The sequence below is a fragment of the Protomyctophum bolini genome, assembly GCF_963924005.1.
Source record: "Protomyctophum bolini genome assembly, chromosome: 13".
Lineage (NCBI taxonomy): Eukaryota > Metazoa > Chordata > Actinopteri > Myctophiformes > Myctophidae > Protomyctophum > Protomyctophum bolini.
Window position 1 is genome coordinate 31,702,798 of NC_137874.1, and position 144,179 is coordinate 31,846,976.

The 144,179-nt window shown below is 44.4% G+C and overlaps 6 protein-coding genes across 9 annotated transcripts in view; 3 read left to right on the plus strand and 3 right to left on the minus strand.

The window, feature by feature from the left end:
- Positions 1 to 807, minus strand: part of vps26c (VPS26 endosomal protein sorting factor C) — a 14,865-nt gene extending 14,058 nt beyond the window's left edge. The window contains exon 1 of the mRNA XM_080779611.1: positions 599 to 807. Within this exon, the coding sequence (XP_080635737.1) occupies positions 599 to 655 (57 nt within the window). The 5' untranslated portion in view covers positions 656 to 807. The remainder of the gene's footprint in view (positions 1 to 598) is intronic.
- A 6,035-nt stretch (positions 808 to 6,842) lies between these two features.
- Positions 6,843 to 7,889, minus strand: LOC308327616 (aquaporin-3-like; the record flags this gene model as incomplete). Its single annotated transcript, XM_080781139.1, has 1 exon — positions 6,843 to 7,889. One exon carries the CDS (start codon positions 7,887 to 7,889, stop codon positions 6,843 to 6,845), a length of 1,047 nt encoding a protein of 348 aa, XP_080637265.1.
- A 1,002-nt stretch (positions 7,890 to 8,891) lies between these two features.
- Positions 8,892 to 51,432, minus strand: ttc3 (tetratricopeptide repeat domain 3). 2 transcript variants are annotated; one of them, XM_080779982.1, is made up of 48 exons: positions 51,378 to 51,432; positions 49,905 to 50,021; positions 47,264 to 47,306; positions 46,932 to 47,091; positions 45,441 to 45,522; positions 43,671 to 43,724; positions 42,361 to 42,490; positions 40,766 to 40,851; positions 39,158 to 39,252; positions 38,634 to 38,696; positions 38,381 to 38,435; positions 36,456 to 36,630; positions 36,210 to 36,279; positions 35,743 to 35,800; positions 34,344 to 34,380; positions 33,357 to 33,426; positions 32,939 to 33,245; positions 31,802 to 31,948; positions 31,554 to 31,634; positions 30,954 to 31,063; positions 30,237 to 30,363; positions 29,656 to 29,778; positions 29,449 to 29,550; positions 28,432 to 28,524; positions 27,503 to 27,567; positions 26,944 to 27,086; positions 25,405 to 25,743; positions 24,935 to 25,189; positions 24,539 to 24,585; positions 23,346 to 23,402; positions 23,079 to 23,158; positions 22,807 to 22,965; positions 22,255 to 22,584; positions 21,506 to 21,743; positions 21,063 to 21,122; positions 18,624 to 18,773; positions 17,963 to 18,102; positions 17,240 to 17,308; positions 16,471 to 16,567; positions 16,137 to 16,240; positions 15,702 to 15,786; positions 14,482 to 14,583; positions 13,561 to 13,823; positions 13,313 to 13,427; positions 11,605 to 11,736; positions 9,774 to 9,866; positions 9,441 to 9,628; positions 8,892 to 9,366 (listed from the first exon to the last, which is right to left on the minus strand). In XM_080779982.1, exons 2-47 carry the CDS (start codon positions 50,004 to 50,006, stop codon positions 9,488 to 9,490), a joined length of 5,634 nt encoding a protein of 1,877 aa, XP_080636108.1. In that variant the 5' UTR covers positions 50,007 to 50,021; positions 51,378 to 51,432; the 3' UTR covers positions 8,892 to 9,366; positions 9,441 to 9,487. The 2 variants fall into 2 exon arrangements, with proteins under 2 accessions (XP_080636108.1, XP_080636107.1); XM_080779981.1 differs by having other exon boundaries at positions 8,892 to 9,628.
- Positions 51,433 to 54,680: 3,248 nt separating this feature from the next.
- Positions 54,681 to 59,411, plus strand: LOC308326586 (G2/mitotic-specific cyclin-B2-like). Its single transcript, XM_080779528.1, has 8 exons — positions 54,681 to 54,806; positions 55,273 to 55,386; positions 55,511 to 55,795; positions 56,249 to 56,407; positions 56,793 to 57,029; positions 57,506 to 57,646; positions 57,977 to 58,087; positions 58,790 to 59,411. Exons 1-8 carry the CDS (start codon positions 54,774 to 54,776, stop codon positions 58,898 to 58,900), a joined length of 1,191 nt encoding a protein of 396 aa, XP_080635654.1. The 5' UTR covers positions 54,681 to 54,773; the 3' UTR covers positions 58,901 to 59,411.
- Positions 59,412 to 60,776: 1,365 nt separating this feature from the next.
- Positions 60,777 to 113,815, plus strand: hlcs (holocarboxylase synthetase (biotin-(proprionyl-CoA-carboxylase (ATP-hydrolysing)) ligase)). Of its 3 annotated transcripts, XM_080780956.1 has the most exons (16): positions 60,777 to 61,092; positions 64,831 to 64,965; positions 66,648 to 66,810; positions 68,590 to 68,803; positions 69,293 to 69,539; positions 70,558 to 70,794; positions 71,303 to 71,464; positions 72,748 to 72,921; positions 74,237 to 74,416; positions 81,908 to 81,990; positions 82,039 to 82,239; positions 105,973 to 106,040; positions 107,125 to 107,285; positions 110,856 to 110,970; positions 112,168 to 112,381; positions 112,892 to 113,815. In XM_080780956.1, the coding sequence occupies exons 1-16, from the start codon at positions 60,868 to 60,870 to the stop codon at positions 113,061 to 113,063; spliced, it is 2,751 nt and encodes a 916-aa protein (XP_080637082.1). In that variant the 5' UTR covers positions 60,777 to 60,867; the 3' UTR covers positions 113,064 to 113,815. The 3 variants fall into 3 exon arrangements, with proteins under 3 accessions (XP_080637082.1, XP_080637081.1, XP_080637083.1); XM_080780955.1 differs by having other exon boundaries at positions 81,908 to 82,239; XM_080780957.1 differs by lacking the exon at positions 64,831 to 64,965 and having other exon boundaries at positions 81,908 to 82,239.
- LOC308327057 (thioredoxin-like) lies at positions 62,713 to 63,039 on the plus strand (the record flags this gene model as incomplete). Its single annotated transcript, XM_080780196.1, has 1 exon — positions 62,713 to 63,039. The coding sequence occupies one exon, from the start codon at positions 62,713 to 62,715 to the stop codon at positions 63,037 to 63,039; it is 327 nt and encodes a 108-aa protein (XP_080636322.1).
- Positions 113,816 to 144,179: the final 30,364 nt, after the last annotated feature.

The window sequence follows — 144,179 nt, forward strand, 5'->3', positions numbered from 1 at the left end:
CGAGAATAGACTTTTACCAAGGTCTATCAGGCTTTGTTTCGGTGAGTAGTTACGTCGTTTTGTTTATTTGCTGGGATTTGAAAATCCTCGCACGGGAGTGAGAATATCAACAGAGGTCTGCGGAAGGGACTTCCACAGGGCGTCAGAGAGAGACTCGCTGTAAGCACTGGACCAGGGCTAGTCATGTGATTCCAGTCTCGTGACATTAAGGAAAAGGAAGCCACTTTATGGACTGAATTCCATGGTTGATCTATCCTCAAAATGTAACGCAATCACACAATAATATTACAACACGAAAGCACAAAGATATAATAAGCAACATAATACAATAGTATAACCCGATATTATAATAACCTACGTATATTTTTTTTATCACAGTGTGTACAATGGGCACATTTCAAACGAAAGCACAAGTAAGTCAATATACAAAACCTGTTACTTTGAGAGGACGAAACCATGATAAAGCACTAAGACTGCATGTTCAATTCATCAGAACATTTAAAGGCGTACCGATAATTCTATGAAAAACAGGGGATCATGCCGTGCACACACTCATTAAAGGTTAATGGGATATAACCAGATCGTCCACTGCACTCACCCCTTCATGATAAACCTTGTTTGCTCGTTTCAGTCTGATGTCCAGAGAGACGCTCATTGTTGTTGTGGGTCAACATGTACATCAACCACGAATTGAGCTAGATCAATCGATCGATCGATCTGGTTGTGATATAATAATCTTAATAATGAAACAGTATAGCTCACTGAAGCTCTTCTCATACGCTTTATTATTTACTTCCTAAGAGTAAGTTGTATTCTACTATTTATTTTCTGGGAGTCTGAGACGCTGCGAGGCGCTTTGCTGCCCCACGCAGGCCCTGCTGCAGTACTGCCCTTGTTTTACCCTCAAAGATGTTGTTGTGAGTGAGTTAAGATGTTGTTGTGAGTGAGTTAAGATGTTGTTGTGAGTGAGTTGGGTTTAAAAGAAGGCAGGCAGGCAAGAACAAAAACATGGTAAGGTAATACATTTAAAAAAAATCACACACGTGTGAACTGAGTGGTGCAATTCCCCCCCCCCCCCCCTCTCTCTCTCTCTCTCTCTCTCTCTCTCTCTCTCTCTCTCATTACACAGCACTACCCCTCCCTCTGTTTCTGCCGCCCCCTACTGGTATAAATCAGTAACATACTCAGGCTCATGTGCACAGGTACACACACACACAGGTAGGTACATGGACATTGCTGATTGTAGGAGTGGTTGCACCACTCAAAAAATGTCATCATGAATCATACATAAGCTAAAAACCTAACAGTGGAATATGTTGCTGTCCCACCATTGGGTATTTTGTAATATTTTATTTTATTGCTTACCTTTCTGAAAATGTATAATATATGAACATTATAGGCTATGTATGTTTATTTGGGTACATTGTATTTGTATGCTGTGTGTGGTGCCTGGGCTTTTATTGCTGTTCATTATGACCTAGAAGGGCATGCAGGAGCCCTGTGATTAGAGTGAGGCAGCATTGATTGGACCTGTGTGAGCTGAACTCAGGCAGAACAAGCTGTGTTTCAGTGGTGTAAGGAGCTCTTCCCAAGTCTAAAAAGAGTGTCCTTAAATAAAGAATATAAGAGAAGATAACGTAGCTCTCCTAAAATAATCTGCAGAAGGCGCACACGGAATGTTACATGTTGTTTCTTTGTTTGTAAACAGTGTTGTAATTCTGTCGATTGTTTAATTGTTTGTGTACTGTATTTCATTGTGTTGTTTAATGTTTATATAATGACATCATGATTGACTGACAACAAGGACATTGTGTTTAAAAAGAATATAATAACCTTGAGATATCATTTGGAGCGTTTGTTATTCTGCTGGATAGGAGCGGTTACAGAATATAATGAAACTATGCATATACACTATAGTGCTATGTAAAATGCTCTTTTAGTTACAGAAGTTGAGCCTATGCATACACCTGTAGGTTGTCAAGGTGCTACGGCAAGTGCTATGGGCTATGGAGTCTGAAGAGGTGGGTTTTCAGACTACGGCTGAAGATTGGGAGTGAGTCTGCAGTTCTTATTGCAATGGGAAAGTGCATTCCATAGTTTTGGAGCCAGAAGGGAGAAGAGTTTGGGACGTGTGGAGCGTTGTCCCGGCGTTTTTAGCGAAGGTACTTCCAGCCTCCCTGCGTCAGCTCAGCTGATCTGAGTGCACGGGAGGGTGTGTAGGGTCCGATCAGACTTGTCACTTATTGCAAGATACGGGGGTGCCATTCCCTTGGTTGCTTTGAAGGCTAGCATCAGAGTGTTGTAGGCCTACTCTGTGCGGGCAGCGACCGTGAGCCAATGGAGGGAGCAGAGAAGGGGAGTGACATGTGAGAATGTTGACTGTGTGCGCATGCCAGTAAGTCAGGAGGGAGTTACTAATAGTCAATCATAGGGTCTGATTCATCGACAGTAAAATAAGCAATACGTTCTCATTGCAATGTAAACATACTTTTTACATTCTGCCATTTGTTTTTGTTTTTTTTGGGGGGGAAAGGGGCACAATGGGCAAAATGGGCAAAAGGGCAGCTATGGGCCCAACAATCTCCAATAAACCCCCCTCCTCTCTGCACGTGCCTGAGACAAACATGCACGCACGTCGCACGCACACACACACACACACACACACACACACACACACACACAGACACAGACAGAAGCACTACGCTACATGCAACATTCTCACTGTGTGTTATTCTGAATACCTTCAGCTCTCTCCTGCGGTTGCAATGACCTCCTTTACCACTCTGGACTTGGAACTTGGAAGCCTGCCTCACCTTGCCTCTGCAACTCTGTCTAGTGTGTCTCCTTGTCTGTACGGCCCTCTGGAGTGAGTGTGGAAATATAGTGGCCCTCTGGAGTGAGTGTGGAACTATAGTGGCCCTCTGGAGTGAGTGTGGAAATATAGTGGCCCTCTGGAGTGAGTGTGGAACTATAGTGGCCCTCTGGAGTGAACTTCACAGTTCACCATTCTGTTGCTATACAGCTACAAATTACAATGATACAAAAATAGAATATAGAAAAAATAATTAAGCATATAGCATATAGCCTGTTCCAGACAGACATGACAAATAAAACGGAACAAAATATGCCAGCTAAATTCCAACTTAGTCAGTAGGCTAGAGTTGCAGCCTCATCGACTCTGTGTGTATATACCATACCAAATAAGTAGCAATGTGAAATTTCCGACATGGAAAGCAAAAAGCAGCACAGAGCAACCACTGAATATTCCAGCCACTGTCACTCCCGTCAGCGCTCCCGTTCATTAAACAAGCTTAGCGTGTTTTATTGTAAAATATTTGAGTTGGTAGGATTGCAGCTCCATAGGCTTCTCTGTCACCAAATCATCTGGCGGCGGGTGTGTGGTAGGCTTACCAGTGCCGATGTGGAGGGCAGGGCTCTGAATCTCTTTGTTTTGCACGCTTTTACTTCCCACAACAAAACACAACAGGAGTCAGGACGAGGTGTCAAAATTCAAATCACTTAAACAGCTCTGTCCGTTGCCTGCACTGACTGTAGAACAAGGCCGTGGTTAGGAATCTGGGGACCCCGGTATGAGGCCCCTGTGGACCCATATGTGGATCACAGATATACGAGTAAGACGCGCAAACGCAGCTCGTACATATTTGGGTTTTGGACGTATAGCTGCTTTGGGGACTCCTTATATGGTGCCCCTTTTGTGCCCATATATGGAGCTGAGTGGACCTGGACCCTTTTGTGCCCATATATGGAGCTGAGTGATTGCTGATGCAACACACTCCATATTTGGATAGCGGGACAGACAGACAGACAGACACACAGACAGACATGATCTTCTAGGTCTCATAGTAAGTGCTCACTGCGTTCGCAAGAAGGGTTGCAAGTAAATAGCCGACACCTTTTTTCATGTTTCCCAATCCTGTAGGCCTACACACTCATACACTCCGGTAACTGTCCGATGGAAAAACAACAACAAAAAAACTAAACGGAAATGAAAACTCTGCTTTATGCTGTCTATATTGGAACAGATCTTAGAATATCTCGGATTTTTCTTTTTGGCTGAAAACGAGCTTGATTTGCGGCTCGTTTCTCTAAACGATATGATCCTCGGTATACAAAATGTATGTTTTCGTTGAATTAAATAACAATCAAGGCAACTTCAAACTATAGAGTCTCAGACTGGGCAGTCCTGGAGTACCTTGTTCAGACACCAGATGGGGGTGTTGGCGGTCAATGTTAAATGCACAAATAACAACCAAGTCACTGTAATGTCTGTTGTTTTCTTTCTGTGTTGTCTTAATAATATTCCCATATGGGACGGTCCAAAATGGTGGCATGACACGAAAATAAAAATGTCATTCATTCATTCATTTATGTATTCATAAAGTACACTGGAAAATGGTTCCAAGTTTCCCAAAAAAAAAAAAAAAACTGATCTACAAACACACAACGGATGGCAATGAAATGTGTTTGGAGTTTGTGGTTCAACAATGTTGTGTTCTGACGAAAATAACTGTTAGGTAAGGTGGAAGCATTTGAAAATAACACGCCCTTCACCCACAGCCTTCACACCCTTCACCCACAGCCTATCAACCAGGGCTCTGATTGTAAGTGAGCAGAGCTGCTTGGTTTCTGCTGCCTGTGCTAATCTCCATCACCTCTCCATAGTGACTGGTCTTATCCATCATATTCTCTCAAATGGGACTACTGGTACTTTTGGGGTAGGCTACTCTTTAAACGTTAAATACATAAATTAAATAAAAAATGTATCCCACGTTCATTAAAAAAAATCACACTCGTATGAAGTTGAGGGCCGCTCTTATCAACATACTATAGTGGCCCTCTGGAGTGAGTGTGGAAATATAGTGGCGCTTTTGGCGTCCTCACTTTTGTCCTCACATTCCGTGCTCAGCCAATCAAATCATTGCTATGGGGTACACACAAAGACACAACACTGGGCATATAGGAGGGGCTGGCGCCCCTCAAAAAAAAAAATATATATATGTTGAATCCTGAAAGTGTCATACATACAATATTTTCGATATTAAAAAAAGAAACAAATAAAACAGCGGGTGAAGTGCTATGAGCCCTTCTGCGTTGTGAGCGGTGGATTTCAAACCTTGAACCGCGGGGCAATCTGGTCCGGCCGAGCATCCTTTACCCAGGGCTGGGGAAAATATGGAACTCATCATGGCTGACGGCATCTCCTGTTATTCTGCATCATACCAAAGTCACATTTTGACTACAGTGGAATATCAATGGTCTTTTAATGTCAGTGTAAGCCACTCATCTGTGCTGTCAACAAAATAATAAAAACTATGCCTTTTCTCCACATGCATGCACTTTATTGCTATTAAGGTCAGTCCGATCAATCGTCTTTTGTTCAAATGGTAGACAGGTGTGAAAAGGTCTCTACACAAATTATAATTAATTAAATTAAAATGAAAAGATAATCATAAAGAAAAATATGTTCGGAATCTTTGCCCCATTCATTTCAAAATGTATTACTTACTTACTTTCAGTGTTCTTTATGCTGCACATACTCTTCTGGGGGAAGAGCCTGCTTTGTCCACCCGGTGGAGGCTCCTCACTGACAGCCTAGGTGATCCAGTGACTAAATGACTAAATTGGGAGAAAAGGGCTTAAAAAAATGATTTAAATACAAAATTATAATTTAAAATACTTTATTTTTCATGCCATGAACCATGTTGTGTTGTACAAGCAAATATTAAAGATTCATGGGAAACTGTACTAAAATATCTGTCCACCACTGCAGAGTCCTGGCTCTAATCCACAGCAGTGCATCCGGCCTGGCCGGGCGTCTAAACAAACACTTGAGTGTCTCCCTAGGGAGATCCGTCCCCCAGGGAGGAGACCCCGGGGATCACATCTCCACGGTGGCCTCGGGACACCTCGTGATCCGACCCCCCCAGGAGGAAGTGGCTAATATTGCTCGTGAGAGGGAGGTCTGGAGCACTGCTCTCCGCGACCCGACTCCGGTTGAATATGGATGGATGGAAGCTCGATGGGGAGGGTAATATTCGTCGCTGCAAGTACTCGTAATGGCTGGGGGCCAGAGTAGGGGGGAAATTCTGCTTCCTCCCGTTGGGGGCTCCTCAGTGGCAGGTGAGTCAGTAAGATAGAACAACATTGGCAAATAGTGGAAGGAATCTACTACTAAAACTACACAAACTACATTTGGGTTCAAACACTAAATGTTTAAAAAATAATACATTTGTATGTTTGGGCCAACCCTGGTTCAAAAAGCACATGTTTGCTAACATACCTTGCCAGAAGACACCCATGATAATATTGAGTTAGTCATAGCACCACCTACTGGCAACAGAAGGAATATCTGGACCCCAACTCTACATCACTGGTAAATTGGTTGCTTACAGGTCTGTAACTCTGACTGAAAGGGTACAAATGGAATTTGCACACGCCCCAGTTAGATTACTTATACAAAAAAATCATATGAAATGTGGGTCAGCGGGTCCTCATGCATATCAAACTGAGGGTCCTTAAATCACAAGCTTAAACTGTATACCTAAAATATAGTTCTATTTAGCATCAAAATAAAAATACAATCATTCCCCCCCTTCTGGCAACAGAACAGTTGTATAAAGTATACATGGTCACCAAATCATTTCGGTTTTAGCGTTTGTCCCAGCGTTGTGTTAATTATGTCCTGTTGCACGTCGACCCAAGTGACTCTGGTTCAACTGGTTCAATTCAACGGCTCAAACCACACCAATGGGTTGGTTGCCTATGCAACTGCTCGCAAACCGTTTGGTTGCAAGGAGTTGTATGGCGAAGTAGAAAGTCCCCTACGGAATTTGAGCGCCGTCGGGGTTCGAGTCGACCGCCGCTTCTCCCGGCTGGGCCTGATCGTCGCTGATGTCTTCGACCACCGAGATATCCCTGTCACTCTGCCTGGGTTCCACGAGGTGCAGCCCGATGAAGAGGTGATACATAGCTGCTCCCAGAAGTCCACCCACCATCGGTCCCAACACGGGGACCCAGAACCAGAACTTTATCTTGCTATCAGGATTATAGAAGACGTTCGCGACCGCCCCCTCATCGCCTAAATCCTCTTTCCCTTTCATTCCCCATCCCGCGCAGAAGGTGAACAGCCTCGGCCCCAGGTCTCTCGCGGGGTTGATGGCGTAGCCGGAGTTTAGGTGCTGGGACACTCCGATGGCCAGGACGAGCAGGCTGACGCTCAGGGCCTCCAGGAACCGCTTAGAGACGATGTAGGCCGGCTGCATCGCGTCGTCAACGTCCTTCGGAATGCCCATATTCTTCCTGTCGGTGATGGCCAGGACCATCATGGACAGGATACCGGTTGCACAGATCTGCTCTATGAAGCCATTCAAGTAATCGAGATGTTCACTAGGATACGTTGCAAATATGCCCGCCGTTTCCATATCTGGATAAGCAAGCTTCTCAATACCGTTAGGGTTACGATACATAATAGCATCATTATACACCGTATAGACAGCCATCGCTCCGAAAAATGCGCCCAAGAGTTGTGCGGTCACATAGTACAGAAACTTCCACGCGGGCAGCCTGCGCATGATCACCATGGGAAGGGTGATGGCGGGGTTCAAATGGGCTCCCGACGTTTCACGCGAGAGGAACATGGCCATCATGGTTCCCAAGGCAAAGCCCAGGTTGATGCTCAGGATGTCGGCCCTATTCAGAGTCACATAGTTGGGAGGATAGCTCAGCACCGCCTGGGCCACGGAGCCACATCCGAAGAAGATCAATATGAACGTGCCCACAAACTCGGACAGCATCTCTCTCCACACGCCGTGGATGGCCTTGGGAGAATGTTTCCTCTTGAACTCTGCACATTTCACACCTAATGTCATCTTGATTCGGTCTGAACAAGCCGTTGCCTTTACTGTGCTTTTATACTCACCTGTTGACTTTGATGACGTCACGTCACCCGCCCCCCGAAATCCCCGCCATTGGCTGTGGTCGGCCACAGTTCATTTGGCAACCGAGCCAATGAGCTAGCGTAGAGCAGTGGGTAGAGCCTTGATGGGGGTTTCCACAGGGTCCCCAGCTAAATGATTGGTAACCGAACAATAGAACCCATGTTTCTATTTGTAGACACTCTCAGGCCCCTTTTCCACCTAAAGAACTTTGGTTCTATATTGTTTTAATATCACATCTGCATCTTCCAAGCTGAATAGTGATACGCCCACTTTGGGTCCCACTTCAGCAGAGAAGTATTGTTTTGCTTCCGGTTCCAAACCTTTGCGTGATTTGGAAAAACCGCCGGTCCGCCCCTGTAACAAGATGTGCACATGCACGCACTACTTTCCGACGTGTCCCTGCCTGAGCAGTAGGCCTACAGACCAATACACTGCTCCACTCCCTGCCTGAGCAGTAGGCCTACAGACCAATACACTGCTCCACTCCCTGCCTGAGCAGTAGGCCTACAGACCAATACACTGCTCCACTCCCTGCCTGAGCAGTAGGCCTACAGACCAATACACTGCTCCACTCCCTGCCTGAGCAGTAGACCTACAGACCAATACACTGCTCCACTCCCTGCCTGAGCAGTAGACCTACAGACCAATACACTGCTCCACTCCCTGCCTGAGCAGTAGGCCTACAGACCAATAAACTGCTCCACTCCCCGGTCACTCACTTGAGAAACACTACACTGGGTGAAGCTGGGTGGGAAGTTGAATTACTACGGTGTATCAGCTCAAGTAACAGTAACACCACAACGATTTACTCCTAGTCAGAGACTAAATATTTTTATAATCTTTTTTCCCCCCTTTTTTTTAACCTTGCTCTGTGCAGCACTTTGGAACCTGGTGTTTAAAGGTGCTATATAATACAATTCATCATCATTATTTATGGGGGCAAAATGTCTTTATTTTTAGGACGATGAAAACATACAGCATATGCATCTACATTGTCAATAGCAGATGTGTACATCAACAAATACTGATGGCAAACAGAACAGTTGCTAAATTCTTTCTTGGGTTAACATTCCACTGTGAAAAAGGTGCTTCACTAAGACCTTGAAGCGAGAGACAAGAGACAATGCCACATTTTAATTAAACGATTGGTTAAAAAATAAAAAGTAAAAAATAAAAGCACAGTTAAATCAAACGGGTGGTTAATAGGATTACACAACATTAAAGCTTAATTTATGCCCATCGAACGCTCACAACCGATCATCAAGCTAACTGCGTCGTTAGCTTGCTAATTGGTTGTTTTCCGGCAAGCGATACAATCGCACAACGCGGTATACAATAACGGGATTCCACCAGGAACATATGTAATGAAAACAGATTCGGAAGGACATTAAGAGGGGTTTGCAGGGGCCTCATACATTTAGGAGAGGTTGGCGGAGGGGTGGGAGTCTCTCAGAAGGACATCAAGGAGGTGTTTGCAGGGGCCTCATACATTAGGAGAGGTTGGCGGAGGGGTGGTGGCGTCTCAGATGTTAGGAGAGGTTGGCGGAGGGGTGGGGCTCTCGGCGCAGCATTCTGCCAGCGGCGGGAAGCATGGGGAAGTCTTCGGGAAGCACGGCGTGCTCTCTGCACGTCGGGCACGTGCTCTGCTCTCTGAGCCACGACTTAATGCACTGTTCAGAGAGAAAAGACAAATCGTTAAGACAACAGAGAATGCAAGTGATAACTCTTAAAATGATGAGACGAAATGCGAAGTTTGCTGTATTTATATTAGTTCTTAGGGTTTTGAGGTCAACAATGAGTCCGTTTGTTCCTCACCTCTTTGTGGAAGCTGTGTCTGCAATCCAGCACACACACATCGCCTGCAGTCATCTCATCATGACAGATGATGCACGGGTCATCCACGTTCAGCTGGACACAACACACACCAGAAGTTACTCTTTCATACTACTGTTGGAGCGTCAACTCGTCACGTTTGCTTTTTCATATACGCGCAACACCATAAGGGAGGGCAGTGAGAGACTGGCAAGGGCACCGTGTCAGGCTTACGGAACTCGTAGTGAGCAAGCTGAGGGACAAATAGAAGGGACACATACATGGACACACTGAGGCCCCTTTTCCACCAAAAGAACTTCAGTTCAGAACCTGTGCCGTTCCGAACCTTGGTGCTTTATGCGAACCGGTCGCAAACCGGCTGCATTTCCACCAGATTGAACCCTGGTTCATTTGGTGGCGCTATTATACCTAAACACAAAATGTTGAAAAGGAGAAGGATCCGTCATGCCCGCATACGCCCAGAGGGCGTTGCACAACACAAACCGATGTAAACAGTATCCCAGAGGTTGTGATGTCAGGGTTACAAGTTATTAGTTAACGCCCCGCAAGTCTCAGCTGGATTCTGGATCGCGATGCATCCGTATACTGTTTTTATGTCATTTACCTTTTTTATGGTATAGTTGCATATTGTGTTTCGACATTTAAGCAGAACCATGTCATTAATACACATTTCTACTGCTCTGAGATGCAAAACAGCTGTTGACTGACGCCACTCTGAGAACCATTGCTCCAAGTGTCTAAAGGAAACCTCAAGGGTTCCAAATGTGTATGAATGTACAGGTGCATTTGGTTTCATTTGTACTCTCTCAAAAGCTATGGGGGTCGGTCCTTAAAATTCAAATGTTTTAGAGAACCACTGGACTGGAGTGATTTGCATGCTGATCGCGTATGTTTAGTTAGAGTTCGGAACAGTGGGTTGGGCACTGTATCCAGTTAGTTGCTGGTGCTGGACACAGAACAGTTCAAAAGAATAAAAAGTCAGCGTTTAAGTGTTTTTTTTTTTTTTTCTCTAAATTTTATCCCACGATTTTGTAACCCAGTTTTTCTTTTCACCCAGTGCCAATTATCTAATGTAATCCTGGGCGCTACACTTCCTCTGCCAACCTGGGGGGGCAGCGGACTGACCTCATGCCTCCTTCTATGCATGAGGAGTCCAAGCTGCTTCTTTTCACCTGACAGAGGGGAATTTCCCCAGCCGGACGTAGCGCGTGGAAGGGACACGTTATTCCGACCCGTTCCTTTCCCCTCCATCGGGCGCCCCGGCTGGCCAGGGGGAGGTAGTTTTAGAGACCAGGATTACGGCATGTTTTTGTGAGGGTATCTACCCTAGGGGACACGGGGAGAACATGCAAACTCCACACAGAAAGGCCCTATCGCCAACCCCCGCCTCGGGTATGGGCACTGATGACGCGGAGGGAACACGCCGCCGGTGCCCACAGCGTCCCCAGCGGGAATCGAACCCAGGACCTTCTAGCTGTGAGGCGACAGCACTACCAACTGTGCCACCGTGCCCCCCGTTTAAGTGTTTTTAATCCATTCTGGGCGGGAACCCCTTTTGGTGTTAGCATTATGCTATGCTTTAGCTATTGAAAAATAGCAGATCTACAAGCCACCCGCGCTATGAGCTTGTAGATCTGCTATTTTTGAAAAATCGAAGAATGACTGACAGAAACAGCTTTTTCTGAAAACTGTCAGGATGTAGAAGACATATTTTTAATCTGATCTCAGGTCAAAATGGGTTAAGTGTTTTTAACACATTCACAATTGCATGGCAACGTATTGGCCTTCATGGGACGTTTGGATGGACACTCACAGCATGGGAGGGTCGGTTGCCTCCCAGGGTCTGCCAGACCGGAACCGGAGCGGGCCCAGGAACGGCCACGGGAGTCCCACTGCGCTGTGGGGTGGACCTGTTGCTGCTGCTGGCTCCGTTGTTCACCTGCTCCTGGAAACAGAACAGAACATGTCACTGGGCTGTGGGGTGGACCTGCTCCTGGAAACAGAACAGAACATGTCACTGTGCTGTGGGGTGGACCTGCTGCTGGAAACAGAACAGAACATGTCACTGTGCTGTGGGGTGGACCTGCTGCTGGAAACAGAACAGAACATGTCACTGGGCTGTGGGGTGGACCTGCTCCTGGAAACAGAACAGAACATGTCACTGCGCTGTGGGGTGGACCTGCTCCTGGAAACAGAACAGAACATGTCACTGCGCTGTGGGGTGGACCTGCTCCTGGAAACAGAACAGAACATGTCACTGTGCTGTGGGGTGGACCTGCTCCTGGAAACAGAACATGTCACTGTGCTGTGGGGTGGACCTGCTCCTGGAAACAGAACAGAACATGTCACTGCGCTGTGGGGTGGACCTGCTCCTGGAAACAGAACAGAACATGTCACTGCGCTGTGGGGTGGACCTGCTGCTGGAAACAGAACAGAACATGTCACTGCGCTGTGGGGTGGACCTGCTGCTGGAAACAGAACAGAACATGTAAGCACAATGTGTAAGCACAATGCAAGGAATGAATGCATTCGCCTTGTATCCGAAGGAAGTCTGATCCAATCACTTTTACATTTTCTCCAGTTTAATCCCGAGTTTAAATTTTGTTGTGTTCAAGATCAGATTTTAGGCATGTTTAAGCCTCCAGGAAAATCCGTGTTGAGGTTCTTAATCCACAGTCCTACTGTCCAGTTGAGATTGTGTTGAAGTCCAGCGCCTTTTAGAGCTTCAATGCCGTGAGCCATGAAATGTTGAACAAACCTTGTGGTTGTCTTTTTTGCATTGTTAATATTGTATCCGTCTAGTCCCAGCCTTGTAGCTACCCGTTTCTCCGACATATTGTAAACCACATTTTTCACATGTGATTAAATAAATGCAGTTGCTGGTTCTGGCTATTATTTGTTGTTTAATGTTCAACACGAGTTTTGTAGTTCTATTTTTGACTAATTGTTTGGGTTTGAAGTATTCTGGTCCCTGGCGTGCTGGTGTGTTGATTCCTTTTAGCTTGCTGTGTACTAGATAGTCTTTAAGATTTTAGTTTTTTCTGTAGGCCGATATAATTTTATAGGAGGGCTGCCAAACACAGATAACTATTGGGGTCCTTGACATTGGAATACTTTGAGCACCACTGACATAGAAACAAAGGTTTTTCAGAAAACAGTCATGATTTATAAGACATTAAATCTGGTCTCAGGTCTCAATGGGATAACACAAACTTGTATTTAGTTTGACCCATATTACCTTTAAACCTTTGCCACGGTCATACGCAAAAACACCATTTCCTGAAATAGTGTGGCTGTCGGGCAGAAACGTTATCATGTCCATATTTCAACTTTTAGTTAAATGTTTGGGTCTTTTCCCCCCGTAAATCGATTGCCCTAGATCGATTGCCTGGAACAACATATTTTCAGATGGGTGTCGGCGGTAAATTTACCTATATTTTTGGGGGTCCTTGACATGAAATCGTTTGAGCACCACCGATATAGAAACACAGGTTTTTCTGAAAACAGTCATGATTTTGTACCTGGTGGTCCAGGATGATCTGCGTCACTCCACTGGCCACGTCCTGGAAGGCCATGCTGTTCAGCTGTCTGCCGTTCATCACACGGAACTCCTGGACAAACTTGATCAAGTCCAGCCTGGGAAACGACACACACATTAAGGCGCTTTACGCGTGTTCAGTATGGCAGGCTCTCTCGGAAATAGGGACCGGGAAAACCCATTAATTGACATTAAGAAATGATCAGATTGTAAGTGTGGCGTGGTGTTCACCTGGTGTAGTCGGGGAAAACACTGGACAGGTGCTCCAAGACCCGCTCAAACACAGTCGGGGGTTGTTGGGCTTCCAGGGTCTTGGCCTGGGGGGGCCCTGCGGCTCCCGGCGGTGGAGAGGCCCCGGCCGCCGCCTCGGGGTGGCCGTGTGTGTGGGGGCCCTGGTGGCTGGGCCCCGGGGGGCCCCGCGCCGCCTGGGGCCCCTCGTAGGGGCTCTGTGACGACGGAGGGCTCTGCGGCAGCTGGTGGACAGACAGGAACATCTGCCACGCAACACACAGTGTTAAGGTTTCGTCATTTAACCAATAATTGGTTAGAAAGACATGTGTAGAATTTGGTCTCTAATGGTCTATATAATGTTGGAATAGCCACCTCCTTGTGATGCCCAGTAGGCTATGGTGCAGGTTACACCAACAAACGGATGTATAAATATTAAACTGTAAATATGTTTGAAGTGAACTTTTGTCATGTTTTATTTGTGCTCATGGAAATGCTTATTATCAAGAGACCAGATTCTACAAATGTCTTCTAAATCATGATTGTTTTCGGGGGAAAAAAACCTGTTTTATTCAAAACCTTTTCATGTCAAGGACCCCAAAAACTATAATGGAATGAAATTGCCGCCGACCGAAAATATGTTGTTCCAGGGACCCCCCCAGAAGCAAAGATATGAGTTAAAAACATTTGCTACGAGCTTGTATATGTGCTATTTTTCAACAGCTAAAGTTTAAAATGCAGCTGGGGGGGGGGGGTCCCTGGAACAACATATTTTCAGATGGGGGGGGTCGGGGGCCAATTACATATATTTTTGGGGGTCATAGAAACATAGGGTTTTTCAGAAACCCGTCAGGATTCAGGAGACATTTGTAGTCTCAGGTCTAAATGGGTTAATAGTACAAGTATTCAATCAATCACTCTTACTGGTACAACTGGTGTCTGGGGAGCACTGGGGACGCTGATGGAAGGCAGAGTTCCCAGCCTTATGCCCATCTTCACCTGGTCCATCTGCACCTGGTACTGACACTACACACACACACACACACACACATTTATCCGACACCATAGGAGTGACATGCGGAAACAACGATCGGAGAAAAAAAAGCTGATCCTGACAGTTTCAGGAAAACTCATGCGGTTTTATTTTTAATAAAAAATGTCAACTTTGTCTAGTTTTGACTAATTTGTGTAGAAAGAAGATCCGGTAGGTATGCCTACGCCGACCGAATCACTGCTGTTGCAAAACGATATGATTGGACCAAAACTGTACACCACTTCCTTATTGGAAACGACGGGAATGTAAACAAATGGATTTGATCTCGTCCGCTTGTCACTAAAAACATACACAACGGACGTGTTTGCGGGAGACACTTTAGAAGAAGTGTGTAAAGTGTCTGTCTGGGATTGCTCATATGCGAGGCTGCAGCTGGGTGCATCTCAAACAGCGTGGAGACTTCTGTTTACAAACGAAACCTCGCAAGACGGCCCGCGAGAGTTGGAAACGCCGCAGTACTATCTCCGACTAAAATAGTAACTTTATAAATCTATCTTAAAAGACGAAAATAAAACCGCATGAGTTTTCCTGATGTCATAAACTGTCAGAATCAGCTTTTGTTGTGTTGGTTCATGTGCTAAAAGAGTGACTTTGAGAGCCGTTTCCCGTTACAATGGAAGTCAATGAGAGACTATTTTTATTTCTTAAATTGCTAATAAACAACACAACTGAGCTAAATAACTCATGGAATGGAATAGTTTGCCCATAATAAGGTAAGAAAACAACCCAAACCTCTGAAAATTTGTATTGTGGGCTTCACGTCTGCCATGTACACTATGACAACCCCGGTGGTCCTCTCACCTTTTCAATTCAAGGACCACCAGAACTCCGAGAGCATACAAATGGAACCCTCACGGGTACATTTGGTTCCATGTGTACACTCTCAAGAGTTACAGACCGGTAACGGGTCCACCTGTAAACCCCTGGGCCTATTGGAACAGTTAGGGAATGGGAATTGTTCAAATCCTAAGGGATCCCAACCCTAGCAGTGTGTCTGTGAGTGACGAATGGTGTTGTAGTGTCTAGCTGCTGCGAGTGATGATTCTGAATGCTAACTGGCTAACTAATTGGGTGTCATGATCGACTGTACCTCAACGTTGGAGATCTTGTCCTCGGCCTCTTGAACACAGGCTCTCCAGTTGCCTCTCGGAACGTTCAAAACTTGAGGGGGGAACCTGGAAAAGATCAGGACGCCACAGAGCGGTGTGAATGGAACTGGTGCGTATGCTAGGGAGCGAGCGCACACCAGTGTTACTAAGGCGCCGACCACGGCAGGTAATAATGCTACTAAGGGAAGGTAGTGGTACCCAAAAAACATGCAGGTTTCTAATCCTGGTCGCTATACTGCCTCCCCCTGGCCAGCCGGGGGATGGAGGGGAAAGGAACTGGTTGGAAGATCGTGTTCCTTCCACACGCTACGTCCAACCGGGGAAGCCGGTTGGAATGGTCAAGAGCATAGCTCTTGACCATTCCCTGGACCTACCTGGGCGCCACCTCCTCCAGTTTGACCATTCCCTGGACCTACCTGGGCGCCACCTCCTCCAGTTTGGCCAGGATAGCTTTGGCATCCGAGGAGGACCTGTAGAGGTCATGCAAGGCCTGGTCCTGTTGGTTCTCCAAGTTGGACAGCTGGTGGACCAAACACAGGTACAGTTTAAACACAGGTACAGTTTAAACACAGGTGCAGTTTAAGTCTGGTGCTCAAATTATTTGGGGGGGGGGGGGGGGGTCTAGAGCAGGGGGTGTCAATCTTTTGGGGCTGGGGGACCCCCGAAAATACTTTGGCCATGTCTCGCGGATAGGAGCTCACGTTGGTGTCTATAAGTGAGGTCAAAGTTAAAGGGAGCACAGATGCAGACCTGAGCTGCCTGGGACCTCCTGCCGGCTTTGTTACACAGCTCCTTGCATCTCCTGATCTCGTCCTCCAGGCTCATCTTCTCTGCTGCCGACTGGTTACTGTGGAGACAACAGCACACGCTCACCATCTGATGTCACCACTGTTACTGTGGAGACAACAGCACAGGCTCACCATCTGATGTCACCACTGTTACTGTGGAGACAACAGCACAGGCTCACCATCTGATGACACCACTGTTGCCGTGCATCATTACTGTGTGAGGACCCATTTACACATCCAGATTGGAATAAATAAGTCTTGAACACAAACAAGTCACATGGAATCAGATTTTTACAAATGCGACTTGAGCCACATTCAGAGGTGGTTGTCATCTCAGTCTGAACGCAGCCAGTAACCCGATCCAAGTCAGATTCCGAGTTTGCGTTTTGCGTTTAGACCTCATTTGCGTTTAGACTTATTTAAACAAAATCTGATTCCAATCTGGATGTGGAACACTTATGATTCAGGCTGCATTTGGTGACAGTCTGAAGACACAGATCTGTGACAGATCCGATCTGCAAATGCAGCGTGAACGGTCGGGACAAAAGATCGGATTTGAGAAATGAATCAGATTTTACTCTGATTCGACTGGGTACCGATCCGTTTGTGTAACGTTTCGATTGCCACAGCAAACTGCTGCAAACATTTCTGACCGAAATACCGGGACATTTTGCATGGTTTGTCATCGCTGGCCTCATTTGCGCAGCATTTTCCCATGTACCTACACTTACCTTAGTTCCAAGAATCGCTCCAGCTGCCTGTCATAACCGAGGCCCTTCTCTCTGATGCTTTTGGTAATGCTGTGTGACACAAAGAGATTACTCTGTTAAAACATTCACAAAAACACATGGTTTCAGGAGCTGGTCGGTTCAGCAGGAGAAATAAATCTGGGACGGCCTGCCAAGGACAATGACTCACTTAACACAGCGGTTCCCAAAGTGGGGTCCCTAGGGGTACGCGACGCATAGCCAGGGGGTACCCAAGGTGCAAAAAAATTGGATTATTGTCAGCGTTTCTTTTCAATCGTGATAAACGATAACAGCGATCATTGCCAGCAGAGACATCCGAGAGCCACAGGTTGCGCTAAACGTCTAGTTCAGTGGTCCTTGGGGGGGGGGGGGGGGGGGTTCCAGCTAAATAATGGAGAGTTGGTAACCAAATGGTTTTATTTTACACTCTCAAGAGTTAAATTATTGTTAAACATCTGCATCAGTTCATTCACAAGAAGTGTACAAAATTTGTGAATGTAGAAGAATTGTTATTTTGATCATTTGACTGTTATCTCTCCCAATGGTACCAACAACAGCAGGAGGGAGATGTGTACATAATACATATTCTTTAGTTTTGGGTCTGAGAGGCTAACTGGCATCCATTGGTGGTCCGTGGCTCAAATGCCCAATAAACAATGGGCCAGTTGAAAAGGGTTGAAAACCACTGGTGTGGTCAGTAGTCACCTCTCCTGCGCCTCGGCCAGTGCTTTGATCTCCAACTTCAGGGCCTTGAGGGCCTCCTGGTTCTCCCTCTTCTCTCGCTGGTCCCGTTTCACCTCGTCCTCCAGTTTCTGCTGGAACAGCGCCAGCTCTTTGTTCATCACCTGCACGTTCAACACACACACACACACACACACACACACACACACAAAAGAAAACGTTCGTCGACTAAAAGTCTAAAACAGAGAATATATCGAAAGTACTGCCAATAATAACTAAACTAAAATGTTAGGGCGGGACTAGTGGAGAAGAGATCATGTAGAACTAAAAATACATTTTATGTCCGGGTGTTGCACTCTGAAACTCAGGCTCACAACGCCAAAATACATTTTTGGCGACAAATTAAACTGACTTTACATTTCTGCTAAGCAGCGAGCTATATAGGCTTCGGTTAATTCCATTTATATTAGGGCAAAGTCGACGGTGTAGCCGGAACGGGGAGGTGGTGTCACATCCGCTGTGGAAGGATGTGACCCTTGGCGGGTTGTTGAGTTAACACAGCCACCTACCTGTGTGTCGGCACTCATCTCAGCGTACTCGGGTTGTTGAGTTAACACAGCCACCTACCTGTGTGTCGGCACTCATCTCAGCGTACTCGGGTTGTTGAGTTAACACAGCCACCTACCTGTGTGTTGGCACTCATCTCAGCATACTCGTCTCGCAGGATAGCGATGGCCGCTCCTCGTCTTGCTTTGAACCGGTCATGGCTGGACTTCATGGCATAGATGCGTTTCTCCAGGTCCCTCTGGCTCTTCTCCATCTTATTGATCTCGCCCTGGAAGGTGGATCAAAGCACCACACAGACCATATTCACACGGTGGCCCATCTTGCCATTACGTGAATATGGTCAATAACTCTTCCTACTTCCGGGCCCCTTCACAGGTGTTACCGATGATACTAATGAAGGCTCTTGTTCCATTCTGGTCAAACAGAGGAGTCAGAGGAGCAATGTTGGCTCGCTGGAATCACTCTGCTGACACCAGTGGGTCTCAAATGGCCCCGTACGGGTGTGTAACTCTGAGAGCGAGTGTACAAATGGAACCAAATGGACCCGCATGTGTCCATCGGTACACTCTCCATGTTGCTGCCCCCGGCCCTCTGGAATGCACTCGCCAACAAAACATACAGTAAGCACATAAGCCCCATTTTATACGTTGGCTGTGTGGGAAAATAAGCCACCTACAAGCTCACAATGTAGCTCAATATCATTTTCTTTTAACTTTGGTTTGATAAGTATATTTTGAATACAGGCCTTTTAAATGTAACAGCGAATTTCTTGTTCTACAGAGTGGTAATTATAATAATAATAGATTTATAATGCACTTTACCTTCGTGAAAATCTCAACGTGCTACAATAAGCAAATGCATATCTTAGTGGTATTGCTACTTTCTCCTAAAGAATAATTACAACTAGAAAAAGTGCCATTCTGGGCACAGGTCTCTACCAGGAGGATAGGAGTGTGTGAGATGTTTGGCAAAATGTTTAGGAGTAATATAAACATGTTTTTTTGTTTTAGTTTTTTGCAACAATTTTCTTCATTTTGTTGAGGAAATGCAGAGCCAGATCATGTCTGAGGATAGATGGATCGATGGATGAGCAGGACATGTGCAGCATTTTGAACGACACAGGCCACTCCTGAAAACTTTGGAAGGCAATCTTAGCCAATCAGTGTAGAATCTGAGAAATCCAACAGACATGACTACAGAGATCATGTGGACCGATTTGCGTGAGATTTTGATGAAATCTGTGCGACTAACATAAGCAATGTGTTTTGCAGATTATAGCGCCTCATGGTGGACGGACGGAGTGCAAAACATACTCTCTCCGCATGCCTTCGGTCTGGTGGAGACAATAGCTAAATTCCAATACCCAAAATCTCGGGCACTCGCTCACTCCCACTCGGTCACTCGGGGTCATTCCAGCGTGACCCGGAAATGGTTAACGTTCCGATTGTTAAAGTGCTCCATCAAGGAGGAGAGGAGAGTCGAGTGGAGGAGCCGAGTGGGCTCGAGGAGACCGCATATAGCGAGTGTACATCGGGTGCAGGCTCGGTGGGGTATTTTGTCTCCTCGCAGCGGATTTCCGCATCACGTGTACATCGTACTTCTCCAGTGACATAAGTCCGCCTCCTCCACGTGTGGCACAGAAAACACTGCTTGAAACCCGATACATGCACCCCCCCCCCCCCCCCCCCCCATCTACCGGCCGGCTGAGTCACTGACCCAACACACACATGCACCGCACGCACTGTGCCGTGAAAGTGAAAGGACCACAACAAGCCACTGGCTTTATTGCGTTGTGTGATATAAGCATAATAAAAGTAGGATATATAAATTAGGCCGGCTATATTGTGCGCACCTCAAAAGCTATAGTTAATTTATCTCTGTGCATGCCTGAATGCACAGACTGCTATGAATGACAAATGTATTTATTTATATGTGGACTGTACTGAATATGTAAGTCAGAGAGACTATACCTAATTCCTGTTATAATGTCCGTTATTTGCAAAGACTGTCGGAGGAGGACTGTCTGTCAGGAGGGAGGGGGGGGGGGGGGGGGGATTTATACGTGTGCGCATCCTGGCGCTTATTCACTATTTCAGGAATAAATAGCCTTGCCTTGCACATGTTACCAATACACATTGGCCTCGGTTACATGCACAAGATGATGAATTGTCTATTCTGTAGACTGTACTGCTCTGTTCGGAGTTCCAGTGATCCAGCTGTGTGACACTGTATTGTTCCACCACTTTTCCTTTGGCAATGTAAACGTATGTTTTCCCATGCCAATAAAGCCCTTTGAATTGAATTGAAACACGTCATTAGTGATCGCGGAATGTGCCGTCGCTTTGAAATGACAGCGTAGTACATTCCGATTATAGAGGAAAATTAGACCACCACTCTGTCCTCGCATCGAATCCTCTCCTCCTCCTCTCCTCCTCGCTGGGGGCGGAGCCGAGGAGCGAGTGGAGGACGCGAGGAGAGTGAGCGAGTGTGAAAGTTGCGGTATTGGAATTTAGCTAATGAATGTGTACACAATGAGGTGTAACGACATGGAACTCACGTTATTCACGACTTCAAGAGGCTCAAGTTTTTCTGTATTGACCGCTACTGCCCTCTTAACCTATAAGAAGAAGAAAAAAAAAGAAAAAAAAACACAGAAGCTAAATAATTTAGAACACTTTGTGAATCTTGCTTTATATACTTCAGCTATTGAAAAATAGCAGATCTACATCTATTTTTTGAAAGATTGTGAAAATGTGCCGCAAATCTTTGAATATTTTAACTCAAGTCTTTGCTTCTGGGGGGAGGGTCCCTGGAACAACATATTTTCAGATAGGGGTCCGTGGCCAAATACAGATAATTCTGGGGCTCCTTGACATGAAATATTGAGCACATACACATACAGTAGGTATTTCAGAAAACTGTCATGGTTTAGAAGACATTTTCAACGTCAGGCCTAAATGGGTTACAACAGCAGCTGTAAAAAAAAATCCCTGCACCAACCTGTATGACCGAGGGTTTCCGTGCGAGCTTCTGGCCAGCGGCGGCGGGTGTGGTAGGGAGCGGGCCCTCGGACGCGGCGCCGTCGTCCATCTGACTCACATACAGGTCCAGGTCGTGGTCCAGGTCTCCGGCGGAGAACAGCGCCGTCTCCGCGGCGCAGTACGAGGCGGCCAGCTCTCGCCCCTCGCCGCTCACCAGCGGCGAGAGCACGCCGTCGTACAGGAAAGGACTGGGGAGGCTGGGGAGGAGGCAAAGGTTACCATAGTTAGAACTGAAATTTAAAAAATAAATAAAAAATGTTTTTATTTCCATGGGAGAAAAAAGAAAAGAGTCTGGGGCCGAGTCCACTTCAATCCGGCATAGAGACTCAAGCCCATCTCACACCGTCTGCGGCGCGGCACGTTGCCGCGCGGCGCCGCCTGGAAAATAGAACTGTGTTCTATCGGCTCGCCGGGTGGCGCGCCGCGACGCGGCGGACGGAGCCGGTGTGCGATAGGTTCATTGAAAATAATGGAGGCGGCCGTGTCCGCCGCGCGGCGGACGCAGCCGGTGTGTGGTGGGCTTAACACAAAACTAAACTAAAACCCGTAAAGTGCAGTCACAAAAATAAAATAATAATAAAAACTAGCAAACCAGCTCCGAAGACGAACTAAAACTAACTGAATTGCATTCTTTTTTTTAATAAATATATAAAAGAAAGGTCCAAACAAACTAAAGCTAAACTCTAATAAATATAAAACTATTACCACCTTGGGAGGAAGTCGGCGTCAGAGGAGGGAGGGTCGTTCCCGATGACGTCCAGGTCGTCCAGGCCGCCCAGGCCGTCCACCAGGGCGGCGCCACCGCCACCACCGCCACCCCCACCGTTGTGCAGCAGGGCGGCGCTGGCGTGCTTGGTGAGGCCCACGCTCAGCGGGCCCACGGCCGCGAAACGCTGCGAGTCCAGCAGGAAGGAGCGCAGGCCGCCCGCCACCTGGATCTGCGTGCGCGCCACGGGGGGGAAGTAGGACAGCTCGCCCACCAGCAGCGGGTCCTCGGCCGCCAGGGGCCCGTGCTCCTCCAGGATCTGAGCAAAGTAGCTGGCAGTGGGCGAGAGAGAGAGAGAGAGAGACACGAGAACAAACAAACCAAAAACAAATTAAAAATATGTTCCAACTTTCAATCGTGGCCGTTGTACTCACTCATACAAACTCTCTTTAGTGGGGTCAGGGTTGTACTCACTCATACAAACTCTCTTTAGTGGGGTCAGGGTCATACTCACTCATACAAACTCTCTTTAGTGGGGTCAGGGTCATACTCACTCATACAAACTCTCTTTAGTGGGGTCAGGGTTGTTGTCTAGAATGTTCTTATAGCGGCTTCTGCAGCCGCCGCCGGCGCTATACTGCTCCTCAAAGTCAGCCACTCTCTCTCGAAGGTGATCGGGCACGCTGAACGGATCGTTCTGATTAAGGAATAACCTGTCGACACAAAGCCCGAGTTAGAACATTGACACATCAGCGCGATCGTACTGATGAAAGTGCATTCGTCTCAATACGCAGTGCTGTGAAGTGTGAGGATTTAAGCAACTTACAAAGAATCGTCCTCATCCAGAAAGTCTTGTTCACGGTCCTCTCTTGTACCGCCTCTCATCCCAGACAAGATGATAACGGGCTGAAGAAAAGGGCAACGGGAGCAACATTTCAGCATGGCGTTTAAAAGCATAAAGCATCACTTATACTCTGTAATACCACCGCCCCAAAATAACAGACTTTGATAATAACCATGCTTCTTGATAAAACAAGTGTTTGAGTGAGCACACGTCTTCATGCTCCCACAAAAAACACAAACTTTTTCTCACCTTCGTCTCTTTCTGTTTCTTTTTGCGGCTTTTGTTCTTGGTCTTAATAGGAGAATTCTGAAAGCACATGATTTTACAGAGTGTCATCATATATTGACGAATCAGACAGACCAAACAGAGTCCTCTGCGACACGCAAGTCCAGTTTGAAGTCCATCGCTTGTTCCATACGCCATGTGGGCGGTTCCATACGCCATGGAAAAAGCAGCAGACCACTGGTGGCTGGTGGGATAGATAATTTTTTGTTTCCATTTTTGGGAATGGGAGTCAATGGCGGTCAAATCAGGCTCAACGACACCATGAAGTGAAGTCCCAGATAAAGATGACTGACGTCACAGTACAGACGCCATGAAGTCCCACTCCCAGATAAAAATAACTGACGTCACAGTACAGACGCCATGAAGTCCCAGATAAACATAACTGACGTCGCAGTACAGACGCCATGAAGTCCCAGATAAACATAACTGACGTCACAGTACAGACACCATGAAGTCCCAGATAAACATGACTGACGTCACAGTACAGACACCATGAAGTCCCAGATAAATATGACTGACGTCGCAGTACAGACGCCATGAAGTCCCAGATAAACATAACTGACGTCACAGTACAGACGCCATGAAGTCCCAGATAAACATAACTGACGTCACAGTACAGACACCATGAAGTCCCAGATAAACATAACTGACGTCACAGTACAGACACCATGAAGTCCCAGATAAACATGACTGACGTCACAGTACAGACGCCATGAAATCCCAGATAAACATGACTGACGTCACAGTACAGACGCCATGAAGTCCCAGATAAACATGACTGACGTCACAGTACAGACGCCATGAAGTCCCAGATAAACATGACTGACGTCACAGTACAGACGCCATGAAGTCCCAGATAAACATGGAAGCTGTGCCGTTGACATGATAAGAGAGTATGTCAGATTTGAGACTTTAGTTAATATTAGGCCTAAAGTTGAACCCAACATATATTTGGTTGTTACTAGTAGAGTCCCCATTATGGACCCTGAATTGCCACTTCTATTCAACGGACAGGCAGACCTAGCATCCTAGCATGCAAACGGGGCAGGGGTGAAAAAGGTCAAGGACAAGATTGCGACTATTTCTGCTAAGGATCTGCACAAAGCACATAAGTGACTTGTGCTTTTTCGCCGTAAGGCAACACGTTAAGCACTTACATGTTCATTTTCATTCTCAGTCTTCTTTATGACTAAACATTGGCCATCTGAAAGAAGTGAGACAAAACACGTTAAAAAAGGAAGACAACGCAGGGGGCCACAAAAACAAAAACAACAACAACTTACCACTTGAATGAGCGCTCGCTCACCCATCGTTTCATAAATGTTCATCCCAGAATAGTGTGTGCACGTGGACTTTCAAAGAGCTTACCCATCGTTTCAAAATATTCATCCAGAATAGTGTGTGCAACGTGGACTTTCAAAGAGCTTACCCATCGTTTCAAAATGTTCATCCCAGAATAGTGTGTGCAACGTGGACTTTCAAAGAGCTTACCCATCGTTTCAAAATGTTCATCCCAGAATAGTGTGTGCAACGTGGACTTTCAAAGAGCTTACCCATCATTTCAAAATATTCATCCAGAATAGTGTGCAAGTGGACAAACTCATGCCTGTGCTCCTCCAGAGTCCAGATAAGGAGCCTCTGGTCCTGCTCCGTTAGTCCAGTTAGTCCCGCTACAGTACTATCACTAACAACCTGTGCGTTTCGTTGTAAAACAGCGTTCATCGGCACAAAGGTGAATAGAACAGTCTTGTCCAGGTCCTCCAGGACGACAGAGTAGCGCTCCAGAAACTCCCTGGCGGCGTCCAAACCTTCGGGATCGAAGAGGAAGAAAAAAGAAAACAAACTGTGATCACAATTTATAATATCTTTGTAAAATTGTGTTTTTTTTATTACCGGTATATATTTTTGTGATTTGATCAGTTGGCACTTTTAATTCTGTAGTACGTGATGTTACAATGACTATACAGATCTATTCTATTTCATGGTACCGTTTGCAACGCCATGTCAAACTGCTTCCACCAACCTGCACTGTCCAGCTGACTGGCCCAGTCGTGCAGTTTGGGACTGATCTCCACACAGCTGCAGAGGAAGTGGATGAACACGCGCGCCCACACCCTGTTCTTGCGCTCCAGGAGGAGCTCCGCCACCTGGCCCAGCGTCTGGGGCTCCTGGCGCAGGCCGCCGCCCAGGAGGCTCACGGCCAGCGCGTTGCCCTTGGCCTGGTCCAGCTCCACCCAGGGCCTCAGGCTGCCCCACAGGGCCGTGACGCGCGGGCACTTCTCCTGCTGGAACGATTGCAGCCGCTCGCTGATCTGCAGCAGCACGCGGTCCCTGTAGAGGAGCCACGCCGCCTGGGACGTGTCTGGTGGAACACACACACACACACAGGGTTAGGACGTGTCTGGTGGGATGACACACACACACACACACACACACACACACACACACACAGGGTTAGGACGTGTCTGGTGGAACACACACACACACACACACACACACAGGGTTAGGACGTGTCTGGTGGAACACACACACACACACACACACACACACACAGGGTTAGGACGTGTCTGGTGGAACACACACACACACACACACAGGGTTAGGACGTGTCTGGTGGGATGACACACACAGGGTTAGGACGTGTCTGGTGGAACACACACACACACAGGGTTAGGACGTGTCTGGTGGAACACACACACACACAGGGTTAGGACGTGTCTGGTGGGATGACACACACACACACAGGTTTAGGAGGGTTAGGACGTGTCTGGTGGGATGACACACACACACACACAGAGTTAGGACGTTAGGGTTAGGACGTGTCTGGTGGAACACACACACACACACAGGGTTAGGACGTGTCTGGTGGAACACACACACACACAGGGTTAGGACGTGTCTGGTGGGATGACACACACACACACACAGGTTTAGGATGGTTAGGACGTGTCTGGTGGGATGACACACACACACACACACACACACACACAGAGTTAGGACGTTAGGGTTAGGACGTGTCTGGTGGGATGACACACACACACAGAGTTAGGGTTAGGACGTTAGGGTTAGGACGTGTCAGGTGGAATGACACACAAGCAGCACAGCGGGTTAAACATCTTTTGGGGGGTTTTTAGACCCGAGGTCGCTTCTACAAAATGTCTTCAAATATAAAGCCTGACAGCTTTCTGAAAAAGCTATCTATGTCAGTCCGGTGTTCAAACTTGTTCACGTCAAGGACCCCGCAAATTATACGTGCTTAGCCAGTAGCCACTGACCCCCCCCCCCCCCCCTTCAAGAAAGCTACAGTCTGATAATCAGGCTACTATAAAAGCGCAATTGCCATTAATCAACGGCAATGGCGTTAAGCGTTAGTATCAAAATTAGGCTTCAATTGGCATTAATCAATGGCGCTGAAAGTATTAATAGGTTAAAACAAAATATTTGAAACCATTCACACATACACTTCCGCACTGTGAATTGTTAGATGAGAACTTTTTTGGGGGCAGAATGTTTAGCATCGTTCTCACTGGCGGTATGACACTGAAATGTCATAGAGGAGTACCTTTCTCCAGAGATTGGCCTACTGCGTTCTCCTGTGGAATGTGGTCATTTTCAGAAATCTCACTCTGGTCATCTTCATCAGATGCCTGTCGACGCTGTTTCCGTTTGAGCTTGCGTTCTTCCTTCGATTTTAACTTCTTGAGACTGGAAATGAGCCACAAAACAGAGAATGGAATCAGGCCACTGCGTCCGCACACCTAAACATCTTTTCCTAAAATGTGAATGCTTCCAGTCTGTGTCAGACGCTGAAGTCACAGTGCGACATAACAGGTGTAAAAAGTACTCACATTTCTTTACTTAAGTAAAAGTATCAATACTGCAAACAAGTCAAAATCCGGAATGGAAAATGTACTTCAAGTACAAAATTATTGATATCAAAATATACTTAAAGCACCAAAAGTAAAAAGTACTCAGTCACTGCCCATTTCACAAGTTCAAAATGTATACAAAATCTTTTGAAAATAGCCAATCTACACTGCGACTGTAAACATGAATACATGAGATTATCAAGGCTTCCATTTTCAGTCAAAGCATTTATGTGATTGGGTTATGCTGCTCACCTAGAACATGTCTGATTTACTTTCAACTTCTTTGGACCCTCAGGTTTAGAGATGACCGTCTCAAACTGAAAAGAGAAAGGAGGTTGGTACAGGTCTCGCACCGTTGTGATCAGCATACCCTTACTTGTACTGTAAATAAGATATTGAAGAAAGACCCTATGAGCATGCCGTTTGTGGAACAAGCTTCCAAATATAATCTGAAACCCTTGACTTGTACTTGTTTTGTGGTCAACGCGCTCACACTTTCTTCCTTCCTGCCTTGATCTCCTGAAGATCATGGCCTCGATCTCCTGGAGATCATGGTCTTGATCTCCTGGAGATCATGGCCTCGATCTCCTGGAGATCATGGTCTTGATCTCCTGGAGATCATGGCCTCGATCTCCTGGAGATCATGGCCTCGATCTCCTGGAGATCATGGTCTTGATCTCCTGAAGATCATGGCCTCGATCTCCTGGAGATCATGGCCTCGATCTCCTGGAGATCATGGCCTCGATCTCCTGGAGATCATGGTCTTGATCTCCTGGAGATCATGGCCTCGATCTCCTGGAGATCATGGCCTCGATCTCCTGGAGATCATGGTCTTGATCTCCTGAAGATCATGGCCTCGATCTCCTGGAGATCATGGCCTCGATCTCCTGGAGATCATGGCCTCGATCTCCTGGAGATCATGGTCTTGATCTCCTGAAGATCATGGCCTCGATCTCCTGGAGATCATGGTCTCGATCTCCTGGAGATCATGGTCTCGATCTCCTGGAGATCATGGTCTTGATCTCCTGGAGATCATGGTCTTGATCTCCTGGAGATCATGGTCTTGATCTCCTGGAGATCATGGTCTTCATCTCCTGGAGATCATGGTCTTGCTGAAACGTAGCCAGAGAATGATGATACAAGGCAACGGTGACGTCCCTGGTGATACCAAGACAACTTACCTTACACTTTATAAGGCCTGTTGAACCATAGATGTGAATACTATTGATTCTACCCACGCAGTCGGGAGTGAAGCATGGCTCCTGTAAGAAATCCTGCAAGACAAGACAATAAATGGGGATTTGTATTTATTTTTATTCTTTTTGCAAATGCAGCTTACAAAGTGCTTTACAAATCCCTTCAAGAGTGTATTGTGTGAAGTGATGAGACTACATTAAACGTGGCATTAATGTATACGTTTCCAAGAACTCCTTCAAAAACCTAACCTAAGGTTTCTGAAAACCTGCAAATTCTTATTAAAACATTTAAAAAGTAATTATCTTGCTTCATGTATTGAAACAACAGGCTCCGATGGCCAAGCAACAACAACCAATGAGACACGGACGTAGCTCCCCAATTCAAAGGTACACCAACGTATAGGTTGCACCAGTTCTGAATGGGTTAATTAAACTGATCAATGCCAAATATTATCAAAGTATTCTGAGGCGTCCCTGGACTTGAGTCAAGGCCAGTGTTGATTTCATCGACTAAAACTACGAGGAAAAATGTCTTTCGACACTGAATAAAATATAAACAAAAACTAAGCCATGATGACTAAAACTATGACAAAATATATTGACAAGACACAAGTCATTTTACACTGTTGCATGCTGAAAATGGCAGATTACAAGCTCACAACACTTCGCAGTGCATTGTGAGCTTGTAGATCGGCTATTTTGTGCAAGGGTAAAATGAGCGCATTACGACACCATCAAGGCCCCGAAAACTTCAATGTAGTCGACAAAATCAACTGTAGATTTAGTCGACTAAAACTAGATGAAAACTATTCAAGAGACTATGACCAAAAAGCCAAAATGTGCTATCAAAATCACCACCCACTTTGAGAAGCCCTGCCTTATGAAATGCTGCCATGCTATTAGCCTGGCATTGCCAGGAACATTATTTTACTTATTTTATGATATGAATGATGCACAAATACACATTGGTCATTTTGTTATGTCGTGTGTTTATGCAAATACCTTGTCATTTCTGTCTGAAAATGCTGCTGCTTTGAGCGTCTTCCAACAGTTCATGTGATACTCCACAACACAGCTCTGGCAACAACCTATTCTAATGAAACCCTGTGGAAGAAAAGGGACATTGATGGAAACGGCATGAAAACCAGCCGCACGACAGCAGGGCAGCGTCCTCGTTTACAACATGACCACCACGGAGCGACGTTTCACCTTAAAATCTGGATCCGTGAAATAGATTTCAACCTTCAAATGGCCGAGGCAAGTCTCATGACAACAAATGGCATCGGGGTGTGGTGGAAACTTGCACGAGTCCATGGCACCCGCCAGGAGTTCCTATTGGAAGGAAACACACATTTGAGATGTTTGACCCATTTAGACCTGGGAACGATTCTACAAATGTCTTCTAAATCCAGACAGTTTTCTGAAAAAGCTATGTTTCTATGTCAGCCGTTCTTCGATTTTTCAAAAATAGCAGACCTACAAGCTCGTAGCGCGGCACTCGGTGGCGCGCTATGAGCTTGTAGATCAGCATGTGTGGCAGGATAAAACTAACATGTGGCAGGTTAAAACTAACATGTGGCTCCCAGCATGTGTGGCAGGTTAAAACTAACATGTGGCTCCCAGCATGTGTGGCAGGATAAAACTAACATGTGGCTCCCAGCATGTGTGGCAGGTTAAAAACTGTGAGGTTAGGTTTAGGGTAAGGTGTCGGACTGTTAGTGTGTCGGACCGAACACATGCACCCGTTTATAGATATGGCTCAAAATGACAATACAAAAAGGAGGATCTACCTTGAAATAATCGATGTTTGTTTCTTTGACAATCTCTTTAGTCATAGGCCAGGTGAGTTTACCAGGTGTTATTTGATTCTTAACCATCTGAAGAGAGTCTGAAAACTGACTGTGGGCCTCTGGATACCTGGGAGGAGGGAACAACGTTCAGAACAAGTTCAGTTTATGAATTAAAAATCACCAGTCAACGTAGAAGCAGTGTTTCATTCACCCCATTGTAAAATATGTGCATGATGACACAGAGATATGCACCGCAGCAAGTACAGAGTTAGACATTAAACCCATTTAGGCCTGACGTTGAAATTTAAAAAAGAAAAAATTAAGATGTATTTCTTTCTGAAAAAACATGTTTCTATATCAGTGGTTCTCAATATTTCATGTCAAGGACCCCAAAAATGATATGTAATTGGCCCGTCGACCCCCATCTGAAAATATGTTGTTCCAGGGACCCCCCCCAGAAGCAAAGATTTGAGTTAAAAACTGAAACTCTGAAAGACTATTCAAAGATTTCAGGCATATTTTCACAAATTTTCAAAAATAGCTAAAGTATAACATAATGCTTAGTTAAAACACAAAAAGGGGTTCCCGTCCAGAATGGGTTAAGTTAGTAAGTAATACAGTGGAAAAAGGTATGCCACGGGTGCAACAAGGAAATGTAACATGCGTGCTATATATAGCCTGTGCATAATGTCTTTGCGAGGTAAATTACATAATTACCTGTTCTCTTTGAGATACACTTTCCCAATACCGTAGTACACAAAACACTGGAACGTCCTCTCCTCGTAAGACTTGATCTTCTCATATTGTCTTTGTGCTTCCGCAAGTTCCTATATGGGCACACATGCATTAGAAAGCACATTTAGTTTAGCTAGTGTAGACCAAAGAATTGTTTTACATTCATTAAGATGTAGCATTATTATGCTACAGATGCCTTTTTGTTTGGAATTAAGGGTTAGAACTCAGGGTTAGAAATGGGAGTCTCACCAGTTACAATAGACGGTAACAGTAATTACATTGACAAGAAGTGAATCCATTAGTGACAAGACTATTAGAACAATTCAGACCAACAAATGGCCCTGACAGACAAAGTGTCAATGACGCTCCCATCGATGACACAATAGTTGACATTGAAGACGTTTTTATTTTATTTTTAAAGAGGATTTATAAATGGCCAAACTTGACAAGTTTGAACTGATCAAAGCCTTGATTGTTTTGGTGTTCAGGTTCTATTTTGACACAAGCGTGCTCTGAAAGAACTTATTCATGCAGTGATAAAACAATGTTAGCTAAGTTCACTGTGTGATAGGTTGAACCCACCTGAACTTGGCCAATTTCTGTCAGAGCAGACGCTTGTCCATAGAGCAACAGAACGACATCAAGTGTAGACATTCCAAGTTCCTGCAAAGACAAAGAAAATAACCTTTTTGCTTTGGCAGTGAGTGTAAACATATGTTTTCTCATGCCAATAAAGGCCTGAATTGAAATTAATTGTGTGTGTGTGTGTGTGTGTGTGTGTGTGTGTGTGTGTGTGTGTGTGTGTGTGTGTGTGTGTGTGTGTGTTGTACCTTGGGTGTGTTGGCTTCTATCAAAGCTAAGGCCAGGGAGAATGCCTGCTCAGCGTTGCGGCTGCACAGGTTAGTGAGAGCAACATGGGCGTCCTGCACTGCTGACCTGAGGGCCTCCCGCATGTCTGGCTTACTCTCTGCTACCACCTGGTGGGGACAAGAGGCACATGCAAGACAACTTCACAATGCATGTTGTCCAGAGCATGACAGTCAAGGCAATAGAATACTTAAGTTTTAAGTACAGTGAGGTGATCTGTCCATGACATACATACAGCCTTGCAGGAATTAAGACACAATGGTCAATAAAAAATTAAATGTTGGCTCTATTGTCATTAAAAGAAGATGAAGTTATATATTATGTCCTTAACGATGGGACCAATTACAATGATTTTGGCATTTGCCATTACTTCCCACACATCAGAGTACAGATGAGCTGGTGCACACCTCTTCTCAGCACAGATCATCGCGTTTCAGCGCTTCCGACGCCTGGCGTTTTTCTTAATTTATTTCAAGCTAGAAACGGCTCAACTTTGGGAAAGGAGCGCCGGCCATTTGATCCTCCGGATTGTATGCGACAACCCGGGAATTTACAACCTATCGTTACAACAAGTCCATGTTTACATTGTTTCAGCTGAGCTATTTGTGATGACGCAGAAGACAGGACGTTTTGAGCAATGAGTACCTCAACGCTTGATAGGCTGGACCAGTGCGGGCATCGGCGGGGCACGCGTTAGTCCGACTACGTGGCCGGGTTAAGACTCACCTTATGGTCGGAATATTGGGTAGTCGGATTTATGGGTGACGACTAACGTTACGCGCATCATGCTGTGTGCAACCGCTATGGACATGATATTCAAAGCACTAGTCGGACTCAAAAGACATTATCTGTGGACACAAACCCCAAAGGGTCCATTTGGTTCCTAACAAGCAATCACTTAGCTTAAAAAAACATTGTACGAGTCCTTGCAAATTGATGCCCTACTTCATCATCCAAGAGTGTCACACAAAAGCAGTGAAAATAGTCAATTTACAAGCTGAGTGACAACATATTTTCACCATTTGAAATCGCCTTTAAAACAATTACAGCGGAACATACATGGTTTTTCGACCCCGATAGCGACGAAACGCAAAGCTTACCGTGTCTTTGGTTTTATTCTTTCTGTCTTTCTTCTTGCCAGCGACGGAGGACTCCTCCGCACTGCTCTTCTTGTCTGCTGCGTCCACCTTCTTCTTGCTCGTTGCTTCCACCTTCTTCTTGTCTGCTCCTTCCACCTTCTGTTCTGAAGCCTTCGGGCATGGAGATGAACGAGCCGGCGCCGCAGACACCGTCTCTGGGTTGGACTTCTTGACTGTGCCCGACGGAGCCGGGTCAGGACATTCTGTCCTGCCAGCCTCCCTTGCATGTGAGTTGTATACCGACTCCAGTAGTTTACTTTGAGAACCACTTCAGTAGAAAACAAAAATGCAGATTTTGTTTGGTATGGCAATGGTCCAAAGTGGATAACTATTAATGTTTTCAATCATGTCACATTCATCAATGCCACAATATACAAACCTTGTGATTTCTCGGATTGCTTTATACTCCTTTGTTTGTTTGGGGTTCGTCTCCCCATTTGGTTTATAACCTTTAAAGAAAAGAGAGCGGTAAAAGAGCGGTGACATATAGTCCATGTCTGTGCAGTGAGACACTCAACATTGAAGGGCAGCGCTCCAAAACACTGCTGGTTCACAAGCAGGAGAGTTCAGTACACCTTCCCCCCACGCAGCCAGCCAGCCACTATTGACACTTGTGTAATGTTACTTCCTTCAAAACGGTGCTACCAATGATACTAATTAAGGCTAGTCAAAGTCAGAGTCAGGGTGGTGCCTGGAAAGGCTCTGCTACACTAAACAGAGCCTTAATTAGCAGCCTATCATTGGCAACACCTGTGAAGGAAGTTACATCATCATCTTGAGCTGCCAGAGCCACGCCCTCTTTTTGAAACTAGCTCCTCGGTGTGAGCATAGATATAGAAATAATAGAGAACTTTCACTTAATTTCACAAGAAGAAGCATTAAACGTGCGGGCCGGTAACCAGGATTTAGTATTGAGTAACATCGGCACGGTGTTCATTTGTTCAATCCAGCTCAATCTGAGCCGTAATTCAGAGAAAAGGGGGCTGTAAAGGTCGGGCGGCCCCAGCATTGTGTGCTGGCCGTGAGATTTGTATTCCTAGGATCTGTGTTCATAATATTCCACAATTAAATTTGTGACAACTTGTAATGGTGACTGACAGCTCTACTGGGAACCAGCAGTGGGCCAGAAGAAACCTCACAGGTCTGTATGGGCCAAACCAAATGGGCCTGGGAATCCCGATCCCGACGGTCCTTTACTGCCTGTCACCCCCCCCCCCCCCCCATCTCTCTCCCCCATTACCTGTCAGCCTACTGTCTGTCCCTCTATAAAAAATATTAAATAAAGGCGAAAGCCACAACAAAAAAAACATTTAAAAAAAGTATATATATATAACCAAATGGCCCCTCGTGAGTCCCTTCAACATACCTGGGTTGGTCTTCATTACCACTCCCATGTTGTAAGACTAGTAGGAGACAGAAGGACAAACGTCAGAATGTTGAGGTGGCAGAAGGTTGTATCTGGTGCCAAATGTTTAGTAGGTGGTGTAACAGTTAATCAAACTAATCAATGGTTAAATAAATAAAAAATCAAATACAAATGTAATCAAAAAAGGCATTTACATTCCCTATATACAAGCTCACATCTGCTATGTATTAGTGTGAGAAGAAGTAATTTCTTTCTAAAACTAATTTAGAAAGCATTTGTAAAAACTGGTCTCAATCAATGGGTTAATACTAGTCTCGCGTGGCCAGACTGTTGCCTTCCGTCATACAGTCTGGAGCAGCGTCATACAGTCTGGAGCAACGGCATACAGTCTGGAGCAACGGCATACAGTCTGGAGCAACGGCATACTGTCTGGAGCAACGTCGTACAGTCTGGAGCAACGTCGTACAGTCTGGAGCAACGGCATACAGTCTGGAGCAACGGCATACAGTCTGGAGCAACGGCATACAGTCTGGAGCAACGGCATACAGTCTGGAGCAACGGCATACAGTCTGGAGCAACGTCATACAGTCTGGAGCAACGTCGTACAGTCTGGAGCAACGGCGTACAGTCTGGAGCAACGGCGTACAGTCTGGAGCAACGGCATACAGTCTGGAGCAACGGCATACAGTCTGGAGCAACGGCATACAGTCTGGAGCAACGGCATACAGTCTGGAGCAACGGCGTACAGTCTGGAGCAACGGCGTACAGTCTGGAGCAACGGCGTACAGTCTGGAGCAACGTCGTACAGTCTGGAGCAACGGCATACAGTCTGGAGCAACGGCGTACAGTCTGGAGCAACGGCATACAGTCTGGAGCAACGGAAGCTCCATCATAAAATATAAAGCGGGAGTGCAGCCTCCTCCTCCCCACTTCCGTTTCGTCTTTACACTTTACAGTCGCGCACATTCATCCTAACATAAATAGAAATCACCTACGCACATATATCTTGTTGCTTAGCATGAATGTTAATAAAGGAATCTAATGTAAAGATATTTTAAAATATATATTTTTTTCGAAAACGGAAATGGCAGCTTCCTTACTCCGATTTCGGGAGGTTTAGTTCCAGACTATATAATATAGCATTCGGAGATTGTGGAACAGTCCTCTGGCTACACGAGACTAGCTTAATAATACAGAACACAACTTTACAACAGCAACAGTCTTACAGGAGACATGGACTAACCTTGCCACTGTAGGCTGGTTTTAGTCTGAATTTACAGGAGACATGGACTAACCTTGCCACTGTAGGCTGGTTTTAGTCTGAATTTACAGGAGACATGGACTAACCTTGCCACTGTAGGCAGGTTTTAGTCTGAATTTACAGGAGACATGGACTAACCTTGCCACTGTAGGCTGGTTTGTGTGTTACAATGACTTCCGTCTCCGAAGGGTCCGGTCTGCACAAAGTCAAAGAAAACACGTCACACCTTTTTCTTCTTTTTTTATCACCATTTGTAAAATGGTGGAATTAAAATGTCATGGCTGAAAAACTTAATGACGACAAGGTTTTATAATTCTAAACGCATGTTGCTGCTGCTCTAGATACAGCCAACGGGAACCCCTTTTGGCGTTTTAAGCAATATGTTATACATTAACTATTGAAAAATAGCAGATCTACAAGCTCGTAGGTCTGCTATTTTTGAAAATAGCTTGTAGGTCTGCTATTAAAGCTTTTATCCTTTTCTTTTTTTATCAAATGGCTAGGAGTAGGACCATTCATTGTTATGGAATATGATTCTGAACCGACTGTGTGAGAACATATAAATATTGTAAAACAATTACAATTACTATCTTAGTAGTACGTACTTTTTATATGGTAATTCCTTCAACATCCTATTTTCATAAGGTAATTCCTTCAGCCTCTTATCAAGGGAACCTAAAAGTTGAGAGTAAGCACAATGTTTAGATATGACGGAACACAAAAAAAAGAGAAATTTCAAGTAATGCAGATGTTTAACAATAATTTAACTCCTGAGAGCGTGAAATTAAACCAAACAGACCCGTATACGGGTCCACTTGGTTGAAAACCACACTGGGTCATCATGGGAATACCTTTAATATCTTTGGTGTCGACGTCCAGGTCGTTGAGGAACTTCAGCTGCTGCTGCTCCAGGTCTTTGATGCCTTCGCGGTCGCCCTTGCACAGGATCTGGGCGTTGCTGTTGGCTTCGATGGCTCTCTTAATCTCCCCCAGGGAGAACAAGGCCTCCGAGTAGCGGTAGTGACCCTGTCCAACGAAGGATAAAAAAAACACCAAACTCAAACGATCGTACTCACGTGGCCGTCAGGCAAGGAACCTCCCATCTCCAGTAAGCAAATTTCTATTTTAGTTTTAGTCTAAAAAGTCTCTCGAAACGTTTTCATTTAGTTTTAGACCACATTAGTCTAGTTTTAGTCGCCTAAATACCATAAGATTTTTTGACACGACTAAATCTACAGTTGATTTAGTCTACTAGAATGTATTTTGGCGGGCCTCGATGCCGTGGTAAAAGTGTTAAAAGTGGGCATGTGAACCATATAGGCTAAAATACATTTCTGATCTTGTATCAGGAACCATACAGACCAGACTCGGGTCACCTGGGATAGAGCACCAAAGTCTGACGTCACTTTCAGTAGAGGGCGCCAGTACACAGGTTCATGTATTTCTTTAGTTGCATTGAAATCCCCATTTTAGATCGCTAACCACGAAACACTAAACTACTAACCACGAAACATTAAATATAAATAAAATAAAAATAAAAATAAACGTAATTAACATTCAGTTTCTGTTGCGCGACGGGCAGAAGCAGCCACCCGCCTACCCGGAAATTTAGTCTCTGGGTTGTTTGAATCGTTTCTAATGCTTATTTTGATAACGGGTTGCGTTAGATTTCTCTGTGTCGAGAGCCATGGGTGTGTCAAAGTGCAAGCATAGATAGTCAACAGCATTGTCAATAGACACTGACAAACTCATTATTCATGCAAATAGCAGACTACACTTTAACCTTGTAGATAGGCTATTATCACTTGTTTTACTTTATTATTTTTTAATGAAAAGGGGGGAATAGTAAGTAATGGGAATATATAGAATTTTAAGTGGTTAAATTGTCTGGACATTTACTTTATTTATTTTTTACACATGGCCATTTTACGCATGGCCAAATGAGGGACTTATGCTTGTCTGTGGGTTTTATGAACATTGAACCAATGAAAAGTATTGATAAGAGCTTGTGACTAAATAATAACTACAATGGATTTATCAGTGTTTCTTTCCATTTCCAGAAAAGCAACCACCCACCGACGTTGGCGATTTTCAACTCAAATCTAACAGCCTGGAGCGATGCTGTGGTACGTCAGGGCTGGACATTGCGTCCTGTGTTATAGGTTTTGATGAATTGAGGACACCAATGGAAAGAAGCTGAAGGAGCATACCTCGTGGTGTACTGTACTGTACTGTACTGTACTGTACTGTACTGTTAGGCATGTAACGATTCACTCAACTCACGATACGATTCCTATCACGATATGAGGTTCAAGATACATTTCTCAAGATATTAAAAAATATATATATTTTAAAGAGAAATTACCGTTTTTTTTTATTTAACTACATTGCAAAAGAAGTAGCATTACTTTTGACAGTGCAGAAACATAATTGCCTTCCTTGATGAGAATCAACGACCATCATCACCTGGGCACAGTCACAGACACGCACAGCTCCCCTCTACAGTGCTCTACTACTGAAAGTGACTATCATCTCTCCAAAAGCACTTGAATAGGATGGAATATGACTAAAGCTCACATTTCACATCACACACTAGACCCCATTTATTTATTTCAATGAATCGATTCATATCGTCGGGATTAATATCGATATATATCGATATACGATATATCGTTACATGCCTAGTGCCCGTCCTTGCAAACTGTTAATAAAGTATTCATCTGATCAATCAATCAATGCATTACTTCAGGTGCTGCTTATTACAAGAAATAAATACCTTTGCCCACAGCGGCATTATCAAAGTGGCCCGTTTTCCATCACCAACGGCTTTTCTGTAAAAATACAAAAGAACCGCCTCAATCAAATCATTTGTCTTGGAATTTCCATGAGGAAGAGCATTTAGTTATCACATTGTGAGAACACACAGACACAAGTTGAAAGTTGTGCTTTGCCTACTGTAGTGAGCACATAAAGTCAGTCAGTAAAACCAATTATACTGTATATATATGTGAATCAAAAGTGGTACTTACAGATATTTCTCACACTTGATATAGCACAGGGCTCTGTTCCCATAAATAATGTGGTTTTCAGGGCTAAAGAAAAAGAAAAGAGAACAACAGATCGTGAAGACTAGATTGTAATTCCAAAGACAGAATGTGTTTGCACTACAATGCCTTAACCCTGTAAGACCCAGCGTTGCTTTTCGGTAACATTCTTATTTTAATTAATTACCGTACTTAATTATTTTATTTTTTTTCTGTTCTTTTTTCACCTAAACGTCATCAGTGATGTTCATTGCAATGCCACTGCAATATCATTGGTCATGCTATTTGCATATAAATACCCCCCACAGAGGCTGAAATTCACACAAATTTTAAAAAATCCTCCTCGTTGTCTGGGCCAGCCAATGGCCAGCTGGGCCCAAACGGATCTAGAAATTCATTACAATTCCCCCATCGCCCCACCCTCCCCAAGGCTTCATTTTACGTCCATATCGGACCCGGAGAACGCTTTGTCCATATATTTTTTTTTACAGTCTATGGTTATGACTCACTGATATCTGATGGCTTTGGAGTAACACTTCACTGCAGCCTCGTAGTTCTTCTCTGTGAAGTGCTCGTTTCCTTTAATCCTCATCGTATCACTTTTCTGAGGAACACAAATCAAACATCATTTACTCTCAACATGGAAAACTGGCAGATTGTTATTATTGTCTTTTCAGGTGCAATCGTTAATTCCGTCGACTAAAACTATGACGAGAAATTACAAAAACTGTCAACAAATAAAAAATCACACACGTGTGAACTGAGTGGTGCAATTCCCCCCCCCCCCCCCCCCCCCTCTCTCTATCTCTCTCTCTCTCATTAGAGATACAGCACTACCCCTCTCTCTGTTTCTGGCGCCCCCTACTGGTATAAATAAATAGCACATACTCGTGCTCATTTACACAGGTACACAGGTACACGGACATTGCTGGTTGTAGGAGTGGTTGCACCACTCAAAAAACTAGACTAAAATGTTAGGGAGGGACTAGTGGAGAAGAGACCAAGTAGAACTAAAGGACAGTTTAGTCATAAACGTCATTTTATGTTTGGTTGCCCTCTGAAAACAGCAGATCTAGCTCAAAACGTGTTGCAGATCGGCTATTTTCAGCATAAAGTCTGGCATTACGATGCCATCAAGGCACCGCCAACATGCATTTGTAGTCGACAAAGCCAACTGTAGATTTAGTCCACTACAATCGTAAACATCTAATGTACAAATGGAACCTAACGGGTCCATTCGGTTCCATTTGTACACCATAAGGGTTAAATTAACAGTGATTTTACGATATAAATTGGTGTTCCAGATATGGAAATGCCATCAAATGGGTGTCCATAGACTAATGCATGTCAAACTGGGGGTCCTTGACATTAAAATGTTTGAGAATCACTGCTAGAGCTGTAAAAAAGAAAAAATCTTATGGGGGTCCCTGACATAGCTGTTCAAATGGGGGGTCTGCGGGATAATACATGTCCATTTGGGGGTCCTTGACAAGAAAAGGTTTGAGAACCACTGGTCTAAACATTGTGTGACAGTCTGAGGAAGAGCTTCGGCTCAAAAACGTTAACACTTTCTCATAGTAAAAATTATATGGGAGCAGAACAGTGTTGTTTTTGGCAGCAAATTTTGATTTTAGTTTCAGTCATAGTCTCTTCAATAGCTTTCATTTAGTTCCAGTCACATTTTAGTCACCTGGAATGTTTTAGTGTTAGTCTAGTTTTAGTCGACTAAATATAAGATTTTAGTCGACTAAATCTAGTTGATTTAGTCGACTACAATGTATTTTGGCAGGCCTTGATGCCGTCGTAATGACTGTTTTTACACTTGCTGAAAATAGCCGATCTACAAGCGCACAACGCGTCGCACTGTGAGATGACTTATACTGGATCTCTTGTCCACTAGTCCCTTCATTTTAGTCTAGTTTTTATTTGTTGACGAAATTGTCAGTATATTTAGTCTTATAGTTTTAGTCATCATGGGTTAGTTTTAATTTAGTTTCCATTTAGTTTTCGTCAATGAAAAAAGGTAGCGTCGACGAACATTTTGTGTCATAGTTTTAGTCGAGGAAAACAACAGTGTAAATGTGTGTGCAGGGAATCTTTCATTTCTGTTCTCTGACCTCGACAGCCCATTTGTTTGGGGTGGCTTTCAGAGACACCATGGTGCCCTCTTTGTTCTCCCCCATCGCCTGCACATACTGCGCATCTGAAACCAGAGGAGACACACAGCATTTGTTTACAGTGTAACTTATTAGCAAAAGGCCGATGCACACCTCAGAAGGCTAGTGACGGGTGCGTAGGGCAATAAAGCATACTTAACCCATTTGACCTGAGATCAAATTCTAAAAAATGTCTTCTACATCCTGACAGTTTTCTGAAAAAGCTATGTTTTTATGTCAGTCGTTCTTTAATTTTCAAAAATAGCAGACCTACAAGCTCGTAGCGCGCCACTCGGTGGCACACTATGAGCTTGTAGATCTGCTATTTTTCAATAGCTAAAGCATAACATAATGCTAACACCAAAAGGGGTTCCCGCCAAAAATGGGTTAAAAAGGTTATCTTTGAAAAACAAAGAAGGGTCCCGAGTCCCGCACACTGTCGGAAACTTGCCAAAAAACAGACAATGTTGTTGACAATTATCTGTCCTGATGAAGGTCCAATCGACCGAAACGTTGACCAATAAAGAGCAACATTTTTGGCAAGTTTCTGACAGTGTGCGGGACCCTCAGTTCAAAGATAACCTTTTCCAGTGTAACTACAATGTAACTACCGTAACTAAAGTTTTCAAATAAATGTAGTGGAGTAAAAGTACAATATTTGGATCTGAGATATAGTGGAGTAGAAGTAAAAGTATTGGAAATACTCAAGTAGTATAGTACAAATAGTACAAATAGTTAATGCCTCAAAATTATACTCATGTACAGTACAAGTAGTAAAAGTTACTTTCGACCACAGCTTTTTTATGGCAACACATTTTTCCTGATGAACAACAAAAATCACAATTATTTGAGGTAGTCCCAATAATTTTTGCAAAACATCTGAATATTTTCCATTCGTGAATTCATCCGTTCAAAAAAAGTGGAAATAAATAGCCAATCTAAAAGTTTTAAACGGACACCGTTTTTGAATTATTTTTGCATAATCATTTGTATAAAATCATTACATGCAAGTCCTATTTTGACCATGGTACATTATTTTGATTACTGACCCGACCTGTTCCAAGTTCTGTCGTACAAAGTGTGTGTACCTCAAATTGCATTCTAATTTATACATTCCAATGCTAAGTGCGTGCGTGCGTGCGTGAAGAGGACAATAATGATGCGATGAAATCTCAAGACGGAAAATGTAATGATGACTTTTTAGGTCGACCAGCTGAAGAAATCACAGATTTGAGGCATTGAGGTTGCTTTTATGACATTTCCGAGGCCATTCGTGTTTCTGGAAGATGCTTCCAAACTTGTATTCTATTGCTAGTTTGATCACAAAGTTCAAATACTCTTTCATCTTACTAATGACCGAAAATAGAAATACAAGACGCGTTGTGAGCTTTAGAGCAGCTATTCTCGGTGCATGCAGCGACGCTTTCACGGAAGACTTGCGCCTGGTTTCTATGGAATCACCAAGGACTGAAATCAGACTGAGAACTTGAATGAATCCCCTGAACGTACATTCAGTGAAGAGGAGCTGCAGGACAGCGAAGCACAGCTGAACTTACATTCAGTGAAGAGGTGCTGCAGAACAGCGAAGCACAGCTGCTTGTGGCCCAGCTCCTGGACACGTGTGAGGATGTCTTCGTCAGCGCGCTCCAGCCAGCACATGGCGTCCTCCAGGACCTCGGGAGCATTCTGCGGGGGGAAACGCATGACATCAGCTTAAACCCATTCAGGACGGGAAGCTCGTAGCGCGGCACAGAGTGCCGTTCCTAGAATGTCATAGTGGTGGATGGTTCTTCTTGTACAAGGTCCATCTGTCCATCTGGACTGCCAGATATTGTGTGCCAGATATGTTTTTGCCACATGCAAATTTCAGTGTCCTTTTTAGTGATGGGAGATTAATCGGCCAACACATCGGTATCGGACGATATTGGCCTTATTTTATTATATAATAATTTTGTTGAAAACAAGAAAAAAAGCCTGAAAAATACTTTTGTGATTGTCTGTGTTTTCTGGGGAAGCTTTCAAAAGAGTCAACAAGTTGGAACATTTTTTAATTCAGAGTAAATTCAGCATGGCAAAAATATATATTTTTAATACAGAATGAGATCATATCGACATTGGTTATCGGCCATAACAGCCCCCAGGGGGGAGGAGCTTATTAATTATCCCTGTAATTAATTAAATGCCAGAGCATTGCCACAAAGCTCTGGCAATGTCAACGATGTTGTGTAGTTAACGGTAAACTGGAAATTAAGCTACATTTTCCAGTCTCATAACTTAAAAATACTTTGGTTACATTGCGTACTAGGACATGAAATAAGGTTTTTTTTTAGTTTAGTTTATTACCATATAGAGAAGTAGAAGGAAACGTACTGTATTTCATTGTGCAGTAAAAACATGCCCAGGCATGTTCTGGTGGTATGAGCATACCATATTAATGATCATTCATATTTTGGACAAGCAGCTTAAATCACATTTCACTTACAACTAGTCCGTTTCTGTTAAAAAGCAGTGTTCTGGATTTTCAGCATATCAATAGACTGAATTCAAATACATTTGATTCTGCCACAATGGCCAGACTTGATGAGCAGACTTTACAAATTAAAAAATATATCAGATAATTGGACCCAATCCAAACATTTAATGTAGAGGTCCTCAAACCATTTCATGTTAATGTTTACACTACAGGTATGGGGGTTTAGGGGTGGCAGACCCAATTGGAAAATGTTATGCCAGGCCGAGGGAACATCATAAGAGAAGATTTGTCTACATTTGTCAAAATGTTCAAAACAGTTTATGTTCCTCATTTTGCTGGAACAGCCTCAAGGACCCCTGGGACTTTGAGAACCGGTTAAGGGAACCAACTTACCAAGTTAAACTTGTTGCTTATGAAGACTGCATGCTTGGTTTGGTCCATGTTGTACTGGAACACACACACACACACACACACACACACACACACACACACACACACACACACACACATAAACACTTTGATGAGCATAAACAACAGCACAATATGTTCACAGGAACAGACAGCGAGATGAACACAATTAGTGCCGGGATTCCTTCAGAATAGAAGCTCGGGGTGCCGGGAAAATATGACTTTTACTCTGATCTGCTATTCTTAAAGTTGCAATCCAGGATGTCCACACATTGTGTTGCCCTCTGTGATGTTGAGAGATTAGGTCTGTTCTAAAATAAATATGAATAAAAGGCTATCGTTTTTTATAACGGCATGACGCCGTTTTGAAAAATAAACCTCTATGGTGTCACATAACACAAATCATTGCTATAATTGTCCCAAAAACACAAAAAATACAAGAGAACATAAAAGCCCCATTTAAGCACATCATATTTTTGTAATTAATCTCAGTGGACCTGAAATGTACTTTCTGTACAGAATAATAAAGAACTTAAGAGCTCTTGGAATGAATTCTGTAGGACATAGTCATTATTCAAAATCAACGTCTGACACCACTCTAGACAGGAACGCCCATAAATGTCACATCCGGTTTTAGCCCGGGGTAAGAATTTTCTATGGCTGTCAATGCAACTTGGTCCAATCCTTAATCACATACGGACAAACATCCATGCCGATAATATCCAACTTGCGGAGGTAGCGTGCCTTGTCCACGGGCAACAGATCTTTAAACGTAAGGCATTGCAAATACGTTTGATAATCGCTACTCTGCGCAATATTGTTTTGGAAATGCCGCAAATCGCATTGCACTGAACGAGAGCAAATCACCACTTCCCCCGGGGGTGGGCGGAGTCACAGCTTTACGCCCTGAATAAGCGCCGTGGTGTCAGTCAATATAATTTACGATGCATATTGTATCCTCTGTATTGTGAATCGTATTGTACAATGGCCTGTGCATAAAAATCGTATCTAGCCGTCAGGCGGCATTGTCAATTTTCTTAAAAGGGTTAAAAAAAGACCGTTCCGGTCGGGGGCCGTGCACCACATGTTTGAGCATGGACAGACACGGAGGCACATGTTCGCTGCATGCGTCCGACAACGCAGTGCATTATTATTCTTTTGCTCCCGAGTGTGGGGTCTGAGCGGAGCACACATGAAGATAAGCTATGGAGCGCGGGGGGAGCGTGGATCAACATGAGCAGATAGCGAGTGTGGCAACAGCGCCCTGGAGCGAGGAGCGGCTGTCCCCCTTGCTCCACGCCTCCAACATACTCCCTGGAGCGAGGAGCGGCTGTCCCCCTTGCTCCACGCCTCCAACCTGCTCCGTTTTCCGGACAACATATGTAACCAGATTTGACTGAGAGCCTGCCATCGTGCTATCAACTCAAAAATGAGTTAATAGCACAGGCAGACTAGAGCATGTTTGAAATAAGTGTCAGAGCTGATACATATGTAGTACATATGAAATAAATGCTTAAACATGTAGCTAGGTGTAATGTTAGAGACCACAGAAGTAAAACTTGCAAGCCTGTTTTCTCAACTTGCTGTTTTCTGCAAGACATTACTTTATAAGCCATATCTCCCAAACTGGTGGGTCAAACTGAACAACCAATATGTCAATTTGAAGCTATGATTCCCTGCTTTCATATAACATGAGAAAAACCACAAAAAAATGGCAGTCCCTCAGTCAAATTTATATATCAATTAAAGACTTACGCATCCCTTCTCCAGCGCTGTCAGAATTGATTCCAAGGTTTCAATCTTGTACAGCCGCTTCACAGTGAGATCATTCTTATGACTTGAAAGGAATACAAATACAATCAAGTTATTTTCGACAATTGGGAGGGGTGGCAATGACACCCTATTGTATTAAAATTGGCTAATGGGAGAGACAGGCATTAGTTGGCGTCACAATCCTTTTAACATCTTTAACCAAATGTTATACCTTGACTATTCACAAATAGAGTGCGACACTGAAACATCTTGGTATTCTTTTCTTTTTTTTAAGCAAACATTTTTAACGGAAATCTTTGCCTCTGACCCAAACATTTTCAAATGTTGAGTAAACGGAGTGAGTGACATGCGTTAGGCTTCCTTTTTAAATCTTGGGATGCCAATTTACATTGTACAGTCGTCTGTGTTAATTCAACTCGTGCGTATAACTGGCCCTGAAGTGGTCAATTTGGTTCCATTAGTACACTCACAGTTGCAGACAGACCTGTAAGGGTCCATTTGGTTCCATTAGTACAGTACACTCTCACAGTTGCAGACCTGTAAGGGTCCATTTGGTTCCATTAATGCACTCTCACAGTCACAGTTGCAGACGCGGACACGACGATAAGAATGAGTGATTTAAACCAAATCGTCAAAGTGGCCAGTAAGTTTATAAGCAAGTCAGAAACCAAACTGTCAATTCAATAATTTTAACAGCTGCCAGATAAGGCCAGTTCTATACTCCTCACAGCTGCAAGATAAGGCCAGTTCTATACTCCTCACAGCTGCAACATTAGGCCAGTTTTAGCTCTCAAGACTGTTCTCATCCTTTACACAGTTTACACCGTGAATATCAACGCTGTCACTCCAGTAGCTGCTTTCCGGCCAGGAGGTGAGGCGGAATAAACGTTCCAACTAATTCCTCTGTACCTGCAGCCATTGTATTGTCAAACAATGAGTTGATGTGCCTCGCCTAGGCATGGCATGTGTGACAATAAACACCTGACATTAACATCTTGTTTTTAAATGTCTGTGGAGTCTGTATTATTATGATTTGTTCATTTCTTTCTTTATTTAAAAAAAACAAAAAATAGGGATTTGGGATTCAGAGATGAAAATATGCTAACAAATGGCGGTCTGTGGTCGAAACGCATACAGTATTGTCTCATATGTCCAAAACTGTTACTTTTCAGGTTTAGAATAAAATAAATCATACTTGTGTGAAGTGAGGGGACCCACTGTGGCTGCCACATGACATCACTGCTTAAAAAAGCAAACATTAAAAGTCCATAGACTCAGCTCAAAGCGCATTTCGAGCTTGTGGATCTTCTACTTTCGTATGATCAAGCAGGGCATTAATTAATTTACGAATTGACTCAAGTCATAGTATTGACTCAAGTCATAGTATTGACTCAAGTCATAGTATTGACTCAAGTCATAGTATTGACTCAAGTCATAGTATTGACTCAAGTCATAGTATATTGCAGGACTTACTTTGAGTCTATAAAGCCCACTTGCACTGCCCAGCGGGTTGTATTGTTGGTCTCTTGGGGCTGGAGCAGGATAGGATACCAGAAAGTACAGACTTTCATCAGCTGGCCAGCCTCCTTTTTCACCTTGTGAGGGATGTTGTTCCACCGGTCGTATACCTTTTCTACAGAGAAACACAAATATAAAACATTTAACAATCTGGGACAGTGGTTCTCAAAGTGGGGTGCAGGGACCCTCAGAGTTCCAAATGGACCCTTCCAGCTCTGGAACTCTGAGTGTACAAATGGAACCCAATAGGGTTTGGTTCCAAAACGAATTTACCAGTAGTTCCTTACCTGAAGGATTGATGGTCACAACTGGCCGCTCACCACCATAAATCTAAAACAAGAGAGTACAATGGGTGACTCATCAAATATATGAAACAGACAAATGTATTTAAAAGCATATTATTGTAAAGATATTGTGTACAGCATCACCGGGGCAGTCAGTGCTCTCACTCTTTAAGAAATGTCCATGACTTTACCAGGACATTTTAAGCAACACCTATGGACAAGGCATCATCATTTTGTACAGTATAGTTCATAATAATAATACTGTGCACTGTAACAGATTTTGTTCTAGGTACAATTATGGTTCCGTTTGGGCTCATATTTCAGAATCGTATAACTAGTGATGGCATTTACCATCACATTCATAATACTTCTTATGGGCGGGAACCCTTTTTGGTGTTTTAAGCATTATGTTAATACTTTAGGGGTCTTTAGCTAGTGAAAATAGCAGATCTACAAGCTCGTAGCGCGGCACTCGGTGCTACAAGCTTGTAGGTCTGCTATTTTTGTCAGGATTTTGAAGGCATTTGTAGAATCGTCCTCAGGTCTAAATGGGTTTAATGGTCTAAATCAGTGTTAGGCAACGGGCAGCACGAAGGCCAGAACTGGTCAGCCAGCGATGTCAGGCCGGGCACATTATTTTGTAACTAAGGAGGGGTTTCAGGGGGTCCCGAGCTGAAAAGGGACAATGGTCAAATTGGACCCTCATTGGTCTGTAAGTCTGTGTACAAAGGGAACCATTTGTACACTCTCAGCATTATGGAGGTCCTTGGAATTAAAAGAGTCAACTAGAGAATCTAACCCCCACCTGAAGAATGCGTTTATGCTTGTTGGACGGGCCCAAAATGTATCAGGCCCGTTGAGAACTCTAGTGAATTACATTGCAGTTTTTTCATACCGGTTTTCTCCATATCTAAGAAAAGACCTGGAGCTCCTATTCTACGAATAGGAGCATGACTAGTACGTAGCAATAAGCTACATATTATATGGCAGTCAGTCAGACATCTCAAGAGCTACCAAGAACAACATGTTCAAAGGCTGTGTGGAACGTATCCTTCTTTAGTCCCATTTAGACCCGAGGACGGGCCTTCTATTACTAAATCCTGACAGTTTTCTGAAAAATCACACCCGTGTGAAGTGAGTGGTGCAACTCGGTGCGGGTGTCCCCAGAGGGGGGGTCCAGACCCACACGAACAAACCCAGGGTGCCGGCCCGATTCCGGCGGGACGCCCCGCGTCCGAAACGGTTGAGAAATGACAGTTACCCTGTGCTGGTCCCTTTACTGTACCTTCTACTGTACTGTACTGGCACACCCAAAATCACCATATATAGTTAGTTAATATGTGCGTGTGTGTTAGGTTGCGCACAGGTGGTGAAAAACAGCCATGCTGTTTTCGTGCTCAGACGCATCCACCCACCCAGCCAGCCACCCACCCACCCACACAGCTTCCTAGCACCACTCAATAAACCAATGTTTCTATTCTTAAACATTTTCATGTCAAGGACCCCAAAAGATTATATGAAATTGGCCTCCGACCCCATCTCAAAATATGTTGTTCCAGGGACCAGCCAGAAGCAAAGATTTGAGTTAAAAACGTTGGCTCTAAAAGAATATTCAAAGATTTGCACTATATTTATGATTTTTCAAAAATAGCAGACCTACAAGGTCATTTCGGATATTCTTCTGTGGAGACTACCCTGCCCATCAAGAGGAACAAGACCACTCACATTTACAGATGTTCTGACACAGGACTGACTGTGAATGAACTTGGTGTGGCAATGAGCAACAGAGACCATGCAGTGGAGGCAGCTTGTGTCGCAGATCTCGAGGGCAAATAATCAAATCTCGTAATTATCAATTTAAAACAATCCAATGTGATCCTGGGCTCTACACACCCTCCGCCAACCTAGTCCCCATATATGAGGGACATGGGGAGAGCAACGGACTTGAACTCAGGCTGGCCAGGGGGAGGCAGTTTAGTGACCAGGATTACTGCATGTTCTTTGTGAGGGTACCTACCCTAGGGGACACGGGGAGAACATGCAAACTCCAGAAAGGCCCTTTCGCCAACCCTCGGGTATGGGCACTGATGACGCGGAGGAGGAAACACGCCGCCAGCACCCACAGCGTCCTGAGCGGGAATCAAACCCAGGACCTTCTAGCTGTGAGGCGACAGCACTACCAACTGTGCCAAGTGCCACCGTGCCCCCTAGATCCAACATTTTTGAGTGGTGCCTAACCACTCCAATGACCGGCCGTGTGTGTATGTAGGTCTGTCTGGGGTATGACCCATTGACCCCTGCAGCTGATTGAGGTCACACTGCTGCGCAGCCTAAAGGGCCATTCACACTGAGCAGTAGAACTCTGCAGCCAGCCAGCTGCAGAGTTCTACAGAGTTGAGCAGTCTGCATCGCTCAGTTCACACAGGTGTGATTTTTCAAATGGATTTTGATGAATGAAAAGGATCAAAAATATATATTTTTTTAAAGCGAAAAAGTTCGGGAACCACTGGACTAGTACAATCATTAGGGCCCTGTTCACACATACACAGACAGGCATTGTTTTGAAACGTTTTGGCCTTTCATCCACACACATATCATGCAAATTGGCCCTTGAAAACCGACAGTTAAGCATCCCAAAACTTACAGAGTTCAATCGTTGTTTGAGCTCGTCTGAGTCCGGATATTCGGGCTCGGAGTCTGAGTCTGACTGCATTTTTTCTGAAATAACGAACATGGTCACGGACATATCTCGAACATTAGGCTGTGGAAAAGAAGGAGAGGTTTTTTTTAATTATTATTGGGGAGTGTGTTCGGCTGTACGCCCAAGCACAGTTCCATATAGACAGAAAGATAGATTGACAGAGACAAGACAGAATCACATAGTCACATCACAAGTTTTCAAGCGTGTTTATGTTTTGGTATTCACTAGTGAATTACACACAGACATAATAATCATCAGTGATTATTTTTTCTAATTGTTGGGGATTGGAAGATTTTAAGAATAATAAAAACGAGTGCTTCCTAACTCCAACACTTGGATAAAAAACAAAATATCACGGCACAGAATTTCTTGGCAGAAAGTAGCTCATAACATGTCTACTGTAGATTTTTATGAAACAAACACTTTGCAGTTTGAAAGAGCATAAGTAAAGTTTTCCCTACAGCTTCAATGGTGGCGAGTTGAACGTACGTAGTTTAATACAAGGAGATCGGAAATGCAATTTGGATCAATGGGATGTCAATGGAGGGTATTGCAACTCTAGATTGATTCATCCCATTAAAAAAAAATCTAGTGTTGCAAATTGCGGCTAACACTACATGTGCTGTTTTTACAACAGGTAAAACACAACAGGTAAAGTAACAGCTTTTGAGCGACACATCGATTTCGCCCACGTCTTTTACCTGCGATGTGACAACATAACAAGTTCTGAACACAGTTAACAGTACATTCTGGCCTTAAAAACGAATGTCACCACGACACGGTTAGTATTAACACCCCTATGACAGAAGAAAGATTCGTCATAAGTTACTGATTCACGCACATGCTTTAAAATAACCCAGAGGTCACTTATTTTCTTTTTTTGCACCCAAGTACCACGGATATGTGTGACCGCAGAGAAACATGTGAAATGCTGTCACGTTGGGCTGCTGCTGAATGGGGTTTGTTTGTTGTGCAACACAACAGCATTCATTCGATAAGGTCGCCGATTCCTGCGTGACACACACACACACCACCAGCACCACATCTGTTCTAGATCCAAAGTGGGTGGGCGGCTGCCTGGTGTGTGCTCGTGGCGTCTAGCCTAAAGATTTAGACTCTCGTGGATGTATTTTTGTATCGATTCTGACAATTGTCAGAATCGATAAAAATACATCCACGAGAGTCTATTTTTTTAGACTACAGTCAGATAAACAAAACAGTCCACAACAATCTTTTTTTCCCCCTCGCTCGAACTTTTACCCACAACGACAACAACAAAGACCGGAAGTGCGCGCGAAACGACAAGCCTAACTAAAAGCACGGCATTAGAGTTAATTTTCTAACGTGTAATATAAACATGTACTTTTTAGGAGTAGGTGCTGTGAATAACATGTATTTGTTTGTAGATGTACTCGCCTCGTCGGCGCACAGCCGTCCACCTCATTGTACGTTTACAGAATGGAGTGCAGAATGCGGAAATGAGTTGGTGTCTAAAAAAAAACCTTGTTTCTACGGAGGCCCCGGTGGGACACGCGGCACCACTGAAATGGACTTTGATTTGATTGATTGACATTTTTTATTTCAAGTCAATACAAAGACTGCTACTTCGAGGACGAAACGATGAAAACAAAAAACACTAAAGGGTCCTCCATTTTCAATTCATCAGAACATTTAAAGACGTAAAAATTAAGCACAGGAAATCATTCATCGGTCATATAAAAAAGGGAAAAACATATACAGTATGGGGAAAAGTGGTGGGGGGCATATCAGAAGGCTCTGTGATAAATAAAAGTCCTGAGTTCAATGAAATTACTTGAGTAAAAGTAGTATTTATTCGTAGTTTATTCGTATTCCACAAATTATTTAAATGCTTTAGTTTACAATGTGCACCATGTTTTCGAAAATAACTTTCGAACTCATAAATAAATGTATATGTATTTTTTTAAACTAATCTTTATAACAGTCATGACATTGACATATACAGTACCAGTAAGACGCCTGGGGACGAGAAGCGACCTCGAGGTCGGGCTATCATTTTCGGGCCTGTTCAGAATCAGAACTCTATAGTTTTCGCCGGTTGCCGGGCAGCATTAATAACTTTGGGGCAGGCCCGCTTAAGAGTTTAAATGGACAGGTATCAGTCAAAAGGGAGACATCGAAGAGGAAGGATGGATGAGGAAGGGATCAACAAATGGAATGTCAGAACAGATTCTGACATACGTATATATATATGTATAGGGTTTTAGGTTTGAGGTCAGATCATGTATAGAGTTGCTGGCCAATATCGATGACATCAGGGATCTCCATAGCCTATATGGGCTTAATTGCGACACCAGGTTGCATTTACTATGTCACGTGATGTCACAAGGTCACCTGAGTGAGGGGTATGATGTTAGAGAGATCCAAAACCCTGATGACCTTGGGATACATCACTGAGGATACGTCCCAGGTGCATCCATGGCATGATTTCTTTAGTTAGAACTGTCGCATGTGCTTGTGCTCATTATTATTATTTTTTTTTATATTTTTGGGGGATTTTTGTCTTTATTGATGGATGTACAGTAGGTTGACAGGAAACAGGGAAAGAGATGGGGTGAAAGACACGCAGCAAAGGTCGGTGGGATCAGGACATGCTGCATTACCAGCCTAGGTGCCCAGACCACTATAGGCCGGCCCGGGGCACATGTGTTCATTATAGCCTAGGTGCCCAGACCGCTATAGGCCGGCCCGGGGCACATGTGTTCATTATAGCCTAGGTGCCCAGACCGCTATAGGCCGGCCCGGGGCACATGTGTTCATTATAGCCTAGGTGCCCAGACCGCTATAGGCCGGCCCGGGGCGCATGTGTTCATTATAGCCTAGGTGCCCAGACCGCTATAGGCCGGCCCGGGGCACATGTGTTCATTATAGCCTAGGTGCCCAGACCGCTATAGGCCGGCCCGGGGCGCATGTGTTCATTATAGCCTAGGTGCCCAGACCGCTATAGGCCGGCCCGGGGCACATGTGTTCATTATAGCCTAGGTGCCCAGACCGCTATAGGCCGGCCCGGGGCGCATGTGTTCATTACTTGTGCAAGCAGAGAATGCAAATACTGTAATCGGCTGCGTATGTCGGTATCGTCGCTCGGCCAATCAGGGACCATTGGACCAAGTATGTATGCATGTCGGTACATTCCGACAGCCAATGAGAAACCACTGTTCTCGATGACGTAACTAAAGTACATTTCAAAATTGGTATAAGGTCAATAGGGGGTATGTATTTATGTATCGGCTGGGTATTATTATGTGTGTATGTCGGTGTACCCGAGCAATGAGGGACCACTGTATTTCAAACCTAGACAGCAGCAGAGAGCTTTAGGACTCATGCAGACTACAGAGCAGCAGTCGTACCAGCAGTGGGGACTGTGAGAGCACCTCATGGCACGCTCTGCTGCAAGTTGGCAGCTCGACAGTGCATTTCTAGTTTTAAGAATGTATCCGTGTAGTAGGCTATGTGAATATTAGCTTTTTAACAATAAAATTAGGTCCAGGCTATATAAGCTACAATCCTTGGAATGTAAAGTGCATACAGTACACTCAGACTTCAGTAAAAGTTTCAAAAGTATAAAAGAAATTAAATGTAAATAAAGTACTGTAAAAGTAGACCTACCACAAAATTGTAGTTAATACTTCACTTCACTACTGAGATTATTATGAATGTATTTGAGTAAATCCTTAACTAAGATCAACAGGAGGTGGAGCTGAAAAGATAAGGGCTCAAAGTCAGACCAGCTTTAATCTAGAGTAGAAAGATAAAATATAGAAAATGTGTGTGCTCTAAACGCAAGGCTTTCTAGGGCTGAAGACAGGTGCGAGAGGCCAGCATAGCCCATAAGCAAGAAAGTAGGCATGCACATTGCATGTATCTGTCTGTCTGTCTGTCTGTCTGTCTGTCTGTCTGTCTGTCTGTCTGTCTGTCTGTCTATGACAAATGAACATTGGCACTCTTTGGATGCACACATCTAATATTGTCTTATACTTGCACTAGTGTAAAAAGTGACATGGTAAAAATAAGATGATATATAGCGGATGTTTCGGTCCTCAGTCCATCTATATTGGCAGTATAGGCCTATAGACACCATAGACTAGACATACTGTACAGTGAGTGTACACAAGTTCTACAGTACAACCCAATCAAGCATGGAAAGTAATCAATCCAATTACTTCATCTAAGAGGTAATTTCATTTACAAGTAATTTATGCAATTTATGCAACTTAAAGTACCAGATTTTGGTGGATATCTATGCAATTAAATAATGAATACCCAAATACAATATGCAGCCTTATTAAATGTAATATGTATGGGAGATATACTGTATATATATATATATATATATATATATATATATATATATATATATATATATATATATATATATATATATATATACAATAGCAGATCTACAAGCTCACGGTGCATCGCGAAAGAGACGCGTTGTGATCTTGTAGATTTGCTGCCGTAAACCCTGCGGTCGTGACGTCCCGACGGATCGTTTCACCCTCGCAGCCAATGAGCGGCGCGCGTCCCTTGGGCCGTTGGCCAATGAGAGGAGACGGAGGGGTTTATGAATCGAGCACAGAGCCTCAGTAAGTCACTCACTCTTCATCAACCGAGAGGTCCAACTGAACACACTACTGCAGCCAACTAACTGACGGAACCGGTCGCTTTTTGTTCAACAGAGAGCTCTAACTGAACACACTGCTGCAGACTGAACGGCATCGAGGCTTTTAATATCTTTTAATTCTGTTTTTAACCGTTTTATTTGGTCAAACCATGTCCTCGATGGAATTCAGCAGCAACGCCGCGGTGAGTGAAATTAGTAATACATTTGTAACTGTATGAAGACCGAGTTTACCTTGTTGTTGTCGTGCCGTTGGCATGCTGCGGTTGTGTGCACGGTCGGAGAAACGTCGGTCACTACAGCTAAAAAGCACTTCCATTCGTCTTTTAACGTTAGTTCAGTTGTAACTTATTATCGTTGACGTGACTTTAAATCCGTTTAACGTTTCCTTGTCGTCGGACTTCAGCGCACCGCTCTGCTACCTTTTACATTAGCTTGGTGAGCTAGCAACAGCATACCAGTTAAACGTTAACAGTATGGTGCCTCATTGTTGTCTTCCAAACTACCAATTCAACGCTTTGTTGGTTCAAATGTGTGTCTCCCTCGTTTTGGTTGCCCGTTTCCTCGTTGCTGGTCTTTCAACGGACTTTAAACGTTGTTTTTACACGGTGCATTTTCAACTTCTGTTTTTCAATGTTTGTAATTGAACAGTGGCGAAACCTGGACAACCCTGCACTCATGGGGAAGGCCATCGTCGCTGGTCCAAAGAGACCTGCACTGGGAGAGCTTTCCAACTTTCCAACAAGCAAGGTGACTAACACCGAGGTAATTTATTTTAAATGAGAATGCTCAACTGTTCAAATGAGAAGACCCCGGACACATTTGTTGCAAAAACCGCTGACAAATTACCTGGTGTAACCCTGAGACTGTGTTTTTTAATTTTGTTTAGTCTCAGAAGACTGGAGTGGCAAAACCATTGGCCAAAACCACTTTAACCCAGAAGACTAAAGTAACCATCGTTGACCCACTACGATTTGAGGCACGTCTTCAAGTGGCTCCCTCCACCCTGCCAGAAGAACCAGCAGATGTTTCCATGAAGGAGGAAGATGAGCTGTGCCAGGCCTTCTCTGATGCGCTCCTCAAGGTAGAGGACATCGATGCGGATGACTCTGACATGCCCCAGCTTTGTTCAGAGTATGTGAAAGACATCTACGCTTATCTGATGGATCTAGAGGTATGTGTTTTCATGGATTCAAGTTCTCAGTCGCCACAAATTATTTCAGTCATTTGGATGGAGGCATGTTGGCTGCTCTAGTCTGAACAAGACTAATTGAGCTTGTAGATCGACCATTTTTGGTTATTTAAAATTGAGTGCATTTGTGCACATGGGTTAAAGTTCTCAGTACTTGCCAGAAGTTGCCACGACAGCCATTGGATTCAATCTAAGTCGGCATGTCTTCTATGCCTCCTACACATGACACTGGCATGTATAGCCTATTTTTGGTTATTTATATTGGTTCTGTTAAGATTAGTGTTGAAACTAGTGATAGTTTGTCATGCTATCGCACTGGATTTGGACTAAAACATTATTTCCCTGTATGCATTTTATTGCTTTAATCCATGTTTTTAACTACATGATGTGACCCGGTTTCTTGCGGCAGTGTCATGAGATATTTTATTTGTACAGGTACAGCAGGCTGTGCGACCTGAATACATGACTGGCTATGACGTCACACCACGCATGCGTGCGCTTCTAATTGACTGGCTGATCCAGGTTCACTCCAGATTCCAGCTGCTGCAGGAGACTCTTTATCTCACGGTTGCCATCTTGGACCGCTTTCTCCAAGTAAGGGTGATGTGCAAAATTGTTTGTTGGCAAAGAAAGAAGTCCCACCTGATTGTATTCTATGATTAACTCTCCAACATTACAGCTGTACTGAGAGTTTGAATTATCCACTCTTCTGCTAGCTTGTTTCATAAAAATCCACGATGGACATGTTATGAGCTACTTTCTGTCAAGAAATTCCATGTAGGTGATTATTTTTAAGTGCCAAGTGTTTGAACGCACTCTTTCAGTTACTCAGCATCCTGCTGTGACATTTAGAAACTGGTTGTACGCAGCACCTTGCTTGATTTCCAACTAGCACTTCCAATGTTTAATGTTTTGCCCCTCGGTCTAGATGAGGGGGCTGTGTGCCAGTGGAAAAGTGATGCATGCTGCTCCATTACAGATTCAGCCAGTTTCAAGGAAGAAGCTCCAGCTGGTTGGGGTCACTGCCATGCTGCTGGCTTCAAAGTATGAGGAGATGTACGCCCCAGAGGTCCAGGACTTTGCCTACATCACAGACAACGCATTCACAACACTTCAGATCAGAGAGATGGAGCAGGTGGTGCTGAAGTGCCTCAACTTTGAGCTTGGGCGCCCGCTGCCCCTGCACTTCCTCAGGAGAGCATCCAAGGCTGCAAGCGTGAGTCTTGTTCACTAACATGAACTGGAAGGTGTAGTGATCAGACCTTTTGCACTATGGCTTTGTCCAGGCTGCAGACTGCTCGGATTTGTGTCAACTGATCTTAAAGACTGAGCACTGTTATTTGCATGCATTAGGTTTGCTTCATCAGAAGTCAACCAAATGGCAGCTCTACTAGAGCACAACACGTCATGATGCTACATTATCGTGCATATTTTTTTGGCTGTGGAAAAAAAAATCAGGTTTCAGTGCCCAGACTGAGATGCAAATAAACATTTTGTAACTTTGTAAAGTACATTTGGTTGGGTATTTGAATGTCTTCATGTGGAGATTCCTTTTTTTTGGTTGCTGTTGAGAGTCAGACTTGATAAAAACTAATCAAATTTACAATCTGGAATCTTCTGGATGGACAAATCTGCTTTGTGATGACTGAAGTATTGATTTTATATGCTTTTCAACGGTGTCTTTCTTTCTAGTCTACTGTTGAGAGACACACGCTGGCCAAGTATTTCATGGAATTGACACTCCTAGATTACGACATGGTCCACTACCGGCCGTCTGAGATTGCTGCTGCTTCCCTCTACCTTTCTCAGCTGCTGCTAGATGGCCTGCCATGGGTGAGTTCAGTTGTCCAGATTCAATGTACTTCACTTAGACATTGTGACACAAATGTGGGGGCATGGATATTTTGGCTTAAGGCTGGTACTACTGGCCAGTCACAAACTTATCAAAACCAACACTTAGAACCTGTAATTGAAGCAATTTGTTGCAACGAAGTAACATATTTGAGTCTGCCTAACCCCTGTATGTATTGTTGACTAGTAACAGATCTTTAAGCTTGCAATGCAGGTCTGCCATTTAACAAGTCTTATAGCCGAGCCCTTGGCTTAATACAGAGCTTGACAATTTTATCAGGTTCTGAAGTTGTTTTTCCTCATCTGTTGCAGAATCCTACACAGGAGCACTACGCCACGTACGACGAAGCGCACCTCAAGCCCATCATGCAACGTATTGCCAAGAATGTAGTTGTCATCAATGAGGGCAAAACCAAGTTCCAAGTGAGTTGGCAGTTTGCTTGGTACTTCCCAACCTCATGGATCAGGGACCACTAGTTTGTGACCAACCCATCTGACCACTTAACACGGCAGCCTTTCGGCTGAAAAACATTTTAGCCAGAATTGGTATTAATCAAGGCTGTCAAAATTATCGCATAAATGGCGTTAATTGTGTTAAAATATTTTAACGACCTTGACTCACAATGTTTCTGTGAACGTCAGTCTCTTGACTGTTCACTTCGAACAACGCTGCCACTGAGAACTAGCTTCCCATAGCTTATTGTGCCTGTGTAACATCGCCTCGGCCAACAAAGCAGGAGACCTTTAGAAACCTTTGCTGTCACAATAAAAGCATTTCAGCTTTCACAAGTTTAAAAGCCATTACAGCATATGGGCATATTTCCCTTGGCCCCTATATGACGAGACAAGCAAAGTGGAAAAGGATTAGGCCTACTGATTCAGTGGCATTTGACATTGTGACAGGAAGAGTGGGCACCTAAACATTTTCTCTAATTCATTTCTATAATGGTTAAAAGTTGTCATTTATCTCAAAGGGATTTTTTTATATAAACTATTTGTAGAAATTAGTTTACCAAAACTATCAAACGGCCCTACTCTGTGGTTCTATGGACTTGGACAATAGCTTGCAGCAATCTGTGGGAGAATCTGTGCGACGAATACTAACCTTTCCTCTGTCTCCACTAGGCTGTCAAGAGTAAGTACTCGGGGAGCAAGCTGATGAAGATTGCCCTACTGCCGCAACTGCAGTCTTCTACAATTAAGAGCCTGGCTGCTCCCTTGATGGAAAACCTCTGAGGTTGAATTCAGATTTTTGTTTTGGGCCATCACCTGCACCTTAATACTGACCACTTTTCTTTTTCTTTTTAAAGCCTTGGTTACAATTTCAGGTTTTTTTTGTGGTGGAACTATGTTCCATTTTTATTTTCAACAGTTCTGAGCCAGATTTTAGTTTGCGCTCCATTAGAGTAACTAAGCTACTGTGGCATTTGTTTTAATCAAGGGTTCGTTAAATTTTAAATGTTTTGAATTGGTACAAGCACCACCCAGTCCACAGATGCTTTGATTTTAATCACAAGGTAACTGTTGCCACAGATGCATTTGATTTTAATCACTAGGCGACTGTTGCCCGGGAAAATGTAGGAAGGCCTCATGTAAATATTCATATAATTCCCCTCCTGTGAAGGGTTCAATATATTTCTGTAGTTTGCTTGATTCAGGAATGTTGTATGAATGAGTTTTTATTGGATATGCATGCCTTAGCTAAGTTTCATCATCAGTGATGACTGTTTTTATTGTCTGAAGTAGACTAACCAAACATTGTCTATATTTGAATAAATGACAAATGCAAAACTATTCATCTATACTATCTGTTTATTATTGGTCAAGATCACGCCAGAACCCCAAACTACTTAAAGAGCCTATGTCACACCAGCCCACTTGAAACTAGTGAGCTGGTTGAACCCTGAGAATTATTGATCTTGAGTTGGAGCCATGTCATTTCTCTATGCAGAAAATGTATAGATTTAACCACCTGGTTTACCATACTGTTTCCTTTTAGTCTGCTATATTATACAAGACTAATGGAAACTATAAGCAATGTGGTTCCTAAATCATGTGCCTTGGGATCGTAACAACCAAGCACTGTACATTTTACTTTGTGCACCCTTTCCAATGGAGGCATTCTACACCCACCCCCAAAAATGACCATGTGTCCTGTAGTTATGACATTGACCTGTGAGCTAGTAGCCTGGCTCCAGCCCTGAATTGCTACCATTGAAAAATAAATGTAACTTCAGATGAGCTTGTAGATCAGCTATATTTGCTTACAGGTGTATCTTGAGCTTTTCACTTGTACACCATGGAGACAATGTTTGACACGCTTTGGAACAGTTTGTGTAGTCCACTGGTGCTCCCCTTTAGTTCTGGGGTGCAGTACAACACAATTTGAACCACTGAGGTGCTCTGTGGCCTAATTTCAAACTAAGGGTTTTTGAAATGACAGGTTGAATTGAGCTTTGCATGTATACAATACAGTAGTCCAGGATCTCTTGTCTTCTAGCCTCGGTACCCAGGCTTGTCTAAAATAATCCAGCTGTCTCAAAGCGGCCATTCTCTGGCAGGGTTCACAGATACAATACCAACTGGGCTCAACGGGAATGGACTGTCATTGAATGCAGCACTAACTGTACAGAGTGAGCGGCGAGATCTACATGGGAACAACGTGGCTCCCATATGGATCTCAGACTTGACATCTTATTCCATGATATGATTCTATGACTCATTGGTCAAAGTTTCAGCCAGATTAGACAGATCCCATTCCTATTGACTTCCATGACTGACGGATTGCAATTATTTCTAATCGTTGCATGGTTTCCGTTCACCTGTATATAAACAGCTGGATGAAACACTATTCCATCCATTCTTTTTACCACTGTACACATGACTGTTTTGGGATTAGTTTAGTGTTCTGGACACACAAACACATGGCTCCATTTGTATTCTCTTAATTAAATTAACATTGGAGGAATTTACTGTAGATTGGTGTTCCAGATATTTAAAAATATCAGTTATGTGAAGTAGGCTGCATTTCAAAGGCCGGCACACCAGAGGGCAGCCGTAACACAACACAAAACGGATGTAGCCCACCATTAAACCCCCCAGAAGAAGCAGATACAACAACATGAAGGCTGTCACAGTCGACGACCACTAGAAGATATGAAGACCCAAAACATCTCGGACCCCTGTAGCCCTGGTCCTCTACCATGTTCATAACATTATGTTACATCTACTTGTGGCTGCGCTACACCCGCTGCTACTCCGCGGTGCTGAGGACCACTTTGCGCCGCAGCAGCACCTCCAGATGCGGCTTCACCTTCTGCACGTTGTACCCGGAGAGGTGTCCTCCTGCTGCTGCTAGAGGACACCCTGAGCCCGGTTCTGTTCTGATCACTGTGGGAGACAAGGCTGTGTACATCACCGAACCTCAGGTGAACTACCTATATTAATGAATGAACTATAATGGTGCTAGTGCTAGCATAGCCTTACGGGGTAGTGTAGTACGTGGGTTCTCAAAGGATACAGGATAGTTGGGCACTATAGACAGTATGGACATCTGGGCACCTACAATTGGCTATTTTGTCCAAAATATTAAAACCCTAAAATATTAGAAAAATGGTCTTAGTAATGTAAAATATACGTGTTGTGAACATGCACGGTGCATGCATGCATCAAACTTAATTTGATCCTTCCAACTTGTTTAGACTATGCCCCAAAATGACTGGACGATATACAGGTAAGAAATGTATTAAATGTTCTAATCATGTATGCTACTTTACATTACTTTAATAAGAAGACTGTTTTCCAAATATTAGAATTTTGGACCAAATAACCAATTTTACATCAAGCTGCCCACTCTTCCTGGCTGTTACCATATGAACTGGAAGGGATGGTCTGTGTGCTTCACTGTTTGATTAGAGCTGTTATTTATTATTTATTCATGCTGTTCTGTAGCCAAACGAATCAAAATGTAAAACTACCGTTACAGGAAAGTAACAACAATCCCCACCTCATAAAATAAGCTAATAGTAATTTGGCAACCCGTTGAAATGTGTGTGAACCAAATGCACTCTCAGAGTTACAGACCACTATAAGGGTCCATTTGAAACCCTTCGCCCCACTGACTTCAAATGTGACACACGCGTGACGCGTTCCACAGCACCACAGCACCACAGGGAGTGCAGTGCCCGGTGTCGACTGAGTCCACCGGATAGCCAGTTGTCCAGAACCAGGACAAAGCCTCTGCTATTAGAAGCGTTATTTATTATTTAGGAATTCTGTTCTGTGTAACCAAATCAATAATGAATGTAAAACCACCACTACGGGGGAAGATATTAACATTCCCCTCCACATAAACGATGAACGTCCTTGGCGTTACACTGACATTGGTGACCCATTGAAATGTATGAGAGCAGTGGTCGGTTCTCAAACCTTTTAAGCAAACAACCTGCATTGAACCTCGCAAAAAAAATATGGGGAACCACTGGTCTAGTGTTGCTGTGTCCTCCTGTGTTTGTCTGTCCAGTGTCCGCACAGCCTAGTGTTGATTTCGTCAGCTAAAACTATGGCGAAATGTTCGACTACCGTTGTATTTCTCATTATGATATGAAATATCAATAAAAAAACGGACAATTTCAATTTCAACAAACTAGACAACATCTTTAGGGAGGGACTAGTGGAGAAGATATCCAGTAGAACTAAGTCATTTTCTGCAGGTGTCACATTAAATGGGTGTCAAATAGCAGATCTACAAGCTCACAACATGTCGCATGGGAGCATGCAGCTATTATGTGGATTTTGTCGACTGTCTAAAATCGTATGATATCTAGTCAACTAAAACTAGACTAACACTAATACATTTCATATGACAAGATCAAACTCAAACAAACTCAAACTTCGCTGTGAAAATCAACACCAGGCCAGCCATATTTGGACACGAGTGACGTCCCATCGATGACCTCGTTTCCCCCGCGAGGGGCAGGAGGGCTCATAAAAGGTCCAGCCATACGACCGGCACAGTCAAAGAATATCGCTGTCCATCAGTATTTAAAATGGTTCAGTCAGTAGAAGACCTGGGCTCCTTCCGAGCCATCCTGGAGACGGCCGGGGCCAAGCTGGTGGTGGTGGACTTCACAGCCACGTGGTGCGGGCCCTGCAAGCACATGGCCCCTCGCTTCCAGGAGCTGTCGGAGAAGGGCGAGAACCAGACCGTGCTCTTCCTCAAGGTGGACGTGGACGAGGCTGCGGACGTGGCGGCCGCGTGCGAGATCACCTGCATGCCCACGTTCCACTTCTACAAGAACGGCAAGATGGTGGACCAGTTCACCGGGGCCAACTACGACAGGCTGCTGGAGAGGGTGGGCGCGCTGCGCTCGTGAGCGCGGTTGAGCCGTTGGGGCAGAGTCGTAATAGATGAGAGTTAGGACAACTCGGTTAACTTCACGGGGCCAGTCCAATGGTGGCTCAGTTAACTTCACGGGGCCAGTCCAATGGTGGCTCTTCTACAAGAGTGACAAAGGCATTGGAGTCTATGGGCTTTAGAGTGACAAACGAGTTACATGAACCATGTGACTGGGTCCAAGGTTCAAGGTTTGTCTTTCTTTGTTGTTTTCTGCCCCCTCATTGGCACTGGCTCTGGGTAGGGGCGGCAGTGTCTCAGGGGTAGAGTGTCCGGTAAAACAGCTGGATGGGGATCCGGGATCGAACTGCATTGGGAACCTTCTCAATGCAGTTCGATCCCTGACTTCCCCAGAGTTAGTGGAAGTCCAAGTGTCCTTGAGCAAGACTCTGAACCCCTAATTCTTCCTGATGTTTAGGTTGGTGGTGCTGTGCATGGCTTCCTCCGCCATCGGTGTATGAATGTGTGTGTGAAGGGAATGGGTGAATGTTAGTACACAATGTAAAAGCTCTATATAAATGCACCATTTACCATTTTAGGCCGACTCCCGTCCCGATGGTGCAAGAAATACTGTTCCGGGCTGCAACCCCTGCAGAAATTCCAGCGCGCTTATCCTCTGACCGTAACAAACGAAACCAGAGTGCCATTTCTAGTCCCAGTGGGAGGGTGAACATGGTTGTGACTTGTGATGTCCCCAGACGTGCTCACAGCGTCCCCAGTTCCATGTCACATGTCGTCCCCCTCTCTCTGTTTCCCTGTCGTTCTCTGATGTCCTCGAAAAAATCCGACCAGGTGATTAAATACAAAAATGAGCTTGGAGCCAGCTTCCAGGCCAGGTTGCCTACCCTGTGGTACGGGCAGCAGTGACAGCGTTATTGGGGTACACTCTATATGTACAGCCCCCCCCTCAAAATGTGATTTGGTGGCACGGTGGTATAGTGTCTGTCTGCCCATTGCCCACCACCATGAAGGTGGGGGTTCAAACCCACCGCAGTGCATCCTGCTTTGTCAAGCGTCTATAGACAAATCCACGGTGGGGTGCCATGGGCGCGGCCATAGCTGTGGTATGACGACGCCTGGCCCTAGGAAATTAATCACAATGCATTTTTCCCATAGACATTTCAAAAAGTATTTATTTAAAGACCTTTTAAGCGTCGTACGAAGCCAACTCGAGTCGTGACAAATCATGACAACACACACAATATTTTGGACGAAACAAATAATTACATAGAAGAAAAAAACATGAGCTAACCCATCGTTTTTTTTTTCAAAATCCTAAAGAATGATGAAAAATGGTGTGCTATAGTATGCCATACGATATGGGCTATAGCCCATGGTCCAAAATGATGAAAAACGAGGATATAAAAAAAATCTAAAAACATGGGCTATAACCCATGGTTTTTTAAATTTAATTTCTTTTTTCAAATCCTCAAAAATGATGAAAAGCTATAGTCCAATGGTGCTATAGTGCTATGGTCCAAAATGATGCAAAACGAGGATAATTTTTTTGTTGTTGTAACCTGCCGTTTATTTCTACTTTCAAATTATTTGTTTACTCCACACACACACCAGCTCTTGACAGTGAGATAAACCGGTTCCGGAAACTCTTCCTAATGTGTTCAGTTGAACCCATTCATTCTGGTCTCCTCAATGTTGGTTCCGTGTGTCAAGTCAACCCCAATCCCCCCTAATAATTAGTTCTAATCGATGTTTCTAATCGATGTTTCTACTAACATAGATATGTTGTGGTGTGTGTGTGTTGTTTCTATAGGCATGTGAGGACCTCAGCAGGTGGACTGTGCTGTCACCGTCCCCCTCAGTGGCTGCTGGTCCTCGGCCAGAGAGTGTGTGCTTCATCATAGAAGCCACAGCGCATCATTCTGATGTCACACGCAGTAATAATAAAGTACGCATCATTACCCATCACAGTATGTCGTCGGTATCTGGTGGAAACCTCATATGACCACCAAAGCAACGGTTACTTTTCAGAACTCCGATTAAATAGAAATGGCAGATCTGCAAGTTGAAAACGACGCATTTAGAGCTTGCAGATCATCTATTTCTGCTACTTTTTGACTGACACTTAGTATGACGAAGTAGGGCCTTCATTTATGGAAAAAGAAAACATGGAAAAAGTTTACATATTGTGGAGATGGGAGGTTTCTGCCCGACAGCAACGATATCCAAATACTGTACGTAGGAACAGATTCAACAATATTATTCAATTTCTCACACGCATGTTTGTGCTTTTAACATTCAGCATCTATCGTTATTATTGTCCATGGCTGTAACTAAATCCACCTCTTGTATGATCTTTTAGCGCATGTTACTGTGCATGTGTCTGTGGATGGTTTTTTGGGGGGGTTCTAAACGTCTGTGTGCACATTTTGAAACCTCTTGTTTACTAAAAATGTCATACTTACTGTCACGGTGTGGGACAGCAACCGCATATCTGGGTACCTTAAGGATCTTTGGCAGCGTGGTTGTGTTGCTTAGCTTGCTTGTGTGAGCTTGTAAGTCAGCTATTTGTGGAAAATGTTCGCCCTCACTATTTGGAACAAAGATATACTTTTCTGGTGAATTGTTTTGTGTATATGTGAATTCTGTAAAAAAGGTGAAACCTCTAAATTGTGATAGTGTATGTAGAGGTTCGATCCCCGGACGGTTAGACTAAAGACTAGAAAAATGGGACCCAGTGCCTCTCTGCTTGACACTCTGCATCAAGGGTTGGATTGGGGCTATAAAATCCTAACCACCCCAAAGGGTCAAGACGGTTTTAGCGTTGTCCCTGACCCTGCGGTGGGATATGTCTTGTTGCACGTTGACCCAAGTTGACCCTAGTCACGAGGAATCACCAGGGCCTAGTGATTCAACGCGTGTTTTGAAACTAAGCCCCTCAGCCAATGGCACACTAATCCCGCAGCTCTCCTCTCACCCAGAGATTGCAAACACAACTACAGAAAGCCCCACAATGGTACAATATGCAAGAGAATGGAATGCAAGCTGATATAGAATGACTCAAGTTTATTTTATTTTATTTAACCTCTATTTAACCAGTAAAAGCACATTGATACTAAAGTCTCTTTTACAAGTGTGAACTGGCCAAGCGAAGAGGCAAATAATGTTACACAGCTCTGTCAGAGCCCAGAACCAACAAATACAGGACAACGTATACTGTAGGACAGACAAATAACATTTGTAAGCACAGTACCCACTACCGAAGGAAGCTTAAGGAAAAAACTGGAATATCAGTCAAAATGACCAGTAAAACTAATGTAAGAACTAAGTAACAATGTTTGCTACTAAACTATTATAGGACTGTGTGCCCATGAGAATCCTTTTAAAAATCACTAGGGGAATCACAGAAGCCAGTTTGAGCAGTTTGAGTCATTTCATGTTTTTTGTTTGCTTTTTCTATGTCCAGGTGGTGAAGTGGTCAGAGTGCTGTGTTCCTCTGGCCAGCCGCTCAGGGCTGTGTGTAATGTGTTTTTATTTGTAATGTTCAGGTGGTGAAGTGGTCAGAGTGCTGTGTTCCTCTGGCCAGCCGCTCAGGGCTGTGTGTAATGTGTTTTTATTTGTAATGTTCAGGTGGTGAAGTGGTCAGAGTGCTGTGTTCCTCTGGCCCGTGAGCCTGGTCAGACCTTCAGGGCAGTGTGCCAGGCCAGTCTGGACGACTTCAGCCGCCTGGGCGTAGCCTTCATAGAAGACCGCCTGGCGCTGGACAATGGATTAGTGCCTTCAAAGATAGTCTGTGAGTTCCCTTCCTCGTGTTAAGAGTTCCCTTCTCGGCCTGCATGGCCGTGGCTCAGTGGTCCAGGCACCTTGGCTGGTAATCCAGTCTGGCAGTGTGTGGCGGGTTCGACTCGGCCTTTACTGCATGTCTTCCCCCCCCCCCCATCTCTCTCCCCATTTCCTGTCAGCCTACTGTCTGTCCCTCCATAAAATATATAAAAATAAAGGCGAAAGCCACAAAAACACACATATATATATATATATATATATATATATATAAAAAAAGATAGTTCCATTCTAGGTAGTGTTGATTTTGACGACTAAAAACTATAACGAAAAATGTTTGTCGGCTACCTTTTTTTCGTAGACGAAAATAAAATGAAAACAAAAGAAAAACAAAGCTACGACGACTAAAACTAAGACTAAACATATTGACAATTTCGACTAAAATGTTCGGGAGGGACTAGTGAAGAAGAGATCCAGTAGAACTAAAAGACAAGTCATTTTATTTTGCATGCTGACAATAGACGATCTACAAGCTCACAACGTTGTGAGCATTCTCTGTAATGACTGCGGACCCAACCCTTGCTTAAAGGACCTATAACATAAAATTCAACTTTTTCAATTTCTTTTGTGTTTTTGGGGCTCCCATGTGTGTTTTCTATCCCCACAAATAACCAATTTTGAACAATCAGGCCTTCATGTCATATGGGTGTTTTAATGGAAATTGCTCTCAGAAACAGCTCGACTGATTTTGGCCTCATCGTGATGTCATCAATGTCACCCTACTTTGTATAATTCCTCCTTTTCTCAGTCTTTAGTTGCAAATTTGCATTTCCACTTTGTTTACAATGTCCACCATTGTTGATTTTCCAAGCTGGCATGGAATGGAAACAAGCCTGGTTTTATCTAGCATGAGTATTATAATGACTCAAATATTAAATAATCTGCATATCAGCACCCTCTCCACCTCAGGACATTGTGGTACTGCAGCTAAAACTGCTTTCAAAGTCCAGAAATAATTGACAAGGCTGGTTATATCAGAGTGGTGATTGAGGCTCAAACCATTAGAAATAACTTTGAGGGACATAGACAATATGATTATTAAATATTAAAATCAGTTTTAAAATGCATGGTATTTGCGCTTTAAGTTTCTATTTGACACTTGACAAGCAAACAAACTAATGCAATCAAATAACTTTTTGATATTAAACGTCGATACATGAAATGAACATTTTACTTTAATTAAACAATGAACATTAAATATAAAACACACATAAACTGAACTGTCTTTAATTAAACCAAGCAAATCTACTACAAGGTCGTAATTTGCTTCAAAACCTTTGAAAATATTTGAGATGGCGGGTTGAAAGTGGTATAAACAATCGTGGCTCATTCATTGACCACATAATTGCCGCTAGCTATGTCGTCAAAAAAAGCTATATTGACGAACCCCATATAGCACTCTAGCTCTAGAAGAGCCATGTTGTATAATCGTATACATATCGTGTGTGTTCAACAACACAGCCATGCAAAATGACATCGACAGCCACGAGGTGATGACCACAACGAAACCTATTTGGATTGGCATTGGACAATCGCTTTTGAGGTGGGGTTTAGCGAAGGGTCAATTGCAGATGCCTATGTCGTAAAAAAAAGCTATATTGACGAAACCCATAATATAATATAGCACTCTAACTCTAGAAGAGTCATGTATCTTACGGGAGGTACATTTTGCAGTAACTATATATATATATCTTTTTTTAATTTATTATTATTTTTAATGTTTCCCCTATAGCCGTTCTGCTCCAAGAGTCGTCCCTCAAAGAACTTTTGGAGAAGCCACGAACAGAGAACACAGACAACCTGTCGTCCCTCGCTCTGGACAACACGCAGACGGAGATCGTGCTTTCTGTAGCGTCGCCGTGTGACGGGAGAGACGAGGAGCCAGAGCTTCAGCACACCCAGTGCAGGAAGGGCAGCCTGCTGCTACCACCCGACACCAGGAAGAGGTTCGGGCAAAGTGGGGGTCCTCACTTAGTGCGCCTGTGGTCCCTGCACGTTAATTAATATATGACCTGACCTGGCCATCGTATTTATTTTGATTATTATTACACTATGTATATATGACATGGTCAGTCATATTTCAGTTATCTGTCACATGGGCCCTATGCAATGTTTATTTTAACTATATATATATGACATGGTCAGTCATATTTCAGTTATCTGTCACATGGGCCTTATGCAATGATTATTTTAACTATTATTAATGATTATTTTATACTAATGTATATATGACATGGTCAAAATGTTTTTCAAAGACAGGGGGGGGAGGGGGGAAGAAACCAAAAATACCAAAAAGTCTCCTCTCCATAGACTCATACAAAACAGGAAAAGTGCAAGCACTCCAGGTTAATGTTATCTTCCAATGACAAAAAAACCCACAATTAAACCAATACTAATAATTCTACTACTACTACTACTAATGTGTTTTCCTATAGGTTGGAGGAGCGTAGAGGCTCGGAGCCGCTGTGCAGCGGCAGCCAGGAGCCTGCGGGCCACATGTCGGCCCACAGCCACACACACCTGCACCTGTCCAACTGCCACGAATGTCTGGAGCTGGAGAACAGCACCATCCTGTCTGTGAAGTACGCCTCGGCCGAGAACATCCCCGATCTGCCCGACGATGCCGCCCGCACTGCGCCCAGCGGCAGCGAGGGCGAGGACGAGGGCCTGGGCGACCTCCAGGTATGGTGTTTGTTTGTCTATGGACAGCACATCGTGATCTGGTTCCAGTCCGTAGTCTTTTGAATCATTTTCACTTTAGTTTTGAAGTCACATTTCAGTCACCCGAAATGTTTTAGTGTTAGTCTAGTTTTTAGATTTAGATTTTAGTCGACTGAAAGTCATAAGACTGAAATGTATTTTGCCGGGTCTTGATGGCGTCGTAATGACACATTTTACACTTGCTGAAAATTGCCGATCTACAAGCTCACAACGTGTCGCATGTGAGCTTGTAGATCGGCTATTTTCAGCATGCAACCAAGCGTAAAATTAGTCCACTAGTCCCTCCCTAACATTTTAGTCTACTTTCTATTTGTTGACGAAATTGTCACAAAATGTAGTCATAGTTTTAGTCATCGTGGCTTAGTTTCTATTTAGTTTTCCTCAGTGTAAAACGGTTGGTTCCTGGTGCCGTTTTTTTTTTGTCTCTTGTCGGGCGGAAGATCTCATTCATGTCCCAAAATGGTGAACCTTTTCAGGATTTCAAATTCAGCAAAAGTAGCAGTTAGGATATATAGCAGGATATATAGCAGACCTACAAGCTCGTAGCCATGATCTTGTAGATCTGCTATTTTTAGTATAACTTAATGCTAACACCAAAAGGGGTTAAAAGGCACATGGGATTATTACTAGGAAAAAAATGCATTTATGATATGCATATTTAACCCATTCTGGGCGGGAACCCCTTTTGGTGTTTTACCCCCTCAGGCCGGGAACTTAGTTTTGGGTTCTGTACAGTATGTACAGTATTAAAAAAATACAAAAGAATTATGCTGCTATATAAATATTTGAAGTTTTGCAGAAAACTTAGGTCAGGCTTTAGAAGGCGTTTTTAGAATCGTTTTTAGGCCTAAATGGGTTTAAAGGTGGTTGCACACTGGACGCGTTTTTCGGAAAACCGATGAAAAAATGCAGCTAAAAAAATCCGAAAAACGCAGCCAGTGTGCATGGACCTTTAACTGTTGGCGACCTCTCATTTCAGGACGACGATACGGGGTCGGGCCGCGGCCGGGACGGGACGGGCAAACCGCCAAACGTGTTGGTGTACACGGGCGGCAGCGAGGAGCGCTTCCAGCAGATCCGCGGCCTGCTGGCGGAGTGCGTGGACACGGAGCGCTATGTCATCTACCACCTGCTGCCCCGACACGTCCTCACACAGCCCTGGACCCACTGCACCACGCTGCTGGTGCTGGCCGAGATGGAGGCGCTCACGCCACAGGTTGGTACTAAGGATGTCAGGGGGTACCGTCAGGTTGGTACTAGAGATGTCAGGGGGTAACCGGCTAGCCGGTTAGCCTCACGCCACAGGTTGGTACTAGGGATGTCAGGGGGTAACCGGCTAGCCGGTTAGCTGGAGGCGCTCACGCCACAGGTTGGTACTAGGGATGTCAGGGGGATGTCAGGGGGATGTCAGGGAGTAACCGGCTAGCCGGTTAGCCTCACGCCACAGGTTGGTACTAGGGGTGTCAGGGGGTAACCCGGCTAGCCGGTTAGCTGGAGGCGCTCACGCCACAGGTTGGTACTAGGGAAGTTCAGGGGGTAACCGGCTAGCCGGTTAGCCTCACGGGGAGCGGGTGGAGGCATGGTGTTGGATGAGTTCAATATAATAACGTGTACAATACTGGAGAGGTTGTATCTTGTCACCCTGTTCTTCTATTGATTTAGCTTGTGTCAAAGGTCATGTTACTCTATTAGTCACCTGGTTCTGCCCCCCCCCCCCCCTCCAGCTGCAGACCCGTTTCCTGCACTACCTGGGCGTGGCGGGCGGCAGGGTCCTGGGGCTGTCCTCCACACTGTGCCCGTCGGGGCTGTGCCTGGAGGCCAGGGAGAACCGGAGGCAGCGCATCGGCAGGCTCAGCTTCACCAGGGAGGACGCCACGCAACTGCAGGTCGGTCTAGACTATAGACCCGGGGATTATAATCACTGGATTACCACACAACTGCAGGTCGGTCTAGACCAGGAGTAGACCCGGGAATTATATGTACTGGTCTAGACCAGGAGTTGACCCGGGGATTATAATCACTGGCACACTAGCATAAGCATGAAATTAAATATTATATTATAATATAAAATGTGTTTTATCATTTCAATGGGGGCACGGTGGCACAGTTGGTAGTGCTGTCGCCTCACAGCTAGAAGGTCCTGGGTTCGATTCCCGCTTGGGATGCTGTGGGTGCTGGCGCCGTGTTTCCTCCTCCGCGTCATCAGTGCCCATACCCGAAGGCGGGGTTAGCGAAAGGGCCTTTCTGTGTGGAGTTTGCATGTTCTCCCCGTGTCCCCTAGGGTAGGTACCCTCACAAAAAACATGCAGTAATCCTGGTCACTAAACTGCCTCCCCCTGGCCAGCCGGGGCGCCTGATGGAGGGGAAAGGAACTGGTTGGAATAACTTGTTCCTTCCATGCGCTACGTCCAACCAGGGAAACTACCCCCTGTCAGGTGTAAAGGAGCAACTTGGACACTCAGGCATGAAGGAAGCATGAGTTCAAGTCCGTTGCTCTCCCCTTGTCCCCCATACAGTATATGGGGACTAGGTTGGTGGAGGGTGTGTAGAGCCAAGGATTACATTAGATGTTTGACACAGGGGTGAAAAATGGGTTACAAAATCGTGGGATAAAAAATATATATAGAAAATTATCATTTCAAAACGTTTTCAGAAAAAAGATTTATTTTCAGTAATTTTCATGAATAAAAGAACAATCTAAGAATTGCCATAAATTAGAAAACAAGTATAGAAAATAGCCGATCTACAAGCTTGTAGATCTGCTATTTTCACTACGTTTGTGTCCCGGGAAAACATCTAATGTCTTTTTTTGACACTCACTTAGTAGAGCGACCGGATGGCAACCGCAAGGTTGCCAGTTCAAACCCGGGCTCCCCCAGAGTTTGTGTCGAAGTGTCCTTGAGCAAGACTCCCCTAATTGCTCTTGATGTGCAGGTTGGTGCCTTGCATGGTTTCTGCCGCCATCGGTGTATGAATGTGTGTGTGTGTGAATGGGTGAATGTAATGCACAATCTATGTAAAGTGCACCATTTACCATTTTATCTCTATTCTAGGGCTGGGTCGGTTAAAGTGGTTAAAACGCTAAAGTGACACCGCTGCGTTCCAGGTCCTAATGGGTTTTAGGCGGTGGAGTAAAAACAGGACTGTCATTGTGATTGACTGTGTGCAGCTCAGCGTGCGGGCCAGCGGCCAGGTGTTTGTCCGGGACCCCCTGGGAGGGGGTGAGGTGGAGCTGTGGGGGGAGATGACGGGGGGCCAGGAGGACCACGCCCCCGGCCAGAGGGACATGGTCATCGTCAGGCTGACCCACGGAGAGGACGGAGGAGAGGCCGTCCTGTGTCAGGTATGGATGTCCTGTCCACCGGCCGTTGTGGAATTAAGCAATATTACACGAGAAGGTGTGAGTTAACGTGATTATTGCCACGACAGGGATGCGTTCAGGAACGAGACGAAGTCGAGTTCCGCAAGCATCACTGAAGTATCCAAATCCATATTGTCACAATGCAATCTGTTTGGGTTGTGGTTATCCGAATCCATATTGTCACAATGCAATCTGTTTGGGTTGTGGTTATCCGAATCCATATTGTCACAATGCAATCTGTTTGGGTTGTGGTTATCCGAATCCATATTGTCACAATGCAATCTGTTTGGGTTGTGGTTATCCGAATCCATATTGTCACAATGCATTCTGTTTGGGTTGTGGTTATCCGAATCCATATTGTCACAATGCAATCTGTTTGGGTTGTGGTTATCCGAATCCATATTGTCACAATGCAATCTGTTTGGGTTGTGGTTATCCGAATCCATATTGTCACAATGCAATCTGTTTGGGTTGTGGTTATCCGAATCCATATTGTCACAATGCAATCTGTTTGGGTTGTGGTTATCCGAATCCATATTGTCACAATGCATTCTGTTTGGGTTGTGGTTATCCGAATCCATATTGTCACAATGCAATATGTTTGGGTTGTGGTTATCCGAATCCATATTGTCACAATGCAATCTGTTTGGGTTGTGGTTATCCGAATCCATATTGTCACAATGCAATCTGTTTGGGTTGTGGTTATCCGAATCCATATTGTCACAATGCAATATGTTTGGGTTGTGGTTATCCGAATCCATATTGTCACAATGCAATCTGTTTGGGTTGTGGTTATCCGAATCCATATTGTCACAATGCAATCTGTTTGGGTTGTGGTTATCCGAATCCATATTGTCACAATGCAATCTGTTTGGGTTGTGGTTATCCGAATCCATATTGTCACAATGCAATCTGTTTGGGTTGTGGTTATCCGAATCCATATTGTCACAATGCAATCTGTTTGGGTTGTGGTTATCCGAATCCATATTGTCACAATGCAATCTGTTTGGGTTGTGGTTATCCGAATCCATATTGTCACAATGCATTCTGTTTGGGTTGTGGTTATCCGAATCGGTATCTTGAAGGAAAAACTGGTATGGGTACATCTCTAAAAATCCATTTCTAATGAACTGGTGAAGAAAATATATATCACCAAAACTCTCAACTTTAGAGTTACACAATAACAAGATAACTAAACGACCCCAACCTCTACCAAAGTGTCATTGCGCCTTTTTACAGCTAGCCACAAAGCAGCTGCTTTCTAAAAGGAATTAGTATCCCGCCTTCTTGGCTGCAGGTGCATCTGGAAATGTCGCCGGAGTCCCAGGAGGTGACGTCGGAGGGCTTCGACGAGCTCAAGTCCAGCAACGCGCGGCGCTACGAGGTCCTGACCGAGATCCTGACCTCTCTGGGTCTGAGCTGTGAGCTGGGCCAGACGCCACCTCCCACTCCTGTATACCTGTTCTCCACCTGCCAGGTACAATTTTCCATGCCCCATAGACACAATGTTATGAGTGGGCGAGACATGTCATGTCTCTTCCTTTCCTAATCTTCCCTACTTCCTTCACGGATGTTACTGCTGATACTAATGAAGGCTCTGTTCCATTCTGGTCAAACAGAGTCAGTGTTAATGATACTAATGAAGGCTCTGTTCCATTCTGGTGAAGGCTCTGTTCCATTCTGGTCAAACATAGTCGATGTTAATGATACTAATGAAGGCTCTGTTCCTTTCTGGTCAAACAGAGTCGGTGTTAATGATACTAATGAAGGCTCTGTTCCATTCTGGTCGAACAGAGTCAGTGTTAATGATACTAATGAAGGCTCTGTTCCATTCTGGTCAAACAGAGTCAGTGTTAATGATACTAATGAAGGCTCTGTTCCATTCTGGTCAAACAGAGTCAGTGTTAATGATACTAATGAAGGCTCTGTTCCATTCTGGTCAAACAGAGTCAGGGTGCTGCTGTTGTGCAATGTTGGCTCACTGGAAACACTCTGCTACACCAGTGGGTCTCAGAGTGTCCTTGAGCAGGCTCCAAAGGGCCCCGTATGGGTTACGGGTCCATTTGGTTCCATTCGTACACTCTCAGTAGAGAGACTCTATTATGGGGGTCTTTGAAATTAAAAGTTTGAGTACCACTGTGCACTAAATGGAACGGAGCCTTAATTACTAGTATCGGTAACACCTGTAAAGGAAGCAGCGAAGGGGGCCCGGAAGTAGAAAGAGATATTCTGTACTGTGCAACTGTGCATACATATAGAGCCTGTTGCTCTTTTCTAGGGAATGGGGTGTTATTATGAATTTTATATGTTTGTTGTGTGCACAGCTGTTACCAGTAGAGGGCACTGTGTGACTGTGAGTTTATGGAGGAGTCGTTAGTATGAGTATCATCATCAATGTCAGGCAGGAACTACCTGTATGTCAAACACACACAAAAAAAATACCCTGTGTTCACAGTGTATCCAATGTAGAAATTCATTGTCTTTATTATCCACAAGGGAAATTTGTTTTGCTCAGGTCAATGCATACATTCAGGACAATACATCATACAGGACAATAAATAATTATACAAATACAATAAAACACCCAGCAAAGTAGGCTACTAGTAAAATCATTCTAAAAATGTTAAAACTATTTAAAGGAAAGCAAAGTCTCTCTCCACACCATGAAACACTCATAATTTGTGTGTGCGTGCGTGCGTGCATGTCCATTATCAGCGCTCAGTCGTGTGTGTGTGTGTGTGTGTGTGTGTGTGTGTGTGTGTGTGTGTGTGTGTGTGTGTGTGTGTGTGTGTGCTCACGCCGGGGGCACTCATGGCGAGCAGGTCCAGTTGAGGTGAATCAGGTATTGGGGGTTTGTGTTTGTTAAGGAACCTAATGGCAGAAGGGGATGAAACTGGCAGTGCCCTTTGCCTTCTCGATGCAGTGTATCTCCTACCCGAGGGCAGGACCTTGAAGTGACATGCTTGTGTCACTAAATAAACCCAGAGACTCACACAGGCTTACATACAGCTGGCAATACATTACGGCTGAGTTCATTTAGCCTAAGTTATAAACTACAGAACCATTTTAGCAAGGTGCAGTTATTTGGTCCGCACTATAGTGGGCACTATAGTAGGACTTAAAGGACCACTTTTCAACCTCTCTTCATATAATTATGTCCTCACTAATGTTCATGATAAAATAGCACCATTGTTTTCCTACTCGGTCTGTGTCTCATTAAGGGCTGTGAGCAGTTCAGAAGCCTGTTCACCACATCATCATTGTTAAGCAGATTGTTTTTTAACAAAATTGAATTTAGATTTTTTATTATCGTGAGCTTCCATTTTCACATTGCAACCTTTCAGGACTAGAAAGCCTGCAGTTTCTATTAGCTTGGATTCCGCATCGATGATGCCACCGGTGGACAGGTTTCTGAACTGCCCCCACACAGCCCTCCTATGAGACACAGACTGAGTAGATGGTGCTATTTTATCATGGTCATTAGTGAGGAGTGAGGACCAATTATATGAAGGTAGGTTGAAAAGTGGTCCTTTTAGGTGATAAGGTGACCTGTAGTAAAAACAGAAAGATGTGTAAACGGGGAGCGATAAAACGCGCCTATAGTTCATTTTCAATGAGACCTGCATTGCGGTGTGACAACGCAATGCAGTGTGCAACTATCATCAGATTGTAATGGAAGAGAGATGGCTCACTTCTCTTTTACTTTACTTACACTTGACACTGGATAAACTATGGTTAAGTGCATGGAAATCACCTATGATAAATTGCAAACTAGTGATTAGTTGCCGAAACGATTACTAAATTAGTTGACAACAAATTGAATAATCGATTCGATTACGATGAATCGATGAATCGTTGCAGCCCGAGTGAGTCTGCTTATTACCACTACGGTGCTGTCATGTTGTCGTTTTCAGGTGGACACCTTGTCGCCTATAAAACCGTAGTATGAATAGGCCTATATACGGCACCCCCAAAGAAACCCTAAAGGTGGTTGCACGCTGGACGCGTTTTCTGGGAAACCGATGGAGAAACGCAGCTAGAAATCCGAAAAACGCGCTCAGTGTGTGGTGACCTTAAAGGAGAATGTTTTCTTAACTTTTTTACCTTTCTTTGTAGTTGTTACGTCCCCACCAAAGAGGTCCAGGTGTTTTTTTGTGCAAAAACTCCTTATATTCCCTACCACAACACCCCATAGCCCCATTCAATTCCCATTCCATTCAATGCCATTCATTGAGGGCTTATGGTAGGGGAAATAGCCAATAAGGAGCTTTTGCACAAAATTACACCTGGACCTCTGGAACTACAAAGAAAGGTAAGAAAGCCTTTTAGTATGGAATTCTCCTTTAATGGTGCTTCAATGTTATGGAAAGCCTTATATTTGCGTTTATTATTTCGGTAAAAGTTTTATGTCTTGCCGTTTATAACGTGGCCACTAGGAGTCAGCAGAGCTGCAGCGTGCTGGTAAGCAGGCTGTAAGAAAAAAACCCACTCAGTGCAGATGTTATCACCGGTCTGCACTTTGTCCTCGCAATGTGTTTTTAATCTCACTTTGTCCAAAGTGGAAGGAATCCCCTTAACTTAACTTAATGGACATAACAAAGCCCGACTGCCACTTGCACTTACACAACACGGGCATTATATGTATATTCTGACGGTCCCGTTGCTAAGCCCATGCTAGCGGTTAAAGGCGGTGCTCATAAATCACGCCGAGGGGGTGAAAGTGTGACCAAAATGAAGTTTCGGGGGCCCTTGTTGGCGTTTCTGCTGAATATCAGAGCTAAGGTTTCTTTTAGGGGTGGTGGGGAAAAAAAGAAAGTAAAAACTGTACCAAATGATGATTATTATTATGATGGTTGGGTGTGTTTGGATAGGGCTGTGACCTGTGGACCCCGCTGCCCCGAACACTTTCTGTTAACAAACACCAGGCTGATGAAAAGGAAAGGCAGCGATTGCTTCCAGATTGCCGCCTGGTTGGACCCCCCCCCTCCTAGGGTACACACATGGGGCAGGGCAGACAGCTGCAGACCTGTTGCACCTTCACTGTTCACTGGTTCTGTCTGAGAATTATGCACGGGCAGATGCCCCGAGTCCTATGATCTTTAAGCGAAAGTCGCCATCGATGTAATTGATCACTAATCAGTATACGTGAAGGGCGCTATTTACAATGGACGAATATCTAACCAACATACAGTACTGTATAGTGGAACTGTAGATGTCGTCTATCCGGCGGGTTGACACTAACGGCTTGCCCGACTGCCCGACGGCAAGTCAATAAAAAGTTTGGGCAAGTTGAGTTTGCTTTAAAGTTGCCCGACGAGCAAGTGCATTTAGTCTTCAGTAAATATTATTGGCTATCCACGAAGAACAATGCTACCTTTTTACAACTATCGGTTGCACTTCTGTCTTTCAAAGTGCACTGTCGCCACTCGGCAGTTATCGATTGTATCGAACAGTTTGTGCTACAAAGTGTACATTTTAACCTGTCATTTTCTAATGGGTGATTTACTTTTTGGGCAGCTGGTCATGACCTTTGGGCAAGTAGAACATGGAGGGCAATACAAGTGCCTCTGAGACCTTATAGTGTCAGCCCATGTCAAACAATGGACAACAAGACATTATGCAAGGAAGGATTAGCGGTAGGGGGTGAGGTGGAGTGAAGAGGTGAGTGCTAGGGGGTGAGGTGGAGTGAAGAGGTGAGTGCTAGGGGGTGAGGTGGAGTGAAGAGGTGAGTGCTAGGGGGTGAGGTGGAGTGAAGAGGTGAGTGCTAGGGGGTGAGGTGGAGTGAAGAGGTGAGTGCTAGGGGGTGAGGTGGAGTCTGAAGAGGTGAGTGCTAGGGGGTGAGGTGGAGTCTGAAGAGGTGAGTGCTAGGGGGTGAGGTGGAGTGAAGAGGTGAGTGCTAGGGGGGTGAGGTGGAGTGAAGAGGTGAGTGCTAGGGGGTGAGGTGGAGTGAAGAGGTGAGTGCTAGGGGGTGAGTTGGAGTGAAGAGGTGAGTGCTAGGGGGTGAGGTGGAGTGAAGAGGTGAGTGCTAGGGGGTGAGGTGGAGTGAAGAGGTGAGTGCTAGGGGGTGAGGTGGAGTGAAGAGGTGAGTGCTAGGGGGTGAGGTGGAGTGAAGAGGTGAGTGCTAGGGGGTGAGGTGGAGTGAAGAGGTCAGTGCTAGGGGGTGAGGTGGAGTCTGAAGAGGTGAGTGCTAGGGGGTGACGTGGAGTGAAGAGGTGAGTGCTAGGGGGGTGAGGTGGAGTGAAGAGGTGAGTGCTAGGGGGGTGAGGTGGAGTGAAGAGGTGAGTGCTAGGGGGGTGAGGTGGAGTGAAGAGGTCAGTGCTAGGGGGTGAGGTGGAGTGAAGAGGTGAGTGCTAGGGGGTGAGGTGGAGTGAAGAGGTGAGTGCTAGGGAGGTGAGGTGGAGTGAAGAGGTGAGTGCTAGGGGGTGAGGTGGAGTGAAGAGGTGAGTGCTAGGGGGTGAGGTGGAGTCTGAAGAGGTGAGTGCTAGGGGGTGAGGTGGAGTCTGAAGAGGTGAGTGCTAGGGGGTGAGGTGGAGTGAAGAGGTGAGTGCTAGGGGGTGAGGTGGAGTGAAGAGGTGAGTGCTAGGGGGGTGAGGTGGAGTGAAGAGGTGAGTGCTAGGGGGTGAGGTGGAGTGAAGAGGTGAGTGCTAGGGGGGTGAGGTGGAGTGAAGAGGTGAGTGCTAGGGGGGTGAGGTGGAGTGAAGAGGTGAGTGCTAGGGGGGTGAGGTGGAGTGAAAAGGTGAGTGCTAGGGGGTGAGGTGGAGTGAAGAGGTGAGTGCTAGGGGGTGAGGTGGAGTCTGAAGAGGTGAGTGCTAGGGGGTGACGTGGAGTGAAGAGGTGAGTGCTAGGGGGGTGAGGTGGAGTCTGAAGAGGTCAGTGCTAGGGGGTGAGGTGGAGTCTGAAGAGGTGAGTGCTAGGGGGTGACGTGGAGTGAAGAGGTGAGTGCTAGGGGGGTGAGGTGGAGTGAAGAGGTGAGTGCTAGGGGGGTGAGGTGGAGTGAAGAGGTGAGTGCTAGGGGGGTGAGGTGGAGTGAAGAGGTCAGTGCTAGAGGGTGAGGTGGAGTGAAGAGGTGAGTGCTAGGGGGTGAGGTGGAGTGAAGAGGTGAGTGCTAGGGGGGTGAGGTGGAGTGAAGAGGTGAGTGCTAGGGGGTGAGGTGGAGTGAAGAGGTGAGTGCTAGGGGGTGAGGTGGAGTGAAGAGGTGAGTGCTAGGGGGTGAGGTGGAGTGAAGAGGTGAGTGCTAGGGGGTGAGGTGGAGTCTGAAGAGGTGAGTGCTAGGGGGTGAGGTGGAGTGAAGAGGTGAGTGCTAGGGGGTGAGGTGGAGTGAAGAGGTGAGTGCTAGGGGGGTGAGGTGGAGTGAAGAGGTGAGTGCTAGGGGGTGAGGTGGAGTGAAGAGGTGAGTGCTAGGGGGTGAGGTGGAGTGAAGAGGTGAGTGCTAGGGGGTGAGGTGGAGTGAAGAGGTGAGTGCTAGGGGGTGAGGTGGAGTGAAGAGGTGAGTGCTAGGGGGTGAGGTGGAGTCTGAAGAGGTGAGTGCTAGGGAGTGAGGTGGAGTGAAGAGGTTATATGAAGATAGGTTGAAAAGTGGTGAAGTGGTCCTTTAAGGAAGAATTCATGAATTAATACCTGCCGGTGATCACACTCATGTGAAGTGAGCGGCCCTCTTATCGTCATGCGTCAGCACGCATGCCTTGCTCAGCCAATCGAATCATGAATCATGGTACACGCAAACGCACAAAGCTGGGCATAGGAGGGGTTTAGCGCCCCCTAAAAAGAACAAAATTATAAAAATGAAGATACAGGGTTTCTGCGCGACGGCAGCGCTACTATGACTCACTTCTAGACGCTTCCTCTGACGGCCTGTGATGAGGACGGGTGTGACGGATAGATTTTTAACCCATTCTGACCCGAGATCAGATTCTAAAAAATGTCTTCTAGATCCTGACAGTTTTCTGAAAAAGCTATGTTTCTATGTCAGTCGTTCGATTTTTCAAAAATAGCAGACCTACAAGCTCGTAGCGCGCCACTCGGTGGCGCGCTACGAGCTTGTAGATCTGCTATTTTTTAATAGCGAACACGAAAAGAGGTTCCCGCCCAGAATGGGTTAAACATCATTTGGAGGGGTCCTCATGTGGTGTAATGTAAGCAAAGAGTCATGTTCTGCCCCAGCATACATGTGCATATATATAGCGTTTAGGTTGAGTCCACAGACACACGCTGCGTCTGGGAGCCAGGCTGATTAATGCAAAGTGACGGCTCTCGGAGAGAGGGGTTAATTAAGATGATCCATGATTAGCAACAGACCTTCGTTAACCCACACAGTCACAAGAGCCACGGTGTCGGCTTAACAGGCGTATGAATGCAACCAAGTGGACCCTTATGGGTCACCCATTTATACGCTAGTTAAATTGCATGCACACACTAGTGTATATGGTAGTCAAGTTACATTCATTATGTATTATTATGTCACTTTTCTTGGTGAATAAAATTTTATTTTCATGTTAATACGATATAACTAATTATACAATATGCGTGGTGTTAGAAGGACCCTTGGCTAATAAGATGTATAAGCCTTAAAATATTATACTTGCCCCATAAAATGAGATTTAGAATGTTCAGCAACTACGGACTAAATACACTAAATCTTTCCATGGGAAAAAACAAGAGAAGTGTGACAATCGCGCTCTCAATTCTTGTGGAGGAAAATCTTGAGCAAGAATGGTGCAGCTCACTATAGTCGTCATTCTACATATTTTTAATGGTTTTCTTTCGCCTTTATTTTTTTTATAGAGAGACAGACAGTAAGCTGACAGGAAATGGGGGAGAGAGATGGGGTAGTGACATGCGGTAAAGGCCGTCGGGATCGGGAGTCGAACCCACGGCACACTACCGGCCAAGGTGCCTGGACCGCTGAGCCACGGCCTGCTGTAGTCCTCATTCTTGTTTGCTTTTTCTGCATGTATACTTTTCGCCGCAGGAGAACAAGGCCCGCTTCCTGACGTGGCTGCGGGCTCACGTGGACCCCGGCGGTCTGATCCGCTCCTCCAAGACCCCTCTGAGGCTGGTGTCCTCCAGCTGTCCCCAAGGAGACCACGACCCCCCTCTGAGGCTGGTGTCTGCCTCTGGCTGTCCCCAAGGAGACCACGACCCTCCGGGGACGCTGGCCCTGGTGGCGGAGCCTCCGGAGGCGTGTGTGCACTCGGAGCAGTTCAGCATGGACGTGTACAGAGAGCACCTGCGAACGCACACGCTGGGACGCACGCTGCTCTACACTGAGGTCACGCCCACCACCATGGACCTGCTGGAAGGGTAATGCACTCATGTGCACGCACACACACACACACACACACACCACGTGAACCTGCTGGAAGGGTGACATACAGTACTCCACTCTTTATACTGTAGCCTATATTATGCTCTGCTCCGGTCTAGTCTGGTCCAGTTCCAGTTTAATTTAATTTCAGTCCATTCCGTTCATCCAGTCCATCCAGTCCAGGTCCAGTCCCCCCCCAAAAGTAAAATGCCAACCGGTTCTCTAAAATAACTTAGCTGAAATGTTTGAAAATATATATTTTTGGGGCATGTCATAAGTTCGGCCAGAAATACACACATTTCTGTGTTATTTATTTTCACGTAACATTAGGTGAAAAACAACCAAACATTTGCAGATAGACAAACATTGTACACAGTAGGTCGAAGAGGCCTATTGTTGGTATATCAGCCTATCGCCGTTAGATCATCAGGGATCAGCCAGAGGCTCTGTCCTACTGTACCCCTGGGAGACGCATTGCTGGGAGACCTACCATCAGCTCCCAGTTACCTTACCTACCGCACGACTCGCCGCACCCCAAGCCGTGCTGCTCATGGCGAGCATGGGGCATGCATTTCCAACTCGCATCGTCCCAAGTATAGGCCAGTGCCCCACGGGCACCGCTGTAGTATAGTTATTAATAGCTCACTGCTTACCAGATATTATGCTTTAAAGATCTTTTTAAATATATTTTCGTGAACGGAAATGAGGAACAGAGGACAGATTCCTGTCTGGGATTTGGGGAAGTGTTATAGTTCCAGCCTCTATAATGGCATTGAGAGGTTGTGGAATAGTTCTCTGGCTTCACGCGAGACTAGGAGCAGCGGAACGCAGGCGGCAGGTCCAGAATTAAGTGCCGACGAGGCCTGTGAACGCAAAGTGACGCGTGATGACATAAGTGCCGTGGAGTCGGCCACACAGAGGCAGGCAGCGTGTGGCACGTGGATGGAAATGACACCATGGCACTGACTCGACAGGAGAGGAGAGGAGAGGGAGGGGGAGAGGGAGAGGAGAGGGGACTAGAATGACACCATGGTACTGACTCAACAGGAGAGGAGAGGAGAGGAGAGGAGAGGAGAGGAGAGGAGAGGAGAGGAGAGGAGAGGAGAGGAGAGGAGAGGAGAGGAGAGGAGAGGGGACTAGAATGAAGAAATAACACCATGGCACTGACTCAACAGGAGAGGAGAGGGAGGGAGGGATAGAGGGGACTAGAATGATGAGTTTTTGTGAATTGTGGCAATTGAAAGTATGTGTGTGTGACTCCAAACTCTTCTCCCTTGTGGCTCCAAAACTATGGAATGCACTTCCCATCACAGTCCGAACTGCAGCCTCGCTCCCAGTCTGAAAACGCACCTCTTCAGACTCCATCTTAGCCCATATAGCACTTGCCGTAGTAAAATCAAAATCAAATAAAATTAAATGTTATTCATAGAGCACATTTTCAAAGACCAGGAGGCCAACCAAAGTGCTGTACAGGAAAACATGACACAAGTAACATAGTAAAACAAAATCAACACAAAAAGTACACAGGTTAATTAGAAATTAGAATTGAAAGCCAGGGAGAAGAAAGTAGTACTTGCCCTGTGTGTGTGTGTGTGTGTGTGTGTGTGTGTGTGTGTGTGTGCGCGCACTTAACCCATTTTGGACTGAGGCCTGACCTTTTTTCTGAATAAAATATAACATATTTATTAAGTACATTTTGATGCCAATACTTGTGTACTTTTACTCAAGTACATTTTGAATTCTGGACTTTTACTTGTAACAGAGTATTTCTATATCGCAGTATACCTAAGTGAAAACTTTTACACAGCTGCCTGGTGCTCACAAGAGAGAAATGTGTGTTTTAATAGTCGACGAGGACTGTTTTGTTTTAATAGTCGACGAGGACTGTTTTGTTTTAATAGTCGACGAGGACTGTTTTGTTTTAATAGTCGACGAGGACTGTTTTGTTTTAATAGTCGACGAGGACTGTTTTCGACTAACATTTCGGAAGAGGTCCAGATTCGGTGGTCTGGTTAGACGGGATACGTACAGTACGTGTTAAGGTTTTATGCCTGTTTTATACATCCGTTGCGTACCAGTTTGTCACAGACCCAGAATAACAGATAGGCCTGCACGTACAACCTCAAGCTGTGAGTTTGTAGATGGACTGTATTTTCATCTCAGCGTTGTGGTTAAGAATGCCCCCAAAAAGTCGTTCATTAAATAGCTGTTCTGAGATATCGACGTCCTCACGAGTTTAGTAGTGTGTGTGCGGGCGTGTGTGTGTGTGTGCGTGCGTGCGTGCGCGCGCCCACGTGCGCTGGGTGGTGGGAGGGGTAGCGGGGCTGGAACTAATTTAATGCCTGAGTGACCTCACTGCAACTGCAGCTAATAGAGGCCTTTGTCTCTGTTACGCGCGCACACACACACACACACACACACACACACACACATGCACCGTGCAAGCGCACAGATAGACAGACACACGCACCGCGCGAGTGCGCACACACACAGACAGACAGACAGACACACGCACCGCGTGCACACACAGACACACACACACACACACGCGTGCATGCGTGCGCGCGCAGTGAGAGCACTGGGAAGTTGCCATTCATGAGGCAGGATGGTGGCAACAGGTGGGAGCCATTACAGCTGTCATAAAGTTTGAAAAATGGATTGTGGAGCGGTGCTGAGCTGATTGGATGTGACAGTGTTGTCATTAAGGTTGTAAAGGGAACAAAAGTAGGGTGAATGGTGAAAAAAAAACCTCTCCAGTTTGATTTCACCCCTTTTTTTTCTATTTTTCTTTCTTTTCTTTTTTTTTTTTACATTTCCAGATGTCCGGGCGCAGGCTTGATTACACGATATTATTCTTAAGGAAGCCCTCTTATGGATTAGTATTTGTGCTGGATTCTGTGTTCGTGGGGTCTTTTTGTCATGTCAAGGATCCCCAAATGATGTCTTTGCAGGCCGCGGGAAATGTTTTTGGACACCCCATACAAGACTCGTGTTGTTGAAATGTTTGTAAATATATTTGACTTTTTTTTGGAAATAGCAGATCTACAAGCTCACAGCGTGTACCGTATATATATATATATATATATATATATATATATATATATGGTCCAAGTTTTGATCAGAGTTTTGATTATAATAATATTAACCCATTTAGGCCTGAGGCCGATTCTAAAAACGCCGCTAAATCCTGTTTTCTGAAAAACTTCAAATATTGATATAGCAGCATCAATTTCTTTACATTTTTGAATACTGTACAGAAGCACAAAATGGGTTCCCGGCCTGAGGGGGTAAAACACCAAAAGGGGTTCCCGCCCAGAATGGGTTAACTCCCTTTGCTGCAGGACCCCCTGGAACCCCCCTCAAGGACCCCTGAGGGTCCCCGGACCCCCTGGAACCCCCCTCAAGGACCCCTGGGGGTCCCCGGACTTCACTTTGAGAGCCACCGTATTAAATCACATTTCCCACATTTTTTATTTTGTTTCTAATAGAAAAGGAAAGTTTGATCGTGGGTGGTTGTTGAGCTAATGTAATTGTTGAAGTGCCATTCAGGCCATTACTTTAAAAGGTTTAGTAGCAAACCGGTTCAATCAAAGGGTGTACAAATTGGTTCCATCTTCGCAGTTTAAATGAACAGTGTGGAATTCCGTCTGCATGGAATGAATTGAGTGGAATGCTAATGCAACACAATCACATTTGCCGCTGAAATGTGTTTTGCATTTAGACCTCATCTCACTGTGGCAGGATAGAAGCCGACAGGTGACTCAGGAAAATACAGTCCGTGATTAATTAGATCCGTGTGCACACAGTAAAATCCTCACTGTTTATTAAACTCGGGTGTGGATTATTCCCCCCCCTGCCTGTGCGCTGTATTTTTTACCGCCGCCACGGTATATGATTGACTTCTGAGCATTGCCCCGAATTAACTGTTTTCGGGGATCTTAAGTTTTGACAAAGTGTCACTGTGAACTGTTGACACAAGTATTACTTAAATTAAAAAAAAGAAAAGCATTATGAATAGATCAATGACGATGGTGGTATAGGCCTGTATTCATATAGTCGAATCTGATTGGCCAAAATGGTTACGAGATTGAAGTTGAATCAGATTGATTGAACAGCCCATCTCTCAGTCGAATCATGTAAAAAGAAATGCAATAAATAGAGGATCATTTGGGCTGTGGGGGGGGGGGGGGGCTTGTACGCTCTCAGAGTTAGATTAACATTGATGATAGTGCAGTGTTAGATTAGGCCAAAATCTGTGTTTGGTTGGGGTGGTTGAGGTGATGCCTTCCACCCCAGTTAGTGGTACAAAGAACCTGTTCAGCTCCTGTTCAGGACCCGCCTTTTCCCCGCCTAGAAAATGACAGCCGGTCCTGTGAAACCAGAGGTTCCAAGAAACAAAAATGGTGCATTTATATACTTATGCAGTACTTAACATCAGCAAGACTGTACATGTCACTAACATGACTCTGTATGAGGGACTACCGAGGGTGAGCCAGAAAATAGCAGCCAGGAGAATGAGACTAGCAGGACACTGCCAAAGGCATCAAGAACTGCCAGCCAGCAAACTGGTGCTCTGGGAACCAACACACGGGCATCGATCACGAGGACGCCCCGCGCTAACATACGTGGATGTACTCAAGAGCGATGCAGGAGTGCAAAGTACCAACGAACTGGCCGGATGTATGGAGAACCGAGATGACTGGAAACGTCGATGGAGGGCTCGTCTGAGGACGACCTAGAGAGATATAGCGCCTTTATCCAAGGCACGCTTTACATAGATTGTGCTAATGTATGTATGTGTGCTGTGCTATAACCTGCACATCAGGAGCAATTTGGTGTCTTGCTCAAGCACACTTCAACGCTAACTCTGGGGGAGAGCCCGGGCTCGAGCTGGCAACCTTGTGGTTCCCATCCGGCCACTCTGCCCCTGGAACAGAACCGGTTCTACAACCAAAGTTATTTTTGGTGGAAAAGGGTCCAATGTGTTCTCTACCTACTCTTCAACGTAACACCATTCGACACAGCTGGCATAGAGCATCTTCAAATCCAGATAATGGAGATCGTATTGACCCCATGGTCACAGTCTCATGTCACCCAGCTGATGGCTGCTCAGGTCCAGATAATGGAGACCGTATTGACCCCATGGTCACAGTCTCATGTCACCCAGCTGATGGCTGCTCAGGTCCAGATAATGGAGACCGTATTGACCCCATGGTCACAGTCTCATGTCACCCAGCTGATGGCTGCTCAGGTCCAGATAATGGAGACCGTATTGACCCCATGGTCACAGTCTCATGTCACCCAGCTGATGGCTGCTCTGGTCCAGATAATGGAGACCGTATTGACCCCATGGTCACAGTCTCATGTCACCCAGCTGATGGCTGCTCAGGCTCTGGAGGCCATGTGGAGCGCCCCAGGGACGGAGCAGTTGTCTTGCTCAGGGACACGTAGCTAATGGAGCCGGGAATCAAACCGACAACCTTTTCATTCAGCTATTGGCACAGAGAAGGTGCTACCGTAACTGTATACAGCACCAAAAGAGGGTCTCCCATGATTACAAGTTAACGATAAATAAATACATAACTTTTAGTGCTATACATTTTGGTTTAGAAAAGACACGGCGACATACAACGTTTGTGATCCATGATGTAAAACGGTGTGTTGTTTTAAGCGGATATAATATAATATATACAGTACATAATATCCCAAAATTCCCAACGGAATGAATCATTTCTTCGTAACATGAGATAAGTGCCAACACATTTCAAACGCAAAAGGCAAAAACCTCAGACTGGGCATGAGTTAGGTTTGCAATTAGGACCACAAGAATAATTCCTCTTTAATATGATAATGTATGATAATATGAAGGAACTGGTTTAGAGCGGCATTCCTAAGCAGTCATCTAGAAAAAAACAAAGTACCGACACACAATGCTCACGCACTTTAAAGGGTTTAAAAGAGAACTATTTTATAGTGTATTTTTATCATTACCATGTCTGCAATACATCAGTGACTGTTCCATATTTAAGTACACTTTTGTGGTGCAAATTATATTACAGTCATAAAAAGTCCATACTGTATGTAGTAAAATATACGTCTTAAACTTTTACTCCCATTTCCCGGCCATGCAGTAATTGTAACAGTTTAATGAAATGCCTATCATCATACTTTAGCGATAATTATTTCATCATCGTGCTAGTTATCATTCACACCTTGGGTCCGACTAATTAAATTCCTAAGCATCTTAACAGATGAGACCCTCTTGGAGAGAGTAAGGAGAAAAAAAAAGAAGAAAAGAAAAGAAAAAAAAGAGGACAAAAACAACAACGAAACAATAGAATTCTTCTTCAACTCAACATCTTCCTCAAACAAGTCTGGAACGAAAGCTTTAATTAGTAATTAAAGTGTTGAATGGACGGCGACAAAGGTTTTCTTTAAGCGGTAGCTTAATAACAGTGAGGGGGGATTTTGGGGGCGGTATTGATGGTGGCGTTTGGGGGGGGGGGGTGGGAGGGGGCTTAGCGTCCTGGATGGCTGGGCTGTTTGCTCAGGGTATTAGCAGCGTGTTTGGCAAAGCAGCCGCTAATAAAAGGCTCTCACAAGGTCACCACCAAACTGGAATCTCAATTCTGTCTGTCTGAGCCACCACTGCACTCTTAACGCGAAGCCTCCGTTATAATTTAACTCTTGTAGTACAGAATCAGAGTCTCGTTACACTCTCACTGTAGTTACAGTCCTGGCATCCTATTAGTTTCAATGTACATGTTTTTATTGTATGATATTGTTTTTAGAGTCCACTGTTTCCCAAACAGTGGGTGGGGGCCCATTTGTGTGTCGTAGGAGACATTTTTATGGGTCCCTTTTTTTTCTTCCTACATTTAGTTTTTAATTAAAGTTTTCATTAATTATTAACAAATAAAACTATTTTTCTAAGTAATTTCTAGAATGAATGTAAGGAAATTCTAAGAAATTCCATAAATTAGGGGGAAAAAATAGAAAATAGCTGACCTACAAGCTCACAACACAGCGCAAAGTGGCGCGCTGTGACCTTCTAGATCAGCTATTTTCACTAGTTTTTCCACTGACGAAAACTAAATGGAAACTAAATAAAAACTGAAATCTGAAATCTTCGACTGAAACTAGACTAAACACTAAAACATTACAGGTGACTAAAATGTGACTAAAACTAAATGAAAACTATTCAAGAGACTAATGACTAAAACTAAAATCTAAATGTGCTGCCAAAACAACCCTGCATGCTGCTAGGTCCTTCTATGATCCTAATGTACTGAGGCGTTACACCGTCTCTCTGCATTTGAGGCATTAACCTCCACGTTTACCTTGCTTACTGTACGTCACTCTAGTCCATAAAGAGGGTCCGCTAACTGCTTAAATTGCATAAGGATCCATTTGCTTATGTTTTGTACACTCTCAGAGCTACAGACCCATAAGGGTCCATTTGGTTACATTCTGTAGTTACGTGTATACACTCTCAGAGCTACAGACCCATAAGGGTCCCTTTTGTGACCAAATTTGACTGAGAGGTTGTATTTTTTTGTATTTTTGTTTTTTCATGTCATATGAAAGCAGGGAATCATAGCTTCAAATTGACATATTGGTTGTTCAGTTTGACCCACCAGTTTTGGAGATATGGCATATAGAGTAATGTCTTGCAGAAAACAGCGAGTTGAGAAAAGAGGCTTGAAAGGTTCACTTCTGTGGTCTCTAACATTTACACCTAGCTACATGTTCAAGCATTCATTTCATATTTACATGTCAATTTCAGCTCTGACACTTATTTCAGACATGCTCTAGTATGTGAAGAGTCTGCCTGTGCTATTAACTCATTTTGAAAAAAAAGGGAAACAAAGTTTTTCTCCTCTGGTGAAAAGCTGGAATTTGCACGATGGCAGTATCTCAGTCAAATCTGGTCACATTTGTAGTTACGTTTATACACTCTCAGAGCTACAAACCCATAAGGTCCATTTGGTTACATCTGTAGCTGTACACTCAGAGTTACAGACCCATAAGGGTCCATTTGGTTACATTTGTAGCTGTACAGCCATTCTGGACTAAGAACTTAGCCGTTTTGGACGGGATTCATTTTAGGATAATGAATAATTGTAGCCTACACTTAATTTTTGAATGATGATGATTCTTTTTTCAGCATTTGCCTTTTTATATATTTAGGATTCTCCATTTATTTCTCATCTTCTGTAATTTAATGTGCACAACATTTGACATCGATACCACAGTAGTAATTTATTGTAGTGTATTCCTATATCATACGAGTTCATGTTAACATAAGTTCACACATTTTAAATTAATTTAATTTAACTGTATTTAATTTAATTTCCTACCGGAGGGGAAAGGAACTGGTCGGAATAACGTGTTTCTTCCACGCGCTACGTCCGGCCGGGGAAATCCCCCACTGTCAGGTGAAAAGAAGCAGCTTGGACTCCTCATGCAAAGAAGGAAGCATGAGGTCAGTCTGCTGCCCCCCCCCGCCCCCCACAGGTTGGCAGAGGAAGGATTACATTAGATAATTGACACCCAAAATGGGTTGTAAATTCTAGGATAAAATGTATATTAAAAAAAGATATATTTCCTACCCACTCAACACTACTGAGCTGGCTGTCAAAATGAATTTCCACAATTGCAACGTACATGAAAAATATGAAATGGTATTTATGTACAGTTTAAAATAAAAAGGCGTGCGTGCGTGCGTGCGTGCATGCATGCGTGCGTGCATGCATGCGTGCGAGAGACAACGGTTTATATCCAAATCCAGTGCTTATAGCTAATAATACAACATGCATCTAAATGCAGTTTCAAATCATACATTTACGCTTCACAAAATTTGGATAAGTAAATCAATATGCACACTTTGCTGTCAAAATAATACAATTAGTAGCCCTTTCCACTACAGTAAAATCCATGTTAATGTAACTCCAAAGAATGTGCAAATGTAACCAAATGGACCCTTAAATTAACCCATTTTGGGCGGAAACCGCTTTTGGTGTTTTAAAGCCTTATGTTATACTTTAGCTATTGAAAAATAGCAGATCTACAAGCTCATAGCGTGCCACTGAGTGGCGCGCTACGAGCTTGTAGATCTGCTATTTTTTAAAAATCGTGAAAATGTGCCTCAAATCTTTGAATATATATTCTTTCAGAGTGAACATTTTAACTAAAATCTTTGCTTCTGGAGGGTCCCTGGAACAACATATTTTCAGATGGGGGTCGGCGGCATATTACATATAATTTTTGGGGTCTTTGACATGAAATATTGAGAACCACTGATATAGAAACATAAGGTTTTTCAGAAGAAAAAAAATACATTTTAAAAAATACATTTCTTTTTTAAATTTCGACGTCCGGCCTGAATGGGTTAACACTGCGGTTTACGGTGTGCAGGTGGTTATAGGTTTCACCTATTCACCTGGGATAAATACATGTATTTATATGCTGTCAAAACAATATTAGCTGCCGTTTCTAGTTCTACACAGTCAAATGTAGCCTTAATACATTTAGACCTGAGGCGAATTAAAAAAAGTACAGTTTTCTGCTAAATCTATGCTTCTGTATCGGTGGTGCTCAAAAACGTGTTCCTGTCAAGGACCCCCAAAATTATATGTATTTGGCCCCAGCTCGCAAAATATGTTGTTCCAGGGACCCCCAGAAGCAAAGATTTGATGTAATGTTTGCTTTTGAAAAATATTATATTAAAAGATTTGCACAGATTAAAAAATAAACACGTGCCGATCTACAAGTTGGACGTTCTATTTTTTTTTAATGTATTGTAGTAATGTAATTGTATAGTTATCTAAAATGTCACAGATGCTTTCTCGGTTTTAATGGATTTAATTGGAATCAATTGAGCTAAATGAATGGTGAGGTGTTGCCGGCGTGCGCGTGGCGCGTCTGTCCGCCAGACGTACATCTGAGCGGTGCGCGTTGAGGAAAATAGGTGTTGCTACAGGCTAGCATGCTAGCTGCAGCGTGGAAGTGTTTATTTGTGAACAGGCTCTACCGTTCTCCCATAACATCACTCTGTTCCACGCACGCACGCAAGCACACACAGACACACACACACACACACACACACACACAGAAACTCCACCTGAGAGAGCCATAATGGCGCGTTTCCTGCTCTGGACAACCCCTATCCCGACAGCGCCTGGAGCTACGCACTTCCTACTTGTCGGGTTTGTGTCTCCATAAGAGCCCTGGGTTCCAACGGGAGGGGGAAGAAAAACAACAACCCAAGGGTCCACTTTCCTTTTCATATCCTCATTCTTTTCTTTGTGCCCCCCCCCCCAACACACACACACACACACACACACACACACACACACACACACACACACCACCTAAAAGAAAAAGTAGTTTGCACTATAGTAGGCCTACAGAAATTGTTATGGGCCAATTTTCTTCTTTTTATTATTATTATGGACATTTGTAATCCATATTCCGAACGAATAACAAAATTGCGCTGTACGCGTTTAATTCTAATCGCTCTGGGATCGCAGCAGGACTTATTTGGGTTTCGCGGCCGCCGCCGCCGTCTTCTTTCAAAACTATATGCCCTGATTTTCATCATATAATAATTATAAAATGGCATTTCTCCCTCTTCCGTCTCTCTGTGAAAACAGGCATCGTGTTTCGGAGACGCTCGGTGCGCAAAACGGAACACTTGTAGCGGGCTAATGGTGTTAACACCTTCCTCGGGCTGGAAGTGGGGATAAGACAAACAGTGGGAACAAGGCTTCTCTTCTAAGTGGAACCTGTTGCAGAGTTGTCGGGGGTGTGGGGAGGGAGGGGGGGCTGGGGGGGGGGGGGGGGGAGGGTCGCGGACCTGGCAATCACTGTTTGTTTTGACAGCGAATCCAAAATCCAAACTGACACTGTATGGAATTAGGGTCCTGTTTCCTGTGAAAAAATACAAACCCTTGTACCAGGAAAAAGGATCTGCTCGCTCGGGGAGAAAACGCGCCCCCCCAGAAACGGCCCCAGCAGGTTTGTGCATAAAAAAATCAAATTGGTCCAATTGACCTTGCATGCTCCTACCTTGCAATTATTTCAGATTGTAAGCAGATGCTTAAAACGCAGACTTATTTCATATGCTGAGGGAACTAACACACGGTCAGTGGTGGTGGTAATAAGTATTCAGTTTTCTTTTTTTTTTTTTTTTGTACTGAAGTAAAAAAAAAAAAAAAGTGTTGCCCGGTAAAAGGGCTGCATTCAGAATTTTTGACTTGAGTAGAAGTACAAAAGCATCGACATCAAAATATACATACAGTGCCGAAATAATAAAAGTGCTAAAACAGCTTGTTTTAATTGTCAGACTCTCAAAAAGCATGTCATGCGTTGTGAGCTATTTATTCGCCTATCAACGGTCCTAATCCAAACCCACAAAGTGAAATGTCAAATAATTGTAGCGGAGTAATAAAAAGTAGGCTACAACGTTTTCCTCTGACATGTAATGAACGAAGTTTAAAGTATAATTGAAAAATGGAAATACTCAGTCAACCTTTTAAAACCAAGAAAGCTTCAGGTGTCAAATCAGTTTAGATTTGCTTTAGGCTGTTCTAAAATAGCAGATCTACACGCTCGTGCCGTGCTGCGAGCTTGTACATCTGCTATTTTAGATTGATTTTTTGAAAAACTCTTGAAACTGCTGGTTTTAGAAGCCATTTGTGGAATCGGACTCCGGGTTGAAGTAAAAAGTAACCTCAAAATTGCAGAGCAAAGTGGTAACTTTCCACCACTGCGTCGGGCGCATTATGCTCACGATGTCCAGTGAAAGCTATAATGCTAAGTCTCTGTAGCTTTGGCTCTGACCACGGGGCCTCTCTCACACACACACACACACACACACACAGCATTGACCGGTGGCAGTCCCTTTGAGAGCAGACCCTGTTTAAACCCATTTAGACCCGAGTTAAAAACATTCACTTTGAAAGATATTCAAAGATTTGTGCCACATTTTTACTATTTTTCAGAAATAGCAGACCTACAAGCTCACCCGGTGGCGCGCTACGAGCTTGTAGATCTGCTATTTTTCAATAGCTAAATTATAACATAATGTTTAAAACACCAAAAGGGGTTCCCGCCCAAAATGGGTTAACGTTTCGTAGGCAGAAACGGCAGCTCGCGACGAGGGCTTTGGAGTATGAAACCAACAATGGTAGCAGAGTTTGAGAGAGAGAGAGAGAGAGAGAGAGAGAGAGGGTCATCGGATGTTAAAGAATTAAGGTTTCTAAAATAAAAGTGCACTTGGGTTTTGCATCAGATCCGTGCCAGAGAAGGAAAACCTGTGTCCGGTACAGGAGGTTAGCCCGGACCGGGCTGCCCGGTAATATGATTATAGACTCAAAGTGGAATGCTTGTATTTTGCATTGAGTGTGTTCGTGGTTTATATTACTGTCTGTCGCGAGCGCTTTTCAATCTGTCCCGCACGTTGAGATAACTATATTAAACTCACTTTTATCCCACGATAAAATGCTTTTTTTTCACCCAGTGTCAATTATCTTTTTTTGTTAAAAGGTTAGTATTCCATTGGTCAAAAAACAAAACGACCGTCAAGGCATTTAAAAGCGGTATTGCAGAGGAGATGAACAATGTAGAATGACGGTTATAGCTTTGCAAAGCATTTCAACTTTGGTTAATCTGCTAAAACATATCCGTCCGTGGCAAGGCACTTATGAATTGCCTATGAATTTTGACTGGGTGATACTGGCCTACTGGTTGAGACTGACTGGGTGATACTGGTTCAGACTGACTGGCCTACTGGTTGAGACTGACTGGGTGATACTGGCCTACTGGTTGAGACTGACTGGGTGATACTGGTTCAGACTGACTGGCCTACTGGTTGAGACTGACTGGGTGATACTGGCCTACTGGTTGAGACTGACTGGGTGATACTGGTTCAGACTGACTGGCCTGTACTGGTTGAGACTGACTGGGTGATACTGGCCTACTGGTTGAGACTGACTGGGTGATACTGGCCTACTGGTTGAGACTGACTGGGTGATACTGGCCTACTGGTTCAGACTGACTGGGTGATACTGGCCTACTGGTTCAGACTGACTGGGTGATACTGGCCTACTGGTTCAGACTGACTGGGTGATACTGGCATACTGGTTCAGACTGACTGGCCTACTGGTTCAGACGCACCCTTGGCCTTGTGTCTCATCTGTGCCCGGGTAATTGACCAATAGCGTGCGTCATTGATCACTTCCATTGTGGGCTATTTGGAAATGATAATTTGCACTCCTCCTCCTCGGGAAACAGGATTAGCTCAATTAATCACTTTTACAGATTGGTTTGTCCCTTTCCTATTGATCACGTTTCTGATGCCGCGCGAATGATCAATGCAAACACACTTATGCAACGGCAAATCCCCTTTTGAAAATGAACGCTGAAGGGCAGAATTAATCTTTTAATTTGAGATATTTTGATCCTGTTGATTTAATTGGAATTGTAAGTGAGAGGATTTTAGGCTGAGATGACTTTGTGGACAAACGGCTTTTTGAAAAATGAAGCAACCCAGTCGAGTGTGGTGGCATTTTATTTGCGGACGTATGTATGCCTGAGCTTAATTTACACTCCAGCTTCAAGCTTGTTAGCTTGAAAATCTGTTATTTTTGGCAAGCGAAAACTACGGCGTGAACATTTTGCTTAAGACATGAGTACAGTTATATACAGGAAATGTATGTATCTGGTCCATTTGTTAAGGCAGTCAAGATTATGACATTTCAGTGACGTTTCATGACAATTAATTGGCATACAAATAATTGCGATTAACCATTTAATTGCTTGCTGGCCTTCATGTTAATACAAAAATGTAATGTTTTGTTACCTATCGGTTAAGTTCATATACTTAATCATTTACAGCACAAGCTCACAATGCATCACACCGCGACACATTGTAGGCTTGTAGATCGGCCTGTTTTTGACATTTCCGAATACATTACTAAACGTTTTGCCCCAAAATATGGAGGAGGCCAAATTGAAAAGGGTTACAAGGGCGCGGACAATGACATGAAAATGTGACATTTCTGTTCATTTAACCCAGCTGGTTTCCATGCATAGTTATGAATGCAAACGATTCCAACAATTATGCAAAATGAATCGGAAAAGATCAGCTGAAATAACTGTTACCAGGCCATAATGTAATATTCGGGTCAGACCTCTTTGTTGAGAACGAACTGCGTTATCGGGGGGGGGGGGGTGCGACGACGAAGAGGTGAGGAGCTTCTGTCCCTGATGACCTGGCTGCTGACCGTTTATCCTCCTGACCCCAATGACCTTTGACCCCTGTGGCTCAGACGCCCCACCAGCCGCCAGCCCCCAAATAATTAACGGGTGGGGGGGGTGTCTCCCAAGGCCTTGTGTCAGTGATTCCTGACCTGTGGGCCGCGAGGGTATCACAAACAATTGACTAAATTGTAAATTGTACAAGACACTAAAAGATGTTTTAATGTTAATATATAACATTGAATAGTGATACCGATACATAAGAACGCACTGTACCTAAGATGAGTAAGGCCGGAAACGAGGCTACTCTCGCCATCCTTTCTTTCTTGTCGTGCTCATTTCTTCATGCCACTCTGTCCTTTTCAACATGGCCTCTGATGAAACATAATGCAACCTGATGAAAGCGGAGGAAACCGTACCATGAGATAAATAAGTGTTGTGATGAAACTGACATTGTGTTTCGGCGTCAGCCAAACTGTCACCTATAGGCTAACGTCGTTCCGGGTCTTTTCTCATCTCACCGCCTGCAGGAGAAAAAGAAAAGAAAAAAGTCCTGGTAAAGACCTCAAGACTGAACGCAGAGTGGAGCGGACGTCTGCCGTGTGTCTTTTTCAACCAATCATAATGTGGTTTCCGTGACCGGGGAATGTAGAGATCTGCAACGCCTCAACGTAACTTCCATGGGCGGTTATATCCGGTTATATCCGGTTAGAACACTGTTGGGTTCACACCATGGGCGGTATATCTGGTTAGAACACTGTTGGGTTCACACCATTTTCAAACGCTGAGATCAAAATCAATGCTACGTCACCTTTTGAAAACGTTGCATTCTAACTCCCCGGAGGAACTCTGCACACCTGTGTTTTTAATCTCCCCTGTGTCGCGACTAGTAAAGTCAGGCTTTGGCACTTCAGCTCCGAGTGTGTGGCCACGTTTTTAGATCTACTTTGCCGGCCTTGGTGTGAGCAGCACTTCTCTGAACGTATTGATTTGTTGATTGATTGAGTTATGTCAAAATGGCAGCCAAGTCTATGGACTTTTAATGTTTGTTTAGAGCACTTTTTAACACAAAGTGCTTGCCATCCAAGTCTATGTTGTTTAGGGCAGCAGTTAAACAAACATTGACGGCACGGTGAAACGTCTCATGGCCGTCATTTAACTGGGGACCACCTGGAACCTCCTCAAGGACCACTGGTGGTCCCCGGACCACTGGTTGAGAACCAATACTCTAAATAAGACCTGCATGGGTACAGACTGAGGAGCCCAGCCATTGGCTGGCCGACAGGTGCCCATCAGTCTAAAAACCAAACCAATACTTTAAATAGACCCTGAGTACAGAGGATGCCAGCCCAGCCATTGGCTGGCCGACACAGGTGCCCATCAGTCTAAAAACCAAACCAAAACAACACCCCTCGCTGACGTCGCAGTTTCACTTTTATCAGCGTAAATCTCAGCCGTGGCGTAATGGGATTTCCTCCGTTGATTTCAGTCCAGGTATAATTGCAACGCAAGCCTTTTCTTTATTGATATTCTTGGTGTGTATATATATATATATATATTTTTTTTTTTGTTGTTTTCTAATGCGTTTAGGATTTTCTCCGGGCCGGCGACCTCACTGACACCGGCTGGGATGTGCTTTAGCCCCGCAATGAGATTATAGCCACGCTGGAGGAATGCATTAGTCAAGCGGGCCACTTTATTGACAGCCTCTCTCTGAGTGTATGAGAGCATTAATGCATTTACACTATCTAGACGTGTGAGCAGCTCGTAAAGCAGCATCGCACTAATTCCTCCACTGTTTCTGTTGCATGTTGAGCTGGGTGGGTATGGTCGGGAGCAGTGGTGAAAAAGTATGCAGATTTTTTTTTTTTTACAAAATATCTAGCAATACCACGATGTAGAAATTGCGTGCATTGCAAAAAAAAAAACATTCTGTAATGCAAACATTTCAAATGTTAAACAGCTTGTAAGGCGTGTCCTCTCAGTCGCACACAGACGCTATAGTAGACTGCAGTTGTTACTTATGATATTAATGCAATAAAATGGATTCAAGTAATGCACAAAACACTGCGACGTGTTGGAATCTAAAGAAATGGTATTTCAGCTTTGTACAGCACACGCATTTGAATTATTTTATTTGGATCTTCACAAAAGGCGCAGTACATTAGATCCAAACACTGATCCCAAGAAGGTTGCATTCAAGTCCAACCAGATACAACTGCTGCACATGCTTAAAGGACCACTTCACCACTTTTCAACCTTTCAACCTATCTTCACATAATATCTTCACATAATATGTGAAGATTATTATTAGTGAGGACCTATTATATTATAATAGGTCCTCACTAATAATAATGATAAAATGGCACAATTCTTTTCTACTCAGTCTGTGTCTCATTGGAGGGCTGTCCTCCAGTGACATCATCATTAGGCAGATTATTTTTTAAACACAATTTGTCTTTACAAAAATGTTTAGATTTTCATTATCGTGAGAATGATGGCTTCCAGTTTCTATTAGCTTGTATTCCCCATCGATGATGTCACTGGAGGACGGTTTCTGAATTGCCCACAGCCCTCCTATGAGACACAGACTTGAGTAGGAAAAAAAATGCAATTCTTTCACGATTATTGGTGAGGACCTATTATATGAAGATAGGTTGAAAAGTGGTGAAGTGGTCCTTTAACACAGAGGAAAAAGAAGGATAGCACATTGATGACATACTACTACTTGACACTATACTTTACTTTTATTTTTTATTTTTTTGGCGACTTACAGTAAAGGATAAATGAAACATCGCCTTCTCCAGATAACCGGGCTGCCCATAATACAGCTGTAACAGTATTTAGACAACTTTAGCACAATAAGATGACAATTATATTCCAATTCCCAAGACCATAATATGTTCCACCAAGGGCTGTGATATTTCATAAGTTTGGATACACAAATCTAATGAGCAGCCTATTTTTCATTCAAGTTTTGTTTATTCTCGAAAGAAAAACAAAAGATATACATGATGAATTACATAGGTTTACAAATAAAAAGAAAAAGCTTAAGACAAATTTCAAAACTATCTAAAAACAGTTACATATTGTGGGGGTCTGTATGCTATTTCAAAGATAGTAACAGTATTTCATTAATGAACACAATATCTTGCAGTGAATTGATATGTGTGTCATTGTAATCAAACAATGACACAAAACAGTTATTATTGACAAGAACAGGTTAGAGAACCAACTGGTCTGCAGTTAAATAAGTCCATTTTGAATACAATACTTTTACTTGTAACAGAGAGTATTTCTATATTGCGATATACTAAATTATACACACGTACATGAACATACTAAAGTCAAACATTTCAGCACTTCCTCCACCACTTGCCGCCTCAGGGACTAGAGTTGAAGTGCTTAAAGTCTCCTTCCTGACAGCAGTTGCAGGGAGGAGGGGAGGAGGGAAGGGGGCTACAGAGATGCAGCTGTGCCCCCCCTCCCCCTCCCCCTCCTCCTCCTCCCTAGGTCCCTCATCGCCATGGAGACACTGATTGTCACCGGGGCGGTGGTGGTCACGGAGAAGGCCGGTGGTCCTGCCACGCACACTCTGCTCCCAATTAATGTCCCCTCTGCACTGGCCCTCAACCTAACCACGAGTGGACGCGCCGGGGTCACACACCACTCTATATACCCCCTACCTGCGTGTGTGTTCGCGCGTGTGCGTGCGTGCGTGCACTTGTATTACCGTATACTTGTGAGGGGGCCGAATGTCCCCACAAGTACGGTAGAATTTGAGAAGAAGACAATGCGAGGGACGTTCGCCTGAGAAATGGACGATGAAGGCTGGCGTGTTGGACATTTAGAGGTTAGATTTAGGGGGTTTAGGTTAGTTATATATTTATATTTTTAGGCTATACTTGGCTGCTTGGCGGTGTTGTCGAAGTGCACCGAAAATAGCAGAGCGGTGATTTATTTAAATTTTTTAGGGTAAACACAAACAGTGTAGCAAGAGATGGCATTCATAATATCACCCTCCTAAAATGTCGATGTCCTCACAATGTGTGTGTGTGTGTGTGTGTGTGTGCGTGTGTGTGTGTGTGTGTGTGCGTGTGCGTGTGCGCGTGCGTATGCACGCATGCACACACATGCACCTAGGACACGTCGAAAACGGAAAACGTAAAGGCTAGGGTTTGGTTTTCCTCCCATGTGTAGATTTGTCTAGGCGGCTTACATGAATATTACCACACATTTGTAATGTACCGGTAGGTGTTTATCAGACGCTCTTATACAGAGTGACCTCACAGTAAATGTTTGGAAATCAATAACATAATGTACATTTTAGAGTGACTATAGGATACCAGATAAGCAATGAACCTACATCTAGCATCTAAACAACATCCATCCAAACAACTTTCTTAACATTCAATCCTTCACGATCGTTAAACATTTGATAGTTTTTTCTTTTGTCCTATCGAACCAAAACAAGTGCAGTTCTTCAAGTGCAGACTTTTCTCCTTTTAAATCCGTGTTCCCTTTTTTTTTTTTTAACCTAGTATTAATGTTTCAGCGATACGACGATTAATATTCAACCTTATTCAAAGTATGTTTTCTCTCGCTGTCGAGCCTTCACGGTGGAGGGGCTGTGCTTTCCGACAGGCGGCCGGCCTGCCTGCAGCCGCCCAGGGCGATGTTATGATTAGTGTTTCTGTGTGTAGAGCTGCAGCGGGCCACAGAGCCTGCCGTGCAAACTGTCCACTGCAATTATCGTCCTCGCTGAGCCTCGTTTGAAAAGTCTTTTTTTTTTTTAAAAGCCCTGAGAAATATCCGATCTACAAGCTGGGCGTTCGCTCCGCTGCGGCTCGCAAGCGCCTGATTGACTTGTCCCACGACGGAGTATATCTCACGGACACATTCCTCTTGTCTGTTAAATCTGTTGTGTTTTTAGTTTTTTTTTCTATTTTTCTATTTTTGTGAACTACTACTACCGACTACCGTACTTTTCCCTGTCTTGTCGGCTTCCTCCAACGTTCGCATGGATATGGAAGGATTTTGGAATGTTCATAATTATAATTAGTATTTCTTTCAAATACACTGTGGTGTTTAAACGGGTGCCTCACCAGAAAAGCGTATTCATTTATTAAGTTGCGTGATCTAAATAATCAGTGGTGTGGCTATTATTTAAATAAGTAATGCTATATCAATGTGTAGTTTGTGTACTTAATCTAAAAGAAGTAGATCAGCGGTCTTGAGTCTTGACAGCGTAACCCTATACATTCCAAACCATGAAGCATGCAGACATAAGCCTATAGGAACTGACCGATATGAACTGACCTATAGGAACTGACCTATAGGAACTGACCAATCATGTCTAGGGCAAATGACTAAGCCACACAGAGGAGCTCATTTAGAAGATGGCACATGTCCCAAACAACCACCCGGTCGGCCATTTTGTCTTTCCTCCCACGGACCGCCATGCAGTGGCGTCTAATATGCAGGGCAGGCTCCCTTAATAACATACTGTTACATAACGACCACATTGAACCCACCGTTGCCCCTCTGGCATGCTGGGAAATTCAGAGGCACCCCACATATATGCTGTAGTTATACTGAACTAATACTAGTGATGCTAAACTAATACCAATGACACTATAATAACCTATAGTCACGCTAAACTAGTGATACCGGACTAAATTACTAGTAGTGATTCTAAACTAGGGATACCGGACTAAATTACTAGTAGTGATTCTAAACTGTACTGAACTACAATGTACAATTAATTCAGGCATTTACCAGAGTGACTTACAATAAGCAAGGTACACACACACACACACACACACACACACACACACACACACACACACACACAGACAGTGTAGTTAGTGCCTCAGTAAACTAGGATCATAGTAACCTAGCATCAGTCTAACCATACTTTCAAAATATAACGATCACATTGAACTCTACGCCTGTCTAAATGACATGGCTCTCTAGATTTAATGTCATGGCATCTAGTGATACAGAACTAATACCAGAACAGAATAATACAGTAGCTAATCATGTGAATAGAATTGGTATCTTTGGAAAGGTAGCAAATACCTTCACATTTCTGCCTGGAAATGGGAAACAAAATCAGTTTATTGTTTTAGTAGACTGGACATGTAGAGAATGCATAAATGTTGTCTATAGTTACGTTATTTCACAGTGAAGACAGTTGTTTCGCAGGGAGACTGAGTTGAGCTGTCATTCATTCGATGGTGTGATGGTTTGGTTCGCGTGTGGAGTTTGGAGAGTGGGCGAGTTTACATCTGCTCTAGCCATACATAATAATTAACTACTATTGAATGTAATGAAACAACTCAATATACTACAATTCTCCCTAATAATAATAATAATAATAATGAGGGTTGGGGTTAGGCTGATTTCGTCAGCTCAGGTGTTAAACTACAGCAGATTAAAAATATGGCAGGCTAGTAAGCAACACAGCTGCATCTAATCAAATAATGGGTGTAAGAAAAGATGTGCAGGGTGTGTGTAGATCTAACACACCTATTATTTGATTAGCGGCAGTTCTGTTGCTTACATCACAAGTGTACTGTAAGGGCAGTCTTATGCAGCCTGCGTGTTTTTATTCTTGTCTCCACCAGGCCGAAGGCATGGGGGGAGAGTATGTTTTGCACTCCGTCCGTGTGTGTGTGGGTCCGTGTGTGTGTGTGTCCGTCCGTCCGTCCGTCCGTCCGTGAACAGCTAATCTCCGGTACCGTTAAAACCAGGTCGATGCCACATTTTGCACACACACTCCCTGGATGCCAACGATGAACCTCTGCCCAGACATTTTCCAGAACGGCCTATTATAGCGCCACCAGGAGGCTGACTTTTGAAAAACACATTTGTTGATATTACTACTACTCCAGATTCTGTCCAAAAATCCTGCAAATCGTTACACACTTTATCTATAGTCATGTGTTCAAGCCGGATATTTCATATTCCATCCTAATTGGCTAACATAAACTTGCAGAGTGACAGATTACTTTACCTGGGTTACATCTTCTGATAGTGCTGACATGACATGATAATCCCAACTAGTGCTAAAACAGGAACATTGGTTGAACAACCCTAACCTCACAGAAATGATGCCCAAGCCTAACCTCAAAACCCTGTCCGCCCGGTGGCGAAACGGCTGCGAAAGAGTGAGTCCCGACACAGTAAAGGCCATCCGCATTTGGGACTTGAACCCACAACGTCCCGTCAGGCTACATTGAGCCTATAGGGACCCGGACCGGTTTATGTTGGGAAAACAAACGACACAATCAGCCTAGGGTTTCATGCCCCTTTAAATGTATAGTCAAATAAATGAAGTCCCTCACATTCGTATGCCCTGCACGTAATTCTACATTTATTTATTTAAACTCTGTACTCTGACTGGGAAGGGAGTCTGGGAGATCATTATAACGATGTGAAAGAAAAGATTATATTCGTGGACAATCAAAATGTTAGACATTTATGTGGTGTCATTAAAATGTATGTTGACAATTTGACATGGCACTCTGCCTATCTAGAAAATTGCACTTAATTTCAAATCTAGGTTGCAGAGCCCCGGTCTAGTGTATCACTGAGTAGAAGTACCAGAGTTTTGGGTGTTGGGGTCTGAGTAGATGAGTAGATGTACCAGAGTGTTGGGGTCTGAGTAGATGAGTAGATGTACCAGAGTGTTGGGGTCTGAGTAGATGACTAGATGTACCAGTCGTGTTGGGGTCCGAGTAGATGAGTAGATGTACCAGAGTGTTGGGGTCTGAGTAGATGAGTAGATGTACCAGAGTGTTGGGGTCTGAGTAGATGAGTAGATGTACCAGTCGTGTTGGGATCCGAGTAGATGAGTAGATGTACCAGAGTGTTGGGGTCTGAGTAGATGAGTAGATGTACCAGAGTGTTGGGGTCTGAGTAGATGAGTAGATGTACCAGAGTGTTGGAGTCTGAGTAGATGAGTAGATGTACCAGAGTGTTGGAGTCTGAGTAGATGAGTAGATGTACCAGAGTGTTGGGGTCTGAGTAGATGAGTAGATGTACTCAGTGTTGGGGTCTGAGTAGATGAGTAGATGTACTCAGTGTTGGGGTCTGAGTAGATGAGTAGATGTACTCAGTGTTGGGGTCCCATCAGAATTCCCTCTGCGTCTCCAGAGCCTGGATTGAGCCGTCCCGCTGGCCTTTGTCAGCTAGTCTTTGTTGAGCCGCTGCTTTAACCCATTCTGAACGGGAACCCATTTTGGTGTTAGCACTATGTTATGCTTTAGCTATTGAAAAATAGCAGATCTACAAGCTCGTAGCGCGCCACCGAGTGGCGCGCTACGAGCTTGTAGGTCTGCTATTTTTGAAAAATCGAAGAACGACTGACATAGAAGACATTTTTAGAATCTGATCTCAGGTCAGAATGAAAACTGTCAGGATGTAGAAGACATTTTTAGAATCTGATCTCAGGTCAGAATAGGTTAAACCGAGAGCCTACAAACCACTGTTTGGTCAGGGCCAGTTTGCACAGGATTAAAGCCGGGGGGGGGGGGGGGGTCTCGGCATAAGCTGATTTGGCAATGATTAGTCTCTTTGCATCATAATGGTTTCCAATCCCCCTCCTCTTCTCGCTCACTTTCAAAAGTCTTGAAGTGGTTTCGTAGATGCTAGGGTCCTTTTAGGGTTTTTTTAGCTTGGAGCTTAATTTTGTATCCTCGTGTTGCTCGCCTAAAAAAGAGCAGATCTACACGCTGTCAAGGCGTCACGTTGTGACGCCTTGACAGCCTGTAGATCTGCTCTTTTTGGCGAGTGACCCCCGTCAGACCGTGGAGAATAGAAGTGGCCTTAAGTCATGGAGTTTGTGTGCATGTGGACTTTTCAATAAGGCCCAGAAGAAAAGCCTATCGGCATCCGTCTGTTTGTCAAGTTCGTGGCACATAGGCCTGTTGCAAGCCTACTTCATTGGTTTTATATTATTATATTCTGTGCACATGGAAGGGGGAGGGGTGGGTATAGAAGACATAACATAATGATTGGTACATAAAGAGAAGTGCAGCGCGCCTCATGCCAGTTGAAGGTATAGCTCAACAGGTGCTCAACATGGGACCAAGTTGAATCAGAGAGGGCACTTCAGGAGAGATATAAGACTACCCGAATACTGCAGCACTCCACAGGTCTGCGTGTATTTATTACTTTGCGGAGGTGACTGACCTTTCGACTTGCGTCCTCCTCAGAGTGAAACGTCTCTGATCCTGTATTATTTTTTATTTTTTTATACAATATTTTTGGGCCTTGACATGAACACAGAGATTACATAGACCAAATGTAGCGATATGGAATGAAAAAGTAATTAAACCCCCTTTTTCTTCTTTCTTCTTAAAATTGCTAAATACAATGCACAAGTACTTTTAAAGTTTTGATGCAGTCACTGTATCGTTACAGCCCTATTAATCAGGCGTTCCTCTTGATGTTGTCGGCAGGTTGGTGATGCACGTACCTGAAGACACAGGCCTGATCGCCATCGCCGGGCGACAGAGTCGAGGCCGAGGTAACGGACCCAAGTATTCCAACCCACCAGTACACATCCATACACATCCATACACAGCCATACACAGTCATACACAGCCATATACAGCCATACACAGCCATACACAGCCATATACAGCCACACACAGCCATACACATCCATACACAGCCATACACAGCCATACACATCCATACACAGCCATACACAGCCATACACAGCCATACACAGCCATACACATCCATACACAGCCATACACATCCATACACATCCATACACATCCATACACAGCCATACACATCCATACACATCCATACCCAATCCAATCCTTTGCTTATATATATATATACAGTATGATGATACATCCAATATAGGGACACCAAGGTTAAAAGTGGTTTAACCCATTTAGACTTCGAAATTTAGAAAATGTCTCATACCTCATGTTTCTATATCAGTGGTTCTCACTATTTAATGTCAAGGCCATGTAATTGGCCGCCGACCCCCATCTGAAAATATGTTGTTCCAGTGACCCCCCGGAAGCAAAGATTATGTTGGCTGTGAAAGAATATTATAAGAATATTCAAAGATTTGCACCACATTTTCACGATTTTTCAAAAATAGCAGATCTACAAGCACTCGGTGCCACGCTATGAGCTTGTAGATCTGCTATTTTTCAATAGCTAAAGTATAACATAATGCTTAAAACACCAAAATGCATTCCCGGACGATTCTACAAATGCCTTCAAAATCGGTAGTTCTCACACTTAAAAAAAAATCAACAATTACAATCTCGCAGCTTGTGAGCTTTATAGATCTGCTTTTTTTTTTATTGCTAATAAACGCAAAGATCTAAAATGACACTGTGATTTCCCGCCGGTTTATAATACAAAGATGTTTTGGGGTGTAATGTTTTAGTCTATGTTTAGTAGTATTTAGCAGGATAATGTTTTAGTTTACTGTTAGTCTATGTTTAGTAGTATTTAGCAGGATATTGTTTTAGTATACCGTTAGTCTATGTCTAGTAGTATTTAGCAGGATAATGTTCTAGTATACTGTCAGTCTATGTTTAGTATTTAGAAGGACAATGTTGGGTGTGTTTTCTCTCCAGGCCGTGGAGGGAACTGCTGGCTGAGTCCTGTGGGCAGCGTCTCCTTCACTCTAAACGTCCGGGTGGATTTGAAGTCCAGGCTGGGACAGAGTATACCATTCCTCCAACACCTGGCTGCACTGGCTGTGGTCGAGGCGGTACGAACCTTACCTGGATACCAGGTAGGATATTACTACTATTACTACTACTACTACTACTAGTACTAGTACTGTGGTCGAGGCGGTACGCACCTTACCTGGATACCAGGTAGGATATTACTACTACTACTACTACTACTGTGGTCGAGGCGGTACGCACCTTACCTGGATACTACCAGGTAGGATATTACTACTATTACTAGTACTAACTCAAAGCGCTTTACATAGATTGTGCATTACGTCGTTCATCCATTCACATCACACATTCACACACCGATGGCGGAGGGAACCATGCAAGGTACCAACCTGCACATCGGGAGCAATTAGGGGTTCAGTGTCTTGCTCAAGGACACTTCGACACTAACTCTAACTCTACCAATACTACTACTACTGTGGTGGAGGCACATTACCTGGATACCAGGTAGAATACTACTACTACTACTACTACTATTATTATTAATGAATTTTATTTTTTATTTTCTAACAGCAGTCAGTAACATTTTGAAAATCTTTTGAAATGATAATTACAACGATCTGTAGTAAAGGGAGGGAGGGGGGAAAAAGTCTGAAGCACTATTCACAAAGCCACTGATACCTTGTGAGTGTTATTTTGACGTAATAATGTCTTTTTTTGTATTAACCCATTCTGGGCGGGGAAAGGAACTGGTTGGAATAACGTGTTCCTTCCACACGCTACGTCCAACCAGGGAAACTCCCCCCTGTCAGGTGTAAAGGAGCAACTTGCTCAGGCATGAAGGAAGCATGAGTTCAAGTCCGTTGCTCTCCCTATGTCCCCCATATATGGGGACTAGGTTGGTGGAGGGTGTGTAGAGCCCAGGATCACATTGACACAGGGGTGAAAAATGGGTTACAAAATTGTGGGATACAAAGTATAGAGAAAAAAAAAAGAAACATAGGGTTTTTCAGAAAACTGTCAAGATTTTTGAAGGCAATTTTGTAGAATCGTCCTCAGGTCTAAATGGTTTTTTTTTTAAAAGGTCGTAAAAGTCATCATCAAAAGTAAATCATTTGGTGGCCCACAGGTTGAGAACCCCGGGTCTATAGTGTGCACTCAGAGCACGTCTCTGCCAGGGGCATCCCATAATAAGTCAGACAGTGTCTCTGTGTGTGTGTGTGAGTGCGTCAGTCAGTACGCAGCTGTGTGTCAACCAACCCCTGCTTGTCGTCAGGCCTGTCAGGATCGGGACGTTTCAATCCATGATTAATTGCCGCAAGTAATTGTGATGATTTAATTGTGTGTTTGGCATCGAACATCGGAACATAATGAATAGAAATTGCATTTCTGTTTTCTGGCGTTGTAAACAGAAATTGCACATGGCAGATATGACACATTTGTCATAAAATTAAATATACAAAGAAATGACTGACAATGTCCAGTACCATGTAATCAAAAATAAATGTACTATTGCCAAACCAGGCCATATATTTAATCACATTGCATCACATCACAATGCCTTTGGAGCTTATAGAACTGCTGTTTCTGCTCATGTTGAAACATATTTCAACTGATTAATTCATACAGATGAATGGACCCAATTATGCAAAAATAATTGTAATTATCTTAAATTAATGCTTTCAGGCCTTTTTAACCTTCTGTCCTCAAGCCCTTGGATGCAGTTTATCACTCTGCTTTGCGATGTATATCTGGTGAGCCTTACAGAACTCATCACTGCATCCTATATGACAGAGTGGGTTGGCCCTCCTTGGCCGACAGACGAAATAAACACTGGTATCTGTTTGTTTTTTAAACTTAAAGCAATTGATGGAACTTTACCGTTTTATATTAAAGCTCTGCTGGACAGGAACCCTGTAACATGTAGGACACACTCCAGTCACTGGCTCACACGAAAGGTCTTTTGTTTTAGTGCCCCAACCACGTGGAAAGACCTACAGTTTAAATTAAAGATCTTCTCTCCCATTACATATACGGTCAATTTAAATCTTTGATTGCAGCCTTACCCCCAAGTGTCTGCAACTGTTTTCAAACACGTGCTGCATGACGTGATGAGGAAAAATGTTGCTGTGCTGTTCGGTTTTTGTTTGTTGCTCTGAAAATGTTGTGTTTTGTTGTATCTCGACGACACTGCAAATGAGGGCAACCTCAATGTCTTTCGGGAATAAATAGAGGTTTGAATGAATGGGTGATTGAATGAACTAGTCTTACCTCCTATGACACTAAAATGTGGAATGCTCTACCAACAGCTGTTAATAAATGTGAATCCACACACTCTCAAAGAGCACTTATGGACGACTGCGATTTGAAACTGGCCCCTGTAAAATAGCTTAATGCGTGCTTAATGCATGTCCGCCAACCTTAAATCATGTCCGCCAACCTTAATGCATTTCCGACAACCTTCTACATACTGTGAATGAAATGTTCAATCAATCAATCAACACACAGAAGCCGCAAATCAACTCCTTTGGTAAAGGTAAACAGATTGGGGGAAGTAAAACGAGACTGTGAAATAAGTTAATGAGTCTGTTATCATTGTTATGTGTATGTATGTATGTATGTATGTATTGTTGACATCAATCATGAAGGAGCAGTATCGGTAATAATTGAACATCAAATGACACCTTTTTTTTAGAGCAATATCAGAGTTTTATTGTATGCACAGAGGAGCACAATGGAGATAAGCAGGCGTTATTGGGTTTTTATGGGTGCAGGCTTTAGTTCGGACACTATTATTGGTCTGACTATAATTCGACCGGCACCCTAACTTAACCCTAACCGCAAGGACGGGAGCGGTGCATTGGACCGCATGTCCGTTGGTGTGTCTAATCTGGGTGTGCCTCCCGGTTTTTATGACAGGTGCACCCTGTCGCTCTTAAGCGTCTGACCAAGTACAACCAGATTCTCAGAATTGAAGAGGAGCTTGCGGAGACCAACATTTAGCTGGGAAGAGTTTCAGTAACCCATTGATATAGCTCTTTTTTATGTGATACAATTTCAACAACAAAAATTGCTGCAGTATATGCAGTTCTATCCCTGGAATGTCATATTATTACCACCACACAGTTCTGCATGTTCGGTGTGGTTGGAGGTCTGCTAGTACTATACACAGTGCCGATAGCCTAATTAATAGCAGGCCACAATAACTAATGAAACCCTTATTACCAAGCTGTAGCACAAGCTCTGCTGTGCGCACGTGCGTGTGTGTGTGTGTGTGTGTGTGTGTGTGTGTGTGTGTGTGTGTGTGTGTGTGTGTGTGTGTGTGTGTGTGTGTGTGTGTGTGTGTGTGTGTGTGTGTGTGTGTGTGTGTGTGTGTGTGTGTGCGCGCGCGCGCTCCATCTGTAGGTACACAACATGGACATATAATAAACACATACAGTAGACTATGATGATGAGCAGGTAAATCTGTTATTTCCTGTGACTTGGCACGGTCGACAAGATGGCGGAAGGACACAACATACAGCGTTTTAGTTTTTCTTCTGTTTTTTACATCCGGTTCAGTCAATGTGTTAACAGTTGAAGGCAGAGTGTAAAACAGTGACTATAGACCTGAGAGGGTGTAGTAACTGTAAAGTCCATAGACCTGAGAGTGTGTAGTAACTGTGAGGTCCTTCTTCCAGGACATAGACCTGAGGGTGAAGTGGCCAAACGACATCTACTACACTGACCTGATGAAGCTGGGCGGAGTGCTGGTGACCTCCACCGTCATGGGACCAACCTTCCACCTGCTGATTGGTGAGGATACCTGTGTGTGTGTGTGTGTGTGTGTGTGTGTGTGTGTGTGTGTGTGCGTGTGTGTGTGCGATAAGTAACCTACTGCATGGTGGTTATCGGTTTATTTTCATTAGAATCCCCTACATTACATTGTCTCAGCTGTAGACACATTGGCGGCATCAAGTGGCGAGCGTCAATCCTGTTAGCACGTCTTTCAGTGCAGGCTTACGGAGCGTCGACGCACGGCACAGACCGCCCAAACGCAAAGTGTGTGCTAATTGCGTCTCCATATTTCAACATTTCATGATTTCAGTTAATCAACAGCAGTTGTTATTTAGTGACGAACTGAGCCAGTCCTCCTAAACAGATAACACAGCTGCTTGAAGTTGTCTCCATTACAATAAAGTTTTTTTTTTTCCCTCGAAGGAAAATAGTTCGTTTTTTTGTCCATGGGCCAATGGTGTCTGTCCCTTTGCTCCATCCATCTGACTCGCTGCGGTTCACATTCTTAACAACCGTGGTGTAATTATGGCGAACAAGTGGCCTGCCGTGACGCTTGTCACTGACGCGAGCGGAGTGTCACTTACGGGAGCGGAGTGACAGTGACGCTCTCCGTCTGTCAGGCCCTCAACATTCCTGGCTGCCACTAATCCCCAACGACACATCCTATATTAAAACCTCTATCACAACAAGAGCTCTGCATTCCTCCACGCCGGACAATGTACTGTATATGTACAGAAACGAGAATAGGTTTAGATGCACAGCAGCCATATTGGAAAAAATTGGGCGTCTTCCTTGCTTCCTTCACATGTCTTACAAATCTATCTATAAATGCACCAAGTCTCTGTACGTGTGTGTATGTACAGTATGTGCAGTATGTATGTCTGTAATCCACGTAATTCGAAAACCGTTCGCCCCACCGACTTCAAATCTGACACACGTTCCACAGCACCACAGGGAGTGCAGTTCCCGGTGTCCAGTCCGGTTGTCACAAAAACCTCTGCCCGGGCTCTAGACCTGCTCACCCCGATATCTCCATATATGGGCTGAAAAGTTTGGGAACCACTGCTGTAAATCCCACCTTAGTTTTATGGTTAAAAGAGCAACAACGTTAATTGAAAGGCATCGTATATAACAACATAACAGGCTTCCCACCCAGGGTCTAAATGGGTCTATAACATTTGAATGAAACGTGTTTCTGACGCGCTGTGCGCTCAGGCTGCGGCTTCAACGTCAGCAACAGCAACCCCACCGTCTGCATCAACGACCTGGTGCGGCAGCACAACGCGCTGCACGGCACACAGCTGCAGCCACTCGGCTCCGCCCAGCTGATCGCCCGCGCCGTCACCTCATTGGAGGGCCTCGTCGACGCCTTCCAGCAGGGAGGCCCCGACGCTGTCCTGCCTCTCTACTATAAGAGATGGCTGCACAGGTACACTACACACACACACACTACATACACACACATACACACACACACACGCAGACACACGCACACACACACACACACACACACACACACACACACACACACACACACAGACAGACAGACAGACACACACACACATTACACACACGCACGCACGCACACACACACACACACACACAGACACACTACACACACACACACACACACACACACACACACACACACTACATTACACACACACTACACACACACGCACGCATGTGAAAATGTTTTCAACCTTTTTCATATCGAGGTCCATTATTTATTCATTTATTTGATGACATTTAGCCTCTCAGACCCAAAACTAAAGAATATTTTGTTATCGTCGGATAAAATTTTGTCCACAATTCCATGCTGTATTGATGATTGTACCATTAGGAGAGATAACAGGCAAAATCAAGTATATATTCTGCATTCTCTCTAATTAAGTAGACTTCTTGTAAATTAAGTAATGTACGTGTTGTCTCCACACAGTGGGACGCGGGTGCGTCTGTGGAGTGAGGACGGCCCTGAGGCAGAGGTGGTGGGTCTGGACGACAGCGGCTTCCTGCAGGTCTACTCCAAGGAGCAGGGGGTGGTGTCGGTGGAGCCCGATGGGAACTCCTTCGACATGCTGATGAACCTGCTGGTCAGCAAGAGGACCTAGGGACCACCGCACCGCACCGCCACCTGCTGGTCAGCAAGAGGAGTGCCTAGGGACCACCGCACCGCTCCTGACAGGTTCTCTTGACTTCTGACCTTTTGACGTGCTGCTGATGTTTTATTTGATTTAGCCTTTATTTAACCAGTCAAAACACATTGTCTTTTTTCCCCTCTCCAAGTGGGAACTGGCCAAGAGGTTAGAAATAAAATGACACTTTGATGCTACACCGTATTGACCGTAACGTACGTAACATGACAATTAACAAAACGGACAATAATAAATCCATGATACACCTCAAGATACAAAAATTCTCAATTTTTCAAAACATAGCTGACCTAAAGCTCATAGCGCGCCACTCGGTGGCTTGTAGATCTGCTATTTTTCAATAGCTAAAGCATAGCATAATGCTAACAACAAAAGGGGTTCCCGCCCCAAAATGGATTAAGTGACAGAAGAGCGCATAGTTGTGCATATAGAGAAGATACACAATCTACAATATGTACAGAAATGACCACCTGACCACTGCACCACCACCGCCGGACCTTCTCGCAGACCGCGAGGACCAACATGACTGGACCTCCTGACGTTCACCGCTGGAAGCCGGACTTACAATGGTCCAACGTTAGCCAAAACCACGGCGGATCTATAAAGATCGCGGCGCCGCAGCACGCCGTCGTCTTGCGGATCGGCTTTCTGCTCTTGTAGATCTGCTACTGTATCCGCTTGTAGATCTGCTACTGTATCCACTTGTAGATCTGCCTACGTTTGGCGAGATTCGTTGCAGAGGGGGGGGGGGGGGTTTACGAGTATAGAGGTTTTAAGTGCTTAAATGACCCCCATTTTCAACTGTATGTTATAGTAACGTTTCCATAAACTAACTCTGTGTCTCATTGGAGGGCTGGACAGAAACCTGTATGTTATAGTAACGTTTCCATAAACTAACTCTGTGTCTCATTGGAGGGCTGGACAGAAACCTGCCTACTACTGACACCATTCATTGACGGGGATGCTAATAGAAACGACAAGCTTTCTCTTCAAAAAGGATGAACTTTGAAGACATGTTTGAAGTTACCGTACCCGTGATGCCACTCGTAGGCAGGTTTCTGAACTCCTTCTAGTGAACATTAGTGAGGACCAACGATACGAAGGTAAGGCTGAGGGTGGTTTAACTGTTCCTTTGAGCACCTCCTCAGAGATCTGAGCCTCGGACCAGCCTCTCCAACGCTGGAGCTGAACCAATGTGAGCTAATGCTAGAGCTGACCAATTGAAACAAACTTTATGTAAAATGTATTAATGTATTTTTAGTCTTTTTACCCCTAAACGATTGACTTTAGTCTTGGTCTTAAAGGATATACTATAATGAATTATCTTTGATTGACACTGTCACTTTTGCGTGTGTACAAACTATTGGGGGGGGGGGGGGGGGGGGGAAGCTGCTTGATTGAATACTTTATTAACAGATTGCAAACAGTACAGTAAGTACAATTGCGCAAGCAGTGCTAAAACGCACGCAAAAAAGGGCATTTCGTGGCTTGTTTCTATTGTGGTAACAGTATGTATTCAATTCATAATCGGGGCACAGCAGACATGCAATATAACACAAGTTATATTATATTTATAACTATAAAGGGTATGCGTGTGACATCATCATCATACCCGGAAGTTATGCGGGAACACCTACAAAAAAACTTGACAGCCCAGACATCCAAACAGAAAACTACTATCTGATTGCCATTAAATGACGTTTAAAAAGACACAAAGACACACCTTTGGATCCACTGAGAGAATCCGCTCTACTCAGTGCTCTACGCATTTTTTATTGTGGTTCAATGTTTATACAAACGTTTGGGCGATAATGTCTTACGACACGAGGAAATAATATGGAGACACAAGGATTCAGATTCACTGTATTTGTCACTTAGATGCACGGTCTGGTACATACAGTACGTGTGAAAAACCTACGCTAGGAAGCTCCAATATAATAAAAACATGATCATAAAAACCGTAAAACACTGAACAATAAAAACACAGGGAAATCAAAAAGTCAAGGTTGCTGGTTTGACTTTGCTTTGGCTTAAACTCTTCTATAACAGCGGCATTCTTGTACTTTTTGTATTCCCTCCCCCATGAATGCTATTCCAATTAATTCTCATTTGTAAGGATTTCCCTGTTCCAAAGCATCGTGCATACATGAGTATTTGGTTTCAAGGGCAGCTAAGCAGCCATGTCGCTTCCAGGAAACTTTCTCACATTTAATACTGTATTATAATGTGTTCACAGGGTATAACTGTAATTTGGGACCTTTTTTTAATATGCATGTATGTGGTCGTGTTGGAAAGATACGATTGCATGTGGTTTTAGCGGAACTTGTACAAGCTTGCACGGCGCTGCAGCGCGACATGTGCGCTCGTCCACGGTCTGTTTCCGGCGTGCGACACTGGCGTGCAGCCCTGTATAAATGGGGCTTAAATGAAAGTACAACACGTTCTCACTCTCATCTGTCACATATCCTTTAGAGAACCCCGGGGCCGTTCTCAAACCAAGACGTTAGTAGAGGGTATTCTCGCGTAGCCAGACAATCTCCCAATGCTATATATGGAGTCTGGCACTACACCTCCTGAAATGTGAATCGTCCTGTATGTCGTTTTCAGTTCAGGGAAATATAAATATATATATATATAGGATACATTTGCGCGACTGTAAAGACCAAACGGAAGTGGGGAGGAGGCTTCACATCCACTTTATCGCTTATATATTTATCATCAAAAGCGCTTCCGTGCTTCCAGACTATATAACCGGAAGCACTTGAAAATTGTGGGAGGTGACGCTCTTGCAGGCCACACGAGACTTTAGAGAGAAAGCGTCTGTTAAAGCGATGGAGGCGCCTGGAGCCCACTGGAGCCACAAGAGGCACCGCCGGACGTTCCCAAGTCCACTTCAGCTTATTGTCGGCACCGTTCCAGTTGTGTCAGTTTCAGTTACAGATTCCTAAATCTATCGTGTCCCCCAGCCGGAATGAAACGTCGTCGTGGGTACCCCACCAAACGTCAAATATGGCACGAGAGTGAGAATTTGTTGGAAAGTGTAAGACCACACACTGTGTGTGTGTGTGTGTGTGTGTGTGTGTTTGGGTGGGGGGGGGGGGGGGTGTGTATGTGTGTGTGTGCGCGTGTGCGCGGGTATAACTTCAGTTGACCTATCGCACCACTGATGACCTCCATGCTAGCTTTGGGTGTTGATGTGATCGTTTTTCACTGAGCCTTCGGATTAGGCCGCTGTAACAGCAACCCATTTCACATAATAATAAAGTATTATTTTAATAACATATTTCCGTGCATGCGATCTTGTCTCTATACCAGGTCAGTACTGCACATTAGTACTTTAGCACGGGTTCTCAACCTGTGAAATTATTTGGAGGATTTATTTTTCAGATTATTTTGTGTACAAAAAAAAGGGAAAATAATATGTATCTGTATTTTCTTTTTTGGCTGGAAATTAAGATTTTACATAGTCCTATGTGCATGTATAAACTTAAATAATTAAAGCCATAATCCTTAATATCGGTATATATTATGTATTTTGTTCTATTAAGGGGGTGAGAGGGGGGGGGGGGACATGGCCAAAGCCATTTTGGGGTTCCCCAGCTCAAAAGGTTGAGAACCCCTTAGCTGTAGCACATGTGTCGTGTAAGTAAGAGATGTTAATTATTATTACGTGTATTGTGATAATCATCGCTATAAATACAAACTCCACATGGGTTTCCAATTTCAGCTGATCAGGGGAGAGAGAGAGAGCCCATTCATGAGCTTCAATGTCACTGTTCCACTTCCGATTTTGTTTCGTCGTTTCCATGTTCACTCGTTTATCATCTATATCCTCCTGTGAGTTTGTATCAGTGTTAGAGAGGCAAGGGGCTGAAATCCCGTAAGAGGACACTTCTGGACAAAAACAGCTATTTTCGGGGCGCGACCCAGCACTCTTTAGCTAGTGGAGATGTTCAATGCAAATGAAAATGCTGTGTTCAAGTTCAGGAGACTAAGGGGGGAAAAAAGCAATTCTCCTCCTGGATGCTGCCTTCCGGCATGGCATGGAAAGGAGAGGCATTTGCATTTATTTCACCGTAGTTAGTAAATGCTGCATTGGTGGTCTGGAGAGGGCAGTTGTTTTACAGACGGGTAAAAGGGCAGTTGTTTTACAGACGGTTAAAAGGGCAGAGGCTGAAGCCCCCTTTGAGGTCTATGTGCACCCATTGGTGGTCTGGAGAGGGCAGTTGTTTTACAGACGGATAAAAGGGCAGTTGTTTTACAGACGGGTAAAAGGGCAGTTGTTTTACAGACGGATAAAAGGGCAGTTGTTTTACAGACGGATAAAAGGGCAGTTGTTTTACAGACGGGTAAAAGGGCAGGGGCTGAAGCCCCCTTTGAGGTCTATGTGGTCCATTGGTGGTCTGGAGAGGGCAGTTGTTTTACAGACGGATAAAAGGGCAGTTGTTTTACAGACGGGTAAAAGGGCAGTTGTTTTACAGACGGGTAAAAGGGCAGGGGCTGAAGCCCCCTTTGAGGTCTACAGTATGTGTGCATGAATGCAGTAACATGAGTTTAGAGATAAACTCCTTCACCTCACTGCAAGCAGACGGTTCAATCCAGGAGCCTGTGTGGCAGTGGTTCTCAACCTGTGGCCCTGGAGGGGGGTTCACGGTGGACCTTATAGATCTTTAACCCATTTAGGCCTGACGTCGAAATTTATAAAATGTCTTATAAATCCCGACAGTTTTCTGTCAGGATTTGCGCCGCATTTTCACGATTTTTTTTCCTAAAATACCAGACCTACAAGCTTGTAGCGCGCCACTCGTCTTGTACATCTGCTATTTTTCAATAGCTAAATTATAACATAATGTTTTCATTTTACACTCTCGAGAGTTAAATTATTGTTAAACATCTCCATTGAGTTGATTTACGAGAAGTCTACACAATTGGAGAATGTATAGTTAGCATCATTTTGATCAATCTTTGCCCGTTATCTCTGCAATGGTCGGCTACAAACATCAATACAATGGATGGAAATATAAGACATTTGGGTCTGCAAGACTTCATCTCATCAAATGGTGCTCAGTGGCTCAAAATGTAAAATAAAGAATGGGGCTTGATATGAAAAAGGGTTGAAAACCACTGCTATACAGTAGGTAAAACCTGCTATACAGTAAAACCACTGCTATAGGTAAAACCTGCTGGGGGGGGGGGGGGCTGGAGTGTATACTGTACAATAATAAAGCATATAATAACTTAACTGTATCTATAGGCTGCATCCAATTTGAGAGGCTTGCGTGCTTTCACTTCATCTGCATGGACGATGCGCCCAGTATCCCCTCACAGGGGCTGAGGTGCTCTGGACAAATGATGTGCCATCAAGGAGAGCTGGGATCGACCACAAAGAAATGGAAATACCCCCCCTACCCGCCTACCCCCCCCCCAAAAAAAACCTTCACCACCAGCCCCCCCCGTCCCAATGCAAAGCCCCCCCCCCCTCCACAACATCCTCATCTCACTCACCTCATCAGTCCCCCACTGAGAGAGAGAGAGAGAGAGAGAGAGAGACACGATGTTAGTCTCCCACCCGTTCTCTCTCTGCGTCTATGGCAGAACGGTGAGCATACATGGTGAAACGCGCTGAATGTGAAAACTTCACCCTTCTTTTTTTTTTCTTCACATTCCCGAGCCAATACTTCAAGATCTGCGGGTAGGAGACAAAATGCCAAGGCATCAATGCATTGAAAGAGACAAAATCACATTTTATCAGAGCATTGAATGCTCTCAGCAGCCGACCTATACCGCAACCGTCTACAGCGCGAAACGTTAAGTCCCCTAACCTCATATCAGTCTTAACCGGCCACATAAGTCCCCTAACCTCATATCAGTCTTAACCGGCCACATAAGTCCCCTAACCTCATATCTGTCTTAACCGGCCACATAAGTCCCCTAACCTCATATCTGTCTTAACCGGCCACATAAGTCCCCTAACCTCATATCTGTCTTACCCGGCCACATAAGTCCCCTAACCTCATATCAGTCTTACCCGGCCACGTAAGTCCCCTAACCTCATATCTGTCTTACCCGGCCACGTAAGTCCCCTAACCTCATATCAGTCTTAACCGGCCACGTAAGACCCCTAACCTCATATCTGTCTTACCCGGCCACGTAAGTCCCCTAACCTCATATCAGTCTTAACCGGCCACATAAGTCCCCTAACCTCATATCAGTCTTAACCTGCCACATAAGTCCCCTAACCTCATATCAGTCTTAACCGGCCACGTAAGTCCCCTAACCTCATATCAGTCTTAACCGGCCACGTAAGTCCCCTAACCTCATATCGGTCTCAATCGGCCACGTTAAGTCCCCTAACCTCATATCGGTCTTAACCGGCCACATAAGTCCCCTAACCTCATATCAGTCTTAACCGGCCACATAAGTCCCCTAACCTCATATCAGTCTTAACCTGCCACATAAGTCCCCTAACCTCATATCAGTCTTAACCGGCCACGTAAGTCCCCTAACCTCATATCAGTCTTAACCGGCCACGTAAGTCCCCTAACCTCATATCGGTCTCAATCGGCCACGTTAAGTCCCCTAACCTCATATCGGTCTTAACCGGCCACATAAGTCCCCTAACCTCATATCAGTCTTAACCGGACACATAAGTCCCCTAACCTCATATCGGTCTTAATCGGCCACATAAGTCCCCAAACCTCATTGTCAAATATATTGACAATTTCGTCAACAAATAAAAACTAGACAAAAATGTTAGAGAGGGACTAGTGGACAAGAGATCCAGTTTCATGCTAGGTTGCATGCTGAAAATGGCAGATCTACAAGCTCACAACGCGGCGTGCTGCGACGTTTTGCAGCATCTTTCATTCCAACTCGTAGCGACTGGCGAGACTAAAAACAAACGGGGGTGACGGGGACGAAAACGAATCGACAGCAAAAAAAAAACGGAAACCCCAAACCGGCAAAACGTTTTCTATCATGTGGTCTATCACATGGGCGATTTAGGAACACAGACCAGGCTTTCCTCCGAGGTTGGAAGTCTGTTGACGCGAGGTTAGGGATTCTCTGCTGGAAGAACTGTTACCACCATGTTCCTGGTTGAAGAACTGTTACCACCATGTTCTAACTTAGTTGAATATGGAAATGGATGGAAAGTGTTCCAGTTTTCTGAAATAAATATTTCCACGATTTTTCAAAAATAGCAGACCTACAGTACAAGCTATGAGCTTGTAGATCTGCTATTTTTCAATAGCTAAATTATAAATGTTTAAAACACTAAAAGGGGTTCCAGCCCAAAATGGGTTAAAAAAATAATAAAAATAAAAACACTGTATTTCCCCAAATGAAGACATGACCACAATTTAATAATTATATGATTATTAATAATAATCGGAGCAAAACATCACACACCCCAGTGTGAAATTGAATTAAGCAGCAGTGCCTTTGATGAGTTTATTTCATGGGGCCCTGTATGAACTAGACTAGTGCAGGCACGGCACAGTGTGTCTATTCATTTCAACAGGCTTCTCAACAGCCAGGTATCTGGGTAATCTCATAAATGAAAGATCCAAACAGCACTGCTGCTTCTATAATTTCGTGTGTGTGTGTGTGTGTGTGTGTGTGTGTGTGTGTGTGTGTGTGTGTGTGTGTGTGTGTGTGTGTGTGTGTGTGTGTGTGTGTGTGTGTGTGTGTGTGTGTGTGTGTGTGTGTGTGTGTGTGTGTGTGTGTGTGTGTGTGTGTGTGTGTGTGTGTGTGTGTGTGTGTGTGTGTGTGTGTGTGTGTGTGTGTGTGTGTGTGTGTGTGTGTGCGCAGAAGTGGAGCATGTGTGAGTGGCATGCTGTGGCACCTTGTTTGTGCACAATTAGTGTAATTAGCGGCTGCTTTCTGTTGCAATCAATCGCAGCTGTTCATGGTTTCCCATGCCGCGCTAGCTAGGAGACAGACACGTACAGAACACACAAGGTCAGCTTGAGCTGCTTAATAATAGATTGGAAGAATCTATAATTGATCAAAAGAAGCATCATTCAGATTAAAACCAAACCTCTTATATTTGTATTATTGCATGTCCTGTCCTCCACACACTACACAACAAGACCTGTGTGTGAATCTCATAACATTCACCTGTGCAATTACACTAAAACAACAACCTGCAACTAAACCAGTGGTTCCCAAACCTTTTCGGATCAAGGACCCCCAAATTGACACTAATGTGCCCGCGGACCCCCATTTGAAAAAGACATGCCAGGGACCTAAGATAATTTCTACGGCTCTAGCTAGTGATTCTCACTACGTTTAATTTCAAGGACCCCCATTTTGACATACATTAGTCTACGGACCCCCATATTCAATGGCATTTCTATCTCTGAGAAACCAATTTATATTGTAAAATCAATGTTATTTTAACTCTGTAACGGGTCCATTTGGTTCCATTTGTAGAGTGGAATAATAAAGGACAATATTTGGATCCGAGATGTATAGTGGAGTACTGTAAGCCTAAAGGTATTGGAAATTGGAAATACCCCCCAAAAAATAAAATAGGCCTACCTAAAAATTATAGTTAAGTACAGTATAAGTAAATGTCACTCACTAACTGATCCACATGTGCACTTACTGTACATACTGTAAGCCAGTTATTCCCAAATAAGAAATTGGACGTTTAACTGGGACCAAAACTAGTGAACATGGCAGATCTACAAGCAGATCTACAGCTTGTAGATTGTCTTATTTGCATTACTTCTTAAATATTTGTTTTCTAATTTATGGAATATCTTTGTTTTTGCTTATATTGCTTCATTAATAAAAAAAAATCTAAAGAAATCTTTGATTTTGTTTTAATTCATGACTTTTTAAAATAATAATACAAATTATAATATTAATTAAAAACAAAATGAAGGACAAATAAATAAAGTGAGCCATACAAATGGGTCCCGGCCATAGCTATAGTGCATGCTGCAAATACATCTGTAACAATGCATACCGAGTGAGTCTTTAACAGTACATTAAAAAATAAACACATGGGCCCTCAAGTCATTTATAAACCGTGCGTACGCCAAAATATGGGTTTTCCGCCAAAGCTTGAAATTGAACTTGAGCTAGGACAAAAAGTCACCTCTGGTCGGGAGCTGTCGGGAGCTTTGTCCTCACCTGTTTTTATGTCGTAGAACGGCGGAGCAGCGTTGTTTGACCAGCTGAGAGGCTGCCACAGGCATCGAAACATATGTATTCACTCCTTGTAGGTCTGCTATTTTTTTTTTATATGAAAGAATGACTGACATAGAAACATAGCTTTTTCAGAAAACTGTCTGGATGTAGAAGACATTTTTAGAATCTGATCTCGGGTCAGAATAGGTTATTAACGTGCAATGCAGAGAGGGCAGATATGGTGCGTTTCAGCTCCTCGGCGTCCATTCCCCGTTGGTTAGACATGAATCCCCTTTTCCTCTTGAAGTGGAAGCTTTACAGCGTGGGCAGACTGGATATAATGCTTATAGTCGGTGGTGGGAAAAGTACTCAGTTGTTTTACTTAAGTAAAAGTACCAATGCTGCAATTTAGAACTACTAAAAGTACGGAATTGGAAATGTAAGAGTAAAAGTACAAAAGCATCGGCATCAAAATGAACTTAACCCATTCTGACCTGAGATCAGATTCTAAAAATGTCAGTCGTTCTTCGATTTTTCAAAAATAGCAGACCTACAAGCTCGTAGCGCGCCACTCGGTGGCGCGCTATGAGCTTGTAGATCTGCTATTTTTCAATAGCTAAAGCATAACATGATGCTAACACCGAAATGGGTTCCCGGTCAGAATGGGTTAAAGTACTACAAGTAAAATTACTCATATTTGCCGAAATGTGCTCCAACCCTATAGCGCTGGTTTGAATCTGGGATCCATGTTTGGTTTTGTTTTGAATTTGATACAACATATTTTAGATTGTTTCAGAACATTTTGGTCACCTTTTGGATTCCATCTTGTTTCATGAGACACTAATTAGAAGACTGTATAGTTTCTCAATGGAAGAGAGGAAGATCAGGGAGACCACACGACACCCAACCAATGCAGATAGTTCTATTGTATTGCATACAGAATGGTTAAAATATCATTTTGCTCGTGAAAGTACTGAATTGCTTTAACACAATTATTTCTGTGGTGATGTTGCTTGCTTTCATATTTTTCTGTAAGAATATCTAGTAAAATATTCACTAATTCAGGAACACTGCATGCCAGTTTGTTCTAGGCTATTAAAATGCACCAAAGTGAAATACTTTATTTTAAATGTATAGCATTGTTTATTGGGATAACGTTTCCCCCCAGTAAAACAAACAATAAATAGGCACATTTTTTTTAATGCAAACAAACATAATTTTCATTTCATGTGCATACGTTGGCTAGACATACTAACAGTCCGACAGGCATTAGTCAGACAACACTGTCGCTCATTTACAACTAACTGATGGCCAGGTTAACTAAAAAAAACTCACCCAACATGCGTGGCAGCTTAAAACTAACGCATGGCTTCCTGTGAGGTTAGGTTTAGGGTTGGGTTTTGGGTAGGGTGTCGGACTCATGCCTGTCTTACTGTGTTAGTATGCCGGACCAAACACAATGCAGCCCTTTCCAATGCATGTCTTACTGTAAGACCAAACGCAATGCAGCCCTTTCCAATGCATGTCTTACTGTAAGACCAAACACAATGCATGCCTTACTGTAAGACAAAACACAATGCATGTCTTACTGTAAGACCAAACACAATGCAGCCCTTTCCAATGCATGTCTTACTGTAAGACCAAACCACACTAGTTGCAACTCCTTTGGACAAAATGGTTCCTCCTCAATGAGTTGCATTGGTGTGGTTGACCTTAACACGGTTTTGTCCCAAGGAGTTGCAACTGGTGTGGTTTGTGCTTTACACAACCAAACCGGAAGGGACTAATGAATAGTAATAGGAACAAATATAGATTACTGTAATCAGGAGACCATACTCTTTGGAAGTGTCTAACATCATTGTCGCCTCACAGCTAGAAGGTCCTGGGTTCAATTCCCGCTGGGGACGTGCTCTCTCCTCCGCGTCATCAGTCCATACCCGAGGCAGGGTTGGCAAAAGGGCCTTTCTGTGTAGAGTTTGCATGTCCTCCCCGTGTCCCCTAGGATAGGTACCTTCACAAAAAACATGCAGTAATCCTGGTCACTAAACTGCCTCCCCCTGGCCAGCCGGGGCGTCTAATGGAGGAGAAAGGAACTGGTCGGAATAAAGGTTTCCTTCCACGCACTACGTCCGGCCGGGGAAACTCCCTCCTGTCAGGTGAAAAGAAGCAGCTTGGACTCCTCATGCATAGAAGGTTGGCAGAGGAAGTGTAGCGCCTAGGATTACATTAGATAATTGACACTGGGTGAAAAAATGGGTTGCAAAATTGTGGGATAAAGATTTTTTTTTTTTAAGTTACAAAATGCTGAACTATCCCTTTAAAGCTCTATATTGCGATAGTACTTGTGTGTTATAGTGTCTGTTCAGTAACAGCGCGGTCTTCCTGTCTCTCCAACGTTTTACTAAACAGAAAATAGTGGGTTACATTATTTCATTTTTCATCTTGGTTCCGATTTGGTCTGCCACTTGTTTTATCCACTGTATGAGTTCTCTCTCCTGACCAATGATATAAAATTAATAAATATTTATTTTTTTAACGAAAGAGCTTGACAAACGGAATACCCCCGTTATTGAACACACACTCTATGGCAATCGTTTCTAGAGCTATTTAACAACCCTTACCAATGGTTACTAGAGCTATTTAACAACCCTTACCAATGGTTACTAGAGCTATTTAACAACCCTTACCAATGGTTACTAGAGCTATTTAACAACCCTTACCAATGGTTACTAGAGATATTTAACAACCCTTACCAATGGTTACTAGAGCTATTTAACAACCCTTACCAATGGTTACTAGAGCTATTTAACAACCCTTACCAATGGTTACTAGAGATATTTAACAACCCTTACCGAAAAATATCACTTTACTGCACCGTGCTCAGTCCTCCTCGCCTCATACAACTCTTGGTCACCTTGAGACGTTCCAATTGGTCACGTCTCATTGGCGACATCAGACGCATATATATATATATATGTATATAAAAAAATAGATGCCTCAATGGCCACTGCAGTTCATTGGAGCGATGTGTCTGCAGCGAAGGCGGAAGTCAAGCGTCAGTGACTACTGGCCAATCACAGCGTGTGTGTCTTTTCCAGGACTTATCAATTCAAAGCATCATTGGCCTGAGAAAACAAATGTTCACATTGCCAAAGCAAGTGCCGCTGGTTGGCCTACCGAACGTCCCCTTCTGTGACGCACGCGGAAGCTTGCCTCCATGTTGCCTTCAAGAGAGACACACGCCTCAGAATGCCAAAGGAGACGTCTACCTTTTTCATGTCTATATGGTGCAGACGTTCCGATCGGTCACCTCTCGTTGGTGATGATGACCGACGTCCCAATGTAGTGCGGCATGTCCCGGTGGGCCCCGCCCCCCGGCGGCGAGGGGCTGGACGCCGGGCTCTGGTAGCCGTACGCCGCGCCCACCATCTCGCCGCCGTGGTGGTATCCGTAGTTAGCGGCGTAGTTTGCGTGGTGCTTCCCCACCACCTGGCGCAGGTTCAGCGACACGTAGGACGGGTTCTGGGCGGGCTGCAGCCGGACGCCCACGCCCACCCCCACGCCCATCCCCATCCCGATCCACATCTTCCTGCTCCCGTCGCCGCCGCCCCCCTCCTCCTCCTCCTCCTCGCCGGACTCCGCCGTCCCACGCCGGTGTCCCTTGGGGTTCTCGTGGCGCTCCCCTCCCCCGTGGTTGTCGGCGTGCTCGGGGTATCCGGCGGCGTTGTGCGGCGGTGGGGGGGGTGCGTACGGGGGGCTCCTCCTCTGCTCCAGGACCAGCTGCATGGGCAGCGGCTGGGCCACGGCGCTGTGGGGGAGGCTGGGGTGGTGGTGGTGGGGGTGGTGGTGGTGGTGGTGGGGGGGCTGGTCGCGGTTACCTTCAAGGATCAAAGCAAGCATCAAAAATGCATCCATGCATCATTATTGAAAAGGTTTTGTTGAAGGTCAAGTTTTAATCCATTTGTGTTTTTTCCTAGAAAACACAAATCACAGAAACACAGAAACACAAATTTGTGTTTTTTTGTGCATATACCCTATCAAAGTTGTACTATTTGTCACACATGTCACTGCAGTGAAATTTGTTCTCTGCATTTGACCCATCTCTTGGAGCGGTGAGCTGCACCCGCGCTCGGGAATCATTTTGATTAGTTGATTTGACCCCCCCAATCCTACCCATTGATGCAGAGTGCCAAGCAGGGAGGCATTGGGTCCCATTTTTACCGTCTTTGGCATATGACCCGGCCGGGGATGGAACCCCCAACCTCCCAGTTTCAGGCCGGACACTCTAACCACAAGGCCACCCTGTCTGGTGATCATCTAACCACAGGGCCACACTGTCTGCATGGTGATCATCTAACCACAAGGCCACACTGTCTGGTGATCATCTAACCACAGGGCCACCCTGTCTGGTGATTATCTAACCACAAGGCCACACTGTCTGGTGATGATCTAACCACAAGGCCACCCTGTCTGGTGATTATCTAACCACAAGGCCACCCTGTCTGGTGATGATCTAACCACAAGGCCACACTGTCTGGTGATCATCTAACCACAAGGCCACACTGTCTGCATGGTGATTATCTAACCACAAGGCCACCCTGTCTGGTGATGATCTAACCACAAGGCCACACTGTCTGCATGGTGATCATCTAACCACAAGGCCACACTGTCTGGTGATTATCTAACCACAAGGCCACCCTGTCTGGTGATGATCTAACCACAAGGCCACACTGTCTGGTGATTATCTAACCACAAGGCCACCCTGTCTGGTGATGATCTAACCACAAGGCCACACTGTCTGGTGATGATCTAACCACAAGGCCACACTGTCTGGTGATGATCTAACCACAAGGCCACACTGTCTGCATGGTGATTATCTAACCACAAGGCCACCCTGTCTGGTGATGATCTAACCACAAGGCCACACTGTCTGGTGATTATCTAACCACAAGGCCACCCTGTCTGGTGATGATCTAACCACAAGGCCACACTGTCTGGTGATGATCTAACCACAAGGCCACCCTGTCTGGTGATGATCTAACCACAAGGCCACACTGTCTGGTGATTATCTAACCACAAGGCCACCCTGTCTGGTGATGATCTAACCACAAGGCCACACTGTCTGGTGATTATCTAACCACAAGGCCACCCTGTCTGGTGATGATCTAACCACAAGGCCACACTGTCTGGTGATTATCTAACCACAAGGCCACCCTGTCTGGTGATGATCTAACCACAAGGCCACCCTGTCTGGTGATGATCTAACCACAAGGCCACACTGTCTGGTGATTATCTAACCACAAGGCCACCCTGTCTGGTGATGATCTAACCACAAGGCCACACTGTCTGGTGATGATCTAACCACAAGGCCACACTGTCTGGTGATGATCTAACCACAAGGCCACCCTGTCTGGTGATGATCCAAAGACTAAAGCATGTACCTTTGCTCAGCACCAGGCCGGTGCTGAGCAGCGGTCGGCTCCTGCTCCCCGCCGGGCCTCCAGAGGCTCTGTAGAAGACGTCCTGGCCCAGGAGGGGCGTCTTGGCATCCTTGGTGGCGCCGTGCGAGCGAGCGTCCGCCGCCTTGTGGTGCTCGTAGGAGGAGGACTCTTCCTTGAAGCGGCTGCTGGGCCGCGGCGGGGCGGAGCAGTAGGCGTCGCCCTGGGGGTCGTCGGGATGCCTGCGGCCTGGGGGGGAGAGATAGACGGTACATTTACTACACGTAAGACCAGATCCAGTGCAGATTTCGCAAATACATGTCATTTACATGCTGGGTGCTGAGGGGCTGAGGCTGTGAGCGTGGTATGGTGTGGTGTGTACCTGGGTATGTGCTGGGTGCTGAGGGGGCTGTGAGCGTGGTGTGGTGTGGTGTGTATAGTACCTGGGTATGTGCTGGGTGCTGAGGGGCTGAGGGTGTAGTGTGTACCTGGGTATGTGCTGAGGGGGCTGTGAGTGTGGTGTCGTGTGGTGTGGTGTGTATAGTACCTGGGTATGTGCTGGGTGCTGAGGGGCTGAGGGTGTAGTGTGTACCTGGGTATGTGCTGGGTGCTGAGGGGCTGAGGCTGTGAGCGTGGTATGGTGTGGTGTGTACCTGGGTATGTGCTGGGTGCTGAGGGGGCTGTGAGCGTGGTATGGTGTGGTGTGTACCTGGGTATGTGCTGGGTGCTGAGGGGCTGAGGCTGTGAGCGTGGTGGTGGGCTCTTGAGGCACCGTAGCTCCAGCGGGCGTCGGACCCTCTGCTCTGTAGGGAGCTGATGAGCTGCTGGGCCAGCTGGGTGCACGCATGGGGGACAGGGTTAAGTTAAAGTATACACGAAAACTTTCTTATTTCAGTCGGTGCTGCTAAACCCTTTATCCTAAACTCCTTTGCCTTTTTTACTATTTTGCTAAAACATTTTTGAATAGTTAAAATAGCCGAACTACAAGCTCACAACGTGTTGATGTAGATCGGTATAGTTGAACAATTTTTTATATAGTTGTCAAAATAGTAAAATAAAGCAAACAAGTTTAGGGATAAGGGGTTTAGCACTGACGAAAATAGGGCCCTAAGGACTTTTCAAAAGTCAGCCTAACAAAAAATGCAGTTAGGCTAACTGAAATAAAACATTTAAAGTACATTAAAACGCTAACGAGAACTATATTATTTACAAACTATGTGAAATCCAAGAGAAACTTAACTAATTCATAATGTAGGTGGATATGAAATCCTACCGTACAGTATTTTAGCTATGTCAGTGTTAGCATGTTGTTAGATTGTAAACCAGCTATTTATATATTTTTTGCAACTTGTCTGACCTTTTTAGTATATCACTCGACTAATCCATAATACAGTAAACTACTGTGTATATACTGGCTAAAACTATGCCTTTAAAAAATAATTAATAAACTAAACTAGCAAACCCACTTCATAAACTAAAACCTAAACCAATTAGCCCTTCGTTAAGTCCCTCCCCAACCCGTCCATATAAATAATGGATCATTTCAGAAGCAAAACCTTCAAAACCTGTCTTCTAAATCTAGTCAACCAGGCCTGCAGTAGGCTATGCACTGGGCAAATGTGCATGACATTATTTAAATAAACTAGAAATACGAGGAAATTACAGAGGGAGAAATGAACTTTTAACGAGTTTTCTTGTTGTCGTGTAACTTTCCAACGTTAAGCCGTGTAAATGTTCAACAACACAGCCATGCACAATAACATTGACAGCTATGAGGTGGCGAAAGCTTGACCTGCATATAGCAACCGTTGCTAAACTATTTGGATTGGCATTGGACAACCGCTTTTTGGGGTGGGATTTAGCGAAGGGCCAATTGAAAACAAAACAACAAAAAAAAAGACTAATGAAAACGAATGCTGAAACAGAGGCACTCTAATCAGTCACCTGTGTGGGGGGCGCGCCGCTGCCGTCCCCCACACAGGACACAGCTGTTCCCTAAAACAGCTGTGTCAAAAGTGCGGCCAAAAATAATCATGAAAACCCCCTATAGTTTGACACGCGTCGTCACATGCTACTTAAAGTATAATGAAATTTGGAATTTTGTGCCTTATATTGGTTGTTAATGGTACCCCAACTTTGAGCAGTGGTCACAAAGTTTCCCAAGGGAGTTTCGTTGGAACAAATTTATATGTGATTGTAGACACCTTTATGAACACATCTGTGGAGAAAGCTAGTGGTAAGCATTTCTTTTGTTGCACATGTGTATGTGTATGTGTGTGCACGTGCCTGCTGAGCGGAGCTGTAGCTCTGTTCTCTGCAGGAGGCCAAGGGGGCGTACGCCGGAGCGGGGTGTTCCTTCAGGGGGTAAGCCCCCGCTGGGTGTTCCTTCAGGGGGTACGCCCCCACGGGATGCTCCTTCAGGGGGTACGACCCTGTGGGGTGTTCCTTCAGGGGGTACACCCCTGTGGGATGTTCCTTTAGGGGGTACACCCCTGTGGGATGTTCCTTTAGGGGGTACGACCCCACGGGGTGCTCCTTCAGGGGGTAGGCCCCAGCGGGGTGTTCCTTTAGGGGGTAGGCCCCTGTGGGGTGCTCCTTCAGGGGGTAGGCCCCTGTGGGGTGTTCCTTTAGGGCGTACGCCCCTGTGGGGTGCTCCTTCAGGGGGTAGGCCCCTGTGGGGTGTTCCTTTAGGGCGTACGCCCCTGCCGGGTGCTCCTTCCACACTCCCGCCGCCGACTGCAGAGGGGAGCGACTCGGCTTGTCCGCCTGCTGGAACGAAGCGCCGCCGCCCTGCTGGAGGGTGGAAAGAAAACACAGAAGAAATGTTACACTGCATGGCTAGTTAGTGGTTAGTGGATGTTCTAGGTAGGACCCTCAAATGAATGATTTTGGCTGAAAACCTTTCGTGCCAGGGCACCCCCATATAAGGAGAGGTCACAAACATACTGTGTGACCTCTCCTTTAAATAATAGTCCTTTGGTTTCTTGTAGCAGATCTACAAGTGGATCAGCTATATTTCACAATTTTTGCCTCTTTCTTATATCTTCTAACTATAAATGCACTCTGTGTGTGTGTACTTATGTCTGTACGTCTGGAATCCACGTCAAATTCGACACGCGCGTTCCACACCACCACAGGGGGTGCAGTGCCCAGTCGGTCGGACCCACGGTTGTCCAGAACCACCCCAAAAAGGCCTCTGGACAGGGCCCTGCCCAGGGTCCATATGGCCTCTTCTGACATCATTCTGATGCATAGACTCCATATTTGGGCATGCCTGACAAAGAACTCCATAATCCATATATGGGAATAAAAGGGACACAGACATAATATCTGGGTGGGGCATTCATTTCCAACTTGCATCGTTCCATGTAGGCCAGTGCCCAACGGGCACCACTCTATGGTTGTTTGACAATTTGGCTAATGTTTGACCAGTTTTGATAGTAGTTTGTTGATTACTTTTTATTTCATTTTATTTCTGTCTTCTCTTGTGAGGTATTAGAAACATACATAGTGTGGGGACCCCGCATGTTGAGAACCTCTGATATAATAGCTAACCCCCCCTTGTCTGTTAGGGAATCACTGGAAACCACAGCTTCTCATTGCTATTAGATAACAAGTGATGATGTGGTAAAATGATATTTGAATTACACCCAAACAAACCCAACAGCTGCTGACACTTGGCTGGCGACGCACAGCATGCAGCACACCGCCAACACATGATAATGCACAAGTACATGTACCACTACATGTACAGTACAAGTACATGTACCAGTACGCTACTGTTCAGATCTCCTAAGAAAAACGTAGTTTTCTCTTCCGTAGAACATGGAGAGTATAAAGCGTACAGCCAGCCAACATTCCTAGCACTTAAAGTCACATATCCTATTATTTTCCATTGCGTTGTCTGTGTTGTATTATAATTATTAGGCCTACTCCTCGGTTAGTCTCTACTCTACTCCTTTGGGGTATTTTGTCGGTCAAAATACATTTACACATATATGCTATTAAAACAGCACCTAACATTAGCGGTTAGGTGTCTTGTTTGACCTGATTCTGTCACTGTGAAATGAACCTTTTACAAAACGGAAAACATTGATAAGCACACATATATTTCCCTTTGTCTAAAATGGTGATAAATGTTACATTTATATAGCGTCTTTATCCAAAGTGCTTTATAATGTGCAGTACATTCACCCAAAAAACCACGCAAGGCACCAACCTGGTCATCAGGTGCAGTTAGGGGCTCAGTGTCTTGCTCAAGGACACTTCCTGACTAACCTCAAGGACTGTCTAAAGAGGACGAGACGCGAAGACAACATGGCGTCGTACGGGCATTGGGATTCATTTCCTGGGCCGTTCGTTGTTCTGAAAGGGGGCAGGACTGCAACGCTCTATTTATGTGCATTTCAATGCTGCTCTTACCGGTGGATAGGGTGATGTTTTCAGCTTGCTCTTGATCTTACCTGTGGATAGGGTGATGTTTTCAGCTTGCTCTTGATCTTACCTGTGGATAGGGTGATGTTTTCAGCTTGCTCTTGATCTCTTACCTGTGGATAGGGTGATGTTTTCAGCTTGCTCTTGATCTCTTACCTGTGGATAGGGTGATGTTTTCAGCTTGCTCTTGACCTTGGCTGTCTTGCTCTTCAGGTGTTTGCGGTCCTGAGATGAAGCCGGGCTGCTCTTATAGCTGAGACAAGACTTACTGCTCCGGCTCTGCTCCTGAGACAGCTGCAGGTCCTTGTACTCCATGTCACTGCACGCACGCACGCACACACGCACACAGACAATTTTATGAATGCCATTCTTACACATTCTGGCCATTTTTTTAAGCCTATAGAGCCAAAAAGATAGCTACAAGTTGTGATCTTATAGATCAGCTATTACTATTAAATTCCAATTTAGGTTGAACCAGATCTTAAAGTCACTCTTTTAGCACAAATACATGAAAATGATGACTGTATTAGTAGTAGTGGGGGCGAGCCTTGGTGTGTGCTGTTGGCCTGTTGCGTGTATCCCCACTGTAGTGCGTGCATGTGCACATCTTGTTACCGGGGCGGACCGGGGTTTTTTTTTCCAAATCACCCAAATCACTGAAGGCTCATTTAAAAATATTTTTTCTTTCCAAAAAATTTAGTTTTAAAAAAAGATGTTGGATATTTCTCAAACACGGAAACGATTGGCGATTACGACAAAAATAATTGCGATCATCTCAAATAATTGCTATTAGGGCGATTATGTAATTCATTGTTGACAGGCCTATACGAGTGTGGAGCATTGTGACGTCGTGGCTGTTGTGTGGAGACTCACCTCAGGACATAGTTGACGCTGACGATGCAGTGCGGCCGAGACGAGCGGCTGTTGTGGACGATGGTGGCGTAGCTCTGCACCCACACCCAGCCCCCGTGCTTGGACAGCATGCGGTAGTATTTGGTGGTGACCTGCCCTTTCACCAGCACTGCGGCACGGTGTGGGGGGAGAAAAACATGTCAGGGGTTTGGGTCGCTGCTTGTGCTATTTGCCATTATACATTTGCACATGACATAATATACGTGGCAATTGTGCCCTACTACGTTTAACCCATCTTAACTCATAGCGTGCCACTAAAAACCCTTGGGCGCTGTTGGCTAACGCCACCATAGACTATACTACCACAGCTACTACCACCCAAAGTTGTAAAAGCAGAGAGAGAAGAAGCATTATCACTTTTTGGCTCGCATGCACTGTCATCCAGAAGATCATTTTTTGCATACATTGTTTTGCTATAGTTGTGCATGTGACAGCAGTGTATAAAGGGAGAACCCGGGGAGAACCCCAACCCTCATTATCTGGGATGTGTGTAGGCTATATACTCACAGAGATGGTGAGCAAAGCGCAGGTGGAACACGTCACAGCCGTGGACATGGTGGTACAGAGTCTTCTCTATCAGGTCCTGAGGCTCGTAGCCCGTCAACTCAGCCACCCTGCCTCCCAAACACAACGCCAAGCTGTTCACAACGATGCATAATTGCCGACACTACTATACTGCATGTCAAATAAGTAAGATGACAGCAGACATATTGGCGTGGCTCTACACCTAGTGGTGCTCAACCTTTTCTGGATGAGGGTCCACTTCTCGAAACATCTCGAAAGCATTCATGGCCCACCCATCTATGGGTGGGCCAATTCAGTTTATTTGAATGATCAATCAAATTGAATTGTGTTCAGGCATGGATCAATGATGGAACTAACGTAGCATACCATAAGTTCCTATTAGCGGTGACCAGATGAAAGCTCACTTTTTGGGCCCGATTCACTAAGAAGTGTGTTTTGTGTGTAACGGAATTTTCCAAACTTCCCCACGTTTGTAGACTGATTCAGTAATCTTTTTTTTTTTGTCAGTGAATTTTGTGGAGGGCCACTCTTTCTCAAGTCTGCTCATGCAGACTTGCATGCAGGGACTACTAACGTGGGAGGTTTGGAAAATTCCTTTACACCCAAAATATGGGTGTTAAACAGCTTAGTGAATCGGGCCCATTATCATTACAATCATACGCCCTCATTTATCAACGCACTGTACACCCAAATGTACACCGCGTATACCGGGTGTACACCCAAATGTAGGTGTACACCCAAATTGGGGTGTACATCGCATTGATAAATGAGGGCCATAGTGTTTTGCCAATATTATTCAGGGGCCCACTTGCTATATCTCCGTGGCCCTCCAGTGGGCCACAGGCTGAGGACCGCTTGCTCTCCACGGCACTCCCACGCCAGCCGGTGCGTACCTGGAGTCCAGGAAGATGAGCTTGAAGTCCAGGCTGGCGCGGAACATGAACATGTTGCTGTGGAGCTTGATCTCCGTGATGCCACTAGGGGGCAGCGAGTGGCCCACGGCCACCAGGCCGATGATCTGGTAGCAGGAATCGTACAGGGCCATGTCCACGATGTACTGACGTATCTTCAAGTAGCCGCTGCAGTGGATCACCTGGGGGTATGGCACGCACACACACACACACACACACACACACACACACACACACACACACTGAGCTTGTCGATTGGCTATTTTTCCACTACTTCTTAAACATTTGTTTTCTAATTTCTTACATTTTTTTGTTGATTTCTTCATGAAATTATAGGCTACTTTTATTATGTAGTGATGACCTTGTTGTTTTCCTGTCTTGTCTCACCTCATTCCCAGTTACACACACCTGTCTCCAGTCTTTCATTAGCCCTGCAGTTGCCTGATGACACTCACCTGTGTGTTCACTTCACTAATCAGCCTGTAGTCTAATAAATACTGGACTCATTCTGCTCTCACACTGCCAGATCCAAGTTTGATTCATTTACAATTTACACTTTAGGCATTTAGCAGACGATCTTAATCCAGAGCGACTAATAAGTAAGCAAGAACAAAAAACATGGTAATACATCAAAACCTAAAAAAGTCATCTTGAATCCTACGTAAGCTTAAGTGATGCTTGCGGAACTCGACTTTGTCTCGTTCCTTACCGCATCACTGTCGTGGCAATAATCACGTTAAACCACACCCTCTCGTGTAATATTGCTTAATTCAGCACCATGGACAGCGTTAAAGGCTCAGAAAAGCCGAAAACATAAAGCTATATACTGACACTGTTATTTTATTATTATTATGGTACACTGACTGCAACGAATGCTTCAACAAACAGATGAGTGAACCGATACAACAGAATGCAGTGTGACTGTAACATACCTAGGAGAACCGATACAACAGAATGCAGTGTGACTGTAACATACCTAGGAGAACCCACCGATACAACAATGCAGTGTGACTGTAACATACCTAGGAGAACCCACCGATACAACAGAATGCAGTGTGACTGTAACATACCTAGGAGAACCCACCGATACAACAGAATGCAGTGTGACTGTAACATACCTAGGAGAACCGATACAACAGAATGCAGTGTGACTGTAACATACCTAGGAGAACCGATACAACAGAATGCAGTGTGACTGTAACATACCTAGGAGAACCGATACAACAGAATGCAGTGTGACTGTAACATACCTAGGAGAACCGATACAACAGAATGCAGTGTGACTGTAACATACCTAGGAGAACCGATACAACAGAATGCAGTGTGACTGTAACATACCTAGGAGAACCGATACAACAGAATGCAGTGTGACTGTAACATACCTAGGAGAACCCACCTTATAGCCTCCGCACGTTAGGCCAGCGTTACGCTTGGCCAGGACGCACTTCATCCTGAGGAAGAAGGAGCGTTCCATTTCATACTCTGGAACACAAATGTGTACATCGTTGCTGACAGGCATGGAAACCTTTCTGTTTCCATCATTATTATTATATACAGGCATGAAAACCTTTCTGTTTCCATCATTATTATTATATACAGGCATGGAAACCTTTCTGTCTCCATCATTATTTCAATATTCTCGTGTTTTTTCCTTTGTAGATTTAACCCATTTAGATCCTGAGGAGGATTCTAAAAATGACAGTTTTCAAACGTTTTCATGTCAAGGACCCCCAGGAATTATATGTCATTGGCCGCCGACCCCCATCTGTAAATTTGTTGTTCCAGGGACCCCCCCCCCCCCCCCCAGAAGCAAAGATTTGAGTTCAAAAACGTTCGCTCTGAAAGAATATAAAATAGCAGATCTACAAGCTCATAGCGCGGCACTCTAAGAGCTTGTAGATCTGCTACTGTTCAATAGCTAAAGTATAACAGAATGCTTAATGCCCTATTTATGGTGTTACACGAGTGTCACATAACCGATCCACAAACTCTTGAATCTGCTGTTTGGGACATTTTCAAAGTGAAGATGGTTAAAGTTGCCCACTCACTTTCCTCTAATACCCCTGATTTGAACTCGGTTTCCTGCACTGGGTTAGGGTTAGGGTTTAATGTTAGAGACCACAGAAGTGAACCTTTCAAGCCTGTTTTCTCAACTCGCTGTTTTCTGCAAGACATATAAGCCATATCTCCAAAACTGGTGGGTTAACCAATATGTCAATTTGAAGCTATGATTCCCTGCTTTCACATGACATGAAAAAAACGAGAATTCGGCCACTCAGTCAGGAGACCATTTTGTGTGCCACTATATATCACACCATAATTCTTAAGCGGTGAGGCGTGCATGGGATTGGCAAATCTTGGTAAATGAAGGATCCGTGGTTTGCGTATACCTTGCAGGAAGTGGTGGTGGGGGGGCTGGTGAGTGCTGAGCACAGCTGTCATCTCGTCGTGATCAGACGGGTGGATGTACTCAAATATACTGTTTCCTGTCAGCTCCACCTGCAACACACGCGCGCAACAACAAGAACAATGAAAACATATACATAAAGTCATAGACAAACAAACAAACAAGAAAGCAACAATTGCAATGGGTTTATGTTCAGTGTTTTTCAGTGTCCTGCATGCAGGGTTCATAAAGTATTTCCATTTTTTAAACCAGTCTCGCCACTTCCACAGGCCCCAAAAGAGACCATTCATGCATCCCCCCCCCCCCCCCCCCAAGCTGGAAACACGGAGGCGCTCACTTCTTAGAGAATATCGTTGCTGTCGGGCAAAGAGCAACGATCGTATCTCCATATTTTACGTTTCTTTTTTTCTTTTTTTCTTCCCGTATAAATGAACACCCTACTTGACCACACTACACACTAAACACTACACACTACACACTACAGTGTCACACAACAGTTTAAAAAGGAGCTGATCTACAAGCTCGAAACGTGGCGCGAAGCGACACAATCTGAGCTTGTAGATCAGCTCCTTTTTGCTATTTTGGAATATGAATTCTGAAAAGTAACAGTTTTGGGCATATGAGTATTATGTTAATACACTATAATGTGATGTGATATTATGGTGATGCGATGTATTTATTTGTTCTGTGATCGCCCTGGTTCTGAAATAAAGTACTGATTGATTATAACTAGTACATCTGTATGGTAGAGTATGATAAAAACTTAAAAGATACGTCTTAAAAAGACAAAAGAGTGGCCGCACATAGCCACGGTGACGATTATTATAGATGCAGAGTAGGAACCAACGTTTCGGCAGATGCAACTGCCAACTGCCTTCTTCAGGGTATGTGGAAAAAAACATTTCAAATCACATATAGGGTGCGTTCGGAAATGTGCACCGGAATGTGGTCAGTTTGTTGAGTGTGGTGGGCGGTGACGTCACAGAGTGCGTTCAGTGTGCCTTATTTACGAACGACCACAGCTGTGACGCATTCACACCGGACGACCCCAGCTTCAGGATAGGGTCGCTCAGTGCGGGCACTCTGCACACCCGGTGCGCAGCGCACTGGATTTAGTGCACTGAATAAACGAACGACAAGAGAGCACACCAGTGCGTTCAGGGCGCATTTCCGAACGCACCCTTAGTGTCGCAGTCCCGCCCCCTTTCAGGACCACTTGAGACCCAGAAGTGAATTCCCCATTCATTTTCCCCATAGGCTTTTCAAAAAGTATATTCAGTGATTTCACTTAATTCAAATATCACTTATTTCTTCTTATTTTTTGGATAATCCTCCATACTATAAAGTGTGCTGACCATATAAGGAGTTCCTCCTTGTCCCCAGTGAGCCCCTGGGGTAAAAAAAACAACAACCCTAGTTTCGGTTTGGGCTTTGGGTGGCAAAGCCTTCATCCAATTAGGATGAGAGGGGCCTTCCTCCAATCATGATCGAGTGGGGTGGGCCTTTGTGCACGTGCTGTTGGTCTGTTGTACTTCCCCCACTGTAGAGCGTGTACTGTGCATGTGCATATCTTGTTACCGGGCGGACCGCCGACCCAGGGATCATTGGACGACCTGCTCTACCTCCTGAGCCACAGCCGCACGTATCTTTTAAATAACACGTGGCGAAAACGCCATCGGCTTGTAGATCTGCTACTGTCAGCCTGCAACGCCATCATCACACGACCGAGTATTAAATGCAATGAGACGCAACACTGTCCGTCTGTCTAGGGCTAGGCTACGGCTAGTCAGGTGAGCTGTTACTGTACATACTGTAGGCATGAGCATTCCTACTGGTCATAGCGATGGCCAAACAGCTCATCATAGCATATTGCACACACACGCAACACGCACACGCGCACACGCACGCACACACACACTCAACTCTGTTTCCACATGAATGCTGGCCTTTCTGTCGTCGCCCCGTCCAGATGTGAGTGTGCTGGACGTTAGCCAGGGTTAATACTTCTCCCAAAAAGAACAAGAGATCAGCTCAAAGGGAACATTGTGGACAGGAGAGCCGATATGTTATTTCTTTGTATTTCCCTTAACAATCTTCTCTGTGTCGTGCAGCTCCTATAGAATGTTACTTAGCCTGCAAAGCACTGGTTGAAAGCCGTGTTACTTTTGTCGCCTTAACCCATTTAGGCCTGACCTCGAAATTAAAAAAAGAATCTTCTAAATCCTCCAGTTTTCTGAAATAAATATTTTCACAATTAAAAGAAAATAGCAGACCTACAAGCTATGAGCTTGTAGATCTGTTATTTTTCAATAGCTAAATTATAACATAATGTTTAAAACTAAAATGTTCGTCGGCCATGCCTTTTTTCCGCTGATGAAAACTAAAAAAAAGATTAAAAAAAAACTAAGCCATGACGACTAAAACTATGACTACATATACCCTGGCCTATATTGACAATCTTGTCAAATAAAAACTTGACACAAAATGTTATGGAGGGACGAGTGGAGAAGAGATCTATAGCAGAACCAAGTCCATTTTATGCTTGGTTGTGTGTGGGAGCTGGAGCTTGTAGATCGGCTATTCTAAGTATAAAGGCAGAGGAAGTGCTGCACCAATGCAACTCCTTGCTGCCATTGGGGATAATGGTTGCAACTCCTTGCAACATGCAAGGAGTTGCAGTGGACTGGCCTTCAATTGGGCATTACGACACCACCAAGGCCTGCCGAAATACATCTTAGTCACCTAAATCAACTGTAGATTCACTCCAATCAATAATAGACAATAATTATGACTAAAATGGAATTTTATTCAAAATACTTTGGCTAAAACGACTTGTCGTTGACAGTGTCAAAATTGACACTGCCTAGGACTTTGACTTAGAACCGAGTATCTCTGCATTGTGGCATTGCTACTAGGAGAAAAAGAAAGACACCTCCGCCAGTGAGCGCCTGCTGCTCCTAGAACATTACATTAGCTTGTAATTATTTTCGATGAGCTTGACAAATGACTGGCCCTCACTCTATGCCAACATCTGCAGACCTCCTTTACATTCTCACTGTACAAGCGCAGCAGAAATGCACTGTTCTCGTTTGCGGTGGCAGAGAGCTCGCACGTGCACGCACGCGCGCGCATTAGTTAGTATCACTATACGTCTGAGGACATTAACATTTTTGGATGACAATTTTACGTAGATTGTCTATTTTTCGATGCATGTCATGACACTGCATGGCACGTAACTAAGTATAAATCGTGTTTTACTCTAATTCCAGAACATAACTTCTAAATGTCTTATCCAAAATAAATTGGGGTCCCAGAGGTAGAAATGCCATTAAATGGGGGGTCCGTAGACTAATGCATGTCAAACTGGGGGGGGGGGGGGGGGGTGTCAGTCGTTCTCATACATTTTCATGTCAAGGACCCCCAAAAATGTATGTAATTGGCCGCCGACCCCCATCTGAAAATATGTTGTTCCAGAGACCCCAACACCCCCAGAAGCAAAGAGTAAAAAAAAGTTTGCTCTGGAAGAATATATATTCATGAGCTTGTAGATCTGCTATTTTTCAATAGAATAACATAATGCTTAAAACACCAAAAAGGGGTTCCCGCCCAGAATGAGATAATCCCTAAATATAATATATCATATTATTATGGATTCTGTTATAATCTTACCTGGGACAGTCCTATATATAATATATCATGTTATTATGGATTCTGTTATAATCTTACCTGGGACAGTCCTATATATAATATATCATATTATTATGGATTCTGTTATAATCTTACCTGGGACAGTCCTATATATAATATATCATATTATTATGGATTCTGTTATAATCTTACCTGGGACAGTCCCAGATGCACGGACGCCGTCTCAGAGATGTACATGATTTTGCCGTCAGACGCGACGACAAAAACAAAGCCGTCGAGTGTCTGGGAGAGAGAGAGAGAGAGAGAGCATATGGGTCACTGTAATGACCTGTTGAAATGGTTAGGTGTGTCCGTGTGGGGTTTTTAAACATAATGCAAAGTATTAACATGAGCTTGTGATATATTAACTCCATTGGATCCAGTGCGTGCGTGCGTGCGTGTGTTACATTTAGTTTTTACGATCATAACACCCAATTACTGAATGTCAGGTTTCACCGATTTAATAATAATAAATAATAACATAATTTATACGATTTATATAGCGCTTTTCTGGGTACCCAAAGTCGCTTTACAGAAAGTAAAGCGAAGTAAAGTACAGACATATTTATTAGAAAACTATTTTAAAAGATTTACAATCACTGTATATGACGCGCCACATTATAGGACTCCACTAGGACAGTGGTTCTGAAAAGATTTATTTTCAAGGACCCCCATGACCGTGAGAGTGTATTAATGGAACCTATAGGCTATGGGTCCATTTGGTTCCATGTGTGCACTCTTTAGAGTTACAGACCTGTAATAGTCATGTGGGGCTATAGCTCTTAATGTGGTTGTTCTACTCATTTTGTATGTCTGTGGCGAAAATAGAATCTTGACAAAAATGGCCACCACAAGCCAACGCCCAATATCCAGTTATTGCTCCTAGTATTGATGATTTCTTTATAGTATTGTATGTCCTTATGTCTTGATGAATGGAATACCTACAATATAGGACCACAATGGAAACAAGTCCCCGGGATGTTTTTGACACCCTTTTTAAGCATTATTGTATGAGCCACTTTTTGCTAACTGTTAATACAGAATTCAATCGATAGAAAAAAACGTTAACAGTTAACAGGTAAGTTCCTTCAAGGCACACATTGCAGCGGCCCGTCCGAGGGATATTAGAGCCTTTCTCGGGAGTCTGGCCAGCTCCTTATCCAGGCTTAACTCCCTCCTTATGCTGGCCTCTCGGCATGTGCACTTAAGCCCCAGCATGTGATCCAGAATGCCGCTGCACGCCTGGTCTTCGACCAGCCAAAGATCTTCACACGCCCCCCCCCACCCCCCTTCCGGTCGCTGCCCGCAGCACATAACACTGATGTTGGCCTACAAGGCCACCAAAGGCACAGCACCCCCAAACCTTCGAGGCCTGATCCAAGCTCACTTCCGTGTGAAGTGAGCTCACTTATGTTATGTCAGCTAACACGGGAATGCTGTCCCGGCCTTCCCTAAAACACCCTGGACAATGCTCCACATGCCCTAGCATAGATTCAGATCCGGATTCCTTTATTTGCCATTGTGTAAAACACATGGGAATTTGTTTTGACATTGTGCATTCCTAATTCCTTTTTTCACATATAACAAATAAAACGACCGCAAAAACAACACTGTGCAAGAAGTATAAATATAAAGTGCAGAGTTATGGAACATAGTGCAAACATCAGACTCTTCTCCCTTCCCTAAAACACCCTGGACAACGCTCCACACGTCCTAGACTCTTCTCCCTTCCCTAAAACACTCTGGACAACGCTCCACACGTCCTAGACTCTTCTCCCTTCCCTAAAACACCCTGGACAACGCTCCACACGTCCTAGACTCTTCTCCCTTCCCTAAAACACCCTGGACAATGCTCCACACGTCCTAGACTCTCCTCCCTTCTCTAAAACACCCTGGACAACGCTCCACACGTCCTATAGACTCTTCTCCCTTCCCTAAAACACCCTGGACAACGCTCCACACGTCCTAGACTCTTCTCCCTTCCCTAAAACACCCTGGACAACGCTCCACACGTCCTAGACTCTTCTCCCTTCCCTAAAACACCCTGGACAACGCTCCACACGTCCTAGACTCTCCTCCCTTCCATAAAACACCCTGGACAATGCTCCACATGTCCTAGACTCTTCTCCCTTCCCTAAAACAGCCTGGACAATGCTCCACACGTCCTAGACTCTTCTCCCTCCTGACTCCAAAACTGTGGAATAAAGTCCCCATTGTAGTCAGAACTGCAGACTTCACTCCACCTCAGCACTTGGACCTCTTCAGACTCCATCTCTCCCCCTTGCACTTCAGTCCACCTATCCCATATTTATTATGCAAGATATAATCTTGGTTACTTGTTCTCAAATTTCATAGATTAGTGTCCACAAATGTACAGAATGTGATTTAGATGTTGTTTGGACAGGTTCATTGTTATAGTTTACTACTGTATTATTTACATCGTAGTTTTTTTGTCAGGAGTTCATGCTTCTTATTATGATTCCACACTTTGTAAAGGCCTATTAATACTCCAGTTGTATTAATTCTACAAATGTCTTCTAAATCCTGACAGTTTTCTGAAAAACCTATGTTTCTATGTCAGTCGTTCTCAACCTTTATCATGTCAAGGATCCCAGAAATATTATGTATTTGGCCGCCGACCCCCATCTGAAAATATGTTGTGCGTGCGTGCGTGCGTGCATGCGTGCGTGGGCTATACCTGTAATAGGTGTGATCCCAGCTCCTTGGCCATGCTGTCCAGAGGACTGACCCTGCTGATCTGACCCCAAGCCTCTCCCAGACCTACACAACACAAACATTACATTTTCATTACTATTTTCTAAGTGTCAAATCAGCCATTACGACACCATCAAGACTCAGTAAAAATATATGCATAAGGAATTTATATCTCAAAATATCAGTACTGCATGGGAGTTCTTACTGTATGGTGTGTGTGTGTGATATGAAATGTGAGCCTATACCATAATCACAGTAATCCTTATTCCATCATATAGAGCGTATGTGCATGCATAAAGTGAATGGCAAATCGAGTGGCAAATTGAGTGGCAAAGTGAGTGAGTTTAATGTCGTTTAATGCAATCAAAGGACTTTTCTGTTTGGATGTATGTGCTGTCAAGGTCAGAAAGTATCGCGTTCCTGCATAACTTCCAGGTATGATGATGATGTCACGTGCATGCCCTCTATTCTTTTCCATTATATTCAAGGGATTTTGGGGCGAAATGAGACGGACTCCAGTCACGTTCAAATGTAAGCACTGCAGCGGGCAGGTGTGGGTTTTCATTCAGGAGTGCTAATAAGAAGTGCAGCTGACGCTCATTGATGTTACAGGCATCAAGGCAATTACGCTTCTGCACTGTCGAATAGGCCAATGTTGTGACCTGACTGTTGTGACCTGCTTTTCCCACCTTTTGGTGGGAAAAGCCCGCATATATCGGGATCGGAAATTAGGAGTGTTTGTGTGTGTGTGTGTGTGTGTGTGTGTGTGTGCGTGCGTGTGGCAGAGGCCGTGACCATGACACAGTGATCCAAAAAGTCTGGACTCCGCAGTCGGGATCCAGAACGAACTCTGGAACTATAGTAAATGAATACTTTACATAATGTGTTAGTTGTGTTATTATCT

Bases quoted from the DNA above. Each gene is read 5' to 3' on its own strand.
- ttc3 (XM_080779982.1), bottom strand. From the start codon at position 50,006: ATGTCCGTGACCATGTTCGTTATTTCAGAAAAAATGCAGTCAGACTCA. The intron at 33,427-34,343 runs GTATGTTGAAGG...TTTTCTTTAAAG, and splicing joins GGTAATGAAGACCAACCCAG to GTTATAAACCAAATGGGGAG. The intron at 14,584-15,701 runs GTACAGTCGATC...GTGTGTGTGTAG, and splicing joins ACAAGATCTCCAACGTTGAG to TGTCAGTACCAGGTGCAGAT.
- LOC308326586 (XM_080779528.1), top strand. From the start codon at position 54,774: ATGTCCTCGATGGAATTCAGCAGCAACGCCGCG. The intron at 54,807-55,272 runs GTGAGTGAAATT...GTAATTGAACAG, and splicing joins AATTCAGCAGCAACGCCGCG to TGGCGAAACCTGGACAACCC. The intron at 56,408-56,792 runs GTAAGGGTGATG...GCTCCATTACAG, and splicing joins TCTTGGACCGCTTTCTCCAA to ATTCAGCCAGTTTCAAGGAA.
- hlcs (XM_080780955.1), top strand. From the start codon at position 60,868: ATGTTCATAACATTATGTTACATCTACTTGTGGCTGCGCTACACCCGC. The intron at 66,811-68,589 runs GTGAGTTCCCTT...TTTCCCCTATAG, and splicing joins AGTGCCTTCAAAGATAGTCT to CCGTTCTGCTCCAAGAGTCG. The intron at 110,971-112,167 runs GTGAGGATACCT...CTGTGCGCTCAG, and splicing joins AACCTTCCACCTGCTGATTG to GCTGCGGCTTCAACGTCAGC.